Source organism: Athalia rosae, chromosome 5 (genome assembly GCF_917208135.1).
Source record: "Athalia rosae chromosome 5, iyAthRosa1.1, whole genome shotgun sequence".
Taxonomy (NCBI): Eukaryota; Metazoa; Arthropoda; class Insecta; order Hymenoptera; family Athaliidae; genus Athalia; species Athalia rosae.
In genome coordinates this window covers 10032743-10159910 of record NC_064030.1, presented here as the reverse complement: position 1 = coordinate 10159910, position 127168 = coordinate 10032743, and the positions used below count along the sequence as shown (strand labels likewise).

The 127168-nt window shown below is 39.2% G+C and overlaps 4 protein-coding genes and 1 long non-coding RNA gene across 24 annotated transcripts; 2 read left to right on the top strand and 3 right to left on the bottom strand.

The window, feature by feature from the left end:
- The first annotated feature begins 6907 nt into the window (after positions 1 to 6907).
- LOC105688551 (potassium voltage-gated channel subfamily KQT member 1-like) lies at positions 6908 to 55840 on the top strand. 9 transcript variants are annotated; one of them, XM_025746664.2, is made up of 14 exons: positions 6908 to 10817; positions 15534 to 16080; positions 29219 to 29309; positions 34692 to 34818; positions 34916 to 35091; positions 35278 to 35418; positions 35622 to 35732; positions 36161 to 36367; positions 39688 to 39708; positions 41536 to 41753; positions 42107 to 42217; positions 44513 to 44687; positions 47099 to 47221; positions 48984 to 55840. In XM_025746664.2, the coding sequence occupies exons 1-14, from the start codon at positions 10385 to 10387 to the stop codon at positions 49083 to 49085; spliced, it is 2583 nt and encodes an 860-aa protein (XP_025602449.2). In that variant the 5' UTR covers positions 6908 to 10384; the 3' UTR covers positions 49086 to 55840. The 9 variants fall into 9 exon arrangements, with proteins under 9 accessions (XP_025602449.2, XP_025602448.2, XP_025602454.2 ...); XM_025746663.2 differs by having other exon boundaries at positions 41521 to 41753; XM_025746665.2 differs by having other exon boundaries at positions 6910 to 10817; positions 41521 to 41753; positions 42125 to 42217.
- A 12013-nt stretch (positions 55841 to 67853) lies between these two features.
- LOC105688552 (serine/arginine repetitive matrix protein 1) lies at positions 67854 to 89507 on the bottom strand. Of its 4 annotated transcripts, none has more exons than XR_007278562.1 (5): positions 88029 to 89507; positions 73263 to 73497; positions 73002 to 73142; positions 68412 to 72606; positions 67854 to 68294 (listed from the first exon to the last, which is right to left on the bottom strand). XR_007278562.1 is itself a non-coding variant. In XM_012404977.2 (4 exons), exons 1-4 carry the CDS (start codon positions 76289 to 76291, stop codon positions 70560 to 70562), a joined length of 2454 nt encoding a protein of 817 aa, XP_012260400.2. In that variant the 5' UTR covers positions 76292 to 79790; the 3' UTR covers positions 67854 to 70559. The 4 variants fall into 4 exon arrangements, 1 of the variants encoding a protein (XP_012260400.2); XR_007278561.1 differs by lacking the exon at positions 88029 to 89507 and adding an exon at positions 76261 to 79790; XR_007278563.1 differs by lacking the exon at positions 88029 to 89507 and adding an exon at positions 74372 to 74536.
- On the top strand, positions 81283 to 102366 carry LOC125501052. Its single transcript, XR_007278564.1, has 3 exons — positions 81283 to 81416; positions 98856 to 99152; positions 102237 to 102366. It is a non-coding gene; the product is annotated as an uncharacterized LOC125501052 (long non-coding RNA).
- Positions 99960 to 103495, bottom strand: LOC105688548 (septin-interacting protein 1). The gene is made up of 9 exons (XM_012404959.3): positions 103268 to 103495; positions 103030 to 103159; positions 102713 to 102941; positions 102451 to 102631; positions 101411 to 102363; positions 101139 to 101335; positions 100623 to 101051; positions 100366 to 100517; positions 99960 to 100288 (listed from the first exon to the last, which is right to left on the bottom strand). The coding sequence occupies exons 2-9, from the start codon at positions 103136 to 103138 to the stop codon at positions 100040 to 100042; spliced, it is 2499 nt and encodes an 832-aa protein (XP_012260382.1). The 5' UTR covers positions 103139 to 103159; positions 103268 to 103495; the 3' UTR covers positions 99960 to 100039.
- Positions 103496 to 103632: 137 nt separating this feature from the next.
- LOC105688549 (MAP kinase-activating death domain protein) lies at positions 103633 to 124281 on the bottom strand. 9 transcript variants are annotated; one of them, XM_048655774.1, is made up of 34 exons: positions 124025 to 124280; positions 121125 to 121347; positions 120865 to 121033; positions 120623 to 120785; positions 120293 to 120470; positions 120055 to 120212; positions 119669 to 119969; positions 119248 to 119577; positions 119122 to 119154; positions 118788 to 118909; positions 117963 to 118669; positions 117635 to 117882; positions 116948 to 117142; positions 115938 to 116294; positions 115761 to 115829; positions 115439 to 115639; positions 115146 to 115350; positions 114805 to 114897; positions 114594 to 114727; positions 114350 to 114508; positions 114072 to 114263; positions 113870 to 113975; positions 113645 to 113787; positions 112994 to 113134; positions 112512 to 112656; positions 112315 to 112444; positions 111960 to 112176; positions 111606 to 111878; positions 111318 to 111497; positions 109324 to 109332; positions 107105 to 107177; positions 106939 to 106985; positions 106588 to 106737; positions 106184 to 106324 (listed from the first exon to the last, which is right to left on the bottom strand). In XM_048655774.1, the coding sequence occupies exons 2-33, from the start codon at positions 121218 to 121220 to the stop codon at positions 106603 to 106605; spliced, it is 5709 nt and encodes a 1902-aa protein (XP_048511731.1). In that variant the 5' UTR covers positions 121221 to 121347; positions 124025 to 124280; the 3' UTR covers positions 106184 to 106324; positions 106588 to 106602. The 9 variants fall into 9 exon arrangements, with proteins under 9 accessions (XP_048511726.1, XP_048511729.1, XP_048511727.1 ...); XM_048655769.1 differs by lacking the exon at positions 106588 to 106737 and having other exon boundaries at positions 103633 to 106324; positions 124025 to 124279; XM_048655772.1 differs by lacking the exon at positions 106588 to 106737 and having other exon boundaries at positions 103633 to 106324; positions 120293 to 120461; positions 124025 to 124279.
- Positions 124282 to 127168: the final 2887 nt, after the last annotated feature.

Sequence of the window (127168 nt, the reverse complement as noted above, 5' to 3'; positions counted from 1 at the left end):
CAAAAAGTGACCGAGTATTCCGATCGTACGGAATTTATGAAAACAAAAACTACGAATCGCTTTTTCAGCTGTAGAGCTCAAAGGGTGAAGGGCGTGCAGTCTAAATGAAGTGCTTATAGAATTGGATTATGACATTTGATTTCACGATTTTTCCCAAATATTTGCCCTTCATCGATCGGGTGTATCGCGTTAGCTTCTCTATTTCCGATAATTCAACCACCTTGATAACGCTAGGGGGGGGGGGGGGGGGGCCGCATATTCACCGAGAGCCCTAAATCGAAAAGATATTATTCGTGTATCGGAAACGCGCGCGCAAAACCTATTTCCGATAGACCAGTTTTCACGAATATTTCATGCATGCTTACCAAGCAAATACCTGACGTACTAGAATAAGGGTGTTCTCTCGCGGGAATTCGGCACTGCGCCCTTCATTAATAAAACCCCTTCCAGCTGAGTAATTAGTTAATTAATTAATTAACTAAATAATTAATTAATGCTGGAAATTATGCACGCCGCGTACTCGGCACCTTATGTACTACGTTCGCGCTAAACTCGATTTATCATTCGATCGGAAATTAGGGATGATCAAGAGAGAACGGAAAAACGTTACTTTTTCCATCGTAATGTTTCGTTGCGACCGATACGGTGTGAAAATTTCAGAACAATTACCGAACGATTAAAATAATCCTTCCTCATAATTGATATGTAAAATAAGTGCGGTACAATTTTTTTAGAAAGCTTCTAATTTCCTATTGTTTGGATTTCATAATTATATACCAAAGAATGGATTTCGATGTATAGTTGCTATGTAATTCACGTCAGCTGGAACGTTGAACATGTATATTCATCATCGACTTTATAAGAAAAAAAAATTCCTCCCTTTGTTTTTCATTCTTCGCAAAAATTCATCATCCATCAGTTTCATACCCAGTTCTGCACCTGCACCCATAGCCGGGTAACTCGAGCCTCGAAAACTTTTTGACATTCCCATTACAACGGCTCGTATACATGTAAAAAAATTTATTAAAAAAAAAAAAAAAAAAAAAAAACAAGAAAAAAATTGAGTTTTTTTTTTTTTCACGTAACTTACAGCGTTTCTTCGAACTCAACGTACGTCCATCGATTTTCCGTCCATCAAAAACTTTTGGATAATTATAATAGAAGTTTGTTCAGATGCGGTGGAAATTTAACGTCGACATATTTGCACCCCGTAGTTAACCGTAGTTGTATATTTACCGTTCACAATTGTTACAACTCGCACGTATGGTATACATATATATATACCATACCACACGTATAACTAATATATTTAATATTAACGATCGATAAAGCCAAGGCCCTTTTTCCTTTCCCTTCCCGCACCGCTCGATTTTTATTGTTCCGCGCAATGTCTAGCGACTCGCATTGTAATTTTTATTTCTACTTTAATTTAATCGAATCTCTCCGTTTCTCTCGTCATTTTTTAGGGTGGTGTTAATTAACCGTGAGGTTTACGGAGAGCGCGCGGACGCGGGGTTCGCGAAAAAAGCACAAAATTTACAGCTTGATATATGCTCAGTTATTTAATCAGCTTCAGGAATAAGGTACGAAGAAATTGTTTGCTTTTGCCGTGGGTAAAACGCACGCCTGGAAAATTAAGACGAGTAGGAAGAATCGTATTTTTTGAACGCGAACGAATTTTTTTCTGCTGATATCCGCTCTTTCTTTTTTTTTTTTGTTAAGCTCGATCGTACTCGATACGCTAATTAGGGCGGCGTTCCCCGATGTTGAAAAATTGCGAGTTGATCAAATTTTTGTTACTGTAGATTACAACGCGAACTTCGTACACCGTGTAATGCGACGATGTCGAATGATCGTTTCATTGGAAAATTCGATGTCGTAGAAACGCGAAAGACTCTCGAGTCTTCTCTGCTCTCGGGACACGGTTCTATGCATGCGAGGAGAGAAGTCGCGAATCTTCGGTAAAATTCAAGTAGAGAAAACCCCGTGTATTTGACGCGAAGAATCCGACCGCCAACAATTTCGTCGACCGGTTGAGCGGGCGGTGATTCATTTAAAATCAAAACCTCGAGAAACTAGAAGCTGGGAATTATGTTCTCAATAGAAGTGGCGGACCGGTAGACGACAAACTGCAGTCTGCAGTGCTTGAGGTGAGAAACTCTCCAGTGTTGTTTTGAAACAATTCCTCCATTCGCTATACACCCGAGAGCAACATCGCTGCATCCAGGCAACTAGAATCTGGACAATACCTAGCTCGTGTGCGCGGGGGCTTATACGAGGTCAGTTCCACCCTTTTTCCTACGGATGAAGTGGCTAAGGTACCGACTAAAGTGTTCCCGAGTGCACTAGCCGTATACAAACAGTCGCCTAATGGGCTCTCCGCACGTTCTACTCACCTTTTGCACGGTAGACTGTAGTCGTAGGAACACGTATAACGGCCGCGACATTCATTTGTATGGGTTTATAACGTCTCTCAAGGATCCGGTAAGGACATCGGTGCGGATGTCGCGGAGGGAGAAATGGTCCCGCGAAGCTGCGGAGGGGATTCGCGAGATGTAGCGCGCGGAGCCGCGCGGTTGTCCATCTGCATGGGACATCCGGGCAGATGTACGCGACTTCGTTTATATTTTACATGGTAGCGATGCACTTTGCATTCTTACAAGGGTATCAGGATCGTGATGGGAATTCTTTGTCAATTTTTTTCGTTTTTTTTGTAGGAAGAGCTTTTTCGCGAAATGGATTCGAGGCACTAGAGACATTTGAGGATTTAGGTAGCCTAGACCTCTCGAGGATGAAAAATTAAAAATGTGCTCGCGTGATCGTTTTCATATTTTCCAGTTGGAAAGAAGCGGATGTCGCGCTCGTACTTTTCGTCACGTTTGTTCACTCACAAATCGTACAAAGTACGCATACACGCGATCGAATATGCGATAATATGTTGGATACGTGTCATACGTACACATACTTGAGAGTGTAGTATATCGATCCGACGGACGTTTAATGGACTAACTTTATCACGGGTAGTGAAATCAATGAACCGCAGGCTTTTGTGTAGGTCGGCGTTTTGGTCGAGAGGGTGATTCGGGGGTTCGGGTAGGAATACGAGTCACACAGCAGCCGCGTGGTGTACGTGTGCCATATTTGCAGATTTCTGCGTATACAACGCCACACGTCCGTCGCGTCGTATTTGCACCGTACTACATACCGTTCAATGTTCAACGCCACGGCGTGAACACCTATACCTATATCCATCTACACGTACACCGATAATAACGGCGTTGCAAACTTCACCCCGATCGTTGCGTCGTTTGCAAAACCTACAAGCGAGAAATCAGTTACGCGCGCGATGACGTCGTACGTATCGCCGCCATTTATTTACCCCTCGTATTTGATGTTGCCCACTTTTTTACCCACATTGAATGAAAAAAAAAATATGTAAAAATTTTTCTTCACTCTACTTTCTCTAAAACGAATTTAGCTGGAGTCGGCGGAATGAATTCTAACGCTGGAATATCGAGTCAGATCTGGACTAGGTAATCAGGTTCAAACGAAACTAAGCGTTCTAATTATTTGATATTCGTAGAATCGTGCTTTCGTGGTACTCGTTACAGAAATTTCATGAACACGCTGTACGCTCCCACCGGAGATTCTCCGTTACGAACGGCATTTTATCAATATATATATTCTCGAGCTACGGGACGACATACGCTAAATCACGACAGGGTTGAGAAACGTTTAGTAGGTAGTTCCGTCATTCATCAGAGTATAAGAACGAGAGCGGAGAAGAGAAACTATGGGAGGTGTCCGCGTCGCTGGGAGGTAATGTTGCAGTATCGAGCGCGAGACTATATCTATAAATAGACTTTGTGGGAAGTCGCGAGTATTTAGCGTTCCGCGGCAAAACTTCTAGTGTCACAAATGGCGGAGGCCGGGAAGTAAAATGGCCGCGACTTTTAAGGGGCCGCAGGAGCGCGGAAGAAGAAGGGAGGTAGAGAGGAGGGCTGGGTGTACACGTTGCGGAGTTCAAAATTCAAACAGTTCTCTAAACTATCCGACTGACAAGTGTGAGTGCAACAATACCGCACGTGATAGTAACAACCCTTAACGGAGGCCCTCCGATGGTCTGCCGGTGACTTCCGACTTCCGCTTCGCGACGTCGTCCCGTCGCGATCGCGTCACTCCTTGATTTCTATAATTAAGCGCATTCGGGTATCCCCGCGGAATCGGTCGAAAAATCACCCCTCGGATTTTCGCATACGGAGTTACAGTAAAAGTGCTGCAGATGGAATTCGCCTTCCGAGTCGAAGGGTATGAAAACTACTTCTAATTCCCTTTCTCGTCTCCCGATTTTCCTATCTCCTGTGCGATTATTATTATCGTCGTCGTTGTTGGGCTGGTTTTGGTCTTCGGCAAACAGAAAAACTGGGTTATACCATTGTACCATTAATGATTAATTTGGTAACTAACATCCAACCGTTTCATGCGAGATACATGTGTACGATATGTACGTTACACACCTACAAAGTTACAGCTTAATAATAGTCGCGCCGCGAAACATAGTGTGCAGGGTAGGTGTATACCACCACCTATCTGCGCCGCGTATCGAAACACGGAAAATAAAATTTAAAAATTAAAAACGAATTAAATAAATGAAGAAAATATTCCTATGAAAATAATGACAACAGCAATAACGACAATGACAAAGGTTTCCTCACCACGTCGTACGTCCACCTACACATGTACACGTGTTCTCTTATCTGCCCTACTTGTTCGGCGTGGCGCCACAATTATCTAATACAGTACAGCGCGTCGACACATTTATTTATTTATCTTTGTTTGTGGAAAAAAAAAAAAAAAAAAAAAATGGAAAAAGAAAAATTCCATCAATTTTTTTCATTCTCACGACTTTTTTTTCTACGGGACACGTTTCGCTGACCGTCGATGTGATAAATTCGACATCCGCTGGCGCAGTTTTTTACGGTACAGGGACACGTGTACGATTCAGCGGTAAAGGGGTGCAGATTTTACATACGCCGGGCTTTAAAGCGCTGGTGGTTACGTTTATAGATACCTCGTTCTGGTGGAAAGTATAACGTATTCTCTCCACACGCGTACGGTAAATACACGTATAATACGTTTATGTGGGTACGTAGAAACGGGAAATGTTTGCAAGTGAAGTTGTGCACCGCGGAACACTGTTTTTTGCTTCTCCCTTTTTCCTTGTCGTTTATTTTCTCTTTTTTTCTCAAAGAGAGCTTTCAAACTCTTTTTCCTTTCCGCTTTGACATGTGCGAAATTCAGCGGTGTGGGTCCACGGTTGCGTGGGTCTACCTATAGAGAAAATAGTTGATACGAGGTGGCGGCGGGGAATGGGTTGCTTCGGCTCGTTCCTCAACCTACCCTACACCGGCGGATGGATTAAAGTGGTGTACCGATTCGCTTGTCGGTGGTGCATCGGTGCGTAGGTGTTGCTTGGTATGCGGGGGGTGCTCGTTTGCCTACCCGACGCGTTTACTCGGTTTGAAAATCTCTTTTATCGTGCGAAGTTATTTGAAGAAAATAGAGAAAAAATAAAAAAAAAGTAAAAAAAAAAAAAAAAAAACCTCCGATATTACACACTTTACCTAGTTACAGGCTGATGTACATCTTATTTACGTGTGTTTATATGTATATATACATGTATACGTTCCTACGTCGTACACGATATCACGCTGTACCGTGAAAAATACTCGTTAGAATATTACGATAGAATTTTTATCGCGTAATCGATATTTAGGTAAGGTACTTTATACGTATACGTTATACTCCACGGGTGAGAAGCGACGTCACGAGTTCAGTCGTAAATTCAGTGCCATTTTTATCACTGTATATATAGCGTCTTTTTATTTTTTCTTGGTATATTTTTTCTTTTCATCCCAGTAAACCCTTGTTTTTTTTTTCGTTTTTTTTTTTTTCTTTACTACTGCGAAAATAAATTTGCGACGAAAACGATAAATTTGAAGGAAAATTGCGATTGAAAATTGCAACAATCGATCGGTTTGAAAATTTATATATCGTTTATTTTATCCGAATGGATAATCGTTTTACCGGTTCAATATACCGTACTAAATTATAGGTACTGACTATGGCGAGTCTGCGGATAGGCCCTGGTATACCTTTAAGCGCATTATAATAATTGTTCGCTAATGGAATTAGAAGGAAAAGCAGCTTTACGAAAAGTCGTTTCTCCTAACAGTTTTCTTTATTTCATACTTGTCACCTTATACTTGTTCCGGTGTGTTCGAAGTGTACCGAAATCTATACTTTCGTTCAAAGTTCTTATTTTTTTATCCTCCTTTTTCTCGCTTCCGTTCATTTTTCTAAACCGGAGTGCGAAAAAGTATTTCGCATGTTACGCTAACACGAAGGTACCTATATTTCGCGATCGGATGACGATAATTAATATCCATGTACGGCTATAAAATGGCTGATTTCGAACCACGACAAGGCTTTTTATAAAATCGTAACGGAAGTCGTACAAATTTTATATGCTACCACGTGTTGTATTTTCTTTGATTATATATATATATTTTTTCGCGGTAGGAATAGCATTCGAGCATCAAAAGGCTGATTTCGCATTCGAAATTCGCTTTCAAAGTCTCTTTTGCCGCGGAATATATTATACGTGGAAAAGAGAGAAAGCTCAAATACAGGTGTGTGGAAGGGAAAAATAAACGGGACGAAGGCAGCTGCAACAAGGGAAAAAATTGGAAGTGAGGTATTTTCATTCATCACATGCGATTTCTCGCTTGCTGTACATCGAAATTTCTCGACAGATATACAACGAGTACGTGCGATAGGGTGAAAGAAGAACAAATGAATGAATAACAGGAAAAAAAAAAAAAAAAAAACAAGGCTGTAACGACCACGTGAAAAATCAGTTTCCATTGTTTTTTTCTTTTTTCAATTTTTCATTTATAAAGTTTCGTGAAAAAACTGTTACGGAATTTCAATTTCTTATTATACTTTCACATCAAAAGCATTCCCCGGATTCCGCGATCGAACGATTGTTGTAAAATTTAACGGCGTTCGCGCACTAAAAAATTTAGAGAGAGATAAAAACAAAAAAAAAAAAAATAGAAAGCCGATGCAGGTTACAAGTTTATTTCAAATTTAAACGACGCGACGGCGGAAAGTGAAAAACGAAAGTCGGGGGCTCAACCGAAACCATTTCTTGCAGCACGGATTTCACGGTTTATTATACTCGGTTCTTTTTTCCCCTGGGATGATAATCTGCAGATTGACTGACGGGAAATTCATTTCGGACAAATGGGACAACGTGAAGAAACCCCGTACAATCAACCATCGTATACATGTACATCGGATTTCCGTGGCAAGTCTTCCGCACCGTTTTTCTCCGCAAAAACGAGCTGAAAAACAAGAAAACAAAAAAAAAAAAACAACAAACAAACGGAAAGAAGACGAGTGGTAGAATAAATTTTATTGTATCACTAAAATTTATTACTCTTCAGAATTGTAAGGCTCGATAAAAGTTACCTATACTTTGAGTTGGCGCTCTGCCTGAAGCAATATACGTATATAGTACGGAGGAACTAATTACCCCCCTCCCTATTGCGGGTGTATTTTATCTACCTATATTCAGTTGCAACATAGTTTTTCTATTCCTCACGCCACTTCCTAATGGTATATACCAAGAGTGATGTATGACTGTAGCGTAGTTTAAATTATCCGTTAACACGAAATCTGCGCGCAATCTGGTATCCGCGTACTTAAATTTCCACGGGGTGGGCGCCGCGCCGGTAGCTAGAGCTAAGAAACGTCATTACGTATAGCTAACTAAAGTTATACACAGGAGCGCAGATTACATCTTGAACCATGAGCTTCTGCTGCTGCTGCAGGTCTAAGTCTTTGAGAAAATTTTCAAACTAGTTTTAGACAAGTTTTCGCGAATATCTGCGGGTCGCCGTTTGTACTACATCGTCCTACCGTGTTTATAATACGTATCTTCAAATTTACGTACACCCGATGCAAAAGAGTAAGAGAGACGATGGCGCGTCCTGTGAGGAAAGTTTGAAATTGCCGAGGTACATCCCGTTGTACGGATTGTACTTGTGCAGGGGCTAGTGGGTTCGAGGAATATGGTAAAATACGCGCGGGTACGAAGCCGAAAACTTCGCGTTTCTAGCCAACGAGTACATGTGGCGCAGCGCCAAATCATCCCCTAAGAGACGCACGGTCGAACGAGGAACTACTTAGGGGTACGAGCCACAGTTGGTTGCGGGCCATAGCCCCGGTAACATCACGCCGCGTAGATTCTTGTTAAATTTCGCTTATTCATCCCACGGTTATGACATTAATCAAGTACAAATAAATCATTTGGAGATCAGATGTATTCTCCCATATTGCACTCATACCTATAGTATCTGTATAAAATTGGTCTGAGAAGTAAAAGCCACCCTTAGTTTACAGACGATGATAAAAATTTCAAACGTGTTTCGCGTTTCGTGATCGTTACGCACGTTTGTTTGTTCGTTTGATTAGAGAAAAATTCTGATTTTCGATCCCGTTGAGAAGAAGGAGAAATCGATTCTCGGAGGAAGTGAAGAAGGGATATATCGCGGGGGAGAATAAGATGAATCGAAATTCGAATGTGAGAAAAAACGTGGAAATGGATGTAGACACGTTTCCATTGGCTTCTGAAAATAACTCGCAGGAGGAAACGTTGCACAGTCTCGTAGCTGGATATGCTTCAGAGAAAGGTCGAACGGGCTACGTCCGGAATTGAAAGAAAGAGGAAAAAAAAAAAAAACAACAATCATCCGATCGAAACGGGATGGGGGAAAAAATTGTTTCGTATAACTGACTTCGGAAAAAATGTATTATAAAAATTATTGCACATAATTATCACCTTTTTATTTGAATATTTTTCACGAAATTTATTGAATTATCTTCACCTAAACTCTACCAATTGCGAGTGACTTGTAACAGTTTAGAAAAATTTTTTACAATAAGAGACTAAAAATAAAACACATTATACGGCTATGACAAATCTAATTATTAGGCTTTCTAAAACTAATTCTGTGATTATATACTTCAACGTAAAGCAATATTGAGAAAAAGCAATCATACACATAAAAAAGCAAGAAAGAAATAATAAATAAATAAAACTACAGCTACTATTCGCAATATTATACATACTTATAAACGCATTATGATAAAATATATGGATTATAAGTCATCCAAACGCTTGATTTTCTTCTTTTCTTTTCTCTCAAAGAACTAGACAATAAAAAGATAATCAGCTCTACCGTTATACATAACCGCAAGCTCACATATATGACGTATAAAAATGCAATAGAAATTGAACAAAAAAAGTGAGAAATCCTACGTGGGATTATAGATCGAGAGAGAACTGAAAAAAAAAATCGTGAAATTAATAAAGATCTCCGACGAGATTCGGAAGGACGAAACAAATTGTTCTTCAACACACCGCACCCTTACTAAAGAATTGTGTGAAAAACTGAAATGCATAATAATAGAAATCTTTGAAGTGTTTCGAAGCGGTAAGAATTTTTATTTTTACTGAAACAGAACGCGCGTCGATAAAACGAGTGCCAGTGGGTGAATTTAGTTTCTAGAAAGAGGATCTTACGGTTTATACGAACATTCGTTTTACGCCTGTATATATACAACCGACACAGAAAACAAGAGGATAAAAAAGCTGCGCGAAGCTTTTTACCCAAAACTCCGCAACGACGAAAATAATCGCTACTGTAATGACAAAATTTACCTTCGAAAATTACCCGAATATTAGCGAGCCCTTCGGGGGTGGATAAATGACGGGGGGAAACAAGTCGGAGGTTGTACAGGCCGCATAGATGACCTTGATAAAAAGTTTGTACGACCACGTGTCCGTCTATCGGTCCTACCGTACGTCAGATATAATAACTCTGAAAATAATGCAAACTTCAGGGTCTCGTTTGACCCGGAAAAGGTTGGTTCGTGACCTATTTAAAAAAGTTCTGAGGTGAGGCACGGCTCTATCTTGGCGTACCGAAGAAAGTGTTTCGATCGTCGGTCGTTTTTTCGTTTTCTTTTTACCATCGATGTCCTTCGCTTCTCCAACCCCCGTACGTACGGTACCGCGGGGCGAAAGAAGAAATCCTCAGATACTAACGCGACATTCGCGAGATTCTTGTTCCGGGTGAAAACAAAGTAAAGTCGGAGGGATAAAACGGATGAAAAAAGTGGTTTGTCGCGGGTGCCTCGCCGGTTTTGCCATGTGTTTTTCGGAACCGAGGGACCATCTTTTCATGTCCGAGATTAATATCTCGCGGTGTCTCGGGCTTGTAAAATTCCAAGAGGTTGAATACGTGGATTCGGGATGCTGCAGGCGGTTATGCTAGGCAGCAGTCCCGCTAGAGGACGAGGCAATTTTTACCAGACAAAAATATTTCACAATCATCGACCGTCACCCGGCCTCAAAATGAACCGCGGAGAACAGGAAACGCTCTTCAGACAGAGCCGACAACTCACGAGGATCGTACCGTCCCGAGAGGATTTGGTACTCAGTGTTCTGAAAGCACCAATTAATCAGCAGCAACAACAACAACAACAACAACAACAGGAACAACAACAACAAGAACAGCATCATCATCACCACCACCATCATCATCATCAGCAGCAGCAGCAGCAGCAGCAGCCACCGCCGCATTCCCCGCATTTTCCTTATTCCCCGCAGCAGCAGCAGCAGACCTACCAGCACCATCATGCCAATTGCCAAGCTCATCAGAATCATAAAAAATGCGATAACCCAGGTATTGTTCGACGTTACTCGGGACGATGATCACGATGATGATAACGGGGAGCACAAACTCACCCCTTCTTTTCACGATTCGGGGGAAAATTGGTGTTCCAAACGTTATGACGTGTACTAACGCAGATGCAATACGAATTTACGAAGCTCAGGTGCACGGAGGTGAAAAAAATTAGGTAAAGAAAGCTCGAGAGCTTTAAAATCTTGTTGGAAAATGTCCGGAGCACCGGGGTGTTCCGGTGTATGCCGTATACGTTACATTGACACAGCTTAAAATTCTGGTTATTTTATGGTAGGGTCTCTCAGCTAATTGAAAAAGGGTATAGGTATACTCAAACATTGCGAGGGATTCCATCCCCGCGGTACACATAGTCGCGGTTTCTTCTCTTCATTTTAATATCTCGGGTCACGATAAACGATAAATGCTTCTTACTGAAAAATTTCGTAGGGGAAACAATAGAGGGAGTGTCTCGAATCGCGCATATACATTTTTTCTCACGATTTATCAGGGAATATGGATGAAACCGAAGGAAAAAAAAACAAAAAAACTTGACACTTCGTCGACCAATTTAAAGCTTTCTTCTCTACTCCAACTGCAAATTCGTGACTGAAATGAGCCTTGAAGAGTACATGAAATGTGTTTAGCTCTTCTTCTTTCGAAAAAATATGCATTCACACGCAGCTATATGAGGTGTGCATAATACTTTGAACGTTGAAGAAATACTGGCGACACGTAAAACTGCAGAAAAGATTGCCCTAGATTTTAAACACGTCGTTGCTAAAAAGCTTTTGATGTAAATTGAAGAAAAAAAAAAAGTTTTCCAACGCGCTTTACCCATGGTTAGAGATACACACATGCTCGTATAGACTCCGAGGGCGGATACGTGCCTGATTTTTCCCCTAGAATTTTCTTTAATCCTTTTTGTTTTTTCAACCGCACAGTTTTTATTTTCATCATTTTCACTCCACTCTCCTTCATAGCGTCTAGTTATTATATTTTTATGTCAATACACATAAAGTTACCTCTTTAAATTGAGTTCGTATAAAATATGCAGGAAGATCAAAGTTCACGTTATAATTATATCCGACACAAAAACTAGAACCTGCCGCACCGCCGCGGTCCTCTCGGCCAAGTTTAAATTTAAAACTTCTCATCATCCTTGCAGGACCTTTTCATAATTAGAATTTCGTTGTCAACTTAATACCGTCGGATTAAATTATACAAGATTTTTTCTAAACTTATAAATCTAAAAATGTACGTACGCGAGACTGTAGGGTGGTGTGTAGTTGCCGGATAGCTAATAAAACTAGCTAGAAAATCAACGTAAATTGATTGCGGCCGCAAAAATTGAGGAAGTCTTCCCGCGATGATAAACTGCGATACTAATAAAATAGCGTACAGACGAGCAATTCTATATACGTGGGCGTTAGCATCTGTAACGTGAAAATAATTATTTTCCACGATTCAATTTGGGACGTTGATTTAGCTCCGTTTTTGTCCTAGAACTATCTAGTTTTCCGAGATTAAACCGCTCCGTAAATTACTTTTACAAACCGCATCTACTCCACGCTCCCATACCTATCGCCAGCTTTCAATGTTCGTATCCACTTCATACCCCGCGGAAACTCCTGTGCACGGTATAAGGTGTAGATAGCGTACATCCATCCCGACGACGTCGCGTTTCGATAATTGGCATCCTACGATACTAGAAGAGATCTGTCGCTGCTGACTTTCGAACTCTCCTCTCTCTTCTCTTTTCTCTTACTCTTTTTATTCTCCTCTTCCTTATTCTTCACTCCTTGAATTACGAGGCTCCGGGCGAAATCTGTTCGCGGATGAGAAAAAGCTCATTTTTTTTCTCTCATTCTTTCACGGCGAAGAACGACTCTTCTGCATTGTAAATTTTTTGACAAAACTAGCGAATATTAAGGTAAAATAAAAGTAGAAATTTGCCTAAGAAGATTGGAAGAAAATATTCTTGGATATGTTTCAAAGTTCGTCACTTTGTCGCGTAGTTTCTGATTATTATCGTTCGAATCTCACGGAATCCGGTGACAGTTGACACGAAATAAGAGAAGACGCGCCTTCCCATTTCCCTGCTCATCAACCCCCCTCCCGATAAAACGGGGTCCGACTTGCGGTCGAATAGCCAAAATTGTTTCAGCCCTTCCCATAACTAGAATCCGAGAGGATAATAGGGAGACCCTTCAACCGCCTTCCCGCAACTCCCTATCTGCGTGCTTTTGAAATCCTTCATCGACAAACCCTATCGAGTTTTCGAAAGAGAATATTGCGAATTTACTCAACGTCTTATTCGATATTATTTAAAAAAAAAAAAAAGAAAAAACCAATCAACTCGGGATTCGCATTTTTTAAATGGAATACGGTTCGGAATTAATGATTAATTTCGAATTTCACCAGCAAACTTTTATTACCCAATGCGACAAAGTTTCGCTAATGACACAAGCAAATAAGCTTTACACGCGGCAAAAGAGCAGCGAGCGGTCATTTGGGAAATGGTCGTGTAATGTGCAGTTTGTTCAACGCGATGAAAAAGAATGTGAAGTCAAACAAGAATTTGATCCTTTTTTTTTTCTCTGTAGTCAGAGTAAAGTGAAACAAGAGAGGGTTGAAATCAGAACTGCGCGTACATAATCAGCAAAATTTATCTGGCAAAGTTGAATAATGATTCCTCGACGTATCGGGTATGTCAAAATTTACGATATCTCTAACTATTTGCGCGTGAAGTGCAGGCCGAAGTTTCGGTGTCAGGGTAACCGAAACTCGACTTGTAAATAGACGTATCTTGCCGCAAGTATAACTTCCTGTTAACAATTCAAAGTATCTGTATATTGAATCCCTCGTCTTCCAGTGGCGTATGCACGTACCTACATGTTGTCTTTCCGCCGGAGATTATCGCGTTTCGGATCTCTCTGTTTGAATATAAATATATGGCGAGGATCTCGTATTTTCGGGCCAATAAAATACCGCCAATCGTTTTTCAAAATTTAATGAGATTAGCTGACAACTGATCTCCGTAATTTGGAATTAGTTCGGTAGGTTTTCCGAGCGATATTTTTTCCTTTCTTTTTTCATCGCCGCATTCGTTTGAGCGCATGAAAAATTGGAAAGTCGCCTCTCGTCGATATTTTATATCCCCGTGATACGGAATTCAGTGAGCCGGCAAAAGGCGAGTCGGAGCAGAGAGAGGGAGAGAGAGAGAGAGAGAGAGAGAGGGGAAAAAAATACAACCGGAAAAAAGTGAAGATAAAAATGTACGCAAAACGTGAATAAATAAAAAAGGAAATAAAACAAAAATAATACATGATATAACTTCAAAAGAAAAGTCAATTTCCGGATAGCGTGGCTTTTCATTTCGCGGTTTACGTTTCATTATTGAACATGAATAGCCGGTCGTTATACCTACGCCGCTGCAGAGCGTCAACTTTATCAATAAACTCGCCAGATAAACTTCTCATCTAGAATCTCAAATGTCAATGAGGAAACAGATTCAGGGGGGGTTCTCGCGATAAGACTTTGAATGAAAATTTCGATTTTCACTTGCTACGGAGTGGGTTTGAACAATTTTCATAAATCGATACAACGAACGGCCCTGCGAGTAGGTATAGCTGCATTGATTAATTTTTATTCATACGATCAGAACGATAGAAAATATTTCGCAAGTGCAGTACAACTAAATTGTTTAATACCATATTATAATCTCATGAAAGGCCACATTCCGTACGTAATACCCGCAATTTTAGTGCAGTTATGCGTTACGAATGCAGAGTAATATTTAGTGAAATTGATTGTGGAAAAATGTATTCTCTTTTTTTTGCCTACTTTTCATCGATTAATCCCATTCATTTGAATTTTTTGATTCTTTAATTTTTGTATTCCGTTATCTGTTATTCGACGGAACTTGTATGCGTTTCATGAAATTCGTTTAACTGCAGAAGCAATATACCCGGATTATGTTATCGATGTAAGTTTCGAACAGTTGTAGGTACAACTAAGGTACAACTAAAAGTTTTTAAAGTATATTACTACCTCCCAACTAATATAAAAGCGCGAAATGGTACCGCGGATAAACTTTTCCCCTTTTTATCTACGTTATTCCCGAACCTCCCCTTTATTGCACATGCCCGTATTATAACAACCCATTGAACACGGAAGTATCCTAATATCACGTTCTTCCTGTCAAACTTTTAAAAAAAATTCGATTTCTCATATTTTGTCATTACAATTATTCAGGAATTGCAGTGATTTTCGTTGCATCTGCGTTCGCATCATATCCGTTGTCTGGTTTTTATTCTTTTATGTGGGGAAAAAAAAAAAGGAATTGGGGGCTGAGATGAGCGAGAATATTTGAAATTCTGTCCTTTTTTTTTATATTCAATATCCGAGCGAATTTAAATTATTCTTCGCTGAATTGTTGAGAAACAAAAAAATTTTAGGTGAAATTCGAGGGTGAAAGAAAAAAAAAAATGCCTCCCAAAGCGATAGCGCTGAGAAATGGAGCTTAGCGTGTTCTGATGGAAGATTTAAAGTAAATTACGTTTAGTTATACGCTGTGTGTATAATGTGAAAAGAAGGGTAAGAGACGGGGTGAGTTGAAGGACGGGGGTGCAGGACCTCCGAGTCTGGGGTAATCTTGAATCAGACGAGTTGCCCCGGCTAAATCCCTTCGGTATCAAGTGACCTAAAAATTCTCAGGTCACGGATTCACCGGTGAAAATCTTCCGCGAAGTAAGGAGGCGCAGTTGTCGAGGTTGACGGAGAAGAGGTACAGTGCCGCCGCAGCTTACGCCGCGCTTCAGGGGAGCGAAGACGAACTCGTCGGTGGCGCGGAGACCGAAGATGTTGCCCTCAAAACACCTGGAAGTGAAACCGAGGACACGGACAACGGGGGGAACGACGAGGGTCCGCCCAGAAAATTCACTTTTCTCAGGAGATTTCGAACACCGAGATTCGGAGAGGCTCATCACAAAAGGGTTCCCACACCCATGAAACGGAAGCACAGGAGAAAGAAAAATGACGATGACATGATCGACGACACGGTCGACGACGGCGTAGGAGAAGAACCCAGCCCTGACCAAAGGGGTGTTCCCGATCCGTACTACCCCATTTATCTACCCATAGATCAGGCTTTCAAAGCCAAATATGTTTTTCATCACAAAAAAGGGAAAACATTTCAAGAACGATTGTACGTCTTCCTAGAACATCCCGGAGGATGGATTTGTTTTGTCTACCACTTTACGGTGTAAGTAAATTTTAGATATTGAAAAAAGTTCATCTTTCGTTTGGTGGTAAATTTTGTACGCGATGAAAATAACGGCCGGATCGCTCGCGGATTTTCTGACGATTATCCGGATAATTGACGAGTCGCTAATTGGAAGCCGCAATCGTACCGGGTGTTACGTAATCAAAAACGGTCCTCGATCGATACCAAAAAAAACAAAACCATCACCTCTTGTTCGTGTCTCGTTAGTAACTAGTTCTGGGTTCGATTTCCTAGGAAAATACTCGAAACTGTCGAGGATTCGGTTACCTCGGGTCACACCACCGTCCAATGATTCACAGACGTCCGGAATTTCGGCCGATACCCGGTTGACTGAGTGAGTGAGATCGTGACGCGGGACGTTATTTATGTTGCATGAAGTTGCTCGCGAACGAATATAGCTGAACGATTAAAAAATCGATCTCTAATGACTGTGAAAATGACAATTTTTGTCTCCTCATTCCACCGCTGCTACTCGCCCGCCGACTCAGATGGAGGTGATTACGAAAAATTGAAAACTTGAAAGTACCAAGTGAAATGAAATTAACGTCGATACGTATTTTTTCTACGTTCGCGTGCGTTGTCTACCTTCAAATTGATTACGGCGTAATTACATTGATCGAATGATGTTGTTTCAGTGAATATTGACTCAGCGATACCGTAATTTGCAATCGCTTAAAATTCTCGCACATATTGAATTCCGTGAAATGTATCTACATGTGTTTTTTTACCTTTTTAGTTCTTGCCGGTATTTCGCCGATAAATGTTTGCCGAAAGCGTTTGACCTCTGCGGGGCATCGCAAGAGCGTAGGACTGATCCCCTCTCGTTGAGGATTATAAAAATCACCCCTTATCAATTTCGCCGTTAATTCGCGTACCCTGGGACGTTCACAGGAACGATGTAACGTAATAATACGATGATCGAGGATCAAAACCTCGTGCAAATTACATTTCATTACTTCAATAATTCAGCTACATCGGATCAAACGTTCGTGCAGCCCAATAGAAAAAAAAAAAAAAAAAAATTTCAATCACAATCGCAAAACTACCGGTGAAGAAAATATTTACTTGCTCACCGATAGCCACATCATTTCGAATTCATTCGACAATCAGCTGTTCTCACGCCGATCTGGAATGTTATAAGTGAAAAACAGTCCGTTCGCACGAGGGATTATTCACCTCTGACGACGAGGAAAGGCTGATGATATTCTCGGATTGAACGTTGTTGAATTCGTCATCTCGGTATCGCAAGGACGTACGTACGTACGTACGTTGCGGTGCGAAAAAGAGGGACGCGCGAAAAGTTCCAGTACTTTACCGCGCGAAGTCGGGCGATGTCGGTCTCTTTAATAATTTAGGTCAACAGTCTCCTCTCTGGCTAAATATTTAAATTTCGCGAGCTGATCGATCGCGTCTAGCAGTTCGGCGAGTAATTATAAGCCATTCCGCAGCCGCGGTGCAACCGCAGAAGAGGATATGAAGAGGATGAAATCCGGTCTTCCAGTTACTCAGGACTCCGCAGCCGATTATTTTCTAAATACGTTCCAACACGCCATGATCCGTTTTCAATTACCGAGGCTCACACGATCGGTGAAAATTTTGCACTCCGATTTCACGAGTACGTGTACGAAAAACGTACTCGCACACACACCCGCGTACATCGCTTTGCTATTCATCCACCTTGTTAAGCACTGTCCACGCGCGTTCAATTTGTGGAAAGACCACGTGACATTTTCACAGGTCGATCAGAGCTCTAGATGACCTAGAATCTAGCAGGTGTGTTGGGACGTTATACCACCCGATGTATACGTACTTATATTATACCTACCTATTTCACGTCGATTTGACAGCAACTGCGACAAAAATCATTGCCACGTGATCTTAATTTGTCTACTTGATAAATCGGCGGAGGGAATAATCATCGATTTCTCGCTAGCCTTGAATAAATCGGCGAAGCAAAAGGGAGGGGGGGGGGGGGGTTAGAGGTAGTTTTGCGAACCGCGATTCCCATTTCCGGGTATCGATTTTACCTTGATAGCTTTCCTGCAATTTTTTATTGTCGACATTTCATTATTGCTTTGTTTTGTTTGATTCTTTTTTTTTTTTTTTGTCATTCATTTCAAATCCATTAATTCCTTGTAACGATCGAAAATGGTCAGGATAGAAAAAAAACTTTACTAAATTCCGGATGACGTGCGACCATTTTTGAATTGAAGCAACTTTCTTCTTTTCCTGCGACTTTACACATACCGAGATTATTCCCGGTTCAGTGCAGGCTAATAAAAAGTATAATCTCGAGTAGGGGTTGAAATTGAATACGGGGCATGACTGGATCGGACTGGGTCACGTTAAAAAAGATGAGGTTAAGTTGGGTGGGGAATCCTGAATTTTCTGGAGTCGGGTTACCCTATCACTTTGATATACATACGTATACACACCTATTCTCCCTTCTGTACTCGATTCTTCGGTTTTAAGCCCCGCGGAATCCAAAAGAAACAAAACAAAAGAGAGTCGGCGGTCATTTTGAAAAGTCATTCTCTCAAAACTCCATTATATTTCGCGGCCACTTTAGTTGGCAACAAGGCGAACATTCATCAAGGGAAGTACCCTCCATTCAGATCCCGAAGGTGCTTACGAGCACTTTACAAATCAGATCTCTGAGCTTCGAGCTCACCGCGTTGCGTTTCAACGGTGTCCCGTCTGCCCCACGTTCCGACGATGAATTCGCCCCCTTTCCCCCTACTCCCGTCTTCATACAGAAGCTTTTTTTTTCACCTTTTCAACGTTTTCTGAGGACCGGATAATGCATCATGAATATATCGCGATTCCTGGAGAAGAAGGACTTTTGGGGAGGAGTGAAAAAGATCCTCGTGCTTTTTTCATCCATCCCTTCGGCCGCGGGAAGAAAGACGCAAGTTTTTTTCGGGACGATGGTTACTAGATGCGGCGAACTGCTGGAAAGAGGGATGATTTATTCCCGGGTTGCAGGTAGCGTGTAGAGAGTCCCCCCACCCCTTTTTACAGACTCAGATTTAGTTGCCATCCGCTACTTTTGCGACATCTGTATCAATCGGGCTACATAATTTAGCTATAACTTTACTTCGATATTTCACCCCGAAGTTGTAGCAGGTGTGCTTATATTTATTGATGAATTTTTCTTTCTTTTTTTTTTCTGCCAAGTAAAAGTACCTACCACTCGCTACGCGTACCGGATCCAATATCCTTTGGATTTTCAATATCTCCAGCCTTTTTCCGGATAAAAAAAAATCGAATCAGATTACGTCATTTCGATATAACTTTGGTACGGGCCACACCACCCCTTACCATAAACATGAGGACAGTTTCTTTTATGTTCCGTTACTGGATCGTGTTCCTATTTTTACAGTCTCATACAAATATTAATAGCCTCGAATCCATTTTTTCTTTTTATTGAATTTTCACCTCAATTGTTTCCGCTCGATAAAAACTCGGCAGGTGCGGAGTAAAGCAACAACAATACGTTTCGTTTGGAACAAAAACGTTCGTTATTCATAGCTATAGGACGAGCTCGAATTCGAAGGGGTGTATTTGAGCTTCCGAAACAATCGCGCGTACATTGCCCACATGTATAATATTGAGAGCGGGATAAATTCATGAGATACAGGCGAGTAAGCACCTTGTAAAATTTTGTTGCCATCGTTTGAAAAATCAATCGGATGTTTCACGAATTAGAAATTTCAACTGTATTCGACGTACCGTTTCGACTCGAAAAAGGTCGAGAGTTTTCCAAAGAACTTTAGAAGCTGTGGGGACTCCGCTTTTTCCCTTTTTTGTTCTCATCAATTCAAACCGAAGAAATTAAGATGAATATGTGTAATAAGTGTCGTACACGTTCATAAATCCGCTGACAACCAGCGTAGAGAGCTGTGAAATTTTAAACGAGCTAAAGAACGACCTAAACTTTCTCTAATTAATGCAGACTTCGCACAAAGGTAGGTTTTATTTGTGTTTTGGGTTAGAAACGTGGAGATGAGCAGTTCAGGTTCCCTTTTCCTGAAATCCCAAGGGATGAAGCGAAAGTCCCTTGCTGGATGACGAGAGACGCCGAAACTGGAGCAACGGACCTAGGGATGGATTGCAATTTATCCGAGTTTCTCCTCGAGTAAATAGCGACTCCTCCTATAGCATAGATACTCGACGAGTTAACTCATCGATAAACAGATTACCTGATTGCCTCTTCATTTATAGAATTTATACCCAACCCATTAACCGTAGCCGATCAAAAGACGCTGACTTTCGCTTAATGGCGTAAACACCCGGCAAAAAGAAAAAAACAGAAACAAAAACAAAAAAAAACAAAAAAAAAAAAAAACAAACGATAATCGTCAGCTCCGAAGTGCCATTTATTTAGCCATAGGTAATATCGATTCCGTTCATTCGAGTTTCTTTAATTTTTTTTTTTTCGGTGATATTAAATTCCAGCTGTGTGCCATAATATGCCTATATAACCATCACTTGGCGGTGGAAAATTCCACGCGAAGGATGTTCGCGAACGGTTTCGTTAATCTATCCGCGTCACGCGACCCGCTACTTACATGTAATGTATAAATGTATGATAGATCCATACATCTGTGCATTCAATATTTATACACGAGTAAAAACGAGTACATCGCGGTACGTATACAATATACAATATACGTTGTAACGTACGTACCTTCGGGATATACGTGAATAAACTGGCCGCGTTTTAGGCTTGATTGTAAAAATATTTTGTACGAGTAAAATAATGAAACTCGGTTCAATGCCTCCGGCATCAATCGGAAAACTGCTATGATCAAGCTTCGATTGATTTCACCGTTAGTCATTTACCGATGGAGAAATTGGTGGCCGCGGTTGTTAATTAGTTGATTGGTTGTTGACTCAACCAATCGATCACATATTTCATAGAGCTCATTTATAAATCGTGTAATCCGAGTTATTGGTAATTGGACTCGCTGATTGACCAGACTTTCCTATTCACCTCCAAGTAGTTTTCTGCTCTTGAAAATTCTCGATCAAAAATCTGCATTGGATCGAACACGCGTACATCTCTTCGCTCGTTTTTCTTTTGTTCTCGCTCGGTAATTTCCGTGGGTGTCCCACGATTTTCACTTGCGCAAAGTTTCGATGTACCTAAATCAAGCCGCAGCGGTTGCCTTAAATCCTGATTTCGCTATGATTAATGGAACGCAATCGATTTGACCACGTTATTACAACGTGAAAATAGTGTACACTTTAGGTGATGAAATTCAATTGCAATTCCATTTTCATTCGAGAGCGGGAAAGATTATTTATAAAAAAGGTCGCCGGGTCATTTTCACCCTACCATTTAGCTTTTATTCGTTTTTTTTTCGTCTTCTTTTTCTTCTTCTCTATGTGTCGCAGACAAGTCCACCTATTTTTTTCTTTCCGCCACCTTTACCCATGGGTAAAACCAGCCGAGTTTACGAATGTATGCCAAAAAGTTTTGCTTATTCAAAGGAAACATTAATTATTTCCAAACCGAAAATCACTCGTGCCTCGCAGGAAAAAGTAAAAAATTTAAAAGCAAAATCGAAAAAAATTCCGAATGAAAAATTTATTTGAAAAGTGTACGTGCGTACTGCTGTACTTTTGGCGAAGATTCTCAAAAGTTGCTAAGCTTCGAGATTAGGAGCCCGCCTTTTACGAAAAAAAAAATAAAATTGATAAAATGATATAATACCTGGGAATTGTGATCGAATGAGGGATAAAAAATGAAGTCGTTAGTCGATCTCACCACTTGTTCAGTTGTACGACGAGAAAGAGAAATTTTGTCCTACGAATACCTATATATATGTTTAACAATTACATTCATTTATAACGTTTTCGTGATCAACAAAATACCTACACATAATTGTACACCTGATCTTAAACTATTCACCCATTTATCCAATCTACATTTGGTATCTGAAGTTTTCATCCGTACGTGCGAATTTCGATCTATAAGATGACCGAAAGGAGAGGTTGGTTTTAGGCCGTGTGAATTATAGATTACTTCACTGCGCGTTTTGGAGTCCACACAAGCAATTCGATGACGCGAAAAAAAAGCAATAAAAGGACACGACTTCCGTCGATACACGTAGATTCTTCATAAACTGATATCAATTTTTTTCAAACTTTTTTTTACACTCTTTTACTCATCGGAAATAGAATGTGACCCTTTCGCATTAATTTCTAATCAGGATCGACGATTCCGTTCCAACTTCCCACTCATCGGTTCCATGAAAATTCTGGGCCGCTGCACGTAGAAAAATCTATTATCGTACGATGTTGCTTCAGACATGGGATACCATTTGTCCAAAATTCGAGGGGCGCTCTCCAGAATTTCAAACAACTTTTGAATATTTTATAGTTTGCTCCTCCTAAAGGACCCCGCACCACCTGCAACGTAGATTTTTCTTTCACAACTGGAGTGGGTGTACTATGAACCGGAAAATATATTTTTCGAATGATGAACATTCCAACGAATTCGTAACTATACCGTAATTTCGGTTGCTCTGTTTATAATCCATTCGAAATCCATTTCCGGCCGCGATGACCATCCGATAGACCGTTTGAAAATTGATTCACTAGCCCAACGGTATGGAAAATTATTTTTCACGAGTCATTGGTTCGTACAGCTCCTGATAAAATTTGTTGAAATATTCGATTCACTTGTTTAATTTATCATAGAAAACAGTGGTGTATCGAAAGTGCTGACCAGAATTTCCAAGGTAAAACGAGGAAAAAAAGCGCGATCATGCGGAATCGTACCTTTTAAACTAAAATTTGGCTTCGCCGTTGTTGTTTCGATTGGATTGAGAGATTCGAACGAAGCGAATGGACTGGGTAACGTGAGTTGGAAACATTCATGTGTTCGGAGATCCTATTCCCGATCCGATTTCGATCCGTTGCACCTATTTGCGTGGATATGAATAAAATGCGGGCTAAGTTGAAACAATAGAAAATCGATAAAAGCTTCAGTTATAACGTGACCAAATGTTACGATAAAAGTAACAGAGTACGTATCACAAATCCATACGGCAACGTCGTTATCCGGTATAGATTTCGTCGGTGGGTAAGCGGTAAAAACAATTCGGTTTATCTGTAAACTAAATCATTCGTAGAATGTCGAATGACACACGCGTCTATACGGAGACCGTGTTGTCCCTCCAACGTTTTGTTCCAACCCCCCTTTTTACTCTCCCTTCGCATCACCTCGCGCCCCTCAAAAATCATCCCCTCGAATGTCGGGCTCCAAACGAAATCAGAGAATTTCAGTAACGTTCGTTCTTTTGAGAATTGTATTTTTGCGGAACCTCGCGTCTCACGCCGGTAAGCCATCCCCGCGATGAAATCTGGAATTTTAATAACCCTCGTCTGTTTTTCAATGCGCCCGAATGAAAAAGAAAAGCTCGACTGCGCGCATTTTTCAGAGCGTGGCAACTTTTTGAATTTGCAAAAACCGAAATAAAGCTCCGTTGAGAAAACAAAAAAGCGCCATTCGCCCCACGTATTCTTTTACGCGCGTCTGGTCTACGCCCGCATTTTAATGAGACAATTTCTTTTGGCGCACCCTGTACGGATACGTTATACTCGAGGCCGTAACGCGGCTGGGGCTGGATATCTGGTATACCGTAAACGAGCGTTGTCTCTGACATATTACCACTGGAGATCGTTGTACATGCGAAGGATCTTCGTGTCACGGCGAGAAGATACGTTTGTCCGCGCTCGCGCTCGCGTTCTACTGACTTTCTCGCCTGCTTTCCGGATTACCACATTTCTCTTGTCACCTCGCTGCAGCTTCGTATCATCGTCAAATTCGCCTCAGATAATTATTACACGGCACACGCACGGATGACGGGCATAAGATTATGTGGGGGGGATTTTGTTTTTTTTTTCTTTTCAAATTTCTCGGCGAGATTCCAAGGGAATTTTCGAAACCCCTCCGAGACCGTGCACCAAATTTTCATTCCATCTCATTCTATCGGGTGATAAATTTGGCGTGACGTGTCCCAAGTGATAGCTTATGTATTCTCTGAAATTCACTTGACGCTTATACCTACCGTGTGCGGGACGTACGGTATCGACGTACCGTTAGCATACCTCGTCGTTCTCCATATCACGTTTGGCACCTTATTTCGAGTTCGCTGCAACACGCTGCAACCACTCCGTCAATCAATCTTTACCCTACCGCTAAGAGTCTATGGAGAGGAGATAAATATAGAGCAAAGAATAGAGACAAGGGGTTGAAATAAAATAGAGGAGAATACACACCGGGAATGGGTTCGTAAAGGGGAATGAAAATTGAGTCGAAACCCGTTATCTGACGGAGTTACAAAAGGGGGTGTAGGTGGGACGGGAGTAGGGATACGACGTTCACGCGGATAAAACTGGGGGAGAAACGGAGGTGGGAAAGAGAGTTGTTTGAGATGGGACAAGTACCTACTAAAAAGCCAAATATGTGACGCGAGGGTGACTTCCTCAAGTTTATGTGGAATAATGGATCGCGCCAAGGGGTGTGCTGCACAAACTGTACACGGGATCGTAGATTTTGTTCTCTCCTCTCTTTTTTCACATCTCTCTCTTTCTCCCTCAATTTTTTATTTTTCATTTCCACCTCCTTCCTCTCCTTTCTTTCTTTATTTTTTCACACCACGCAATTTTTCCGAGGGATCCGCCGCGGAGGCTGCCGCGGACGTGGATAAATAATAAATTCGATGTTTACGAGGTGACGATAGAAAGTCTATTCATTTTTCCCGCCCAACTTTCCAAGTGCTGGCCGTGTAATCCGTCAAAATTTAACGCCACGGAATCGACCGTCACTCGCCGTGCATCGATCACGCTCCTATGTCTGGGTAGAAATAAATTAATGAATAAATTTGAAAAAAAAAAAAAAACAGAAGCCGTACAAACATTACGGGAGCGTGATAATTTTCACTCATTGCGTTAAATGTCGTCCGAAATCGATTTACGCGATATTTGTTCGGTCCGTTTATTGGTTTTTATTTATGTATTTTTCTTTTGCGTAAAGTAAACTCATCTATCGCGGTTTTGTTCGGTAAACGCGTGATTTCATCCTTTCAAAGAAATTCCTACGTGGGTTGACGTGAATTTCTCAAATTTCTTCTCTTGTGTTGTTCGAAGTGCCGACTCCCACATGGGTAGACTCTTGTCAACGCGAATTCCTCCGCTACCGCAGGACTTTGTATATTACCTTACATTATATTTTACGTACAGTATATCCGAGTATATATTTTCGTATATCCTATCGATCATTTTCACCTCAGCGGCTATTCTTCATTTTAAATTTAGATTGATTATACGTGAATAATGTAGATAGGTATACCACATATCTGTACACCGTATTCGTGCGAGGTGAGAAAACAAAGTGGCCTCAGAGTTCATCGCGTCATATTCAGTTTCATTGATATTCAGAAACTCAACAAATTTCAGTATTCCGTTCGATCAATTATAACCTTTTACCATCTTTTACTATTCCAGATGAGAATGAAAAATGGTTATCAAATGCGATACGAGAAAGAGGGGAAAGAAGCGACCCGGTAAAGCGCGAAAACGTTCTGAATAATGCAATGATCCCTTTGGGGGAAAACTTTTGCATTAATTTATTCGAACGCTCTCGTACGGGGCGTAAAGATCAACCAGAAAAAAAAAATGGAAAAGAACCGAAAGAAAAATATATGTATAAGGAAAGACCGTTCTATGATATCTATTTTTGTCACTGAAGTATTTTCGGAGAAGAGAAAAAAAAAGAAAAATCTCAAGCTGAACCTGATTTCCAGCCAATTTCACAAAGGAAAAGAAAAGGCGTAACGAGAGGAGGAATACACTAGCCATTTTATTACCTTATTAGCAAAATTTTTTTCTCGGAGATCGGACGCTTCGCAGTCTTTTCAAAATGTTCATCTCCCTTTTCAAAACATTGGATATATTTTTTTTTTTGCTATTCATCTTGTTTCTTTACGAATAGTTTTTCTATAATTGCCAATGTTTGTTTTTTCGCCAGGTGATATGATCCTTCACAGTTAACCGGGTTTCGATCATTCTCGTTAATTTGGAGCGCCCAATTTTTCCCGAAGCTTTTAGCGGGCTTATACCTGCTTTTCTGGAGCTTCCCTCGTAAGAAGGTGAAGAAAAATTGAGCACCCGTAGAAATATGAAAGCGGATTTGATATATTTGACAAACTCTCCGGCTATTTGCAGCTCTATTCGGAGGAAAAAAATCATAATTCGCCTCATCATGGTTGGACAGTTCAGATTTTCGATGTAACTTCTATCCTCGAGTACCGCAATTAATAGCTGCCAATTAAATCATAGCGGAGTGAACGAAATTCGCTCGGTTCGAGGTTTCCTAGCTTATGCTACTGTATTGTATAACGGTTGTGCACACAACGTTACCATTACCGAACCATCGAACCCTTTAACCAACCGGGATTATAACCACGTTGAAAATCGACACTGTGTGCATAAGGTAAATTGATAACCTGCGTTACGTTCTCGATAATGATGAATTTTCTCAGTTCGAGCATCTCCGTATACCACATATACATGTGTATCGGAACTTATACGTACCTACATTTATAATATATACGTAAGTCTATACATCTCCATTCATCCTGTTCAGGTTCCTATCTATCCGGCACCCCGCGCACGACTACGTCTATAACTCTCGCCTCTTGCGATAGCGAATATACATGTATACACCTGTATGGATACATCAGGTTTCGGTTCCCCGCGAATTACGAGATGGATTCAACGATTGCTGGCCAAGGTCGTAGGGTCAAAGGGTCACCCGTTTGTTCGTATGTAATACATATATACTCCCATGTACTATCGGATCGGTATAGTACCGGCGAACCGCCTCTCGCGTTCCTTGCGCTGTTAGGCTTCCGGCAAATTTCCTGACACTTCTCGCGTGCGGTTACCAACCCCTCCTTCTTTACATCCCTTTGCCCGCGCCACCGTTCCTCTAGATGAATGGATAATTGTTATTCCCTTGGAACAAAGTCACGTCACGTAAAAAATTTTCATTTTAAGGATCATTTCGCTCCTCATTTATTATAATTTTATACTTACACACACCCCGCGAATTGAACCCACTTATATTTTCGCACACGGACGATTATTTACGTGCATCGTATGGTTTTATAATTCATGCGAACTCGTCGCATACACTCGCGCTGCTGTATTATTTTTATTACTCTTTGTTTTTTTTTTTTATTCTAATGTTCTATCATTTTATTAGAAATATACGAGGTATTATGTGCGCGACGATGTTCGAGAAAGGACGCCGTATAACTTTCAGGACGTCTTCATGATATCGTGCCAGGCGGCCATAATTTCCGTAGGTATATAGAATGGTTTAGGTTATATACGAGACTTACCTTACCTAACATAATCTCACTTCATACCAACCGCTGACCTTCATCGATTTTTATGATACACGTTTTTTTTTTTTATCCTTTCATTTTTTTTTCCCCGCTTTTTTTTTATCGAACGAGATCTCGCGCGGTGAATTATTACATGGGCCCTGTGTACTGTGCGCGGTGTTTTGCGCAGTTCGGAGAAAATTTTCTTTCGCCATTATATACATTTTTTGATGCGTAATAGAGTTTGTGGAATAATTTTTATTTCCAATTTTTGCTTCTATTTTAAAACATCCGAAATTTACCTAGGTTATCGGATTGCAGGTAATAGGGTTTTTGAGGTCGGATCGAAACGAGGATTTCGTTCGGTCGGATATCACCGGTTAGAGAAGTAAAAAAAATAGTAGAAATAACAGGAAATAATTCGCTATGAAAAAATTTTCAATTTTGGAAACTCCGATATTCTGCGTGACTCGTATTGTATGTGTGTCGGGTTTCTCTTCTATTTTTTTTTTTTTGTTTTCTCTTTCATTTCGCCAACGATGCTGCGATCAATAATTTACAGATTATTAAATGAGCCGCCAAGGTATCATTCAGCGATTCGAATACATGAATGATCTTGCAAATAAAAGTGTCACCGGAGAAACAGATTTTCCCTCTAAATTTGAATTAAATTGACAGAAGGTCCCGTCACACTTTTGACTGATAAAAATATTCTCCATTCACCTTCCGATTCGATCAGATTAATCTTTTCTCTTTTGTTTTATTTTTTTTTTTTGCTTGTCAGAAGTTCAAACTTCGCATGAAATCAGTTTGTTCTTTCGTTCGAAAATTCAGACGCATCTGCGTTATGTGTTAGGCATGATATATATCTTCGGTAATTTACATCAACGTGCGTCAGAAAAGTTCGATGAATTCGATTTAGCGAAAATTTCAGTGATGATTAATCGTATTATCACGTACAACTATCGCTCCTCTGCGTGGCTTATATTCCCTTTAGATTATCTCAGGGTCTTACCCCGTATTTTCTAGGGCTAGACGATCCGTTTAATGTGACGTACGACCTACGGGGTCTCATTAATCAATTGCCAAATACTTTCGGGAATATATGGAGAAAGGATAACTCGCTGTAGCCGTACGTCGATAGCGGTTAAACACGACTCACCGAATATTCCAGTCGAGGGGCATCGCTGAAAATTCCCCGGTTAAGCTCGTGGAAAAATAAAAACGTGTACAGAGGAGAGGGAGGATAGAAAAACGCGAAAATGTTCATATTTCAGGCTAATTAACGATGTACCGGATTAATATTCAGTTTTTAGTTGAATCTTCGTTACTTTTATTATGGAAATTTTTGGAGAGGAACCAACGGACTCTGGATTCTCTCCATATTCATATCTATTATTTTGCATAAGAGGTAGATGTATACATGTATAATAGGGAAGTCACTTTTCACCCTTAGAAGATACATGGAGTATACGAATAGAAGGACTATGTATAGCGATTTTTAGACATGTAACGTAAATATTTATGCGATATATCCACAACGGGGCGAGGGTAAGGTACGCCCTTGCCCGGTAAAATCAAGAGGTGTGGTGAATTTTTCCCTTAACGGATGTAGGTTTATTTTATCGCTTGATCAACACTTTGAATTCACATCTTGCGGGGTCTGCGCTAAGATATGAGATTTTATCTACGATCATTTTATTCTGTTTCAGGTTCATGGTCGTTTTAGTGTGCCTCATATTCAGCGTATTGTCAACGATAGACCAGTACAGCAATTTCGCAAACGAAACCCTGTTTTGGATGGTGAGTTAAAAATATCATTTGATCCTCGATTTACGGTAACCCATCGATCAACTTTGACGAAAATTTTACAAGTATTTGTATATTCGCAAAAAATAGCTTTTTGTTTTTATTCGGCAAATTTTCTACTTATGCGAAGGAAAGGTAAATGGCGTTTTTCGCTACTCAACAGCTCCTTTGTAAATTGTTCAACCGTCGACGATCTTTCATTTCGTTATCCTGAGGATTTTTTTTTTTCCTCTATTTCGAAACGTAATAGTTATTTATTTGATCCAACAGCGAGACTTTAATCCCTATCTCGATTTCTCCAGAATCCAAATAATTCTCATCGACTTTTCTCACGTCTACACGTACTGAGCAACAATAATAACAATAATGTACCATCTATTTTTCTTTACCGCCTCTCTTTATTTTTATTTCTATTTGTTTTGTTTCTTTTTTCCGTTTTCATCTATTTTTCTTCTTTTGATGCCCGCGGTTCGGAAAGACGGAAAGAGAGGTATAGGGGTGTATGTAGCTAGTAAAGTGAGATAAATCGTAGGTGGATGATATCGTCTTGGTGGTCGGATATAATATATCGCAGTCTGAAGGGAACCACTACCACGATCTCCATTTGTTCAACCCTTGTTGGCAAGGTGCTGTCATGCGTGCAACGATTTCAACATACCCCGTAGACTCTTACATCATACATATAACGTATAGCTATAGGCGTATATAACGTTACATTTCTTCTTCGTCAATTAGTTTAAACGAGCGTTAAAAAATTTTTTAGAGCTCGCAAACCTTTCAATAGAATCGGAGAAAAAGTCCGGGTGACAAGTATCCGGAGCTTTGTTCAAGGGAAATGTTGGTACAGGGTACTCTAAAAAATGAAGCGATTGTTTTTTTCTTCTTCTTTTTTCTACTTTCTTTTTTTCCCCTTTTTTATGTTTCTTTGTACCGAGCACCCAGTAATTATGGAATTATACGGGGGTAGTTCGGTTTCACCCTCGGGGGAAATTTTGTGGATATTTCTATTTTATAAGTACAATGCACCGCATAGATGAGTTTCACACGGAAACGAGGTTCGTCATTCCCGAAGGGGAAATCCGTTTTCATGAAATCGTTAATCATCATCGCTGCGATACTCTTTTTTTTTTTTTTGTTTCAAATTTGTTCTTTTTTCTTTTCAAGGGATTGTAATTAATGACCACGCGCCTAATTTGCGTGTTTCGGTGAAACAGAGACGCGAAAGGGTGATTCGTCGATTATTTTATGCACACACGCGTCGTGTTACCGTCTATTTTTTCAGTTGGATTTTATTTTTTGGCTCCCCCGAGTTTCCCGAGGGCTTGGATAATATTTGAAGCTTATGCAAATCGCGCGGCAAAGGAAAAGCTTCTCACTTGGGCGGAATGTGTTACGGAAAGACAAAGAAAATATACAGGGAGATGAAAAGTTGCAAATAAACGAGAAAACAAATAAAGAAACAAGAAATATATACCATCGCGTTCGTCGCTTCCAATTCAACGAAAAACCACCTTACGAAAAAGAAGCCCGCCCATTTCTTGACTTTGGATAAAGAAGACAGTCGACATCTGGACCGAATATAGAAGCTGCGCTCGAGTCAAGTCAAACGAATAAAAAACCCGAGAGGCAATATCATCCCTTGTTCGATCTGCCACCTTATCGCGACTGCCGATTTTATCATATATTCTTTTTCCACCTATACGATCCGTATTATGCAGATGAAAAAACTATACATACATCCCCGCATCGAATCGAACGGCGAAATAAAATGACGCGAAACCTTTCAAAGGCGATCGCGATTGTTTTTTCAAATGAATTTTTATTTTTCGTTAATCCGTAACACCGTTCGCCAAATGACTAAATCGCAAGCTCGTCGCAAGATCATATGGAACTTGAGGCTTCGGATCCTTTCTCCGAATTTCCTTTGAACTTATTCAACTCATAAGACGAGCACGAAGGTTTCTCCTAACATACGCGATGGGGTTGGCGGTGAACTGTTCCAGGTAGAACCATACCCCCTCTGCTTACCAACGTCCCAGAACTTATGTACGTACTTTAAGAAGGTCTACATAGTTTAATGGGATTCTCCCCCTTTATTCTTGTATTAGGACTCGCAGGGGTAGAACGGTGGAACGGTCGTTCTCCTCATTTTCGGAATCGGTTGCTTGAGTTTTAACGGTTTTTCCATCTCACGTCGGTTATTCCGATTGCAGGTACGAAATCTTGAACAATTTATTCGCGAAGAAATCGCGGGAGCGTGAGCGTCTCTTTTAGTACGGATGTTTGAAGATTATTTGATCTGAAAGAAATCAACTATTGTCAGGGTAAGAAAGCTCCCTCTCTTGCAATTTCTTTCAGTCTTCGTTTTATTTTGTTTTCATTTTATTTTTATTTTTTTTTTTTTTTTTATCGTTTATTCAAAAGAGCTCGCGTACCAACGACAGGAGTACAGAGGTCACTAATTGTCGGTGGCCGAGTCATACTGCAGAAAAGATTGTAAAGATGGTGCATAGCTTTATATACTCACTCTTTTATTCCTTTGTTCCCCTATATTTGCACGTGTACCAAGGATTACAAGGAACGACGGAATGGACCCGAAAGAGGCCAACTCTGGGCACAATTGCAAACCAGGCGTTCTATACATTTTGCTTAAATACCCAAAGAAATTGTGGAATTGAGTGTTCTGAAGATTACCTTGAAAAATTTATTTTCAATTTGTGCTCTTCCGAGTTGTTTTTCTGTTTCTCTCTTCTGTTTTGTACGTAACTCGACGAGACACGTTCATATCCAATTTCGCCGGAGAAAAAAAGTAGATTGAATTAGCTTGATTGTAATTTTCGTTACGTCAAGGTCCGAAGATTTCTTTTGTAGGAATGGAAGTCATTCGAGGAGAGAGAGAAAGTGAGGGTGGATCTGAATCTCGATTCGAGACAAATGACGTCGATCAAAGACTATAAATCTTCGTTATTGCTTAAAGTGGGAGCATTTCATTCATCAAGCGATACCGCTGTACTTCGGAAGAAACGACTCCTTCCATTGATTCCCGCTTTTCCAATAAATATATATCCAACCCCCTTACCGCCCTCTATAACTCAAGTATATATCGACGACACCGGGAGAAGAACCTCCTCCGAGCTTCCTCAACGCTTCAATAGTTTAGAATTTTCGAATGATAAGAAAATGCGGGAATAAACGGAGGACATTATTTTCATAGAACGGGATCGAATACAAGAGAGGAATAGTCGGGCCGGGAATACGGAATTTCAGACACTTGAAATCCCTCGTCGAATCACTCGGAATACTTTCGAAGCGAAGACGTTTGCGTTGATATACGTTAAGTTTCGCGGTTAGAGTAGAATCACGTTTCTCGATTTTTCTTACCTTCGCGATTTTCGCGAATCTGGAGAGGAATAAAAAATTTTCGACTCAACGTTGTACGGCTGTGGTCACCGGCTCTCACAGGAAACGAGATTCGAATCTTATACGTACATCAATCCCATTACCTGTATACGGCTAATTTGTCCCTTCCATTTCTTTTTCATTTTTGTTTTCGCGAGCATGGAGAAAAAAATCTAATTGCGAGCTTTTTTCCATAGATTAGATCGATTAATGCATTAACCCGACGTAGGCCGATATTTCATGACGCTATATCGGAGCCCGAGCGATCCACGAACCAGATAAGATAAACCATAGAATATTTTACGGCTGATTGAGAAAAGAGAAGAAGAAAATTACAGCGCTATTAATTTCTGTTAATTATTGCAGAGTTATGAGTAGAATGCAATATAGTTGGGTGACGTCTGCAGGAGACGATATACAAGCTGAAATAGGAAATTACGTCGATTTGATCAATGGCGAAACGGCAAATGATTAATTAACAGCGTACCGCGCACGTTATCAGGTTTGTCATTCTCCTTTGTTAACAACTTCCGGAAGTACGTACATAACGTACTGCAAGCGGAGCCCCCGGATCACGAAACAATTTTGTCGGTAATAATTAATTCAATACTCTTTTAAAATTCTTGGAATTATTCAGGTTGAACTGTTTCCCTCGTGAATTCGAGGAGTGCCGCTTGATCGATAAATCTGGAGACCGCGGTAATAAATTTCACCGATAAATTGAACAATACCGAATTTTCTATCGTACAGCGAATCGGTCGACGATTTTTAATTCGTGCGCAGCTAACGCTGTCCTTTGTTTCTTGTAATTATCGTTCCATTTCTCCGGTGCTCGGAGTTAACGGTATAAGGATATAAAATTTGTTCGTCTATCGATTTTACGTACGTTATACAGCGGACGTTCGTGTTTGAGGGTATAATTTCCTTTTTCTTTTTTTTTTCGCTTCTATCTTTTTCCATTTCTCTTTTCATCGTCATGTATAAAGATATTAAGTTTGTTGGAAGAATAATCTAGCTCTTCCTCATTTCACTACTTCGTCTATGGATTTATGCTCTATACATAGGATATCGTGCCGCAGGGTAGGTTAATAATGATAAATCTGGGGATTCTTTTCCCCTTCGTGCGAAGAAATACTAAACCTTATTATACAGGAAATATACCCAGAGGGTTTTCCTACTTTCTTACGACCACTTTACTGTCATCCCTCTTCGAGTTCTCTGAAAAAAACAGGTTTTACACGACATGCGACCTGTTGACGCTCTATATGTTACGACGAGTTTCATTCTAATCCACATCTGTATCCTAACAAACGTAGCAATGAAATAAAATTCACGATCGAGCGAAAACGGAATGAAATTGAAGGAAGAAAATGTTCGGGGGTTATGAATTATGGAACAAAGGAACATGTGAAAAATGCCGAATGATTTTCAGCCCCCATTTCCGTTGGTGGATTCCAATCAACCCTTTTGCAATTTACTGCGAAGGCGGCGAACGGAAACTGGCGAGATTCACGGGTACTGAAAAAAATTATACCGTCAAAATATTTGCGAGAAGAAGCCGAAAATAATTAGATATGAAAGAATATTATTCCGAAGTTCATTTACGGTATCGATCGTGTTAGAAAGATGGAGGGAACGATGCAGTTCAAAAGTTATCGAAAGTCGATAATTTATACAAACGTAATATCGTATCGCAGTTATCAATCTACTTGGGTATTATACCGTTATAACTCAGCCACTTCGCACAGATGGAATTAATAAATATTCAATAAATAATATCTATCTGCAGGAATAATTCGCGCTTCCACGGAGATAAAATCCGAGGAATTATCTACATAAATTCAGTGAAGAGAAACATCTTGTCTCTGATTTAATTTTTATCATTTTCAAATTTGAGTGTCCGGAAAAATAAAAAGTGTAATTGACGTTTATATTTTTCTTGCTCTCCTGTAATCGATGGATTCGATATTCTTGCAGGAAATATGTCTGGTGGTATTCTTCGGGGTCGAATACATCGTGAGACTATGGAGTGCGGGGTGCAGGTCAAAGTACATGGGATGCTGCGGCCGTTTCCGGTTCATAAGAAAACCTATTTGTATAATAGGCGAGTATTACAGAGTGTTTGGTGAAAAGTTTTTCATTTATTTATTTTTAATTTTTTCTTACATTCTACGCGCATCTTCTTTTTCTTTTTCTTTTAGATTTGATAGTAGTTGTAGCATCTATGGTCGTTTTATCGGTCGGAAGCAACGGCCAAGTTTTTGCCACATCTGCCATCAGAGGTATCCGCTTTCTACAAATTCTGCGGATGCTTCACGTCGACCGACAAGGTGGTACGTGGAGGCTCCTCGGTTCCGTCGTCTTTATACATCGACAGGTGAGTGACGTTTGCGGAAAGCTCTTGAAAACGCCGATGTTTACGCTAACAACGGCAACGTTGTGGGAGAAGAGGAAGAAATGTTATCCTCTGCCAGACCGGAGATACGAAACTAAAACCGACGGATTTTTAGCCGTAAGAGTGAAATTTCGAAAATTCAACTGGAACACCAAATTTTCTTTGCAGGAGTTGATCACGACGCTCTACATCGGGTTCCTAGGTCTCATTTTCAGCAGTTATTTCGTATACCTTGCCGAAAAGGACGCTGTTGGACCCGATGGAAAAACGGATTTTTCCAGCTACGCCGACGCTTTATGGTGGGGCGTGGTGAGTTTGATGAAATTTCATGAGATATTTTAATAAATTGATGTCGCGTAAGAACTGCGGAACCATGGTATACTTTATACTGGTTGGTCAAGTTCACGTCTGAACGCGAAATTGAAGGCTCGAATTAGGCTCAGGTTAATTGCTTTGTATATTATTCAGATAATTAAATTTTACGTTCACCCTGCCGATCAAATTTTTTTCAGATCACCGTAACGACGATAGGATACGGTGACACGGTGCCACAGACGTGGATGGGAAAAATCGTTGCGTCATGTTTTAGCGTATTTGCAATATCGTTTTTTGCCCTACCTGCTGTAAGTATAATATACGAATCACCTACAGAATATTCAATTTTTGTATCAGATGTCGTTGACGAAGAGAGGCGAAAAATATAAAAAGCTCCGCGTATAGCGCACAATTTCACGTTACTCGTAAACGAAAGTCGAGCTGATTTTTTGTTGAAAATTAATTTGTTGCTCAGGTTCGTTGTTCCATCACGTGATTATAATTATCTCAACTCGGCAAATTTGGAAACGGGATAAAAAGAAAAATAAACCAAAACTTTTGAAAAGTTATTCGAATGCCAAAAATTAACGAGCAGCTGTTTTCCGACGAGCGTGTCTAGGGGAGAAGGAGAACAAGTCCGTCGATCGATTGACCGATTGAAAAAAAAATTCAATTTTTTTTTCGAACGCACGGAATTTTCGACTGATTATGTTTTATCCTCTTTTCTTTCTGCAAGGGAATTCTCGGCTCCGGATTCGCGCTCAAAGTACAGCAGAAACAGAGGCAGAAACATTTCAATCGTCAAATTCCGGCAGCAGCTATGCTCATCCAATGTCTTTGGCGATGTTACGCCGCGGATAAAGCGATAAACAGCGTAGCTACCTGGAACATTTACATCAAAGATCCCGCGCCAGTTGGTCAGCCTGCGACGCCCCTTGGAAAGGTGAGTTTCACCAGGGTTGAAAATCAAAGTTTTTGGAAATAAAAAAAAAACCTTGGTGTTGATCGTAGTTTTAGATGTTGGTTGTTGATGTTTTTAGTTGCTTCCGATGTTCTTGGCCGTTAAATTTTATGACGATTTGATGTTCGTTGTTATATCGTGAACGAAAGGAAAAAACAAAGAAAAACATGAAAATGGATCGTAGTTTCTGCGATGAAACCAAAATTGGCGGTGATTTTTTTCAGTCCTTGTTTTTTTTTTTAATGAATTAAATTTTTCGTTGATCAGGAGAATATATTGATCCGTATAAAGTTGTTTTCGAATTCGCAATATAATTATTCAGGTCAAGAACAATGATCGATGGTGAACTGAAAATAATAAGACCTTATCAAGTGCAGATCATTTCAAATGATTTATTACTATCAACCATTACGACGCCCGACAATCTCACCTTTCAATCGATGCATTGGTATTTCTCTAGGAGTAATAATGAATATTCATGAGCATTTAAAGCGATATAGCCTTCAACAAGATCTATTACTTCCGATTTACGATATTTATCGTATTGGTCATTAGTACCCGTTAGAAGTACCGAATAATTATTTATGCTCGGTTTGGGAAATTATTTTTTGACTTTTTTTTTTGTTCTCATCGTACCATTTTGGCAGTGGATGAATGCAATAGATAGGGAATGCGCATTGTGCTCGTGCAACCGTTGACATAATTATAATTAGTTTTGCATTTTTAACGTGTCAATATGAATCTAATTGGCAGCTATAATTACGTGATATCCGCAGGTGAATTACTAAAAAAACGTCAACGTTACTTTTTATCAAAACCGAAGAATTTGTTGCCCAGGTACACCATTACCGCATTCATTACGTGCATCGTCAAATATTAATAATTAGTAAAACGGAGCGTCCTATACGCTGGTCATCGTGTATGTGGTATTCGTTAATTTATCACTCGGAATGTTCTACAGCTGGAGATTCCCGCGTGCGGTTAGTTAACAATAAAAAGAATTTCTTAAAAGTGGTAGAAGAGTGAGAGAGAGAGAGAGAGAGAGAGAGAGAGAGAGAGAGAGAGAGAGAGAGAGAGAGAGAGAGAGAGAGAGAGAAAGAGAAAGAAACGTAGCGAGTATATTCCTTAAACTTTGTAGACACGGGATGGTATAACTGAGATAAATACGAAAGCACAGGTGTTGCTTCTCATTTCAGTTGAGAAGACATTATAATTAATAGCCCGAGCGACGTTAGGGAAATCGTAGGGTGACTGTATAACGTAACTGAAATAATATTTCGTTTCTTTATTTCTGTAGCAGTGCAAACTTTGTCGCACAGTGGCGAAATTTCAGGCGTTATACCTCACGCGCTTTTCCCAATCTCATTTATCTTGGAGAAAATATCATTCCCCATATTCGTTCATTTTGAAATACATGCAACATATTTATTTTTACGCCCGTGTATACCGATGTAGGTTTTGTCGAGAAAAGCGACGATGAAATTTCAAGTTAACGCGATATTATTTCATTCTCTTTCGTCTTCACATTTTTCGTTCAATCAACTCGCAACCTCGTTGAAATATTTGTTCACAAAATTTTTCTGTACTCTTACAAGACATTGGGTATAAGGAAAACGGGAAAAATTCATATAAGGAGATATAACGAAGTAATGCGAAACTTTGAAAAGAAGGTAATCTTTGCATTTTACGTATTTTTAATCATTCGCCATGACCGTTTCGAACCCACACGTTCGTCTGTTACATGTGGAGTATATATATATATTTGTACTGATCTCTGTACAATTACAACAAATTCACATTCGCATCAAGCGCTCCGTTCACCGTACAATTTTCAATTTTCCAGCTAAAAGCTTCCTTATTTCTTTCGGGACGTTCTACCACTCCATAATCTCGTCTGACCAATCCTACCTTTGTCGTGGGTTCCGCTTCCGATAATAACCTAAGAAAGAAACGGAGAAAAAGAGAGCTGTTTCATTTTTCATCTTCTTTTACGCGGACCATTTTTTTTTTTTCTAATTGAAACGATCGTCTGGTCCCCAGCGCGTTTTTATAAATTCACGAGTGAATAATTGTCTCGTGTTCCTCGCTGGAGGTCGATACTGAAATTGCGAGTTCTGCAAAAAAATGCAAGACCAGGAAAGACCGCTTTTCAATTTTCAAAAATCGATGCCAAATATAATGAGGCATGCATGCGTCGAAGGTGATTAACGGTGTGACTGGAAAGGTCAAAGCAACGCGCGGCAAGGATCGCGTCGAGGGTGAAAAAAATACGGTTGACAGCCCCCGAGGGCACGCGAACGGAACGAAAGGGTACGAGCGAAGGGGATGAAGACGCGCATGGCTGGCTTATACGTCGCATATCATCCCCGGGGTGCCAAAGGATCAAAAGGCGTCAGGTGATATTAGCTCCTCCTATCCAGCGGTAAATTCGCGGCGTAGGCAGCCGATTTTCTTGCACCTTCGTAGCGCGGAATATAGGTGATATATTCTATAGGCAGTATATTTAGTACGTGATTGAATTTCCCGATGGATTTATTATTTCTTATTATCGCTATACTTGGGAGGAGCTGATAAAAAATGAACACTCCCGGACTGTTTAGTGATTTACGACTGCCATCGCGGAGGCAGAAGACATTGTACTCGAGGGAGAAAAAAAGAGAATCCACTCAACTTGTTCTATTTGATCGCGAATACTTTTCTCAACGAGAAAACTTCCCATGCATTCGGTCGATGGTGCTACTGTCTCATACCTTTAAACCACAAAAACAGAATCTTATTCCCCGCCATTGACAATGAGTGTAACGACTGATGTTCGTTACTTGCACAGGCTTAGGATAAGGAAGACTCTGTAACGTGTGAGAATTTTCTCTCTGTTTCCCTTTCATTTTTATTTTGCGTTTTTTTTTTTTTATTATATCTTCACAAGAGGGAAAAGCGAGAGGTCGCTCGTCAATAGAAATCGCGAATTCCCCAATGCCCTTTACATTTTTCGTCGCTGTGAAATAAATATGAAGACGTAAATTGAGGATTTCAATCCATACGGGATACATTGAGAGAGATTCAAGTATACCATATTACGAGCTCGCAGGTTCCGAGCATTTGTAGTATTTTATCTTATTGCATCTGCTGCCAAATTTCATAAATTACCGAAGGAATTCGGTTTGAGATAATGAATCATATTTCTAAAAATCCAATATAGAAACGAAACAAAAGAAATAAATAAATGAATAAATGAAAACCAGTGTATTTAATTATTTATTTGGGACGACAAGATTGATGAAATATCCCTATATATATTTCAGTTGATTTGTGTAAAGAAGATGGTATGTAAATGGTTTAGATTTATTTCAATTTTTAATACTATTACATTCTTGCATGTTTATTTCAAATCTTCAAACACCTCATTTCTTCACACAGTAAAAAGAGAAGAGAAATTAACAATGATTTCTTTATTACCTTGTCGAATGATATTGGTCAATGTATAGTACATAACGTATAATTATTCATTTAAACCACCGCAGAACACCACATAAGGCAATTGTACCACTGTTGATACAAGAAGAACCAAAAAGGCAAAATCAATTTGAAAAAAAAAAAAAAAAGAATTGACGACATAATAGATGAGAATTTCACATTTTTGGCGAAAAAATTTATGAAAAAAATGATTCCCATTGATTCGTATAAAATACAATTTGCATGACCGCTGCTTCATACAAATGCAATGTTGGATATCATAATTGTGAAGCCTCTGTGAACGTGGAACTGCAAATGAAGCACAAAAGAAAAATGTTTTACTCGTTTTCGTGTTAGCTATGAATATCACTCTTTGTGCGACTATTTATTGCATTATTCATGTTCGCTCTTATTATCTTGCAACGAACGTGAAGATTTTTTTGTTTCTGTTTTGACTTGCATTGTTTGCATTTATCGGATGGGATTCTGTGGTCGGCGTTAATTTTCTATTGCCTACGTTAGCTCGAGTTATAATTAAATATAAAACCTCCAGCTACTGCAAAACTATTTCTCTATTTAATTCGCTTCATTATTATAGTTCATACTTCGAAAATATTAACGTGGAAATAAGTAACAGAGTCTCGTACATGGAGCATAATTGAATTCATGTGCATTGAAAAATAATGATAATGATAATAACAGTAAAAAAAAAAATGCTCTACGTGCTTTTCCGGAAAAATGTCGTACAATAAAAATTTAAATTAGAAAGTAATCTGATGAAGGTGTAAGTAGCGTGAAAATTCCGGCTGATAATAACCGTAGATTTACATGGAATGCACTCGACAAAATGCCTAGAAGCCCTGTGGTTGGCTACGGATAGTTATTGGTTTGGTTTTACTGATTTCTGATAAAAGAATGAACTTCATACACCGTGTTTCCTCAATTTTCAATCTCTTCTTGACGCATGTTGTAAGTAATACATAGTATAGAGGGGCGCATATTATGTTCAGCTGAAAATTGAATAAATCGCTTTTGAAATGTATCCGTTTATTTCCGGTGCATAGTTTGCGGATATGATACACGAAAAATCTGGCATTTGTCAGGTTGCAGTTTTTTTTTTTTTTTTTTTTACATTTCGAAGCTGTACAGAGCTTTTTGATTACAATAAAAGAATTTTTTTAAACCTTTTAATTTCGCACCTCGATTTTCTCTCGCGGTCGTATTTATTGGACCATGATAAAAGCTTTTACAGAAATGACTCAACACAAATTCGAGGTTCATATCATATTTGCATGTCTCAATGTAGTGAAAATAAAAAAAAAACCGAAAAAGATGGAACAAAAAACAGAAAAAAAAAACAAAAAAAAAAAAAACAGAAAACAGAGGAGAAAATGAGATATGTTGAAGTAGAAAATAAACGAGTGCAGTTTCCCATAACGCGTTGCAAAGCTTGCGAATTTAAATGTTAGCGCGATGCTTTAATGTAAAATATACATCCTCGTTTCCTGCATAAATCAACCACCACGAACAAAAAAAAAACAATTCTCTGGGGGAATGATGACCGAGCCTGTAGAATGGAGGTCGAATTATTTTGGGGTCAAGATCGACGGGTAATCGACCACTCCGTAGGGTAGTGCATGTTGTGTTGAACGTGTCATAATGGGAGGGCAACGGGGGTTCAGTCTCTTATGATCCAGGTGGCTAAAAAAGCAAGCGTCTTGAAACGACGAAAGTCCCGGAACCGGATGGAAGTTCAACAATCGTCGCAAAACCTACCCCAACCACTTCCGATGTCCGGCTGCTCGACCACCGGTGGAAATAACGACGTTCAGCGCAGAGACAGCGAGGGAGACGTCGTTTTTTACATGGAAGAACCAAAGGCGGGCACGCCGAATCGCGCCAGACGAGACAATCGGTAAGTTTTTAAAGTTTTTTATTTCTTTTCTTCTTCTTTCAATGTTCCATATTTCTCGGAACTTTTGCAATTTCTCGTTAATATCCATTTCTCGTGAAATACATCACGATCGTAGGATTGAATCCGAAGATTGTTAACGCAGACAGTCACTCTAAATGACGGATACCGAAATTCGAGTAAACATCGTTGACATCGATCATTCATTACGTGATTCACGTGAGTTGGGATTGAGATAAATTCTGCCAACTAATAAATTCTCATACGGTGTATCTCTTCTTTCGAAGTACCGCATCATTCGGAGTGACCTATCGCGTAAATGTAAAAGATTTTCGATCGTGACAATGTACGTATAGGGTGTTTCCCATTGGCAGGGGCAGTCTTTTCACCTCGCAGACGAGCTCGGTGACGGAAGCGGCCAGCGATGAGATAGACATCGACATAGAAGAGCCGCAGCGCGTCACGACGTAAGTTACAATTGTGTTTCTTTCATTTTTTTTCTCCGTTGGCTCCCGCAACAGCATCGGGCGATCGATGGCAAAGGGGTTTCGCGTCGTGTCTCTACTCAACGATCATCGTGAATGTAATTTTTTGAGCGCACACTCCGTAATAATCATCGAAGTATGATGAAAAGTGAAAGAGTGTGAAATCGATTATTCAAAGCTCCGCATCTGGAGTGTCTCGTCATTACAATAATCAAAGCCACTCTCGCTTCAGGAGTACCATGGAAATGCATGGATTGAAATAAAAAAACGTTGATAGTATCAAAGACCCGCATTCAAGATCCAACAAAGAGATTTGGGAAAGTCACTTTGCCAGCTACCCGCAGCTTCTCTCACATGGTGGTGTTGGGATCGAGAATCAATAGACGAATGAAAAATAATTGAAAAAGATTTATTGACTTTACAACTAGTCGTACAACTCGGTTGCGAAGCAGCCATTGCATTTCTTGCGCCCAGCTATGAGGACTGCGACTTAATTTGGTACATGTATTCGCATACCTATACATTTATTCAACTACATCGTATCGTCTACCTCGTGTACTTCCGGTTTACGGTTACCATTCGGCGATGACTAGTACTACGAAGTGAACGAACACGTTCATTAAACTTGTGATCACGTCGATCGCAATTTCTCGTCGAAACGTGGCGAACTCCGGAAATTTAGTCTGGCAACTTTTGCTCTACCGTCCACTACTATACGTATACTACTACCACGAGCATTCGCATACCTATTTGCATTATGAACTTGTTTGCAGAAATATTATAACCGATAAGAACCCGTTGTTCTTTTTTCATATTTCAATTTCAAAGCTGAAATTTCGATCAGGTGTATGTAACCTATACCGCTACTGTGCAGATGAATCTTGCTACGGTATAATAAGAGATGAAAAAATTGAACTTAAGAATTCAAATAAAAAAGAAACTGTCTCTCGACGGAGTTCCCAGCTTTGTTCGAGTAACTTACTTTCATTCGACGATTGGAACCTGTTAAGATTTCTGCAAAACATAAAGCGTGAAAGAAATACGGAAAAAAGAGAATGTTAACAGGTAAAAATGGACAAAGCTCAATTATAGAAATGTCTGCCTGAGGGTAGAAAAATCAGAGAGATGCTGTTTATTTACTCCGCCAAGAGATATGAAATTTATACGTCAATAACAGCCGCACGAGTGGTCCGCACTGTACATAGAAATATAAGAGGGGAGATGACTTTTCTTACTACATACAGAGCGAACAAAAGTTATATCGTAAGTATAAGAATATATAGAAAGAAAAAGTAAAGAAGAATTGAAAGTAGAAGAAAAAAAAAATTAATGAATAGAAAAGACAACTTCGGTATAAAAAACCGTTGCTGAGATAGCCCGACCATCAGAGACGACGTCGCAGATGGAGGTTGATTTTCGTTTTTATTCAAAAATAAAAAGATAATGAAAAAAGTAAGAAAAAATTGTCGTTCCACCGTACATTACCTAGCAGATTGCTTTACGTACGAGATATACGCATATAGGTATACATTCTACGTAGATTTGATACACCGAAGAAAATGGTCTGATGGGATTAAAAAATTGACGAATTAAAAGCTCTCTCGCAAATCCTTGCAAAAAAATTTGGCCAGGAGTTGAGTGAAAAATACGGCGTTCTGATCGCCTGCAGCAACGAATACGGACCATCAAAATTAATAACAAAGCAGATAAAAAGCGTGAGAAAATCTCCATCTTTTGCACCGGATGAATCTAAAGGATCGCTCGTGTCGTTTATCGCCCACGTACAACGCATGAAATTATTACACTTGGCTCCATCAAATAATCCATCTAAAATTAAATGGGCTTCGAAGGGGAGAGAAAAAGATGAAGAAACATAGGGGTTAGGTTAGGTTGTTTACAACCCGACACGAGGAACGTCTGCACGCGATTTCTCTTTCTCTAGACGCGACATAAATTAGCGACGGTTATTCGCGTTTCAGATTTTGCGCAGATTTCAACCAAGGACTTCCATAAATCACGATATTAGCGATGCAAGTGAAATGATTAACTGTGGGATGGTGGAAATTCTGTGAGCTTGCAGCAATTTCAACAGGGAGAGGGTGTCTCGAGACGATTTGTCCCTTTTTTTCGTCTCTCTTTCTGTCGCATTTGATTCTACCTCTAATTCTTTAGGCACATTCGAATGCGCTGCAGTGTATGAACATTTATGATATTCTTGATAGAATTGGTAGAAAAAATTATGCGGCAGAATATTATAGAATAAACACGCCTGAGCAGTAATGGGATTAATTACAGGTTGACGGAAGCTCATCGTAACGCCATACGAGCTATCCGTAAAATAAAATATTTCGTCGCCAGAAGGAAGTTTCAGCAAGCGAGAAAACCCTACGACGTAAGAGACGTCATCGAGCAGTACAGTCAAGGTCATTTGAACATGATGGTCCGCATAAAGGTCAGCATTTATTCATTCTCTTATTAATCCATCGTCGCTTTTTGTCGCAATTACTCCGTGTGTCTTACAATTGTATAGATTAAAAATTTATTATATTACCGCAAAACTTATTAGTTCACGATGATTTTTTATATGGACAGCGAGTAGAAGTAAGAAAGAAAAAAATTTATACCGAGTACTCATCTAGGTATTCTAGATTCCAGTTTCAAACGCCATTGAATGGGAGACCGTTGAGAGAGTTAACCGTAAATTACAGAAACGAGTCGAATTAGTGAAAATGTCAAGTGGCTTCGTTCTCTGCATTTGCTGCAAAATTGTAAAAGCTTTATTCGAGAAAAAAGGAAGAAATAAAAAAAATGAAAAGTGAAATGAGGTAAAAGTAAATTCAGCCGTATACCAGTGCGTGAGTATACGAGCTTGAGGGTTTCGTAATGGGGATGGTAAAACCTTATATTGAGTCGACGAGTCATTTAAGTGTGTTTCAAATCCTCTACCCGTACTTTGTGAGTTATAATAATTAACTTAATTAGAAAATAAAGAATAATGACCCGCAAACTAACCCCGTAATTATTGCATATACAGAGCGGACAACGTGAAATTGCGCACCCAGATTTTGTGCGCAAGCGTGAATCAAAACGACAGACGAATTTATCATCTGCTAGCGTGTTGTACCAACAGCCTCAGATTTCAGCTGTAGCTGTCAAATTGTCGATCACCAATACAGCTGAGATCGCCGTATTCAAATATGACTGAGGTATGTTGTGTCAGGTGAATAATGCGACACAAAACCAGACACAGATAAGTAGGGTGGCATAGCATCAAATAAAATTGATCAATTGAATGAGAGATTAATTAAATGTCGACAGAAATACACTCATCGAAAAGTTCAGGTTAGGTTCTTGTATTTGACAGCTAAATCTGAAAGCGGAGTGTTGTTGGACATTCTGCGAAACAAATGCCGACGATCGCGCATGTGCAAATGGGGTGCGCAATTTCACGTTGTCCGCTCTGTATAAACTTGTACCGCGGCGGTTGGGCGATAGACGTGAAGAATGAAAAACGATTAACTTGCTTTCTAGTTTCGCTTTATGTACCCGCACAGCTTAACGAAAAATGATCGAGATGTTATTCAGCGCTTTGTATTCCGCAATTTTTGGCTCCCTAATCAATCACCCTTAATATAATTGCTCGTCAGATGCGTTAAGCGTCAGAGATAACAAAGAAAAATTTCCCTGCGTTATGTGCGTATTGTACGTACGAAATAATTATGTTGCTCCGAAATTATGTGAATTTGCGCAAAGTTTTCAAGAACGACAATACCTTTGTATATACCGTCACGTTCGCAAACAGGGAATATCAATACCATACCTAATCAAGCTAACGACTTTTAATTACCCGCAAACATTTGATAATATAATATATATCATAACCATTTGTAATATATTACACATATATGTGTATAGTAACTCTGCATCGACATCAGAAACGACTACGCGATGTAGATAAATGAATAATTCAGATTAATTTTCATCGTGACGATAACGCATAAGGTAGTATGTCATAATATTTTTCTTCCATTCAATGCGGAAAATCAACTTCGTTACGCCCGCGTTTGTTGAAAAGTCCGACGACGCTACCGGCGTCCGCGCGACGTTCAATTCATTGCGCATCCTTCGCGTATACCTGTGTTCGCATTACGGAGAGAGAAAAAAAAAAAGAAAACTAAAAACGATCTGCTAGCAAAAAAATTGCTGATCCCGCATGTCACAATCTGTCAATGAACAATAATACTACCTGTCATTTGATAATAAATATTTTGATCGAATTTAATTAATCACACGCGTATAACTGTCCGTCAAAGTTCGAACGCTCCTATCAGCTACTCAATTGTCATTCTCTGATCGCTGTTGAGTTATTTCTAAAACGAAAAATTCATATTTTGCCTCCTAGCTTTAGTTAAAATTTATATCCCACTCATTCGCTGAATCGGTTTTGGATTGCCAAATATTTAGTTCGGATATGATTTTTTGCTTGTACTACTTTTCACCCCCGGTCACCGTATACTACGTATAGTGCGCATACCGTTGCAAAGGGAATCCTATGTATTTTAAATAGCGCCAACGTAATACCGCGTTCGTTTATTTCATCTTCTTTGAGCTGATCGTAAAAGCGTTCAGCTTATATACCAGATAAAACGAAGAAAGGACTGCAAACGGCATAGTAAAATTTTAGCACCAAATATAAGTTCTCCAGTTCTGCAAGTCCACTTTTTAGAAAGAGGAAAAAAAAAAGAAGAAAGGAGTGAATTTTAGCGAATAAATTCATTCAGCACCATTACAATTTTCATCTGTTTACAGATTACATTCAGAGCGTGAATATATTTCGAACTCCCTAATTCTTTTGTTTCGTAGGAATTGCAGCGAAGGCTTGACCAGACACTTGGTAAACCTGGGAGTTATTTGGCGGGAATCGATAGGGCGGGAAACGTGAAACCGATGACCATTGGCGCGCGTCTCTACAGAGTTGAACAGCAGGTCAGTCGGAGATCTTTGGTTTCGTTTTACCTGTAGCAAAGTATCCAGCAGTTGGCGCTACCTGGAAACATCTTTCGAAACCCTCTTTCCCCCTATTTTTCATTTTCACTCCTCATACGAATCCTTTCCTCACCTCGATTTTTCTCCTCAAGGAAAACCTATGCGAAGATGATAGAAAAAAGTAGGAGACAAAAGCTTATCGGCGTTGGGATTCGACGTTGAATTTGCCACGGATCACAGGTGCGCCCAGGACAAAGAGTGTGAAATAATTTTAGAAATTCTGAAAAAAAAGTCACAGGTCGAATTATTGTGCCGCATGAATTCTGAGGGCTGTCGGAAGGATGAATGTATCAGATGTGAAATTACAACCCGGATAGGGTTTACATACGTCTGAAATATAAACTACAGCTGCCGCAACTACGATGAATTTATTCTTAAACGGATGACGTATAGCTTTACAGTTTATGTGGATACCACATTATATGCGAAGATGCAAAATCTGAAGCCATATAACGTGTACGCGTATATACCGACGAGCGTACGTTTCGTTCATATAACATCTGCAAAAACAGGTCGTAGCGTTAATATCGCTTCAGGATATACTGCGTGTATATACAACTTCCATGACTCCTGGCAGGCGTTCTTAAGATATTAAAGCTCTGTCACTCCTGGATGTTCCTTGTAGATGAGCAGACGACGCATAAACCGTACGTATACGGTTATATCCGACGTTTTGATAGCGCTCAGGTTTAATATCGTGCTTGGATTAAAACCGGCATTAAACTACCTGAATACGTCGCTTGGAATAATCGTAAATATTTGCACCGGGAAGACCAGCTTCGTGTTTCTGCACTTTTTTTTTTTGATCATCTCGTCGGTGCGTACCTATGCAGCATGAGGAAAATTTTCAGAATTAGTGAAGAAAATGGAAAAAGCATGATCGGTTTAAAACTCTAAATATTCCACTTTTGTTTGCCCTCGTACAAAAGGCAAACGCGAAACTGACTTTTGATAGCTTGGTACAGAGTTTTGAGGTATAGTGTGTATACTCGTAGGTACGGGTGTGTATTTCGATTATGTGTGATTCGAGTTGCTACAGAAACCGCATAATATGAAGAGTTCGAACGGGACAAAACGCGATGTGTACATATACATATATATATATGTATATATCTATACTTATACATCAGTTTTAAAGTTCGATATTTGTTCAGTACTTGAAAACTGAAACTAATACCAAACTCGTGCGTGTTTCGTCGGAAGTTTTCCAAGCATTTACTCGGTGTTATGCTCTAGTTAAAAACTCTATTATCCTCACGTTAACAAACTCTCCATCAAATCAGGCGCATGCAATGATCATTCGGTAAACCGATGTAATCGATTCACGGGAAGAATAAATTTTCTTTGGAGGTAGAGGTCCGATAACGTAGAAGTTTGGGTGTATCAGGTGTACGAATTTCGTGGCGATTTTCGTACGGCATAAGGCTATGGAAGGAGGAATACCTACATCGAAAAAGTTCAACAGACCCCCTTACACGATGAAAAGATGAGTTTCGGAGAGGTGGAGACTATCCTGCGGTTCGATTTCTTATTCCCACCCCGAATATCCTGTGCGGAGCTCCCTTCCAACCCGACGCTGGTTCCCGTTCCCGTTTCAGTCGTTCTCTATACCATACATAAAGTATTATACTTGTACCCAAGCGCCCGTAAGTTGGTATATAACTTCACTGGCATTGATACGAATTTTTCGTTTTCGTCGCAGCTGTCGGTGATGGACAAAAAGATCGACCAGCTGGTGTACGTGCTTAACGCAGTGGCGCACAAGCAACAAATCCCATTGAGAAGCATAGAGGACGACGTTTAACAGAAGGCATCTTCGGCGTCTTCGACGACGCCACTGTCCTCTACTAATGTGTCTTCAGCTGTGTCATTTCGAACAGCACCAACGGGAACAGCAGCAGCAGCAGCAGCAGCAGCAACTATCATCTTGCCAAGACTCACTATCACGACGGTCACACCGGATATGTTGAGCCAAAGCTACTGACTTATCGCGCAATGATCGGCATGACAACCATAAGAATATCGTATACCAAAAGAAACAGAAATTAAATGAATAATAAGCAGAAGAAGATCTCGAACGGAAGTGTGGCCTCTTTTTTGGACAAGAAGAAACAAGGAAGGATCAATAAGAAAGAAAAATGGGATCGGCAATAACAACTGAGGTCGGTGATCGGCTTGATCGTTGTTCACTGATGCATCAGATGGTCTCGGATCATGAAGGGAAGAGAAGAAAAAAAGCATACTGCGGTCGATCAGAAGGTTAACAACTCCGGGGATGCATCAAATCCCCGAACTTATGAACCTTTCTGTTCGAAAACTCGAAGGCCGAACGCGAGAATTAACGTCGGAAATGAACGTAGGAAGTAATATTAAGTAAAGATTATTTACTCTGTTTCGTTCGTCGATTATATTTTCTTTTTCTTCTTCATTTATCTAAAAGGAATCTCAGTTAGGATTGAACGCTTAGATTTGTCAGGGACGAGGTACTACTGCACCTTGCAGATGATGTGATTAACAAGATGTGATGTAAATTTCGTTTGATCTCCGCGAGTCGAACATACTTGACTCTTCGGTCGGTGCTTTTAAAACGCCCTTAAAAATGAAAAAAAAAAAAAAAAAAACGTTACGATGTTAAAGTATATGAATAACGTTTCACGCACACGAACAAATTATTTACGCGACTAATAATTATATCTCGTGATAAATATAAATATAATGTATCGATTGATGCAGATTGAAAGGAAGAGGGTCGAAAGATGATAAAAATTTTGAGGGAGAGGTTTTTGTTTTTTATTTTTCCAAAAAGTAATAATAATCATACTACTGATATCAATAATAATGATAATAACGTGATTAAAATGCATAATTAATTACGCGTGTTGTAGACTCATTGTAAGGACAAACGGGAAATACACAATCTGACCGAAACTCGTCGAATAAAAGGCACCCTTCCATAATACACTAAAATTAATGCATAATTTGCTGTGAATTATTTGGGACATAAATGAGTCTATTAATATGCATACGATCTATAGGTACGCGCCGCCATGATAAAATTCGTATAGGTACCGTTTGCTTAATACTTACGTTGAAAATAAGACAATGAAAATACAATTACACTTATATACCTATAATAATTAACAAATATAATAACATATAAATTCATTTGTAAAAAGATTATTATTGAAAATTATAGTGTTGCACGCTGCATTCGTTCGTCGAAAGTTATTTTTCGTGTATATAATAAATTAATATTATTATACAATAGTATAATTAGTTAAAAATAATTAAATTACTCGCGCGAAAAACTAAAAACTATAAAATATTATAATATTGTATGTTATGTATAATTAATTTGGTTCTGCTGGTCGTGGATCAAAATTTTGCAAAGTGCGTTGTAATTCTCATATTATATATATGGTATATAAACAAAAGAAGTTGAAAAACATACTGAAAATTTATTGTATAAATACACGGTTGATTATTACTGGTAGTTCATCATAATTATAGGAACAAATTTTTAAGTATGGAATCATGAAAGCCAGGATTTCAAGAGCTCCATTTAAATCGACGCGAATTAAAGCCTCGCACAATTTTGCAACGGATCTCTGTAATTTAATAATGTTAACGAGTATAAAAATTATATCATCGCATATACCTTTACGTATAACGTGTTTTCGCCGAAAACTTAACGATTCGATGATATATTTGATGAACGTAAACGCGATTGATCGTTCACGAAAGTATACTTGAATGAAATTCGGATGAACACCGTCAACTACATGGATAAAATAAAATCGGATCTCATTTGATTTTTTATAAAACCTCACGGAAATTACAAATATTTTCAGACGCCGATCAGTTTTTTGTTCGCTTTATTCCCGACTTTTAGTTTACGATTAGCATTCGCAGGATTTCGGAGTCTGCGAAACGTTCGATCATAGTTATACCACCCGTAAAATTTGCACCGCATAGAAATCACTGTATTTCAACTATCATATGTAATAATGAAAATTCCGTTCACAAGGAGGCTACGAGGTAACTTAGCGATACTGGTAAAAATAAATAAGTAAAATAATATAGGTAAATAAATAGATTAATTGATTAATAATATTGAGCATATTTATAATGAAGAATTGAATAAGATTAATGAAAATTCAATTGATCGTGTAAATTTATGTATAAACAAAAACAATATGTAGATCAGCAGTTAACGATAAAACCTAATCCTTCTTTTCTACAGGTTCTATATTATAATATAGTTATGACATACATATGGAAGTAGTACGTGAATGATAACATTTTCCCGTACACTCAATTCGACACGTATATATCGTATAAATATTCATACAAAGTTAGATAATCGAATAATTACGAAACTATATTCATATTATATACAGCAGTTTTTCTAGTACCTAAAAATGTTTGACAAGAGAAAAAGGGAAAAGAAAGCATGAAATGAACTTAAGTAATTCATCGCGTCATTAAGGGTATTTTTTAATAATCCTTTTGATTAATTATCAACGTAAATTATATACAGCTATATTCTAGCCGCTATTAGGGTCCAAATTGTATACCTACCTAAAAATTACACATATTTACCTACACGTGATTGAAATGATCTTATTTTACTACGAGAAAAATCATAAGAATGTTAATTCACGCGAATTATGAGCGCAGGCTAAATTCAAAAGAAGAAAACTTGCGTAGCGTTTTATTCGACAGGCGATGCGGTTGTACTTATTAGATATTTTTCCATATCACGTACACATTGATTTGTGAATTTTTTTTTTTTTTCCCAACAGTGTGAATTGTAAAGTCGCACAAAACTTATTATAAATAGCTGCAGGCGCGTGTAACTGGTCTTCATTGGAAAAGATATTCGTTTATGTATATACATAGATACATTATATTATATATGTACGTAGCTACATAAACGACATGTGGCAAAATCAGTTCAGGTCAATGAATTTAAGTGAAAGCGTGTGTATATATCCTTATTCAAAATTTAACGGTAACAAGCCTCACTTTGATATAGAATTGCTTGCAGACTTCGTTCGTGTGCCTACAAGAGCACTTTTGAGTTAACTCAATGCGCCTTACGCCTTACACGTGCATCTCGATAATCACACCATAACTATGAAGTATTGCATTTTATGACAGCTATATGCTAAAAAGAGACATAAATCGATCGCCCCAGTACAGTACACGAATTTCTCTCTCATTGTCTCAAAGGTGTTCAAGATGTCGATTACTTTACCAATATCTTCAAAATTTAGACTCAAAACTGCGCGGATATTTTTAATTAGAGGGACCACAGATCTATCTGTAAATCATTTATATTATATAATATCATAAATTTGACCAATTTATTTATAACCGAGTTCTGCTATGTCGAATTGAACTTTACGTTTCATAACGAATTTATATAATTAGTGAATGGAATCGATTATCTGACCATATAAGCATTGGGGAAAAAACTTAAATTTCAAAAGAAATCATCATCCTTTCTCTTTGCTTATTATAATTATATTTTGTCACCAAAGTTCTAATGTATTTTGAATATTTTGGATCTTCGTCTGTAAATCCGCCATTTTGCCAGTAGTTGATATAGAGTTGAAACTCTAATATATGTTATTTATGTGTACAGTAGAAAAAAAAGGTGCGCAGCTCATAGACACTTTCTAGTCTACCACCTCAGCTTGAGTTACGTGTATGTCTCGTCGCCGCCCTGAACTGTATAGGTATGGAATATGCGTTAAAAAAAAGTACCAAAGAGAAAAAAGAAAGAAGCGAAACTAAATTAAATTTACGCGACATCCCTCGGTGCCTCTCACTATATCCTATGTAATAATCGTCGACTAGCCTATATTGTACTCTTAAAAAGGTAAAAAAAAAATTAATGAAAAAATGAAACTTAGATGAAAAGAAGGTACTTTTAATAAAATTGCCTACTTACTTTAGCATTAATAATTCTAGGTCAATTGTACATAATTTTCTATCTCTAGATAGAAAAAATTCATTGCGTTTCAATCTTCCTTTTTCGTGTTTAATCTCTTCATCTAATCTGCGATCGCAGGCAAATCCGTGATTCTATTTTTGAAAAAATTGAACCGCTATAATTATCAGTCACTCGCTTTTACGCGCGGCTTAATATATTGGTAATAAAATACTCTCAATAAGGGACGTTCGCTAATCGAATGTTACGCGAAAAAATTTCGTCGGATATAACGATAATAACAATAATTAATAACGCGTATAACTTATACTCTTCGAGTCTAAATAATAGTTCAGTCATAGATATATCGAACTTCGTAACTAACGCATCGTTAAATTTCGATTATTTTAAGTTCTAATTATTTTATGTCACACATCATTTATTTGTCTATATCGCTTCGGTTATGATACCGATATAACAATGAATCAATAATAATATCATACCGATGATATTACGCGAATCGAATAGATAATATATATGTTATATTAAAACTATTTAACACGAAAGCTCTGCTATCTGCAGCCTAGAATGTGATATCGCTCGACCTACAAAAGGTAAAAAAATATATATGTATAAATGAAAAAAAAGTAAAGACATCATTAGATTTATTATTTTTTAATTAGTATAGTCAACGAAGGGAGTAACATTTTCATCTAAATCACGTGATTGCCTCTCTTATAGTTTATCTGGATACATATTATACATACTCCTATGCGTATTTATAACATACACCGGATAATCTGGACGTTTACTATAGAAATTAAATTACTTTCGGCGAAAATGTTGTATGATTTCAGGTCATTGATGACGATTATTTTACCACCTAATAGAGTCATATAACCATTTGCATTTTATTCGAAAGTAATTGAATCAACGTCTAGTAAATATATGAAAATTTGATACGAACATAATATGTTTATCGCTCTATTATAGTCTGTATAAAATTTTTGCTAGATATAATTTCGAAGTCCGCATAAATTTGAGGTTGAGTCAGACTTACCAAAATAATTAAACTAGAAAAAAAAAAAATATAGGAAAATGGAAATTAATACGACCTGCAAAAAATCTATAAGTGTACGCGAGATTTTACCCGTTCGATCTAAATGTAGTGATTATCGAGTATGAATTAATAATCGAAACAAAACGATATGAATTTAAAGAAAGGGTTACTGAATCTCAAATTTTTGTCGATCCTGTATATTAACATTGAATCTAATGTATGATATGTATGGTATAAACACTACATAAAATGACGTGAACTTTTCTATGCGCAATTGCGAACTCATTAATAGAATAATATTGGAGCTATTCAACTATAGGAAAAATTAAGGTAACAAATTCAATAATTATTGTAGACTTACTCATATAATCATTATAATTACTGTCTAATCCACAATTCACGATATATTGATCTCGATCGCGTAGTGTAATATAGTCGAAGTAGTGGCGTTGTGTTACAATTAGTTCGTAAGATTAGATGTTATTAAAAAAATATACATATATATATATATATATATCTAGAAAAAGTCGAGAAAAATATACAAAAAAAATGGATTAAAAAAGTATAATTATATAATTACTGGGCCCAAGAAACCCTTAGCGCACCCGAAGAATTGCAAGATGGCAGAACGTATTAACCCTTTACCGTATTTCAAAGTTCTCTCAAAAACTAATTATGAATTAGCGAGTCGCTGTTCTCTTCCTGATGAATCAAAATTCGCTGACAAAAAAAAAAAAAAGAAGAAAAATATTCAAGTTAATTATTATTTGAAAGAACTTTTGGAAAGCTAGTAAACTGGGTATGTTCCGTGCCTATATATATTATACATATTTATATTCGTCAAAATTAATGAATTTAATATATACCTACATACTCGAATATAATGTAACAAGCAATCTGGACCAATCGTGTATTTTCTAAATTTTCACTGTAATATTCAAATGTATATCGAATAAGGAAATTGTCTGATCTTTTCTTAATCACATATACCGTGTAGGTATAAAAATTTTGCCGCTGAATGAATTGGTCTTGAAAAATTAAATTTGATTAAAATCCTCTAGGAATATCGTTAATCGAGGGATTATTTGTATTATAAAAACTTAATTATTTATGACAAGGCTAACCTTTGCTGATGAATTACGTGTGTACGATACCTATAAATACACGATGTATGTAGATCAAGTAAATTAAATTATATCACCTCAGATACTAAACAAAGTAATGGCCTTCGTCATTATAAAACTCCTACGAAAAATGATATTCAACAGCTGGTCCCAACAGCAATATTATAAATTTCAAACTCCTTCATGCCGGAAAAATAATCAATCAATAATTAAATACCCACATATTATATTCATATACCAATATATTATTATACAACTTAGACTCTAGCGATAACAGCGCGGAAAACGAAAAGAAAAGAAACAAAAAACAAGAAAACCCTCAAATATTACACGACGAGCGACCAAAATCGATAACCCGACGACCTTATATTCTATGCAACAAGATTTTAACAAGAATAAAAACTAACCACGACCAAATTATTTCTTATATATATTATTAAAAAAAACCAAAGTAAAGAAATTTTGTATTATGACATAGATATACTCTGTGCGAATACTGATCAGTCTGACATCGTACCGTCAGTTGTATTTTATTCTCACCAAACATCAAAACATCATACAAATACTTATAAAAACTCAATTATTTCGGAACTCTTTCGGTAATTTCTGAACAGCTGCTTAATGTCTTTGATTTTACGAATTCTTCGACTCTTCCTTTCTCTCTTTTCATGTAGAGTACTTAATCAGATGCCTCTGTCAAATTCACTTTCGTAATTAGGTAGATTTGATTATATGTAGACGTTTGCAAAATAGGAACAATGTGCTACACGAAATCATTCCGATAGAATCGCTCTAGAAACTAATTGATTAAACGTAAATGATGCAAACAAGATGAAAAAAAAAAAAGGTAAAGAATAACTCAATCATATCACCGTAGTTGCCTATACTAGCCACTAGTAGTGTATCGTCGATATCATATCGATATCGACCTGTCAAAAAAACTGCGGCGCTTGCAGCGATTTGAAAATTTTAGGTATTATCTCCACCCTGACCAACTACGTACTCCCTCGCCTGTGTATCGGTTACCTTCATACCCTAAATGTGATTGCTTGGTAAAACGGAAAAGGATATGTGAATAGAAACTCATTTGAACTGCTGCAAGCGTTCACTGTAAATGAAATTTATTAAAAAAATGCTGAATGATGAAAAAAAGAACTCTGTTCCTTACGATAAAGTAATATGTATATTATATTCTATATATGCGTAAGTAATATGATATTATAAGTATTTACATTACAGCTATAAAATATGTGAACAACACAAATACACATTAACTTATTACACCAGGTATAGTAGATGATAATTTCAGGAGTAACATAATTATGATAATATTAGCAATATGAGTACATGATGATTGCAACAACAATTATAAATATGAATATAAATATATACACGTATGACACTTACAAATTACACAATAACCCTGTCAAATATTGTACATTTGTGACATCATACCCTATATTATAAATATGAATATATATAATAATTTATAATAGTAAATGCTAATTGATAATTACATATTATATGATGACAATTATTATTATATACTACGATATGATACTATCATTATAAACTAATAGTAAAAGTTGAATATTTACCGTAACTCCAATTCTCTTCGAATTCATTGTTGTCTATTATTGTTTTATCACTAAAATCATTCCTCTGATATCTTCCTTAGAGTGTCCGTGAAAAAATTTGGCCGATGTCATTCCGTGCTGCCGCTTGCATTAGGTCTGCCATGTTGAAACAAACTTCAAGTGGAACAAGGACGAGGACTCAATGGTCAGGGAATTCCAATTTTTCAACGAAATTTGTGGTCTGTAACAGGGACAGGAACTCTTTAATTGATTGACGGGGTATGTCAAAGAACGAATGAGGAATCGAAATGTGTGATTCAGATTTCGGAGAATCACTTCAGCAATTTTAAAGGCTGATTAACGAGACAATCGCTAATGAATAGCGATAACTCGATGATTCCGGCAGTCAGATCAACTTTGCAAATTCAGATTTCTGAAACAAAATACATCAACCGAGAATTAAGTAGGCTCTGAATCGTGAATAATTTCGAGTAAGGAACACCATTCCGTCGAATGAATTAGGCTAGAAATGAGTCCCATCGAGATATCTGAATTGTTTTCCTTATTTCAGAGCAATGTATTTCTAATAACTCGCTCAATTTTATAGATAGATCACTTTGACTCACAGATTCAGATTTCTGAGATTAAAAGATATTGGAATACCGTAGCGAAATTCATGGAAACAATGGTTGGATAATGGCCCAAATTTCGAAGAAAATCTAAGGCTATAGGCTTGACGTTTTTTGGTGGCGAAATGTGAAGTATTTTTTTAATCGATTGCAGCATGTTATCTAATGTATTTTTATCTCAGAAATATAAATCCGTTGAGTAAATTGTGCTAGGAATCAATCCCATCGAACTATATCAATGCTCCCTGCCAGAAGTCGCAAACATGGCGATAATGCGATTCACTTGATTCATGATTATTAAATTGGTTCTCGTCTGTTACTTGAAGGAAAATCGACAGCGTTGGAGCAACTCTACCCTGGTTCCGTATCGCAGGACTCATCGGTGCATATACATGGATGTTCATTATATTTCTGAACTAAAAAAGAATACTATAGATCATGTACTTTCTAGAAAAACTGAAATGTTGACTGAATAAACGACCTTGATATATTTTACTGTAACATGCTTATTCCCAGAGCAAAAATTTTTGTGTGAATAAATCTATATTATACCTAACGATGTGTTGCGATTGATTTTGTCCTTTTTATTCATTCGTTACCCGAATGCTCCCTCGGAGTGTTGATTCGATGGTAATTGAATGCATCATCAAAATTCTCCATGTGCAATACTTCATGAAATCAAGTCTGACACCGAATGCCTCGCCACATGCATATAATGTGGTCTGCATGCTAACAGACGATGTCTTAATCATACGGTGAAAAAACACGATAGGATACACACAAATGATTGCATGCAAACGATGAGGCACATGGGGTCTCGGACCACCTCCTCGCCTATCCTGTTCTCCTGATACCAAAATCAATTTTCGATCAAAATCTCAATTTTCAGGGCCGGTATTCTAAAGATCTACATTATCGGTTTCGGTTTGTCTTAAAGCACGATTGAATGACTGAATGAATGCACAGGCAGGTATATAGTCAGTTCTGCAAGCAACTAGTTGCTCTGTCTAGCATATTAGGAATGAATATACAGGATTGAATGCATGCACACGATGAGGCACATGGGGTCTCGGACCACCTCCTCGCCTATCCTGTTCTCCTGATACCAGAATCAATTTTTGACCAAAATCTCAATTTTCAGGGTCGTTATTCTAAAGATCTACATTATCACTTCCGGTTTTTGCGGAAGCATGACCGAATGATTGAATGCACAGGAGGACGCTTAGTTCCGCAAGCAGCCAGTTCGTTTCCTTATCATACGTTGTAAGAGTAGGATTGAATGCACATGATTGTATAGAATAATATCTCTATCATACTTCGTAGAAGTAGGAATGAATATACAGGATTGAATGCATGCACACGATGAGGCACATGGGGTCTCGGACCACCTCCTCGCCTATCCTGTTCTCCTGATACCAAAATCAATTTTCGACCAAAATCACAATTTTCAGGGCCGGAATCCCACAGCTCTACGCGATTACTTGCGGTCGCAACAAAGTGTGATACGACACGCATTCATGCATGATTGTGAATGATGGATGCAAGGATGTGATCAATAATAATTTTACAATTCCGTTTGAATGCTAGAAACTTTTTATTAATAATTTGTCATCATAAATCACATGGCAATCCAATATCAAAGATGTACTGAACACAGTTATACCAAGTAATTCATTTACATAACTATAACTAACATGTTATAACGTTTCCGACAATACTTTTATCACATTTCACATTAGGATATCACTATGATTATACCAATACACGTATAGTATTGATCATTTGAATCTAATTGTTCATTCGGCGTATATAGTAGTTGATTCCACAAATACACCAGAAAGAGGGTTTTCTCCGAGTTGCTGTTTCAGCTGTTATGGACCAAATTGTTTCCTAGGCTGCCCCTTTTCTTTTCTGAAAAATACAAATGAAAGAGAGGTGAGAAAAATTGATGAGAACGAATAGCAGCTCTGAAAAAATTGGAATACATAGTCCAGTTAGCTTTATTTGTAGCCTGATTCACTCGTTTCACCACGATATTTTGTTCACGGGGTCAAGATACGTTGGAACATCGTCCTGCAATTAATTTGCAAAATACCTCTCTCTTTTGCCTCAAAAAAAAAAAAAAAAAAAAAAACGCTAGGCCTGTAGGTTTCGATTCTCCTCACAATTTGGCTGACAATCCAACCATTTTTTAATAATCGTATAGTACTATTCTCACGTATTTTGAGGACAGGCATCCAAATCTGCTATCTTAATCGTTCCAGTCATCGAATGACCGAGTCTTTATGACATGTATCATCTTTGCGTCAATACCTTACGCCTTCCGCTCTCCTAGCTGTAAAGTCCTTCCGTAGTCCTTGCTGCACATAATGATGTTGAAATGGCCTGATTCTTTAAAATTTCTCCAAAGATCTTCTCAACTCATCGATCAATCCGTATAACTTTCCCATTAATTATCGGCACGCATACAAAACAAAAAACAGTATCATCATGAAAAGTGTTCTCACCACGATTTCTGTAGGATGATAAATTGGTTTCCTATGCCAATTAACTCGAGTCCTGATTATCATTTTGCTTCTCGTACAAGATCATTTACCTGCCAATTATTTTCCTTATCCGCATTTTCTCTCATTCTTTTTCCACCCTTCGCTTCAGAATCGTACTCGGTAGATACCCAGCTATCATATGTTGTGTCAGATTAATATGCGTGCGTCCAGATAATTTGTCGCTACATCATCCGGACCTTCTAATCCAATTAATTCAGTGATAGTCAACTACCGTGTTACTTGCTAGGCCCAGGGTCGCATTATATTCAGACTCATGTGAGTAACTAGCATTAGAAATCCACATCGACGCGATCAGTTATTACGTCACATGGAACTGGCTTCGAAAAATCACTATCGATCGCTACATAGTTCTGATTCCCTCACGCGTATCATCCACAGTTCGGACTAATTGTCAGATTGTCATTAAGAATTTTTACATCCAAAAACGAATGAAAAAGTAACGGGCCCCGTTGAATTCCATCAGAATCATGGGGAAGTGGGAACAAAGCACCTGCAACACGCGCGTATTAAGGATCCAATAGAGAGGAAAAAAATCAGAGAGGTGATCAGAAACATCGCGAAAAAGATACTCGACTTTACCAGGCTATATAACGAACGTGTTACGAAATCAAATCCAACGTTTTCCATCGAGACGTGATTGATAATGAGAGAAAAAACATCGGGGAATCTTATATAATATGAATATTTTTGTGAATACTCAAAATGCACTGGAAAAATTTGGATATTCCATTTCAGTGCGAATTGATTAATTTAAGCTGTTTGATATGGTCTCGATTATAATAACGGCGTCCCGGATTTTGCGGGAAGAGCTCGATTTCGGGTGCGTCCCTGAGTGGTCGTCGTACACCTGCTCCCCGACTTTATAACCTGTCCAGACCGCGGCGGAGTTTCTTCGTCGCTTTTACTATACTTATATTATACAAACTCTTGGAGTTTCCGTTGTCCGGAGTTAACGGACTGCTTATCTCGTTCTTTTGACTCTTGTCAGTTAACTATTCGAATATGAAGTCAACTCCGTTCTCTACCAATAGAATATTAAATTACAATTAGTTCTCACGTCGAATGTATCAGTTCCATATTATTTTACGGATTTTCAATCGAATGTACTTTGTTTTATCAGATTCGAAATTCATGCGTTGTTATTACCATCTGGCGGGATGATAATTTTATCTTCGTACAAATTGTAGAGCCTTTTCGGACCTTATAGACTATCTCGATGAACGTGAAACGCCCACTTCGCTTCCATCGCTGAGTTACGACTGTGACTCGAGGTATAGAGATATGGATTTCGTAATCATTCAAATTTAATTCTCGTAACCATATTATCGAAGGTTTACCATCGTCCGACGCTTCGAAAGATCGATCCAAATATGGCGTCTGATCCGCGAACCGGAAGTATGCTGAAGAAATTAAAAAATCAAAATAAACAATTCAATCGTTCCGAGTCAAGCTTCTTAAGTTTCTCGGTTCAACCGTTCTCGTTATTAATGAACGTTTCACACATCATATTTCTCTTGACAATTCTCATTGTAACGCCGAACAGGGTCGCAGGTCACGTCAAAACTTTAGACTCCCGCTGAGCCCACGTGTAGCTTGAGCTAACAATTCACAAACGGTATGAGATAAAGAGGAGAAGAGAATAATAATAGGAGCTGAAGACGCTAAGCGATGACACCCGCATGAAAGAACTTCTGTACCTACCGTACCGCTTGTAGAGCTCCATAGCAGTTTCCAAGTACAATACCAAGTTCGTAAGTTGAATTTGTCAGGGAATAGTCATCGTCGCGAAGCGTCCAATCATCGGCTGTCTTCAGGGCTGACGTTTCTAAATGCACCAGTTAAATCCTCGCCCACGCAATGATTATGCTTATCATTATGCGCGTGTAATACACGGACTCGTTGCTCTTCGATCGAAATAATTGAATAATCCGCATCGAGTTATTCAGGTAACTCTACGCCTCGTCAATTCTCTCTATACTCTCGAGTAAACCATTAAATTCATCTAGCTCTGCGGGCAACAAATAATTCTACCAATGTTACAAGTATGCGACCATATCGCGAAGGGATGTGTATCGGGCTCGAGTTGTACCTACGAGAAAATAAGTAATAAAGCGTTTAAGAAATAGCGATCGGTACTTAAACCTGCTATTACTCGTTACTCCATTATTACTGTAAAATATTTAACAAATCGATGAAAATGATTGATCAATTCGCAGACAACCTTTTCTTATACCTCGACGATAATAATATCAGTGGACCAATATAAAACTATTGCCCGCAGGTTATTTGCCTGTAAATTATCGGAAAGTGGTTACAATTAACATCAAACGATTAATTTACCGAGTCTCTATTTGTAATGACTATGATTTACTCCACGTAATTAAAACAATATCGATAATGGTAAAGTATACGCACATGATATATGTATACATATACCTATGTGTATGTGTATAATCTTCAAATAATTTTTCTTAATTTTCCATATTTTACTTTTTCTCTGCATGGGATAATATTCAATGAAACTTCATTGAAACGCCCACGTATTTAATGATTCGATTATCACTCTTAAAATTATAATGGGGAATTACCTTTCTCGAAATATTCAATATTCTTACACAACCACATCCACGTGCTAAGTGATCGCGAAGCTCGCGTCGTTAAAATCTTCCTACACTTTTCCTACAGTATTATACCTCTAATAACCGATTCATCCCGTGGCACACGTGCCTATTACGTACGTATATACGAATCTTTCGCAGTATACGTAGATCGTAAATCAATAGGACGATTGCAAACTGCACCGATGTACAACATGGCGTTGGCGGTGGCGAGGGAAGAGGTATAACGACAATAAAAATAGCAATAGCAACGCGACGCGCCGCTAAGACGGGTTTGAAAAAAAAAGTGAAATATTCGACAATCGAGAAAAAAGTCAGAAGATCATCGTTATTCGATCGGTTCGTCGACGGCGGAGGATCGGATCGTCTTTGTTGGGGGTGGAGGAGGAAATAAAATAACATACGTAACTATCGCGTGTATATATGAACGTTAAGGAATAAAAGAACGGAGGGGCGCGCGTGCGATCGCGTACAAAACTGAACAAGAAATGGAATGCTGTGCAAGGAGACACGCCTTAATTGCATTTAATTAATCAACGAAGGAGCCCGAGGAACTACCGGAGGAGAATCGGAGATACGTGGTGTACATACGTACCCATGTATACGCCGGTATGTATTTATATATGTTGCGCGGAATCGGGATCCATTGATGAATGTCGCGGTGGTCGGTTGTACGGAGTCCACCAGCCTGTTGCCCCCTGTCTTTCGGGGAGAGAAAGACGATCGTATTATATACCTCGCTATACCGGAGATGATACCGCAGGAGGTTGAAGAGGAGGAGCTGGAACGGGGAATTCTTATTGTTAGTCGAGGCGCGCGCCGCGAACGGATTCCGGTTTCTTCGATTAAAACGCCGCTCGAGAATGATGCCTTCCGGTGGCGTCTCTTTCTTCTCTTACTTTTTTATTCTTCCTCTTGTGTTCTTTACTTTTTTTCGTCTCCTTTTCTTCTTCTTCCATCTCTTCTCAACCACCCCTCAATATTTTGACTTCGGCGCGCCGATGTGTATTGGATGCCAAAAAAAAAAAAAAAAACAGACAGCCTCGCGTCAATTAGCGGTAATAATTTTTCTAAACAATCGACGGAAAGGCTTACATACGTATACCTATACTCGTTGAACTTAACGTCCTACTACTCTGATTTATCAGAGTTCATTTATTTTATTATGATAGGTTTCAGCTGAGGTTGACCGCTGCAGCTCCGCACCTTAATCTTGTTTCACTTTTTTAGCGAGAGGATAATAAACCTGAGTTCGTATACGTTTATCACCCCCCCCCCCCCCCCCCCCTCTTTGCCAACCCCCATTATATTCTTCTTTTTTTATCGTCGCATGTCTTAGTTGTTACGATGAAATGAACGCGGAATAGTCGCGTACACGTTGCCTAGAAATGATCACGTATTCCGTACGCATTGTGTCAATTCCAGTTTACTCGCTGCTACGGTATAAAAAGATTGAAATGAAATGAAATAAAATAAAATAAAATAAAATAAAATAAGTATATATATTACGTACATAGCTTTTTTTATCGCGATATATACCCGTTCGAGTTCATTCACTAAGTCGTTTTTACGACAGACGCCAGTAACTGCGAGCGAACCACATATACAGTATTACCGGTATATTATATATCCACCCGTAGATCCAGGGGGATAAATTTGCACTTTATAATCAGTGGCAATGAACTAGGAAGAATCCTTATTACGGAGTAATCGGTTGAAATTACAGCAACGATCGATCGTCCCTGCCAATGCCCTCTGCAAATATTTTCTGATCGTAACTCGTTGAAGGGATTGTTACGTCGGACCATACGTGCGTGTGTTTAGTAGAAGAAGACAGAGAAAGAAAATATGGATTCAGTTGGGGGTGAGCGTAGAACAAACAACGGAGACTTGGATCGGGATGGAAAAGGCGGGGGAAGAAGCTGCAGAGGTTCGGGATCGATACGCCGATAATCGTGCGGAGAGATCGAGCGTCTTCTTCGAATAGAATATCGTTTGTCGGCGGCCATTCATTGTAATGAACGTCAGTTCCAATCGAATCACGTTATGTTAAGTTGCCTCGGTTTAATCTCACTCCCTCTTTTACCCCGCACAATCATTCACCGCGGTAGGTAGGTATATTGTACTCATTTGCCATATCAATCGTCCAGGAGCTCGAGCTTCCAGCTCGATCGACAAAATCAAAAATCTCCATTCTTCGTGGATCACAGAAAAAAGAAACGAATCAAAGACAGATGAAAGGTACTGGTGCAAAACTGGCGCGAAACGAAACGAACATTTAAACCAATAAAATAATTAAATTTATTTCAAACGTAGAAACAAGAAGAGATATAATCCCACACGCGTATATTTATCCTATTTGTGTACACCAAAGTCGTTAATTGCACAGTATGTTAGCGCTCGTAGCGTATAAGAATTATATACGAGTCGACAATTAGTTATGCAAATGAACTTACGTGACGAAACCGTTGTATGCGGCTATGGTAGGGAATTTATCACGATATAAATTGCGAAGAAAATATACCTTATGCATTGGCTCGATTAATAGACTGGTAAATTCTTCTTTTCCCCCGATCGATTCAGTCGTTTGAATTATTTGATTGTTTTTTTTTTTTTTTATCATACTATTTGCGGCGGGAGACGCAAGAAATCGTTTTTTAAATTCCTTTCCTAAAAGAAGTGTTTTTTATTCCCTTGGCAGTTTGAGGATAATGTCCGATCGCAGCGTAAGTACAAGGCTGGCCTACGATCGTCGTCGTTTGTAGAATGTGCAGAGGGCTAAGATCTTGGTATCGCGATACTCGAAGCGCGAGACAAATTGAAGTTTTTCACCGACGAACCTGTCCAACGTGGTTCGCGACCCTACGTCTGTTCCACCTTCTTATTCCGCCTGTCCTCCTCATCCCGATAGCGTCTCTCGACGATCCTGTTTGCTCGTTTCTTCGCACTATGTGCTATAAAAGCTGCTGCCGATGCTGCGATGCAGTTATACAAGCGTATATATGTATGTATATCGTGTGATGCCGCGGCGCGCGAATCTTCCCCGTTCGAGTTCAGGAAACCATTTTAATATTTTCTACAAGGTTCTCCAGAGGCGTTGATATATTTCATCCGATTCAACGGAGCTTCTATATGAAAAGCAAAAAGGAATCGCTGAGAACAAGAACCAAAAAAGAGAAAAAAAACAAAAAGAATAACAAAAAAGAACACCGCGCGGTGCTCGAGCCGATGTAAAAATTTTTGCAGAGCGTATCGATTTTGCAGCGCTGCACTCGGACGCGGTTCAAATTTATTATAACTTATGCGCGCGTACCCCGTACGTAGTACATACGTACGTACGTACATACGTGTACCTACACGTATGTTGAATAGATTTATTTAACGCGTCGCTCCATAATTTTTGATATTATATCTTTTGTAAAAAATGTATATAGGTATATAGATATATACATACAGTGGTGAATTATAACGAACGAGAAAATGTATTATTATTTCCTTTCTGTCTTTCTAAATGACGTTGGTCTTAGAGAATGCTGTATAATGTTGGAGAGGGCGATGGTTATCTATATGGATATCTCTGAATCGAACCATGCCCGCGTACTGCGGATACCTATGTACCTACTTAGAGGTATATAAAGGCGAATTAATTATACAGCGTGCAATTTTAATTACGGTATTGGAACGATTCTATCGAACGGTAAATTGACGGCTTAGATATACCATTATTATATAAAGAGATATTTTCTATAAAACTTGCGTCGGTATAGGTGTATAAAACACTCGTTTGTATGTGCATACCTATACGCTGCGAACCGCGTCGCGGACGCGAGCGATCGCTTTGAATTATTATTTTGCAAAAACAACAAAATATAATAAAATAAAATTGACGAAATATTTTTCTCAAGCATGTATTTATATAGTCTACTCTATAACGCGTCGTTTCAACTTCCCAGGCCCTGCCAGGCCCTCCGAGGTCCTGGTCGCCAAAATTCCTCTTTTTTCTGACTACACAACTCCTTGCCGAAGCCGTATTAGGAAACCTGCAGTCATTGTACATACATACGCACGCGGAGCCCGCGCGCGGCTCTCAACGACTCAACGAATACCCGGTGAAAAAGTGAAAAAAAAAAAAAGAAAAAAACAAAAGAAAATAAAAGGGCAAAAGGACCGACTGACTATACCTACACGTTTCATATGTCTACACATATACGTGAAAATAAAATATCCTCATCGCGATCCTTCTGCAGCGAATGAAATATAATTATGTTTCGTCCACACCCTACACGCGGATTTTGATCCTTGAATCAATACGAAAACTGGATTGCCGATGAAAAATTCGATAAATCGAAATTTTTTACCTCGAAAAAGAGAACAAAAAAAAAAAAGAACAAGGGGTAAGTGTAATTTTGGGTTCACGGACTCCAAAAAAATGGTATTCCTAATTTCACCGTCACCGCATTGCGGCGTGTCGCGTCGAAGTGAACTCTTGGATGGGACTCGGTGTGGAAGGGATAAAAACCCGTCAAGGTGAGCGAGAGAAGGTGCGTGAGTGAATGGGCGTATGCATGAATGGGGAGCCCTTTACGCACCGGGTGCGTTTGGAGTCACGGCACGACTGCAGCGGCAACTTTAACTTAGGTATAGGTACCTAGCCGACTATATTGGCCGGTGAGCATCAATGGAACCAAAAGAGCGCGTGTAAAACGCTTAATTATACTATACACCGAATCTCTAAAGGTCTAATAGACGGTTCCGATAGAAATCGATCCTCCTTTTCTTCGCTATGTAATTTAAAACCGGCGTTCCCATCTCTTACCGTTTCTTCGTGTATTGTATCTACGGCACATCATGCGATCCGATATCTCGTCCCATCTATTTTCTTTTTTCTTTTCTCTAATCCATTCGTTATTATTTTATTATTCATTTTCTTTTGACTTTCGAACGCGTTAAAAATCTCGCAACGTCACGATCGCGATCGATAGATATTTTATAAGTATATATACCGCGAGTTTTACATACACAAACAAGTTCATAGTCAATTATAATTTAATCGCTATACCTTTACGAATGCGTGACGATTATGAAGTACATCAACGATCGGGACCAGATTTTCATTCCGAGTCCTCGTCCGTGGCTACGGCAGACGATCCGGAACGTGTCGAACAAAAGTATACAACGTCTGATACAAATCAAAACTTTGTTCCAACTTTGAAGCTGTTGCATAAACGATTTCGATCGCCTGACTATAGCTGTTAGAATTGTACCGATTGGCGTGCACTTTGATCAATGATGAAATAATTACACAGTTATCTCTAGCTTCTATCGATCTTGTATTACATACAACTATGTGGAATGTCATAATTAACTTTAAGTTTCTATTCGTCTAGTATGAAATACATATATATATATATATAACACATAATCCTGTAAAAAAAAAAACCAACTATTACCTATAACGATACGTATGTATGTCTAGCTGGTACGTCCCTGATAGGTAAACCTGTAATAAGAAGGTGTTGCAATTGGAATATTGAATAACAATAATAACAACAATGGTAATGATGATTATGATAATAATGATAATTATAATAATAATAACAATAACAGTAATATTTACCAGACACTGGTACACAGCGCAGAGTCGAGAGTTCCCCGCGTCCCACGCATAGCACCGGCAATCATTCCATAACTTGCACAACTTCCATCTCTAGAATAGATAAAAGGTGGTGGTGCGGTGGCTGCTGCGCGACTATAGCTCTCGGTCCATTGAAAAACTGTGATGAAGGAAGTGTAGGAGTTACGGGGATAAAGGAATAAATGTATAGCTATTATATTCATTTACCTATGCATTGTTATTTATAGAGGTGCAAGAAAAATATTAATGCATATAATCATCACCGCATTTTAACGTTTAACTATTAATATAACAATATATTTATTTTTTCATTTTCTTCTTCCACTTTTTTTATTATCTACTCATTTACTTATTTTGTTTATTTATTATCGGCTATTATAAACAATTACGATCTCTTTACAACAATAGAATATGTATTCATATACGATGATGAGCATAATAGATATTATAGAAGGATAATAGGACGATGACACAGTGCTGTATAGCACTCGGAGATTTTTTTTTTTTTTTATATTCATATATCGGTGTGGGACGGTATGTTATTTATAATATATGTATATTCTGTGATCTGCTTTCTACGTCCGATAGTATAACAACATGTTCATCTGTTTTTTTCCATTTGTTTAATTGTTTATTGATTTATTTATTTGTTCTCTTAATTAGTATGTATCGCAGCGTGGCAAGATTACATCAGAATATTAGCCTCGCGCTGTAATAATTATTATTTAACATAATATACATATGTAGTATTTACATGTACCTATGTATAACGGACGGGTCATAAAAAATACTCGTACATTTCAACTTGATCGTTGAATTTTTTCAGAATTTTATTGTTAATTTTCTCTGTTTGCAAAATAAAAAATAAACGGAGTTGAAAATTTTTGAGAAAAGTTCAAAAGCGCGAGGTTAACCTCCGTATAATATATAAGTCGGTAATAATATGTAATGATAAAAAGTATGTGTAATGACGATATAATAAAACATATTTTGAGTCAACAAGAGTATAAATAAGACTAGATTTCGTTAGACGGTATTAAATAATTAACATAATTTACAAAAAAAAGATATCATACAACAACGAAATTAATTAAATTCAATCTCACTCTTCATTCTAACAAATGCATTTAAAACTCGCTTTCTCTCTCTTCGCACCTCAGTAACGACTCAATGTCGAAGTCAAAATTTTTCAGCTACAAATCATTGTGTGTAAATAAAAATTGACAAAAACAACATATTTCGGGTCGTACTGTATAATAAATGACATTTAACTTTTCCTTCAATTATCAACATGATTATTCATTCCTTTGACTTCTTATTTTTCTTCTTTTTTTTTTTTATTTTCTTCTCCCTTCTGTCATCGGAGAATTTTACTTGCATCGCGTCGTATGTATACCTAATTACACATGTCATGTATTCATTTGAGTCTCCTATCTTTGGCACAAGGCTACGTTTCAGTCGTAGCTGAGTTTTAATATCTGGCAATGGCTGCCTTCGAGCTTTTTTTTTAAGTTGATCAGCCCGCAGCGTCAGCAGCAGCAGCAGCAGTTTTTTTAACTTTGAATAATAATTATAAAAACAAAAAATAAAACAATTCGCCTCACTTCATTTCGCACGTACTCCTTTCTCTTACGCAAGCCGTTACATCTCGCGTTCCGCAGCCTATAAGATGCATAATGCATGTAAAAAAAAATTCATGTATGTATTTATGTGTATGTACAGGGTATTAGTTTCACTTTCATTAAATGCACTATGGGCTAAGAAGTAACCTGGAGCTATCTGTCTGTCAACCTATCATACGACATTCCTACATCGACCGATCTCCGAACAGCTGCACGTATTCACGGAGAACGGAAAAAATAAGATACGATAATTAAGAATAATTAAATAAATAAAACGTACTTTGTACGACAGCTAAAAGCTGGTGTTAAGTATTTCTCACTTTTGGCAGACCGTCAAGATTAAACGACAGCGAAGGAAAATAGTATTCCAAATTTCGTATTCTGTAATGGGACGTACCTCGTTTCGAGTAATGCAATAAAAATAAAAAAAAAATAAAATAAACAGCTGCCGGTCATCTGCAGGCTTTTTTCCGCCGATAACAAAAAATCCTCAAATTCTCCGCACCTTTCAAGTGAGTGGCAAGGATTGTGGCAGGGATTGAGGCTCGTCCAAAATTGCAGGGGGTAGTTCAACTATACCGCCAGGAACCCCGTGCGCTCCAATGATCGGGGATTCCCTGTCTCCTTCACCTTCAACTTCCTGTTCTCCCTCCGCTCCGGTAAGTTCTCTAACATTGCCGGGCAAATAGTCCTTCCAACTCCTGAATAAATACCTCGTGAACTTCCTCAGTTGTCTAAACTTGCAGTAAGTCGCTCCTTCGGCAGATTCTAGCTGCTGCGTCTGAATGAGAAATCCTTTTTCTTTGAAAGTTTGCTCCAGTTTCTCTCTCTGCAAAGATTTCCTAGTTTTTCTTTTTCTCCTACCGTCCTCAGGGGTTGCGACTCCCGGACGCTGACTGGGTGGCGGGATCCTTTCACCGGCGGCGTTCAAAAATGCACCAGCGGAAGATCCCGCCTGGCCCGCCGGTTGCTGAAGAGCTTCCCTCGGAAAGAATTCGTATCCCCTCATACTTTTGTCACCTGTGCCGCTGTAGTAGCGGAAATTCCCTCCCGAATCAACCGAGAGGCTTTTCTTCTCCTGAAGACTCGGCTTGGCTCCCCCGGTAAACTTGAACTTACAAATGCTGACTTCGGTCGCTGGATTATTGTTGTTCTCCGTCGGCATCGGCGGTATGAATATCGCCGATCTTTTTCTCTTCGTCGGTTGACCGTGACTTCCTCCCGGTCCGCTTCTCTTCGGTCTCGGCGATTCCGCGGGTGTTGTGGCAACGGTTTGTTGAACAGTCGGCGGCGTAGGTGGGGGAGGCGCGGGCGTAGACGCGGTGTGAACGGGGGTTGGTGGAGTCGGTGCGGGTGATTTGCGTTCCGCGAGCATCGAGTAGATCGAGTTGGGTACGATCTTCTGCTCCTTTACGGTCGGATGATCCGAACCGGGAGGAAGACCGGGGTTGTTCCCGTTCTGTGCCATTTTTTGGTAGTACAAAAATTGCGACTGCAGAGCCATCGGATGGATGAATACTCCGCCGTTCGGCCAATAAACGAAACCCGGGTTGGGACCGATCACCGATTCGTTTAAATTGTTGTTATTGTTATTGATATTGATGTTGTTGTTGTTGTTATTCGATACGTCGATCGATCGGAGATTCTCTCCACCCTCGACCGGAGTGGTAGCGCCGAGACATTCGACCTCCTCTCCGTCGCTGGAGCCTTCGCTCTTCACCTGACCAGACTCGTAAACGTTACCATGTTTTCTCAACAGCCGTATTTTCAGCTGATTCAGGTCTCGGATACACAGATTCAGGGGTTCCTCTTGCTCCGATATCTTTTGATTATCGCTAACGGAGTGATTTCTTCTAGATTCTTGGGTCAGTCGCTTTTCCAAAAGACTACTGATCCTGTTCTGAATATCCGTACGTTGAAAAGACACTTGCGCCGGTTGCTCCTTGTTCTCAATTTTTATTCTCGGACTGTTCAACTGCTTCCGTTCCTCGAGCCCGGGTGTACCAGGTAGTATCGTCCCGTAATTCTTGTAGATCAGGTGACAGATGTCGGCTTTCTTCGGCTTCCTTCCTCTCCTCGGCTTACTGTTGTCCAATGTTATCTCCCCCATGTAGGGAAGATCCGAGTATTTCATCGGGGGTCTGGGAGCGGGCTGCGCTTGTTGAAGTGGATGATGATGGGACTGCGAGTGAGAATGAGAATGGTGATGGTGATGCGGAGGATGAGGATGCGCGTTGGGGGTCGAGGTGATAACCGAACGCCTGTAATTGGGTGTTTGCGGACTCGGTGGAACAGAGTTTTGAGTCGTCACCGGGGGACAAAGTTCCTGCTGCATCGCGGCGATCCGCTGCAGCCAGCCGTGAACGTCGGCTATGGGGCTGGGCGTCGACGTTGACGTAGTTGGCGCGGGACTCGGGGCCATCGTTTCCTGGACGGGCGTAGGGGGCGAATTCAAGGCTTCCTGAGCCAACGCAGCTTCGTAATGATCAAGGTACTCAGGCGGCAAAGCTTGATGATGGAACTTGAGCTTCCACCTCGACTTCCTACGTCCGCGACTGCAAGTTAAATAATTTTTTTTTTGTTTTTTTTTTTCCCCTCAACAGAATGAGCGGCATGAAGGAAATTGAAGTTTTTTTTTGTTTTTTTTTTCTCTCCGTCCCGAGGTCTCCGCGAGTTGAATCGACGCGCGATCAACGAAGAGTACGCGGTCTCCGGTGTTTTTTCGTTTCTGTTTTTTTTTGTTTTTTTTTTACCATCAAACGGGGTAATTATATGATTCGTTCGACATCGTTCGAGAGAAATAAAGGAATCGAAGAACGGCGCGAAGGGACTAGGAAAGCTGGGTAAACAACCGGTTGTCCAATGGAGTGGTAGAGTCACGTGATACCGGATCGAACCGGTCGAATCAATCAGCGTGCGCCAAGGCAAGAATGAAAGCGAGCAATCTCACCTGGGCCTCGCCCTGCCAGAGGTATCCTGGGCGGGTTGCAGTCCCTCCGTTCTCCCCATCATCGCCTGGGCCTGGATCTGGACTTGCCCCTGCCCCCCGTTTGGCAAGCCGCTTTGAACGACATGCGTCTCTGCCTGCGGACTATTCGTTGACTCGTTAAAAGCGAAACCGTATAACGCAAGTTGGCAACGGGCGCCGCCATCGAGGAGCGAGAAAAACTCCGGTTCAGAGTTTCACGCCAGATTTTCGCTCTCCACTCACCTAGGAGAAGTCCTGACCTGCTCCCGGTCCTCTTCTTCCTGTGGTTCCTGTTTCACCGCCATATGAGTTATCAACGACTCCAGAGGACTCGGAAGATGCTGCAGCTGAGGAAGTTGATGGTGCAACTGATGCTGGAGCTGCGTTTGCTGGTGGGATATTTCCTCGGTTGGGGTGCCCGTGTCTATCCCCGCAGACGTTGCTCGAGGGACGACTTCCTCGGTCTGCATAATGCCCCCTGAAACAGGAGAGAGAGAGAGATATTTTTCGATCCACCAACCTTGAATTACGCACTTTATGTCATTCGCACAAGATATATCGATTCAATCCTTCGCGACTGTTCGGATACGACTCGGAATTTCGGAGGAGACGGTTTGAGAAACTGTGTCGTGACTTGAAGAAGTTAAATCAATGCCCACGTTCTAGAAGAGCCTCCAGCAACAGGTTGGTAATTAAGAATTGCGCCATATCGACTAGCAGATCCGTAAATTCGTGTGGGTAAAGGTATATGTATAAGGTAGACACCAACGCCGCAAGCAACGCGTACTGAATAATGAAGAGAATTTCTATAGGCTTCAAGAGGTACATCTCTTTCCAAAAAAACGTTATTTTTCTCCATATTTTCTGATTTATCCTCACTTTTATTGCTGTACGATTTTCGTATTTACTTATTTTTCTCTGGGTAAGAGACCCCCTTGAGTACGGTGTAAGCTCAGAGTTATCGTTAAAGACAGCTGTTTGGAAAGCTCAGCCGTCAAGCCCATTAAGGATTACGCATTCGTAGACTAATTAATCCGGATTAGCGTGGATTATGGCAGCGTGTAATCCCTCATGGAGTTTCACAGCGGACCCCCGCCTGTCTGGAAGAGGGCCACGATTTGTCATTCCATTGTGCGGTTCGGTCCGCACGTAAAATAAGACGCGCGGAAAGCAACGCGGAATTTCATAAAAGGAATACAATAACACGAGGTACACGAGCTGTCTAACCGGAGATCGGGGTACTTATACATGACCGAAAGAAGGGGATAAGAGGGGAAAAAAAAAAACAAATATTACAAAAAAAGAAATCAATTTGTATATGCGTTTAGTGGCACGAAGGAAGAAGGCATTACCGCCACTATGCAGCCTCCGTCACAGCTCTTGATGGATAAAAATATTCTCGTTCGGAAATAGCCCGGCCACACAAAGTTCTGCGTAAGCCGCCACCATTATCCTCCTCTTTCTTCTTCTTCTTCTTCTTCGTATTCTTCTTCTTCTTCTTCTTCTTACTCCGACTACTATAGCGAAACGAAACATGCGCGTGCCCAAGAACCTGCAGCTCACCCGCAACTTCTCCGCCTTAATTGGGCTTTCTCGATCGGGTTTCATCCGCGACGCATAACTACCCTAATTCCGGCTAAAAATTGTTACAGATTCATCGTTCGTTCTGATTCAGCTTCGTGAGATTTTTTTACGATCATCCACGGGCCTGAATTACGTGGGTTCGTTGGCTGACGAATCGATCCTTTTTTCTTACGGTATGGAAAAAAAGCATTTCGAAAATTGGGATAAGATGAAGTTTCCGTTCAACGAGGGAGGTGCGGTCGATCGGAGAAAATTCATTGAAAGAGGACCGCGCGCGGGTTGTGTCTGAAAATAATTTCCCGAATGTGCAAACAGGTATACATCAGATACATAGTTGAAAGTGACCACTATTCATACTATCAACAATTGAATCACGTGATTGTCGATCAAATTGATAGCCAATGTCCATTCTCAACTATAAATAGCGACTAATGAATTGTGAACACACGTCTAAAGTTCAAAGTAACATCAAATGCTGCAACTATACGTTTCGAGACGGATTGACAAGCTGCCTACCAGTACTGAAGTTAACTTATATACTGAGCCGCGGTAAACTGCAAGCAAAGTAGATGTAGATTGCAGCAATCAACAATGAGAGCAGCGAGGCGAGGCGGAATTGAATTGGAATCTGGAAAACCGCGAGTCGGAGGCGATTCTTTGGTTCGCATCACCCATATCTCTTCTTCGTTTCCTTCTTCTCCTTCTTCCACTTCTTTTTCTCCTTCGTCTCGTTCTTCGGCTTTTTCTTTTTACGGTAATAACTCGACGTCGAGTCCATCCGACTGACCCCGCTGCTCATTAAGTCCCGATTATAGAATGATACAGCCGGAATGATGCAGGCGCACGTAACTACAATTTATTTTTTGGCTATTTTTAGTGCTTGGCGTAGCGCCACTATTTTCGGCTCTCTCAAATTTCTCACTCCATATTTGGAATTATGATGATGATCCTTACAAATCTATTGCTGTTTCTCGCACGGTATATAATCTACAAGGAATTAACCACCGGCTTTGATTAACGCGATTCATATTACACGCAGCGCCAGCGTAACTATGCCACGAAAACGAATCAGCCGATTTATATAGAAATCGATAAAATACGATCGTCGTCAAGTGTCAAGTACTTGATCAATTGTAAATCGATCTGGTACAGATCGCGGTCAGATTGAAAAGTTGACCGTGGGTGGAAACTAAATTTGGGTAAAGAGAACCGAGAAAAAAAAAATCCAATTCTACCAAATTCGATTGTAGAATGTAAGAAATCAAGAAAGTGAGATCGTGAAAACTGAGAATAAGTCGCGTGCCCAGATAATAGTAATCGAATAAGAATTGGGTAGAAAAATAATACGAACTGGTAAAAGAGAGATGAGTTACAATTTCCGGTGAGAACCCTGACCACGGAAATCAAGATAGCGCAAATAATAATAACAGACAAGGGTTATTAGGGACTAAATTAATTATCATAATCTCCAGCGTGAATCTCGAGTCTAAATTAAGCAGCGGTCATTAGGGCCGACGTCAACGAGGTGTACACCGTACACAAGTTTGTTAGGTACCAACAAGTTGCAAGACTAGATAAAACGTTGAATTCCATTTTTTTTCGCCTATCTTTTATAATTAAAACCTCGTTTAATTAGGGGACCATACCATTGGCTTACCTGATATAGGAAAATTGCTTTCAGGCAACATGTACACGATCTGTTGTCACTTTTATCAATTATTTATTGTGCAGTATAAATAAAATAATTACGACGGATTAACGCGATTTTTTATTCATTTTATATCAATTATTATATACACCGATAATTATTCAACATTTGTCTAGTCAGATATATATATATATAAATATATGTTTGTATAATATAAATTGATTTATCGTAGATTTAAAGCACCATCATGGTATATTATAACATGATTATCACAGAACGGGTGTAAATAAAGTATTCGTTACATATACTGTGTAAAAAAGCGTATCTTTTATTTCTCTCCGTATATCTCTTCCTTTCTCTATAATTATTTTCCTTTCGTTTAATCGATGAATAATATCATTATTGGTTTTGTTTTACAGATAAATTTTATCCGCGTATCCATCAAGGGTTGGTTGATTTTATTCAGCGAGGTGCCACCGAGCGATCATATCGCGCAAGTTTCCTTAAATTTTCCTTATTTTTTCGGGGGGGAGGGGTGGCAAAGGAGGGGGGTGGCGGAAAAATTTGTAATAAAAACCTTGGCGCGCAGGCGCGTACAAATACGAAAGACACGTGGGGTGTTTTCCTAAGAGCAACAAAGTGATTTTAGACCGTGGTCTTTTGAAGCACTTTTGGCACTGTTCGACTCTGGGGCGCGCGACCACCAACCCTGTCTTTAGGCGTCACGACGACGCCCGACGTCGCGGCGCTGGTGCGAGGTGCGGGAGTAACATTCTCAATTTGGGCGGTTGGAAATTCGAGATTGCCCCATATCGGGAGGTGCGCCGTCGCAGAGGTGTTCGGGTAATAGCGGGAGGGAACTTAACTTTGCATAGCTTGTATTCCAAAGGACGGAGATGCGACTGAGAAACGCGCTCGGTATATTTTAAAACCCGCACATATCGCGCAGGCGCCATTATATACCTAACTTTTTATACAGACCGATATGTACCTATTCTCGCGCCACAGAAATGGAATTAATCTTTTCACCGACAAGAAAAAAAGACAAACGATCACCCGTTAGCCCAGACTCAACAAAACCGAATCCAGGTATCAACTTACAAAAGTTATATATCCACCCCGCGCGCATTCGTCGAATCGACGGCGTTCCAAATTCTCAATTTTTCTTCCAGGATCCGAAGTATACGGGTGAAACAGTTGATTGAATAAAACGTGGCGTTCGCTTCTCGACGAGGTTCTCAATGAACGAAGAATATTTATAATAATAGACGTACCCCACAACTAGCCCATAGGGCAGACCAAAATTGTGGATAACGATTTCTTCAACTTCACCAAATTTTCGAATAGAATTATCTATGGAACGGGGTTGTAACGAGAGGATCGTGTGCAGACGTCCGAAGTTCTCGTAATCCTTACAATTCTGTACGTGAATTTTTTGGACCGAAAGTTTTCCTGGCGACAGAAGAGTTGCGTTACGACTTATTTTCCGCTGAATCGTTCACGGTTTACGTTGCAACAAGGAGAAAAAAAATAAAAAATAATAATGTACGACACGTCGTCTGGGCACCCGCGCCAAACAAGCTCTAAAATTACCGACGTTCCATAGAGGTTCGAAATATTATTACCAATGTATGATATACGCTAATCATGTGCACGTTAAGCTGCATCCAGCATCTCGTTCCGATCGTAGTACCCCCTTTAATTTGGAGCTCGAATTTTGGAGTAAAAAATTTTCCATCAGATCCGTATGTAGGCGATCGATCTCGCGTCGATAACGATAGGATGAAAATAAAAAATGGACGAGAAAAAATTGTTATCAATAATATATCAATGCCGGTATAGCGGCTGTCATCGAGGCGTACATATGATTTGAGGTGAGAGCCGCGTCTGTCGGTTGATGATAAAAATCAAATGGTACGAGTGGAAAGCAGTTGTTGACATATCGCAGCGCGAGGTATTGGGACACATAAGGTGGGCGGGTAGGTTTGACGTATAAGGAATATAATGTGGATACGCCTCCGCGTAGTCTCGTATCCCGGAGCAGTAGAAACATACATGTAGTGTAACCGTGGTCGACCGATTACACGTAGTGTGCGTTCGTACATATTATATATATATACGTACATATCTATACCTATGTCGTTAATATACGATGCGAGATTTCTGCATGGTATGATATTCTCGCGGAGCGAAGACGTTCGTGTCAACCCTGCCGGAAAAGACGAAAGAAGTGCAAAACGCATCCGGATTGTGAAAGGGGGGAGAACTCGAGGTTGAGGTATAGTTAAAAATGACGAAAATAAAGAACCGTACTAACCGCAGGTAACTCTACATGAATAGCGATGCAATAACCGTAGGTCTTATAATTTCGAGTTAATTTTATATCGGAGTTTCGTTTAGCCGTGACGTGCAGAAGCTCGCGAGGTCCCCGGAGATCCGTGTGGGCCAGAATTTTGGGCATGAATTGATTTGGCATTCGGTAAGCAGCGGCAGCAGCGGCGGTTAGCCTCGATCGGCCGTAAAAAGGTGTTCCAAAGATGAAAAAAAAAAGAAGAAAAATATATAGATATATATGTTTTTCTTGTACCGTTTTGCCCTCCCGCACGCTGTGGGTACCCACATTTATTATACGGCGTTTTTCTGCTGCACCCACGCGTTTTACATTATTCTTGTAATAATAATAAATACATAGCGATCATCATCAACTCCGTGATAAGTTGCTGAAATTTAATGACCGCTGCAGCAGCTATATGGAAGTTGGTTATGTCGATTTTTAACCAACCGCGATTCAATATTTGCGTATTGAAATCTGATATACAATCTTCCTTTTTTATTCTTCTTCTCGTCAACGTGTGTACATCCTACCTCCTTGATATTATCTACGATCAATTTACATGTAGGTAAGATGCGTCCGTTGTTTTTATATTCCCCACATCCTCTAATGCGGTAAAATGATTCGAACGCACTGATATATGCAGAATTGCAGTTTCCTCCTCATTAATCGTATTTATGTACGCGCTCGATTATGATAATCCTCGTTATCATTTATTCAAGATTTAATTACCGCCTCTTTATATCCGCCCTGTACCGTACTCCGCGAGTCAATTACCGATAATAGACTTTTTTTTTTTTTTTTCCTCTCCTTCATTCACCGATATCTTCCGATCGCCGATCGGAACGCGAGACGCGCGTCTCGTTTTTCATCACATTTTAAAACAGGTGCATATCGTCGTGGATTATGTGGCCGGAATTTCGAAAAATTCCTCGTTATTCGTAGATGAGTATAGACACGTAACGAACGTTACATTGAAATCTGGATATGCGGCGGCCATGTTTCTTCGATTTGCGAATAGAATGTAACGTAAGCTCCGGTCTCTCATACACCGAGTTGCAGCCGGCGTGGGAGATCGTCAAGATCGGGGAAAGGACGCGTTCACGGGTATGGGACGAGGAGGTATAAAGATAGTGGGAGCCTGGAGATTGTTCCGATCGCGGGGGTTCCCCCGTACGTTGGGAAAAGAGGAGGATCACTCCTCCAATCGCGAGGCTCAGTTACTTTCTGATTGATTGATGTTCTCAATCGTAAGAGAAGGGGGGGTGGGGGGGGGGGGAGGGAGTAAAAGGGGGGGAGACGTCGCATGAGGCCGAGGTATAATACACCTGACCAAAGTTTCAATGACAGTTGTCATCTGCACAGCGATCCAAACGTCCTCCCGTCTCATTCCACCCTTTCTTTTTTCCTCAATGCCTCCGTCACACAGACTCCATATATATAAATCACATTTCAGATTATGTTCGTTTTTATTCCGCCGTATCGATCAGACTCCGAACGATTGTTTAGAGATATAATGCATGGTCGTGATGAGATAATATATGAAATTCTTCGTCGTTTTGACTGGATATGAGCCAACGCTTTTGTTTTACTGTGCAACGTTTCTAATTTAACGTTGAAAAATTTATAAATAGCTCGTGTACCCCACACACAACCTCCGAAAGAGAGTAAAAAGAGAAAAAAAAAAGAAACGAAAAAAAATACGACCGTTCGGTAGAAACTTCAAATTTTTCAACACCTGGGGTACGTAGCTGCAAGTGCAGTTCGAATCGCGCACGTGATACACAGTGGTAGAATCGAGGGTAGAATAGGGAAAAAAATTGACTAACACACGAAACGTCATAAAACTTGTGCCAGATTTTATGTAAGCGACGTAATTCTCGGATCCGTTTGAAGGATATTTGCAATTTAAAAATAAGCATTCTTACTATTCTATTATTACCACAGGTCGAAAGTCCACACTTACGTACATATATACGTAACCGATGAAATACTATAAACATACCGAGGTTTGCTATTTTTCATCTATGTTTCATCCCGTTTTATCTCTAGTCGAAACATCGAGTTATAGAGCGTGAAAGATCGGCGAGCTTTATTATATTTTTCAGCGAATCTCTATCGGGCGGAAAGATAAATTTGACTTTCTTGGAAGTGATTATTAAATCCATCGAGTGCAGAGACGAAAACCGCTTTATATAACTATCTCACGTACAACACTACCATAAAAGTGAATAAGCGCGACCGATGGAAGACAGGAAATAAGAATTCTCAAGTCGGTGTATTCTAGAATTAGATATCCTGTTTCTCGTGCAGACGTACGACGGTCTAGTTCGAAAGTGACATAAAAATGAAAATGAGAAAACAAAGAGAAAAGGAAGGAGAAATATTTGAGGGGATGGCCACCGATTCTTCATTGTATATAAAATGAAAGGGATGCCTGGTATACACCGGAGGTTCGAGGAGAGTGTAGAGAGGAGAGTATTTGTGTATTTTATAGCAAAGCCTGCGCTAGATTTTATATTTAGGATGCCATCGTGTAACCCTAGAACTACTGAATTAGGTTGGAACGAAAATACGAAAATACACCCACGCAACCACGGGTAAGAGAAGTGCGGTTGCCGTACAAATCGGAGACTCTGGCCACACAATCCGAGACCATATACCGTACCGTAACGGTACGTACGTGAAAATTATTGCCAATCGATAACTCGGGCGTACCTACGTACAGTGTAATTTAATTTACCCTTTACGCGCCCGTCTCTCTTTTTTTTTTTGTTCAACGATTTTAACGCACGCCCGCAAATCTCTCCGATATCAACTTCGTCAGCTATATGTATGTATACTGCTTTCTCTTACCATTACCCCTGATACGTCTACCGGATATTATTACACGCACACTTGCGCGCGTAGTCAAGTTCGTAAATTTTTATCAAACGCTTCCTTCGGAGACGCCATTCTCTTTCTGCGATTTTTTTTTTCTTTTTTTTTTCTTTTTTTTTTTTATTTATCCATTTTTTTAGAAATTCTTTTTTCTTTCGCCGGTACGACGCGCGAACGATTATACGTTACGACATTTCCCGTTTCCTGTTTCCTGCCACTGTACCGCTGCGCTGGTATTATATCGCACGCAATAATCGCCTCGATCGAACAACTTGTCTAGCGAAGTACCTCTACCTGACGTAATTTGAAACAAAAACACTTTTCCCCTAATTTTTCCCGTTTTAAGATCGAAAAACTATCCGTGATAATGTATATCTATGGCTTAGAAGTGCCATACTCCCGTATTGGGAAATATGAAGTTTCACCTGTCCGACGAATTCAACTTAATGCGTGTATCATAAGATGCTCATTTAATATGCATTAGCTCGCAACTCACTCCGCGACTTGTAAGCATTGGAGCGTTACATATCGAGTGAAATAAAATTTACGTATACGCGCGAGACTTTCCTCCGGGACGCGATCCCATAAGATTCGAGAGGAGCCTACATCCGATCGGAAAGAGATCCGAACCGATGACGCGCGTAGAATTTTTATCCTTTATCCCAACAAAAATCGCTCGTCATCGCGAGCTCTTTCCAATGCTATCGTAACATCGATTATCCGTATCGTGTTTAGACCCCTACGCGATAGAAAACAACGCGGCAGTGTGTGTGTGCGAGACGATCGTCAAGATTATTCGTAATCATTCCACCGTACGTAATTGTCGGGAATGATATTGTACGTGTACAGTTACATGTTATCCGCGATTGAATAAGAGAAATGAAATGAATTCTTTTTTCTATTCTCGAAACGCGCTGATACAATTCATCTGCATCTACGGACACCCGGAGTGACCGGTTGATTGATTAATTATATATTCGTTTCAGATTCAATGTGAGAAGAAGTCTCGTGATTCGAATTTTTCTTGAACGATCGTAATTATTCCGGTTCGAGTGAGTTCTTTTTTTTTTCCTTCTTTTTTTTTTCTTTGTTTTCTCTCTCTCGCTCGGTGCGAGGTGGCGCGGTGTGGCCCGAAGCGATGAAATGACTGAATGAACGAATGAATGAATTTCATCTCGAATATCGCGGACGGACGGAAGTTGGTATGTATCTGGTAGCTGGCGCGCCAGAGATTTCTAGTAGAGATAATCAAATGGGATTGTCATGCCGGCCGTCTTAATTAAGAATGATAGAGAACAAGTAGGAAAAGTGTTGCTGGTGGAAGCCCAGAAGTCAGTGGGACACGCGATAACTACGAAAGCACTGCGGGAGAACCGCGAGACTCCGATAAAACGCGTGGAATTGATACTTTTTTTATATTTGTTCGTACATACGCTGGTACAGAAAATAGAGAGGCATTTTGATTGATTGCAGAAGGTCATTCCGGGGCAGTAAATATTATTACATACAACCGCACGGCGATAACGTTGATTGTATCGTCTAAGCCCGCGGTTTGTCACGTACATACGTAGATATCGAGTTCCAGAATTGCATGGGAGAAATAAAGGAGAAATGCTTTTTTGTTTTTTTTTCTCAAATGAAGATAAAAATAAATTTATTAAACGCAAAGTCGCCGAACAACTTTTCACGTTTATTCAAATTTTATCAAAGCTAAGCTAATGAAAACAACATGACCATCATATATCCGACATTCCGTTCCCACAACCCAGAGGTTCCTAATGTCGCAATATTATTGCGTCGACACGGCCGAACGGTCGGTGGACAATAATATATTTTGAAAAGTAAAAAAAAAAACAGAAAAAATTGAAGAAGAAATCTTTCACTCACGGCGTTGACGTTCTTCGGAGAATTTTTAACCGTGGAAACGTCAGGATAGGTGATCATCGCGCGCGTCGTATAGCATCTTCGAGAAAACGATGTCGGCCAAATTATTGCTCCATCACCTCAAACTTCGTACTACTGATTTTGTTTTCTGGTTTTGTTATTTGGAAACTCAGACCCAATTCGCGTTACCTACATGTATATTTTAAAAGTGGGATTTTCAAAATCTGGGGCATTGCGCAAGAATCGGATATATATATATACACATATATATATATATATAGGTAAATATTTACTTTTCCTTTATCCTTTTGCTACATAACGCGGAAACAGCCTCGACGCGACTCCATCTACATATATGTATATCATACATATGTAACGGTCACGTAATTCTGTTGTCTGCAAGCCAATGCACAAATTAGCAGCTACCTGTTCTATTTTAAAATTCAGACCACACCTGTAGTTTCAACTATACTCGTTACCAAAATACGGCCTTCATTCCCATGCAACGGGACACCTGAACGCAGATAAAGGAAATTTGACTTTATAACATTACCCCGCAATGCGCAGCTGTTTTGAACAGGAAGTGGAATTGAAGTCTCCTAATTACACGTTATCGAAGACCAGCGGTTTCGTACGTCTTTTGTGAAACATCAAAAAACAATTTATCCCAACGGAATCTACAATTCCATTTACTGTTCGATATCGTATATACATATAAGAAGCTGTTCAATTTTCGGTAATTGGATGTATCGGAATTTGGACATTTTTCGTCACGTCGCGGTCTTCGTATACCCGCGTTGTTTTCCAACTGTCTCAAGTGCATCTCGAGATGAAGTCGCGGTGAGATATTGTAATTTCGCTGCAGATTGTCAGACAGAAGTCGGTGTATCACGTGGAGCTCGTGATACATAAAGCGATGATTCTCTCCCACGATTCTCGTGACACAATGAGGCTTGATTTATAAGATCCCGCGGCGGCGCGCGTCGCCTTCCACCGTCAGTCTGTTTTTCGAATCGCCGCCGCGGCCGCCGAAGACCCCTTGGGTCGTCTTCGAGTCAAATGTTTTCATCTCACCAAAGATCTCGTCTCGCTTTTCGTCACGAGTATACTTACCGCTCGACGAACGCGGAGAGAAAATATTACTTGCAACGCCAAGTGCTCCCTATGGTACGTATTTCAATCAACGACGCAAATCCCATCCGTCTTTTACGAAATATGAAATCTATTCTTCGTTTTCGACGATGTTTCCGTCATCGCGAAAATCTCACCGCGTCCAAATGTCCTCGTGTACGTATACCTACCTACCTACCTACCTCCTCGCGTTGTTTTTCGAATCTCGATATCACCGCCATGAATAATGAAAGATTATTTGGCAAAAAGTGATCGCCAAATTTGGCGGGTTGGAATGAAACGCGAGGTCGGCATTTGACCAAAAAGTCCGTTAACGGAGGAGGTAAGTAAGGCGGACAATGATTATTCGACGGCGGCGAAGCTACTACGCGAAGAGTTACCCCCCGGGCGTATGATGGAATCGACAATGTATTCTTGGTGTGCGGTGCACAATGTACATGAATGAAACTCTCATTCATGCGTGCCTCGGTCAGAAGAATCCCCCCCCATTCGAAAACCCCCCCATAACCCCCGGTAAGGGAACTGGTGGCTGCCTCTGGCACACGTGATCACCATTGTTAATCGCGGTCGGCGACGCGCCGTACCGCCGACCTGGCGCGTTATTTCAACTTTTTATCGGGGCGCCGTTCCCTGGACGCGGTTGTCGCGCCGGTGCCGCCGTTGACCATCTCCAGGGAAGGCGGAAACATAGAAACTCGTTGTACGTGCAGCGGTTATACGCGTATATGTTGTATCTATCGTAAAGTCGCGAGGATCGCGGTATAGTCCGGGAGATGTTATTGCCGGTGTAGCTTCGGCGCGCCAGTGATCGAAACTATTCTATTCCCCCTGTATATCTATACGTTATTATACGTATGTATACCCCGGTGTAGGTACTGCAGCGGCTCCAGGAATTCTCGCGTCTCTTACAAGCGCCACGGCGCTCATCCTCGAGGAATCTATCCGTACTCTGTTATATTTTATTTCTATTCCGCAAACCCGACTTCAATTGCCCTCCAACTATTTCTCGACTAACGAAGGCCGTTACCCAGCATACAAATGCGGTCGCGCGCTCCGTACAATACTGTGATCTGAATTTTATATATCCCATAAATCCCCGGTACTAATCTCCGGTAATTTTATAATTCATAAGGATTAATCGCGCTGTAACGTCGCCTCCGTCCGAAAACAGATAAGTCGCGGATTTGTGGGTCTGATGATACAAAATTCTATAACCATACCGTAATATAATCAACGAGTGAAATTTGAGCTTGATGTAAACACGGGAAACTTTGCTTCGGTATAATAACTATCGACTATTATATAGCAGCTGTGTGTAGCTGCCGGTTCAAACTATCGTTAGCTAATCTGCTGCAGCGGTATGGTATCAATTTTCATGATATTAATTCTCCCGTACTCCTGTAGCGCGTATTACATACCCCGTACCTTATTATATACCTGCAGTGCACCACGTTCCCATCCTACCGTGTTCTTTGAAAAATTTGAATAATAATGTCCCTCACCTACGCCTGTGTGTTATAACCTGTGCACCGGGATCTATCGACCGTTAAATTATCGCTGCTTGAGAACCAGCGACAGAAGAAACTACATGGACACAACTATTTATGTTCGTTTAATTCAAATCCATAAGAGCGGCTGCGACCACCGGGGGACGCACGATTACCTGCCTTTTTATACGTATTCTCAATTTTCGTTTTTCTGTAAAACAAATCCGTGCCATCGAAATGCACGGATTCAATTTTCGAAAAATTCGCTCATCGTACATGTGACGGAAAACTCGGAGTAGGCGAGATTTGCTTATCGCGCGCTTTGATTGAGTCCAGATGCGTGGGAGGCGTTGCACAGACGAACAAAACCCCTTCGTCCACACCTCTGCGGAGAGCCGATCGTTTTCATAATTCCTTATTAATTCGCGGGCGGGGTCATCGGAAGCCTTTGGTATCGAGTGTGCGGTTCCAGCCGTAACTTGATAGGAAAAATAGGCGCGAGGATATCAACTGATATACGTGGAAGATACAGGTATAACGTATATTTATACCATTCTGTGTAAATTCTAAATGGTGTACATAGTGATCGCGGTACATAGATACCTTATACGGTTTTCGAAAAGCTGGAGGTTTATATAGCACGAGAGGATTAAAGCAATAATTTATCTGAGAGACGCGTTGAATCCGCGTCACGTATATATCTTACAGATAAAATGAAGTTGAATTTTCTCGCTTCGTTTAAAAGCAGCAGCAGCAGCAGCAACAGCAGCAGCATCAACTGTATCTATGCGTATAGTAATACCCATGTACCTATAATATGCCATATGGTAGCGTGATATTTTAATACCTTTACAAGTTTCAGATGGAGCGAGTTCTACATATCGTAATCTACAATACTGCAATAATAAAATTACCCACGCATATGAATTAGAATATGACTAGATGATAATTTATGTAGAAATTATTCATATAGACACCGGTGGTATGGTAAATGTGTCGAGAAGAGGAAACAAGTTTTCGCCGTCACATGCCACTATATGCGCGCAGTTCTTTCGTAAACTATAATCTTATAGGCTGCTACTCTAAGTTATTATAATATTTCTATATAATCTACAACTTATATATATATTAACGTCCAGGTTACAACTAAGGTAGAAAAATACCGTGAGAAATTATTGCAATAACCATCGCAACGGCACAATATTAATTCATATACACACGTAGGTAATACCGGAGATAAAGCACTATAGGTATAACATGTATACGTATGTATTGAGAATAATTACTTTCTTCATTACACGCAACATCCAGATAGATGTGAACGTAAGTAATTCGATCATCGGTAAAAATTGTACGTCCCGCGCGAAGTGAGCTGTCGAGTCGAAGAAGAAATTTTGGTTTATTCTGTTTTTTTTGTTGTTTTTTATAGAAAGCTCTTATTCCGAGGTGATTCCGCGGGTGAGTTTCGTTGACGAGAATAATAAACGAACACGAGCGAAACACCGAAATTATACGTATCCGCATACATACCCGATACGAAACGCTACGTGAGTCACAATCGCGTGAATTATATCCTTGCAAACTAGCGGAGCGTATCCACGCTGCTGTTCTGCAGAGCTCGTGAAATGTTTGAAAAAAAAAAAGAAGGACAAAAACCAACGGAGTCGGTTCTTGATTCATCACGTTCGATTTTGCTAGTTATTAATTGATATTATACCATTTTTGGAATAGAACAGAAGTGGCCTTGATCTTTGGATCCGTAAATTGTAAGGAATGCGGTTCAACAATCTTCATCGGGATGAAATTGCAACAAGTAGAGGTTCGCTCGGTTTCGTGTTTCTTTTTTTTCTTTCAAAAATTAAGTATCAGAACTGTCGCTACAGAAATGGCAACCGTTCGCGAGCGTCAACAAATGACGATCGTTTCAACCGTGAAGCGCGCAATTTCACAGGCACGCTTAAACTCAGATTTTCAAACCTGAAGTCAGCGCTCGGAATAAATTGTCATCGAACTGGATGAGTTATCCGAAATAAATTATACTCATTTTGGATTTGAAAACTCACCATTGGGTTGGGATCCATACCGGGTTATATTCAGCTTGCTTATCGCAATAGCAAATTTTATTTCCGCGCAATCGCGTTGCAATTTTTTCAAAACTACAAAACTCGCGGTGTAAACTGCTCGAACATATTCTTCGGCACCAAATAATTATCACAAAACGCATGCAAAATCCACTTCTTACGATCGTTTAAACTCATGACACACCTGTTGCAATTTTATTTATCTCGTTGGTATATTTAATCACACCGATCTGTATATTGTTTTACGAATAGATTCAATTGTCGCAGACGAACTAGCAAACGTTCATCGCAGCACTTCTGTATACTTTTAGTAAAGTCGTATTCGTCCTTTTTTTTGTCTTGTTTAATTAAATGATTGATTTTTTCCCGTTTATTTGAAAATGCAATTCATTGTCATTTTACTTCTTATATAATCTCTATTTATGGTATACGTATACGTGTGCGTGAGCGTGTATGTATAACTCGGGTGTGTGTATACGTATGTAACAAAAGTACGTGAAAAATTTAAACGTTGGCACATGGAACTGGCGCAATCGCAGCGGAGAGCCGGTAGTTTGCGTGCGCCAAGAAACGAGGGACGTTCGAATTGTGTTGAATTGTGTTGTCGAGTTGACGAGCCGCGGCAAAAGCAAACCAAGGGGATCTCAGAGGAATTGAGGGGTAAACCGAAGGCGTACGATTTAACACGAATAAAACCGGAGTTTACCGAGTCCGTGTTACAGCTTCAGTCTTTTACCATTGGTCCAGCAAGACGTTCAAGAAAAACCAATTTTTCTCCGCGTCCCGACGCTGTAACTCGTTTTATAACGCGCCCGACCTACGAGAAGCTCACGAATATACACCGCATTTCCATCGCATTAATAAATATCCAGAGGGAATATCTCGTGAAATTCACACGAGAAACACTTTTCTTTGTTTTTCATAATTCAATGAAAACCAGCAGCAATTATTCGGCTCTCCTCAACGACGTCCGATCACGAAACGAGAAAAAAAGACGAGATCAAATCTCCGTACGAACGATTGGAAATTCAGGAGCCAATTCCGATTTCAGTCATCGATTTACGGAACTTGTCCGCGAATACCCCCGATATTGTCGTATTAGTCAACGCTTAATTTAGATATGCGGTGTACGGTGCTTTCGCGCATACACATACGTGTGCATACACAGACACAATAAATTTGATCATAGATCGTAGAACGCGTACGTAGAGAAATGTTCTCTAGTGCGATTATTTATATCAGTATGATGGTTATAATAATAATTTTGAATTTGCCTCCCGCGCGCTTATCGGCGTCGCGGTCGTTAAATTATGCGCCAGTTAAAATGCGATATAACATAGACGCCTATGTTCCGCTGCGAACTGCACAGGGTTTACTTCTTCGAGAGAAATCGCCTCTCTTATACCAGGATATAATATCAAAGATATGGAAATGCGTATATTATTATTCGTCATGCTGAACGTACATATATTATCATATGTATATCACGCAGATAGAAATATATAAAAATATTGATTCGCGAGATAACTCCACACTTCGTTTGTAAAGCCGTAGTCTAGTGTACGGCGCATTTTACGCGCCTACCTACGTTTTATTACTTTGCGCCTTGACGTCCGCGACGTTAGATAATGTATATCCGGCGCTCGATTACGATTTGACCCGTTCGATTCACGCCTTAGATGCGAACGCGTGAACAACGAATTTCAATAATAGCGAATATACGTACGTACGTATTACAACGTCGAGGGATACGTAGAGCTGAAATTAGTCAAAATTAATTAGCCACGCGTGAAGCAGAGCGGATTAAGAAAATCAAGCATGGAATATAAAAATGTTAACTCATCCGCCAAATGAGCGACTCTCCATCTCCGAAGGTTTTCGAGCTTGCTTGAACAAGTCAAATTACTTCAATTAATATTAATTATAATGTCCGCACCGTGTTGTCGTCAGTTTATATATCGTTGTAAATTTTTTATAATTCGCAACAGTTCCATGATTACAAACTTATTATTATCATATTGGTACGGTACATGCAGTTTTCTTTCAGTTCTGTTACAAACCAATGAAATTCTTCAGCTTTTTTTTCCTCTTTCTCTTTTTTCGTCCAACTCAATCTTATATTGTAATGTGCATAGACTCGTGATTACGATTCAACTGACAATGAGAATCGTCGGTATTCCCGGTGCGCAGTCATCGAGTTCTGTTTGATAATTTATATTTATCGCACCGCAGCGTCTTGATTTCCTTAGAGTGAAGAATTCAAAAGATTCTTTGTTACAACCACGCTCACTGCATCCGCGATTCTCTTGATGGATAATTACGCTTATGGCATCTCTAACGCTGACTTACGCTCAACTTCCTTCATCATGACTTTGATCATGAGTAGCGTTTATTCGCCGAAGAGGCAGGACGAAAGTTCATCGTTGTGTTGCTGCTGCTGCTGCCGCTATGGTATTTTACGCTGAAAGCAGATGCCTCTTCGGTTTACACGCACGTGACGTACGTACGTTACATGCGTGTACCGCGAGGCAGAGACCGCGTGGGACCTCGAAAGGCACGCCCTTTGCCGCACGTCATTCCTCATTACCTTCACCTCCTCTCCCAGTAATTTCGAACCTACAGAAGACCTCTCGTCGATGTTTCTCCTCGCCTCTGTGTAGACCCAGGAACCTGCGTCGACGCAAACACACAGTGAATAGTAGTCCGATATTTTATGTCGCTCTCGATTTCTACCGTGTACTATTAATTGTTAAAAGAATAATTTATTGCTACGGAAAAAATAAAACATAGAAATTTGTGTTCCGATACTATTTGTTGGAATAACGAATGCTACCCGATCGGAGATGAATCTTTATTTTAGTCAACTTTATGCATAAATAAGTACCAGGTTTGAATCTTATCTGGGAGTTTGATATCATCGCATGTAGATTTGTATGGTAGGCGAGTTAGGTACATAAATAAAATGCAGCTGCGGGTAACATTCACAATCAGCCTAACAGCGGCGGTAGCAGCAGCAGCAGCAGCAGCAGCAGCAGCAGCACGCACCGATCAACGGACCCAAGGAGATTGTCAACGTGACAGAAACACAACCTTATACTTTGTCTTTGCTATAGGAAGCGACACGGTTTCATGCGTTGTCTCGATTATGTTACATACAACATACCTATACGTATGTACTTTATCCAGTTACGTATACGGATAATTCTATGTACTTGTTTTCCGTATAGTTAAACCGAACCTGCACCTCTCTAACACAAGGCTATAATATTATTGCATTCGATTCAATATCGTTAGCCACTCTAAATTTAACGACGTCCATTAATTATAATCGAGAAAGTGTATCCAATAAAATACACGTCGATATTGATACAGGTATACATGCTATCTCACAATCAGTCTTTATATTCATCCCAGGGGACTTTCGAAGCTGTTCGTCGTGGAATTATTCCAAGAACTCTGGTAACAAATCATCATATTTCAACGACATACGATGCGTGTGTGCGATATAAAATAAACGCCATTTCCAGCTGCAATGTGAAATTGATAAGTTATTGAATTTACGGCAATCAATGGTTTTTCTAATTATGAAAGAAATTCTGGAAAGCCGGAGCGTTTGAGGAAATGAAATTTGCATCATCTCGTTGTGTTGTGATACATAAGTTATGTATACCTCAGTTCCGTGACGTCTCAAGAAAGTTGAGTATAATTTTATCCGTGGTCCCGCAGCAGCGGCAACACCAACGGTAACGTGGCTCTGGTGCGTTTGACCACCGAAGTGAAGAGCATAACAATTCAACTCACACCTGTTACTCCCAAGTTAAAGTTAGGTGGGAGATGGCGATTCGCTCACCCGTGGCATACCATCGACTTTTTACCTCTGACTCATCCCCGTTTCCACGGCAAAAACTCTTTAATACTCTGCCGTAATAATTCCCATTGCGTCCCTATGACTAACAAGTATGATATACCGTACCCGGAGTCTTTCACTCTCTGCCGAAAGGCTCTTTCTTTATTTCCTCTTAATTTCACGAGCATTAAATCAATGCTCCAGATGTTGTGTACACGAGATCGATTTGGGATTAAATTTTATGGATGGAAAATCGAAGAGGAATCGTATAATGTATAGTGTGTAAGATTTAATGGTCACGACTGACCTCTTGATAACCAATAGCGCGATCCCTTGCAGGAACAAGAAGGATATAAAAGACAGGAGAATGAGGAGATGGTCAAGTGATGTGAATGAGAAATGCGAAGGACGGAGTAAGACAGAGAAAATTGGTCCCTCCGCCTCATGACTCGCTGGGTTCGCTTAAACGGTGTAATTGAACCTCAACGAACTCTAAGATTGGCATTAATTATACCGTATAGCAAATTTTCAAGTTCGTTTCTTGGCACGCTCACGAACTTCAAACTACCACCTAATTAAAACCATTCGACGTACGAACTTTCGAACCAAAATCCATCCATTTCGCAACCAGAAGCTGTATCATTGAGAATTTCTTTTTCTTCTTGCGTCGGGATATGCCTCCGGCAATTGATGAAATGAATCACGGGTCCAATTCTAGTACAGTCATTCGTTTTCGCATGATATTCTCGATGTGTAAGAAGTTCTTCGCACCGTGGTACCCATATTATACATTATATCACCGCGAGTCACTTTAGGGGTTCCCAGAAAAGCTTTTACAACAATGCCCAACTATATAGGACTAGATTAGTCATAATATTGCGTGTGCATGATACCATATCGTATCAAGTTTAAATTCTCTGTGGTTGTACGAGATATGGCAATGGCGATGGACAGGTAAGATGAAACTTTTGGATTAAACGCGTTCTACTTATATAGTATTGAACAGTGGTGCAGTTTTAACCGTAAATTCCACTCAACGAGAGGAAAGAGCGCGAAGTCCTCCTAAGTCTTTGGAGTCCTTCAGAATCCTGATTGTGAGAGTTCAGGCTATAGACACGACGTTTGTAAATACGGTCAGGGTAGGAAGGTATTGTTGAGTTTGGTGTGGCTTGGGTAACGAGTCAACGAGATTGATATATCACGTCGTATACATGTGCCCACGTCTTGGAGACATGCTGTAATTGGACAGCTCCGCAGCGCACGAAAGGGTCCCCAACTGGCGCAGTTCATGAAACGCTGACAGATACTGAAAACACACAAAGCAATGGACATTTTGAACAGTGCAATTTTCAGTTGTCCATCTTTCGCGCATCTCCTTATATTGACAGAGGCGCAGGATCCAAGACGTGCGGATTCGACACCGTAGATTGGCCGATCTTTGACTGGTTCACTTATAGTCTTTGGTGTTTTGTCAACCGGAATAACATAGAACCACCCGTAAATTATGCGAACACTATAATCTATATTGTTTTCAACCGTTGGGCGGCTGACGTATTTTTTCGGACATATGCCAAAACTGCGGCACTAATTGCGCGTGTATGGGAAAAAAACTTGAAACACTCATTGCAACAATTACAATAATTAAAAGTCGTATGCTCCGCAAAAGCCAGGTGCTTGACCGCACACACAAATTCTGGTGTTCTTGATCAGTATTATTACTCTCTCCGCAGTCTGGGCATTAAAAAAAGAGGCGCTTGTCGCATTTTTGGCGTAACATAAGGAGAGCGCGATAGCGCTCGTCAGCAGCCAAACGGTTAAACCTCAAATTTCATCGAAATCGCCCCAAAAAATGTGCAAAGACTACGGGCTCTGGTGTTCTTGCACTAAAAATTAAGTCAAAATCGCCCAAAAGATGTACAAAACCCTAGGCTTTGGTGTTTTTTCACCAAATGCGTCGGGATCGTCTGACAAACTAATGCGTTCGGTCTTTTTACACCCAGAAATCCTTCGGAATCACCTGAAGAATTAGCAAAGACTATCATCTTCGGTGTTTCCACACACTGAAATCCTTTGAAATTGTCTGAAATATCAACAAAGACTATGGTCCTTGGTGATTTTACACCCTGAAATCCTTCGGAAACGTCTTAAAAATTACCAGAGTATCGTCTTTGGTGTTTCTACACCCCGAAATCCTTCGTAATAGTTTAAATCTTAGCAACAACTACAGTCTTAGGTGATTTCACACCCTGAAAACCTCCGAAGTTTTCTTAAAAATCAGCAAATACTATCATCTTTGGCGTTTCCATATCCTGAAATCCTTTGAAATCGTCTCAAATATCAGCGAAGACTGCTATAGTCCTTGGTGTTTTCACACTTCAAAATTCTTCGAAATCACCTGAAAAATTATCAAAGATTATAGTCTTTGGTGTATTTGCACCTTAAAATCCTTCGAAATTGTCTTAAAAATGAGCAAAGACTATAGTCTTTGTTTTTTCACTCACATCCCGAAATCCTTTGAAATAATTTGAATCTTATTGTTAGCAAAGACTATAATTTCTGGTGATTTTTCACTCACATCCCGAAATCCTTTGAAATAATTTGAATCTTATTGTTAGCAAAGACTATAATTTCTGGTGATTTTTCACCCAGAATTTCATTCGAATCGACCTGAAATCGTGCAGAAACTCCAGTCCTAGGTGTTTTCTCGCTTAGAAGATTTAAGGCAATTCGAGCAAAATTCTAGGTGACAAAAAAACGAAGCTTATAGTCTTTGCACATACATGGGGCGAATTCGACAAAATCCTAGGTGAAAAAACACCATTTACTGAAGTATTTCCACAGTTCTCGGGCAAAAAACATTCTTCAAGGGAGAAAGAGTGGAGAAAAGAAAAGAATATAACGAACGTATATTTATTGTGGAGAATATGAGTTAATTGAGGCTTTGCCTTAAGCCGCGTGCAGCGGCGGGTGATATAAGTACAGATACAAATTGACGACGACATTATGGTCTTGGTCCGAGGATAGTACCGGGTTCTAGTTATCCGTTACAAGTTCTTTCCAGTGAAAATAGCTTAAAGTCAAAAGTTTAGAGAACCACTTCGCTCTCACGCCTCGTTGTGGCCGCACGCTCGCCCACGTTCGATGCATTAGTACGTCTAGAGTCGTAGACATTGTATCAAAAGGTCGTTATTAACGAGTATTATCGACGTTGAATCGAGAAAATAATCGTTAATATTCAAGAAAAGTTAATATAAACCATGTTCTTATTTTCTTCAGCTCATCGCGCACACATTCAACTATTTTATAATGAATATCGTAACCATACTTAACGAAGATCCAGGCACACGAGTGTGTACCGGAAGCATCGGTGACGAATAAAAAAACAAATCAACAAAACGAAGAAAGCTAATGATAGTAATAATGCGCCCTCCACGTAAGGGGCTAAAAAGTGACTTTAATTATCTCGCAATTAGGATGTCCGCCGCCTAATTGATCCCCGCTGTCAAATCGGTTCAAGTTATCTCGAGGACGTGGTTACACGAGGAGGATATTGGCGTCGCCTCGCCGTGATCGTATAGGGTATCGTTCTCGAGTCCAGGAAGACTACGAAGAGCTTCGGGTTATCAGGACTCTATCTACACGAGACTTGGATTTGACAGGTCGTGGGCGCACCGCCTGGTTGCCCAAACTATTAGCGCCGCGTCCCAATTACCGATGCGAAGAGACGAACATTTTAGCTGTCACATTTCCCAACTTTAAGATCTTACCCAGGTAGAGGATTTTCCTATAAACTCGTTGAACTATTCCCCCAGTCTTATATACAAGCAGATGCTATACATCTCCACAGCCTGATTATTTAAATTCGTGAGAATTCATCTCTGTCTCAGGATGTTCAAAATTCCTTTCTAAATTAAGCCGCTCCAACCACGTAAGGAGGTCATCATTTTATTAAAATTAGGCCATAATATACTCCTCCGCGTGAAACGAAATCACCTTTTATAATTCAACTTCAATATATATCTATTATTTTGTTTCTTCGTTCGTTTTATATTTCATTCCCGCCGCGGCATCGCTACAAATCCAAAGTGCTGCTGCAGCCATAGGAAATATTTTTCTACGCGGGTCTCCACGCTGTTTTTTACGTTAAATTCTCGGTTTATGGACGTCGCGTTACGGGTAAGCGACTAGTTATGAATGGTAGCTGCAAAGTATAAATTATAAGTACGTATACATAGCCAAGAATAAGAACTTGGAGCATGGAAAAGCAACGAAGAGTTATCGCTGCCATTGTGAAGCACTTTAAAGAGACTGTCGTTTGTTCGTCGCTGCATGCTGTTGCTGCTGTTGCAGTAGCACTACCAATGCACATACGGTTTGCAGGTATATATATATATATGTATATCCGTGGCCATTAGTAAAACAATACAGCGTTATCGAAACCTGCTTGTTAACGTGACGTGAATAAAGACCTAAGGATTTTCTTGCAACACATTAATGACATTATTTTCTTTTCTCTTTTGATATTAATTTTTTTCTTCCATTACTTTCGCCATCGGACACCATATCGTCAATAAATAATACCGAACTAACCAGCAGCTTACTAAGATACCTATCGATATAATATCCGCTAACAAAGCTGATTGTTTGCGAATCAAATGCTCTATGAATTATAGAAAATAAGTTTTTTTTTTTATACTATTTCATCGGTGCACTCATTCATGAAGAGATCTAGCGTATGATGTATTTCCTTATTACCTAGTCGAACACGAATCGAATCATTGCCAAGTTTTACTCTCGTAGTAGAGGAAAATATACTTATTCCTTGTAGTCGGTAAGATGGTGTGTGCAACTCCGTAAAGGTATGCGTTAGGGGTTCGGTTAAGTTAGGTATAGGGACTCTGGTTTCGCGTGGGCTTGGAATGTTTGGGTGCGATCGCGTTTTGCTGAAAACATAGCACTTGGGTATCCTTATATTATACCTCCGGCAGGTCGTCGCCCAGTGAGTATAACCGATTTTTTTATATTTTATTTATTTATTTTTTCCGAATTGTTCGTCACGTTGACGTACGGATGCAATAATTGATTCTCGTTATTGTACGTGCGCACACGAAATGAATAATGAACGAAAAAAAAAAAATTCTTTTAAAAATTCTACGATGGTAACTCTTGTCCAGGTGTTTCTTCAGGTCCGCACATTGACACGCGAACCCCGCGAACCGGTGTAACGAAGCGTTAGTCTATTTATAGAATTTGTGCAAACTTGTCCGCAACTCCGAACCGCGTGCCTTTACCTTAGCTGCTCCTGTTGCTGTTGCTGTTGCTGTTGCTGCACTACCATGCTCGTTCGATTTGTAAAGGCGTGAAATAAATTACTCTATACTACAGAGCGAACTTCCTTACAGATGTAACGAGTTTCCAAAGACGGCGAGAGGAAGCTGCAGACCAACTTGACACTCGTTATATTATCGATGAAATTTATTTGCATACCCGGCTATTAAGTGCGTGGTCGATATTGAATCTGAATTATCAGAATTTGCAGTTATTTATTTGATAATACGTTGAGCGAACAATTATTCAATTCATATTCTTATTATTCGCATCGTCGTCTATGACGTGGTGTATTCTTGAAATTTATACGCTCGATCACAGCTGGTCGTAATTCCTGCATTTATTGAGTAGATAGTCTAGATATATTTGCACCCGTTTAACATATCAAACCGTTTACTGCATATGTACGGAACGAGCCCGGAATGAATAGATATACGTACCTCTACATACGGTCACGGAATTGCACGTCAATTCTATGCAAATACCGTTTATCTCAGATTATTGCCGGCAGTAAGTGGAACGCGATTACCGACTATTAAGAGATTGCGATTCTCAGAAAGCAAATGAAAGGATTCCGTGTTGTTTAAGCTCCCACAACGAATTCAATTCCAGATCCGCTTCAAAAAATTTCGCTGCAATATTGGATTGCGGCACCAACAATAAGTTGATGGTCGCTTGCATAAACATGTGTATACTATACGTATACCAGAAGCGGTGCGAAAGAGCCACACACCTGCAAGTATAAACCGCGGAGCATTGGTTTTTATTTACATATTCTCTTTTTAATCGAACGATCTTTTACCATAAGAATTTTAGGGACATTTGAAATTTACGCACTGTGCTCGCCGCATCCAAGGGTTAAATGGCACTACATTCTTAAGTACTCGCTATAGTTCGTTGACCCCATAATCACGTGTATAGTCATTAAAGGTCAGCGAGTGGACCGCTGCACGATCGAAGGATCAAATTTCTTCTGCAGGCCTCAGAGCCACTCGGATGCACATTATAAAATGCATTTGTGCATCTATCCGGAACAATAAAGTTGTGCAGAGAATCGAGACTATTTTATTGGGTTCATGAATCCTCGCTTGTAATAAATATTTGTTGTCACGTGGCGGATGTTCGATTCCGATGAGTTCATACAGTGCATACTTACGTATGTGACTATACGCACGATGCAAATGGGAACTCTGAACGGATCTCAGATGGTGATCTGGATAAATCGGAAGCCGGAGTAACAGACTCCTTCGGCCATAGCCGGACTCCGCGGTATAGCTGCAAGAGCATCGTCAAAACGAATTATTTTTATTTCACAGAGAGCGGAGGAAGTGATTTCCGATAAAGAAAGATACTATTCATGAAATTGAAGACAATTTACAAATAAATTGAATTCTTTTGTATTCCTTCTTAAAGTTCTCCTTACGTCGCTAGTTCCTCGCTGAGAGTGTAACGCACGCTGAGATACGCTTCCATCGGTTGTAATTTACGTACATAAATGTGTACATGTGTTCATATGTTAATATATCCGTGTACACGGGTAGGCAGGTAGCTATAAAGTATGTATGGGTATTATACACACTCCTTAGAGGCAGGGGCCTAGCTGACGCGAGTTCCTTGTTGCAACTTGCCCGCAGGATCGTAGCAGACAATGTGGCCGGCGTTGCACCGAGTCGAGTCGAGAGTCAAGAAATAGACAGTTACCTGTAGCCACTCGTTCTCTAGCGATGCAAATTTCTCGACACCGGACGATAGCAGAATGGAAGAGTCAAGACTGCCGCATGAGAGTAAAGAGTCTGCATGTCGACTAGGGGGAGGCTGGAGGATAAGGCATCAAAGAGAGCCAAGCAGGACGTCACAGACCTCGCGGATGTCGCGGATCATGACGCGTGGGCGAACGATGTCCATTCAATGTACACGCACACTCGAACAATGTACGTATGATGTGCGTGTGAAGTGATATAGGTATACATATACATATACCTACCTAAGGATAACCATAAGCGCAACGTTGGTATTGGCTGCCCATACCCAGACCTCCGACTCCGCGGGGATCAAGTATACAACTTTCCATATCGAGAAGTTTTAAAGCTGCACCTTAGTGGTGGGATAACCAGGGGCGCCTACACGCCTTCTTGGACGCGAGACAGCTAAATAGAGGCGGGAGCCTTCCCTGCCTCCAACGGCGAGCCAGGTGAACCGAAATATGTGAGACTGAATTTTCGTTACTTGGTCGACAAACTTATTAAGGAATCATATCGGGTACTGGTATACAGTATATTGCCAGCACTTACTCTTCGGAAACAAATAAATATCTAATTTTCGATAACATTCTCAAGACGGAATAAGAGATGTAAAACCAAACGAACAAAAAAATACCTTTCAATTCCCACTTACGTAGAGATACGTATATTTGGACGTGAAAGACTAAATTAACGTCCAGGCAGGTATAGGTGTTAAACCGTTGTAAAAACAGACTTAGATAAAATCTTGACATTTCTGATATCGTGGTTGTAAGACCATAAAACCACGTAGACACCTGTACCAATAATTCAAGTTTCAACTAGCGATGACAGACAGACAAGAAACTAGCAATTAGTATTCCGTCTGAACGCTACTTGTTTATTAATTACTATTATTATTAATATTATTGTTGCTATCGCTATTGATGTTATCTTCAAGCGAAAATAATCATTTTCACCTATCTTAACGGAAGGAACATAACTAATCAGAAATCGGTATTGGGTGCATTGATTTAATTTACCTTATCTCTATTACTTCTTGAATGTCTGACGAAGTATTATGTACAAATTGGGGAATTTCAGATCTCAGCCATGTCAACCAATGCGTTCAAATGAGTCGGTGCCCACGTTGAACCATTGTGACAAACAAAGACAACATTTCTGTCGATGTAAGCTTGGACATTACCGACCTTGTAGACTTGTTTACCCTCCCGGTATCTATTTGGAATGGGCATGAATAGAATTCCTCTTTCTTCACACCGTTTTTGAATGAGGTCCTTAAAGCCCTGGGGAATTTGTGAGGCTGTTCTAACAGCTTCTGCGATTCTCTGTGATAAAAAATAAAAATCGTTATCAATTTGTCAATTTCATGAAAATCACACAGGGAACTTTACAAGACCCTCACCTCCATCCTAGGTTGCGTAGCTGGTGTAGGAGTAGGAAGAGCTGTTCTTTCAAGATTTGTCAGGTATGACACTTGCTCCATTGCCCCAGGTTGATGTCCCTGAGGCAAAGCTACAGCTCTGTTCATCATGTCTAGAGCCTTCTTGAAGTATTCTGACAATGAGAAAAAAAATGCCAAGTTCAAGTATATCCCGAATTCCGACGAACGTTTTGACTGGATATGTATAAATACACAGTATTTAAATGAAGATACTGTACCTTTTATCTGAGGCTCAGCTAGCAGTTTGTCGCTTAGCATGCCTTTCCATCCCATGTACCAGTTAGTGACTTGGTCGTAATTTGGTGAATGATTTAACCAGAGGGCTAAAACTTGCAGCCACTTAGGGAAGAAGAATTTGTCTAGCAGTCCTGCCATTGTATGAATTGGAAGCATTTCATTCCATTCAAAAACCCAGTTCCATTGATCCAGATGTTGCTGATGTGGATTAATCACAAATTCGGCTAAAACCACTTGTAGCTTGGGAATAATATTCTTTACTAGAAAAGCTTCCATGTCTCCTTTTTTGAAAACCTGCGACCAAGGCTGTAGCATTAATCTAGCTGATCGATCCGAAGGATGCCATCCACCCAATGCAGAACCCAGCTTACGACGAATAATCGGATATACTGCCGTATCTAAGCGATTACCTGAAGGGAATTTAGAAGAGTGAACTATTTTTGTTTATGTGCTGATTGATTTTCTTAGTCTGAATTATAAAATATTCAACTGCTTACCTATTAACGGTAACCAAGGATGAATCCAGGTATGAATCGGCACAGTATCGGTAAGAGGATTCCATTCCTCAACTTCCAAAGTCAACTTGGGCAAAATGAGTAGATCTAATATATTTTCAAGAATCCATCCTGGTAGAAGTGGAATCCACTGCTCAAGCAATTCCACAAGGGGTTCTGGTTGCCGACAAGCCCACTGTCTACAAAAAAACAGATCATTGATTATTAGAAGTTAGAATGTTAATCTGGTAGCCATAAATTTTGTAAGCACTTACTGTACAGCACCGCGCACAGATGGCATCCAGGCATTCCAAACGAGTTGATCATATGGTTGAAGGGCTCCAGTTTGCAAAGTGCTCCGTCCACTTTCTAGAATATTTTTCCACTGTCTGAACAGGGGAATTGGGAGTTTTGGGTGGGTCAAAGGGTTCCAAGTTGCTAAAAAGTCTTTGACCTTAGGGCCAACTAAGCTGGTAGCTAGTTCTCCCAGTTCGTACATTTTATACTCTTCGTAATATTTATCTTGTAGGTCTTTGAAGGCTTCAGCAGTTTCTTCCAGTGATAAGTCGTTTGTTTGATCCATTAATTGATCAACTATTGTCAGTACATTATCTAAGGTATTTGTTAGCTGTTCATGCTGCTCGACAATTTTAGTCAAGTTAGCTTTTTCCGCTTCTAAAGCTATGACTCGGTCAGCCATGTGTCGGGTGCGTCTATCATTTTGGATGATGTCTTGCTCACACAAATCTACCAGTAAATTCAGATTGTGTCGGAGTTCGGGTAAGGCGTAATTCACGGTCGATTTCTTATCAACTGTAACAATTGTTTCATCTGGACGCTGCTGTCCTCCACTAATTGCATGATAACCACTTAGTACTCGTTGTTCTGGGCCAGTCATATCAATTACTTTCACTTTGCTCATCTCACTGTTTAGCTGCACTTTCCTATTTGGTTTCAATTTTCCATCTTCCAGGACCTGATCAACACTCCGGTAAACATATCTCACTTTTTTTTTATTAACTACTTCCCCCTTTCTCCATTGAGACAATTTAGCCTTGAACTCTTTTTCTTCCTCAATGTCTTCATCTATTTTCTTTTCAGGTACTTTGGATATTTTTTCCGGACCATAAGCCCCAATAGCTCCTCGGCCTTTGCGGAGATGAGCTTCGACTGGAGCCATTATACCTTGCAACTTCTTTCCCAAACCTTTACCAGGTTCAAAACCCATCTGAAATTATGAGGAAAAATGAGAAGTGAACCAAATCTTTGCAACAAAAGTACTGTAACACTTTATTTGATTATTATATCGGCTTACCTGAAGTAAAAGTTTTGCTCCTATCCCCTTTGTGTGCATTTCCCAGCTTCCAACTCCTGCTTTCATCAGTGCTGGATTAATTGGAGTTCTTTTTTTCCTCAAGCCTGCAATATCGCCTTCGAGATTGAGAGAAAATGATGGTTTAGCTCTCGAAAAACTTGCTTTTTCTTCTTCTGATTCACTAAATAAAATAAACACAAAGTTACAATTAGCTTTAAGAAAAAAGTCAAAGTGGGTTGAAAATCACCTGAATTATACTAACCTAGAGCTATTAGGAACATAATCAGCATCGCCTCGTTTTGGCCTACCACCCTCATCATCTTCTTTGTCTTCATCTGACTCTTTCGATTCCTCTTTTGGTTTTCCAGCCTGCTGAATGCCCCCAGCTACAAAATTCACTGGTGCTGTATAATTCTTTGGTCCTCTGTTGAACGTTTTAAAAGAAGGTCTTGCTGGAACTTCTTCTCCATCGCTGTCGTCAGCCCAGATACCTGATGAATACGGTGAACGAATGAAGAGATTGTTGCTTTAAATGTGTAACCAATATGGAATTTTCAGGATAACTGGTTCACAACTCACCCAGCATTTGCTGCTTCTTTGACATTTTTCGTCGAGGTCGACCGATGTTAAATTCATTGTCCAAATCGTAATCTGTTATTTCAAAACTCTCCATTTCGTCGTCTGACATGTTTGTACAACGTTAGAATATCTGTCAAGACGTAGGAAGTTTTAGGTTAACCGATCAACTTAATAATGATTTAATGTGACAAGACATATGTATATTCACAGGAATGTGGTAATAATATTTATTACTTACACGTTCGGTGTAAATAATTAATCGAGTAATGGGTATGAAATCATAACAGTATTGATACTAGGCAATGATAACACTACGAGGACTTTAATTACTTCAGTATCAAATGCCTTGATTGCTCTGATAGTACATCTGACGGCACTGAGGTCCGGCGCACTACTGATTGTGAGTTGACGAATCGTGTTTGTGGCAACGAGTTTGTGCGTGACGTTTGTGGCTCGATTCGCCGCCAAACGCGCCAGACCGGAGGGTGGGTGAACTATAATTTGAATCTTAAAAATGCACAAACTCGAAACGCTGAAAATAATTATTTTGAGGAGCTTTAAAAAAACTTGACAATTAATATTGAAGTACTAAATGAAAATATATCCATGAAATATATATTATATTTATTTTACCAACATATCATATCAAGTAATATATGAATAAGTGGGCGTTTGCCAAAAGTACAGATAATTTTCGAATTATTCGCAATCTCGGTTAATCAATGGATCAAATACTCTCTTGGGATAAGATTGATTAATTTTTGGATTCAAATATCTTGAATGGAATCCTCTAGACATGATAGCCCACTTATTTCTCTCGTGTCAGTAAATAATTTTTCAATACATCTGTACACCATCAGGTTACACATTGCACGGAGTTTGGCGCATAATAAATTTAAGCGCATCATACGTGGCAGTCGATTCCTGGATATGCGTAATTATTTCGACACTCTTAATTATGACATAAAATCTATACTTTTGAAAAACACTGACTCAGGAACGAAAGCAAACTGCACGCTTTTATACGCATTATCGTATTGATCAAACGCACATTTTTTATATTGCTTACTGTGACACTATTTCACTAAACTGCAGTCTAAATTCCCTGCATTCGTCACCAACACGACTAACAATTAAAATTACTGTTACTTGCTGCTTTTCAGTAATTTATATATTACTTCAAATTTGCTTCAACTGTTGCCCTACACATTTTTTACGAGTTGAAATAGCACGTTCAAGGAAAACTCACTCACTCTCAATTAATATAATTTACAAAAAAAGTCGATTCAATTGTGTCGAAAAGTAGAAATTCGAAAAATAAAAGCAATAACAAAAAGTAACTGATAACATTTTCAAAATATTAAATCTTTTGATTTTTAACACATGAAATGTTACAATATTCCTAAATTATAAGGATATATTCAATACTATCTTTATTGGATGATATATTTTAGTGATAATATAGAATATGGATTGATGTACAAGATATTCACATATAGTTGGCTGTTAAAAAACAATAATCTATCTGTGTTGGTTTATGTAATTTTGTATGATTTTTTTCTTATATCGTGTAGATGATGATCTTGAATATAAATTTGAACAGATCAAAATAGATGACGTTAATTGCTCACAGCGAACATGTTAATCCTGAGCTAAAATAATTTATCAAATCAACTTCTAATTAAAAACAAATCGGAATAATTCCATCTGTAACTATATCTGTGAAGGAAATAATTTTGTATTATCATTTATACCTAAACAGTTGCATAATTTATCAAAGTAAAAAGGAATGCTCACGTAACATACTTCAAAATATATTAAAATTTGATTATCAACATGCGAACTGGTTCATTAACTCTTCTACAATGTTTTCAAAGTTTATCAATATGATTTGGCAGCTAAGATCATGCCGTCATTATTCGCTTATCTGCGTAGACAATTATGTTATAGTCCAGTATGTACAAATTAAATAACTGAAAAACTGATCTACAGATATATTACAGTTACCCATTAATAAGTGAGACATATTCACATAAATATTTGCACGCATTTTTTTCAATGATCTATAATCACAGGGCGAAATGGATCAACGAGGTATAAGTATGTAACACACAATGGACCAAATTTGACAAGAAACAATTTTAGATGAATCGACTACTTTCTTTGTGGTTACATGATGTTCAATGCTACGCTTCAACGGAAATGTTCTAATTGAATCTGAACATGCATCTGAAATACTATAGCTTATCAATTATCATGTTTGTTGCAGTAACAACAAATATTGTCTGACATGGCACTATAAGTGAATGTTTTTAGGACAAGAACATACAACTATATCGCCCTATTATGATATTCTCGTTAAAGTATAAGTACTATGTATGGCGATTGTTGCGCTGTACAAGGACTCGCAATTAAGATCACATGTGGAAAATGATATTAGAGATTCATAAAATATTAACGACCATTTTTACAAATCATATGTAAAAATATGGATTGCAGATTCATATCTATAATTTTGTATAATATATAGTTTTACGTTTTTTCTAAATAGGATATGATAATTGAAATTAAAACATTCTGGGAACGTATGCACATTATCAAAAATGTCGAATAGTAAAATATATATCATGCTAGTATCCTTAACAACTGATTCATCGCTCCCTCCCACGTTATTTAATCTAATTACGTACATTACTATGTTTTTTGCAATATTTTGATAGCAAATTTTACCTATTTCGGTACTCGATACCGGATTTGGCTTAACTAATAAAAACACAGGATTGATCATAATTTATGCAAGAACTTTTTCCTGGCCCGCAGAAGATTTCTCTAAGAAAAGATAATATAAATTACCAAGAGATTTATTGATAATTAAATTAAAGCAAAAACTCTACTAGTATATTATGCAAAATTTTTTTGAGGAAAGCATCTGAATGATTTTTTATCCGTCAATGTATGCAACACCGACCAAAGTTCACACCATACGAAGGATCACTGATTTTTTACTGGGACGTGATCCGATCAATATTTATTACTATTATACCCAAGGTAAGCAAGCGTAGGGAGCACAGCTATTGTAGTTGTGTACGAATGGGAGAGAGTGTCTGCCTCTACGTCAGTGGTGACGGGGTGAACCCGATTGCGATGATCCAGATCCTTGGAGTGCCTGGTTACCACTGCCAGTGGGCTGATTCAGATATTGATGGTGTTGCTGCTGCTGTAACTGCTTCCGTTCCTCCATACCAGCAGCTAGGTACGAAAAAACACAGAGAACTGCATAGCAGATCTGATCTGCCTGCAAAAAAGAAAAGATACAAGATCAGAAAATTTCTATATTTGTGCACAGTTATGATGTTGAGCTATTCTGTAAATAGTTGTTGCTGATAAAACGTTTGTCTTCCAGTGAAAAAAAAGAATTCATGTAATGTAATATAATTTATATGATTTGAAAATATAGACATGAGCACAACAAACCAATTTGGTAAGGTATAATGTATTCATGCTTTGTTTCTGAAAATACAATCGTACTGTAGAATGTAAAAATAAAAAGAAACTTACATTTAACAGACAAAATTAAATGTGTTTGTGAATTAAAGCTTCATGCATTGCTGTAGTATCAGATTTATCAACGATCTGAGCCTCCGCAGAAAGTTGAGCGGCGTGAGCAATGGAGAAGATTCTGTGTAAGCAGTGAGCTGCTTCGCCAGCCTGTATTTGTGTGATAAAAATTTTAAATCTTTAACAAGAGATTTGATTTAATTAAATCATCTGGATAAAAGAACTAAATATTATAAACAAAACATTGAAATATAGAACTAGAAGTAATTATTTTTATATGAGTTGTGCAACAAAAAAGGGGGAAACATATGACACCTAAACTTTTTTGCAAGGAATCCAATGAAAACTTACCAATTGTGACTTATATTTACGTTGAATTACTTTTCTAGTTTTAGGATCTGTAAGTAAAATGAAGTACTTTAAGTTCAAATAGTTCAGTAATTAATCAATAACTGTAATTATTGCCAACTAATATTGTATAAGTATATGACTATCTATAGTAGTTTAGAATGCTTACTGAATTCTTCCAAAACGAAGATCCCACCCTTCTGAGTAAAGCACTTGCGGATATGATCGAGTCTTACAAAAAACTGCAAGTAATACAATATTCATGAATTAGTGTAAGAACTAGTATGTTCCTAGAGAGCTACCATGCAAATTCTAGGTACCACTCAACGGTGTGAAGTATATTGGATAAAATAAGTCACATGGACAAGTTTTAGATTACTCAATTTTATGTGTAGTAGATCTCCATGAGGGAGACTTAACGGGAAATTTTCCAAACTTGATCCGAAGCGAAATAAAGATCACCTCGTTATTTCGTAACAAATCGTTTGGTATAAAGTAACAATTATTGAATCCAATATGATGTAAGCAGGATTGAAGAGGCTGCTATCAATACTGAGGTTGATTTTAAATGCATGCATACACATAAAGCATGGGGAATGAGAGTAGAACATAGCATTTCAAGCCAGCAACAGCAGTATGGACCAACATGCATTTTATCCGAGCAGCAAGAGCAGCAGTAGCGCAGCAGCAACAGCAGGCAACTCTGGAGATGGCCTAAACTCATCTTACATTGTTGATTGCTTAGCGTTGAGAGATTGCTAAATGTGCATTTATATCATCTAATTTAGTGGTGGACAATGTCCCCAGTAACGATGCACAGTTACAGTTTAGTTGCAGTATGTGTAGTATTAAATGTATAGTATATAATGTATTGTAGTTGATATAAACTGGTACATGGTATATAATATTGTGTATTAGTCATTTGAAACTAGAAACATCATGTAGCAGTGCCATGCCATGAGTGTAAAGTAATGTGGGTATAGTGAACGTGAATTAAAAGTTTGTTGATTGGATAGTATTAGAGTGATCGCTGAGATAAGTTATTTAAGGATGATAGCTCTATTTAGCACCAATCCACTGCTCTACTAGGTGATGGGTGAAATGGTTTTTCATATGGAGCAAGAAACAAGGAAGCAAGATGGATCTTAAGATTGGGTGACTGTACACATTTTTGTGATTCGTGATTGCATTTTTGCTGATATTTTGCCAACAGGTATAAAATATTAGTGTAATTATGGTATGCATTATTAATTCATATATGGACACGCTAAACAAGTAAACCCTGCATTAAGAAAGATCCTTCAGGCCTATGTAATTTTCAACTGCATAGTAGCGTAATAAGCGTGGTACTTCCAAGTGGAAGACTACTCGCAAATAATTTGAATGTTACTGCAATTTAAATTCAACAACAGACAGTTTTCAAGCTCAACGAGTTAGGAGCGCATGTATGACGTTCCATTTGCTTTGCATATCTACAATTTAGGCATACGTGAATCAACATGTCGTTGATGCGTGTCAAATAAAATCACAAAATAATAGATAGGGTACCTCAACCAATAATAAATATTGTACCCATCAGGAACTACCTATGTATTATTGTGCTTATTATAGCTCTGCTGACGGATGGTTCTATGTTTATTTGTTTATCTGTATAACGAGGTACTCATGTCCTCGAATCGCTGCGATAGTTAACCACATGTGATCCAACCACTAAAGATATTTTAATGAACTTGATTGTTCATTTGATAATATCAGCAGAAACATATTATATACATGTGTAATATGAGTAAAGCAGTCCCCCAGTCTTGGGAAAAAATATGACGTTAAGTTAGGGATTAGTGAGGCACTACGGGTGTCACTACGTCTTGGTGCTATCAGGGCACACACTCTCTACGGCCGCACTCCGAAAGTCCAGTATTTATATTCATAAATTTTTCATAAGCTTTGACGAGAACATATTTGTTGTAATGAACAGCATCTCTAACACTCACTCTGCCACTTCTAGTACCAGCATTGTACGCGTCTCCTAAATGAGATATTGATGATATAATATACTTGAATGAATATTTATTGACATAAGGTGGTATAATTTAAATGTTATTTTGTCCAATAAGAATAAAATCCTGTACGATAATTTTACTGGTACTAGGTGAGCTCTATGATATTGGACGAAACATATACCACAACTAACATCAATCAATATGGTAGGAAAACAGTGAAGTAGACAGAGCAGATCAATTAGTTAAAATGCAATCTGAGAATAATATAACAGTGGAACACGGCTAAAAGTATAATGGTGAAATAAATAAGCATTTCCGGAACACGGCCAACATTGAATATATTAATCAATACTGAACTGGTAACAAACAATGAGTTATTGAATAATACCTCGAAATCCTGTATACCCAGCCAGGGCAATGTCGACAGACAGGACAAGAACAGAAAACAGAAAACATAAAATTAAATTAAGTAATATGATAATACAATACGCATTATTATAAACTTTCAATTTTTAAACAGGTCATTAATTGATAAAATAACATAACTGTGCGGCATACAGCCGTTTTCTCCTCTTTGCCTATTGTCATGGCCAATATTGTAATAGTGAGGGTTTCATTGTTCAAGGACCATCTCAAAAGTTCCCTAAGCTGAGAAAAGTCTATCCTCTAGCGTCATATATGCGACGAGGCACCAATTAACTAGTGCACTGCAGCCTAATAAGCCCTACCTACAACTATAATACCACCTATAATCTCGTAACATTCATCCCGTACATATTTGTCAGGTTCACGGGAAGAAGGGGTCAATAGACTTTTCTCGAACATGACCACGACAGATAAAAAGTTATCAGACTTATAGAAAGATATAATATAGCATCCAACATTCAATACAAATCATAAGAGATGAGAATATAGAGTATGGATAAATGATATTATTGTATATATTCCTTTAAATCCTTAATAATTATAATACAGATAAAAGAGACTGCAGCTGCACATCGAGCTCCATGCAAGAAAACATTGAGTAACGCTCAAACAAAACATATCCAACATAATAACAGTAATAAATCAGAGCTGTAAATGTGACCTGGCGATAATATATCAAGTAATTACCATGTCCTAAGTATACGTTTTCGTTTCTTAATAACTTCATCAAACAAAGTAAATTATATATATATATGATGTTATAACAATAATATATAATGCAAATTGTGAGAGAATTATAATTTAGTGCAATTCATATTAATAATGTACTCTGCAATCTTCAAATACTATGCATATTCCTGCTCAGTATCCCGCTGTCTTTGACACCCTCATAAAGACCATCGAACAATGAGCATGTAATATACCACGGTATTTCATATATCAAATTTTCCAGATCCATAGGTAAGACTGAGAAGATAAGTACAGATACAAATTAAGCAGATCGTGGTGGCTATAGCGATGGGAGATAATATTGAGTGGTCCTTGCATCAATGCAATCAACGAAAAACACAGAGAGAAAATTCAATAATTAAAAGTATACAGACAGTAAGAAGAGATAGGGTGACTACACTCCCTACTCTTCCACCCCGGTCCAACAATTAACTAATGGCTAATAAGTTTCAGATTGAATCACTTCAAATAAACCATAGTAAACCTCTGACAGTTTGGTTCACACGCAAATTTTCTTGAATTTTGTTAACTCGAACGATTAAAAAAATTTGATCTGATCTGATTTGTCAATATACGGAAGACTTACGGTAAACCAAAACAATCAGTTCAACCATGATGAATTTTTACTGACTCAATCACCATATAATGATTCCATGACCACGTGAACACCGAACGCATTTTGTCAAGGAAGGGAAGATGTGTGAGGATTTAGATAATGTGACTGTCTTTAGTGTGATCTTGTTACTATATGTCTTGTTTTGATATGTGATGTTTTTTCGGTCTGTTTAGAATTATGAATGTGTTTTTGTGGTATAAACCTTTGGTATATATGGTGGTTACCCGTTCAACGCATTCATAGTATAATTATATGCTGATCTGTTGTTGAACCGAGGTAAATGATACTGCCAATCGTGGCTAAGTAGGCTTCCAATATAATAATTTATATGTATTTTGTATCGATTAACTAAGATATGATAACTGCTGAAATAAGTGTTTCAATATTAGTCAGGGCGGAAAATCGTCTAAATAAATTGACGAGATAAACCTGAAGTGAAATTCAAGGAATAACTAGCTACGAGATGAAATACTGAAAACCTTATCGAATATATTTTGGCATTACATAAATGTTTTAAAATAAAACGAAACCAAGGGGAAGTACAAATCGTATTTACGGAGCTTCAATTTATACCGCACTATGACATAATAGTTCAAAGAATCCGATCGTACCTTGCTATTAGCGAAGAGTAGACCCACGCCCTCCATGCAAACTTGAAGAAGGCCGCCTTCACCTGTGCGCATATCTTGTACCGGAAATTCACCACCTAATTCTACACCTGAACCAGCACCACGACCTCGTTGGGCTGCCTTCTCCATTGCATCTTTTATACAATAATATAAGTCTTTACACTGAAACAGAAATTAAATGCATAACGAGTTTCGTAATGCTTTATTTTTGAGTTCACGTCTCCATTATACAGCCTCAGGGTTTTCTAAAGTAATAAAATATATTCTTACCCTTTTGGTGTAATATTTATGCAGTTGAGTTTGTCCTCCATTCCGCCTCCACAAACAGAGTACTTTGTTTTTTGGACTGTAGGTCATATTCACCAGACGTTCGTACCACCAGCGTTCAACAATTACTCCATTCACAGACCTAAGTACAAGACCGTCATGTCGAACTTCTAGAAAACGCAAATCTCCCTCAGCATCAACGCCTGCATGAACAGTGAAGGACTGACGGTGCATTTGTCGAGAAGTGAGAGGTTTGAGATCGATATCATTGCCATGCTGAGGAATTATTTAGAGATTAATACATGGATCCTCAAAAACTCTGTATCCCAATTTAAATGACAAATTTAATATACTCACAAGATTGGTCATTTGATCTAAAAGCTGATTAAGCTCTTGGCTGTAGATGAGACCAATATGACTTTTACCTAACAATCTGCGTACTTTACGCTTTAGTTCCCCTCTCTCAACATTGAGCATCACCAAAATTGCTGTCAAATTGTGAAGCAAAGTACATAATAATCTATCTTCGTCATGTTCGAGCCTCCGTCTCTCACTTTCGCTCAGACTTTTGTACCTAGAATTTAATGTTCGTAAAAAATAGTCAGACGAACTCCGATCTTTTCGTGGCATCTTAAAGGAGAGATTTTCCGAAATTTTACTCGTTCGTCAATTTTCATCGACACTATTATTATTTAATTATATCTTAAGATACCTCTCCATCATTTCTCCAGGTCCTTGATCCATTCCTATCATATCACGTTCCTGAGAAACTGCATCCAGGAATGCATCTTCCCAAAACTGCATTTGGTCCCAGAGGGTGGACCTTTCTTTACCCAATAGACCTACAAAGATATTCGTGCAGCATAGGGCAATGTGCATAATACGAGTGAAAAATATAAAACAAAATACCTTCAAATAGATAAGTTCGTGCAGCCTCTGGACTAGGTGTTGTAACCGTTGGAACAAGACTTCCTCCATGATACCTGAACCCAGTACTCAAAGACGATTTACTGGACCAAACACTGGCAGTACGCTGTTTACCTTGCCGCGGGAACTAGGATATGAAAAATGATTCAGTTACTGATCCTTGTTTATTAAAAATTTCATGTGACATGGTGATAACTGGACAAAGAATAAATATAGCAAATAATTCTTTGTACATCACTTATCTCGCAATCAGTAACATTAGATGGATCACATTAAACATCAAAATCGATTCTTTTGGAATCAATTTTTCAGACTGCTTTTCCATGTATTTGGTCGGATGTTAATGATTATGGAGTTTAAAGTATCATGCTAATAAAGAAGCTACATGCAAATTGTGTTAAAGCACACCAAATCGAAAATATTGTGCTGTGTTTACATCAGGTAAAGTATATGGCATGACTCACATTGCCTTGTTCAACTTCACTGTCAGAAACGGTGCTGCGAAAAGAGGCCTGGTGAGCTTGCCGAAATGCAGGGTTTGTGATAATGCTGCCTCCATCAGTTGAGAGGGCTTCGCTGCTTCCAGTACCACCACCACGCCCTCCCTACAAACACAGCGTGCATCGCTTGCAATCCAGCTCATTCAATACATTCGCAAGCTGAATATCGTGAGACCAAGTGTTGAGGTCATGAACATTACGTAGAAGATTCACAGATGAATGCAAAACAAATAATTGATATAAAGACTGATAACTACTCTGTTATTAGGGTAAATCATGGTCCTCATTGATAATTTATTCAGAGTTTGTAAATTATCTGAGATCACTAAGACATATTTTCACACGAATTTCACAACTTTACCTACATGGTAAGACTTTGGTTGTTATATAGTCAAACCTGTACAATGGTATCCTTTTGAAATCGAGCTCACCAATAAAGTTCTTTTCTTGTTTTTTATCGAATGTATTGAGCAACAGAAAGAAAATCTGGTAAAGAATTGAAAAATAACACATGAACGTAGAAATCGAGTGACATGAACAATTGCAGCCAACATAACATGCATTAACAAATACTTGGGTGACAATTAAATTTGGGAAGAAAGTAATTAAACAGACCTCAGAATCAAAGGACGTTAATTTGCTTAGAAGTTTCCCTTTCTTCGAAAACATATCAAGAAACATGTCTGTAGTAGATTTATTATCATCTCCGCCTAATGGTAGTTGGGGGTGCGATGTTTCCAATCTAAGTTGCGGTAATTCTGAAGACAAAGGTTTTAGAGGTGAAAGATTGTATGAAATAATTTGAAGCATTAATATTTATTGACATCAGCCTTTTTATACCTGCAGATGGTTGAAGGGACGACTTCCTAGACAATTCTGATAAATCAGGCTGTTTTGGAGATTGTGGTGATCTCAAATTTTCTTTACTGCCAAACGGACTAGAAGTCTGCAAAGATACATGCAAATATAATTATTGTTTACATTTGTGCTGTCTTTGATATTTTGGTTTAATTATACCAGATAAATGGCAACAATGACACACCTGAGACATAAGCGAACTTTCGAAGCCCCCCTCTGTTAAGTCCTTGCTCCAATAGTGTGTGTGAGCGATTTCCATCAATTGGAATACTGATGCCATACCGCCCAGCCCAAACTGGCTGTAAGTATGTACCAGACCATGAACCACAGCTTGAAGGCACTTCAACATCCCTTTATAAACTGGCTGTGAAATACACTATGCAAAAAAATATGTTCGGTCAGTTAAGTTTACTCCACACTATGGATTAAAAAATATGGTTTCACACAGTACAAAATACATACAACATCATCAATATGATCATCTGGACTAATTTTCCTTTCCAGACCTTTATTTAATTTCGTAACAACAAAGTTACGATAGCTTTCATCTTCCATCAATGTTTTTAATCTATTTAATTTAAGCCATCCTACACCTTCTCCCGCCAAAGCCTTACTCACAATCTGAAATAACAATTCATTAGTTTGAGAGATTCTAAAAGCCACACTGCAAATATTATAGAGTGATGTATCCAACAAGTTCACTTGCATCTGTAAGAAAAGCTTGATTGTCGCTGTTTGTACTTGATCTTTCTACATTCTGCATCCGTTGCAATTCTTCTTGACTAGGTTTATTCGTGGAATGTTTTATCAATGAAGATCTCTCAACTAGACCCTTGCGACCTGAAATTTGACCCACGGATATTGCAATATTCGCTATTATCTTCTACTGTATTGTTATTATTCTGTATCTTGCATACCTTTAGGAAAGGGACCAAACGACTGAGATTTGTCTTTCGGTTTTTGTGATTGCGGGAGGAGATTAGCGTTCCGATTAACGCTATTCTTATTGCCTGTAGGTGAGAGTATTTATTTTGTCTTAATAATTGACAAACTAAAATTAAATTTCTAATAATCACCATTCGAAGTAATTGAAATTGAATAATTGCAGTGTTTATCTTCGAATGCTTTTCCATGATGTTTTCTAAATTTTATCATGTCGTACAATTTTACAATTATGTTAGTGAGTGATAAATAAAATAAACTAATGGCATCTACAATGAACTGTCTACAATAAAATATTCAATTGATAATAACTCACCAAATAAATCACTGAACATGCTGCTAGTTTGTGCCGCTATGCCATTCAGATCACTGCTTATATTGCTAAAAAAGTCACGCCCAATATCTCTTCTACCAGCACGAGAGTCAGATGCAACCAACTGGTTGCTGCTGGAATCTCTTCGCTGAAGCGGACCTGGTGGTGAAGAAGACTGTGGTGGTGACTGTTGAGAGTCACCAAGCCCCTAAAAGATGTTGAAAATTATACATTAACTCCCCATTTACACGTAATGATCAGTTCACGTTGTCTGGCCAATTGCCTAATAAAATCACCTTGAGCAACCCCTTTTTGGTGGCTGCTTCTTTAGCACTTTTAGTTAAATCCCCAAACGTACTTTTCCCCACATAAGTTAAATCTTCAAATGTATTTTTGCTAACACCTGCAGCTGTTTTACTTGCTTCCAATGCATTCTTGGATACTTCTTGGACTGACTTTGAAGCTTCGCCCATTGCCTTTTTTGTTTGTTGAGTAAGCTGTTTTAGACAAATATCTCGTTAGGTTTAATCTTTGTAAATTAGCTCATTTATTTCAATCCACAACATACTGCTGTATGCTGCTAATAATCGTGATGAAAAAAAACCAACATATATCTACCTGTTCCAGAGGTGCAAAGAGACTTTCTTCTCCCGCTTCATTTATTCTTTCCCTTGCTTGATGTTTCAACTGAATAAAACCAAAGTTATTTTAATATCAATGCCCAAAATTAGTCATTTCACATCAACCCAGAAGTAAGTAAGTAAGCTATAGTTTACTGTATGTACTACAGCTTACCTTATCCATATGAGCGAGCAATCCATCTTGGCTACTCTGCCTCGTTGTTTCCCTAACTAGGTCTTTGGCTTGTAAAGCAAATTGTTCAAACAACGATCCTTGTGATCCTTGCCTTGTTACTCCAGTTCCAGTACTACCTCCACTGTTCTGTCGAGGAACATTACTACTCCCACTATTATGACGTTGTACACCGTTACCAGTCGCTGATTGACGAGGTAATGTAGGTGATCCATTGTTGCTACTACTGCTTGACTGCCTAGGAAGAAGAGGGCCAACCGATGACCCAAAGCTTGAAGTGCGAGCCAAAACATTACCTACACTTGGTTGGCGTTGTGGTCCTGGACTGAGTGGTGGTACCTTGAAATGTACAACATTATCATCAATCTGGTGCAATGTAAGAGTGAGAACAATTGTACAAATGATTTCGTTTCCAGACTGCGGTAAGTATTTTTTCTTCATTAAATGACTGTAACAGCACGTCAAGCACAAGTGCATCACTCGTAAATCAATTTGTATGAAAATTGCAATTTAGTAAAATTGCTTCCTCGATATACATTTAAAGTATCACAATACTCATATGAAACATAAGGTACAAAAAAAGCGTTGCGCGAGTATGAACAATTATTCCACAAACAAATACGTACCAGCTGTGATCAGAAACTAAATACATCAATTCACTTACAAGTATGTACACAAATAAAATACAAAAATCATTTGCGTAAAGTATAATATGATTTTGCAAGCAATGTTTAACATGGAAGGGCTGCAGAAAATTTTTATAAATAACATTCGCACATCCATGCAGCGTTATTTTTAATTAGACATAGCAGACCTTCCAGTTTCAATCAAATAATGGATTGCAGCCGTCGAGCATAAATCACATTGTATACATTTTGAATTTTTATCATTGGTTTTTGTTAATACAAATGCTAATGCTACTTAAGCATGATTTGAGGATGATGAATGAATATATGATGCCAATAATGAGGTGAGCATGAGAACTGACTCACTGGAGTGACAGATCTATTGAGGCGTGAGGTCCGATGGGGAGTGGTAGGGCGCTCTGTATCACTGAGTGGTGGGGTCACTAAAGACCCCGTGCCACTTCCAAACTGGCCTACCGTACTTTGTGCACTCAGGATCGTGCGTGGTGTGGCTGTAGTCGATGCTGAGTCTGATTCAAAGCTACCTCCCTCCTCTTTATCCTATGATTTCATATTCAAGTCCTGGTCATTATATTCAGATAAATGATTCTTAACTGCGATTTTTTTTTCTCTCTGGAGGTAGCCCAAATGTATGTAATGATCAAGTTTGAATGAGGCGCGTTAAGTGCTGATATCTATTAAGCCAACTAAAGGCACGTCGCACCAACGTTTTCGAAGCTCATTTCTCATTTATATTGAATTTTTGAACTTCATAATTTGTAATATTATTGGCAAACTGGAGAAGAGAGAAAAAACGTGGTACTTCAGGATTGCTTGTCAGCTTCTATTGTGGTACTATTTGCTTTCAGCAATCAACAAACTGATTATTTGAATTTCATGCAGCTTCATTGAGGATTATTATTTAGGAGCACAACAGAAGCTGACGAACGTACGGTTAGTCCTATTTCTGATTGTGGGTAAGCAAAGCCATCTATACCCTAAGGGACCACTGTTAATATAAAATAAAATGAGATACGTATCGTATATTCTTACATTATCACTTTTAGCAGCTTGTGAGCCTTCTTGAACCCTCGGATTTAATTCTAGTTCAGAGTCACGGTTGAAACTAGGACTGCTTAAATCGCTATGGCTGGACGAAGTACTTAGTGGGCTCCCAGGTCTGGTAGGAGGGTCCTCGTCAGCTCCGGGATATTGCAATGAACTGGGTGGGTTGTAAACATTTTTTGGATCGACCGAAAGAGACATGGGTTGGGGCTGTGTTGCTTGGGGGCAATTGTAGCCTGAAATATTTGGAAAAAGATAGCTGTTTCTTAAAGATTGTTCATTTTTTATATGGAACTGCAATGAATATCTTACTTACTGGGTGAAAGATCGGACGATGCCATTTCTGAGACAAAATCACTAAGTGAAGAATACGATGAACTTGTACTCTCAGCTCCTTCAGAATCAGATCCGCTTTCATCCGTTGGCTGGGTTTCAAGCTGTTTCAATGTTTTCATAGCTCCAGCTAACGAGCCACCAGAATCCCAGACAGGAAAAAATATTGGTTCTAAACCTGGTGCATACCAACGTGGCTTGTCACCGATTTGGGCTGGATCAAATACTCCTGTGTGTACTCTTAAGAAGGCTACATTGCTCGGAGTAAGCGACCACTCTGCTAAGAATTCAACTGCTTGTGTCCTGGCAAATTTGTTCAAGAAGCTACTAGTCCTTGGTCTTGATCTCAGGAAAGAATTAATTTGAAAAGCTACTACGGGCCTGGGGTAAAGTCTTAGGGTTCTTGTGTGGTCGGTAAAGTTTGCTAGGAGATTTTCAGAATTAAAAAAACGGACCATAGCAACTCTAGTCGCTACATCCACGGAATCTACATCGTTGCCATAAATGAATGGATTGAAACTGGGCGATGGGTGTGGCATATGTTTTGAAGCTTGAGGAGTAGGACTAGCTGATGGAGTTAGTGATGCGCGATGTGGACTTGAAGTCGATGGTGTGCCAGGGGAATTAGCAGCACTGATTTGACCATGTACACTGTAATCCATACTAGGTCTGTGTCGGGCTGAAGAAACGCTGTAACACACGAACAGTTTTTTTTTCAGTTATAACCATCAGCGTAGCTAGATAAAAATGGGGTGAATTTGCAAATCCATGCTTATTCCGCAGTTTTAGTTTTTCTAGTGTCATGTACCTTAATGTGGAATGATGCGAGGCGGAACTTTCTCTCCGGCTCGGAGACTGCATAGAAGGTTGCGGTAAAACATGTTGCGGTGATGGTTGCTGAGGCTGAGCTGTTACCAAGTTTCCCATTGCCTAAACATTAAAAAAAAACTTATTTTCTCAGGTGTAAATTAAATATGATAATTATTTACGTTATTTGAGCAGCATGCATCTCTGAATCAAAATTATTCGAGGGATGGAATATAAAATCTATATTTGCATTGTAAACCATATCCAAGAAATTGGGCCAATTATTTTTGTTTTGATTTCATGCAGCATGCACTAAAAAATAGTAGAGTAATTACACCAGCTCCGACTTGGTCCATCAGTTGCATCGCCTTGTGTAGCATATGGTGGAACAATCAAATTTAAGAAATTGTATATACTTAGTACCGCCAAACACGTTGAAGTTGGAATTTAGAATTACTCGCCTGTTTTAGGTGATTTTTCAAAATTGTACCCTCTGGCTCAGGTAAGGGGGGTAGTGCGTCAAACAAACCACTGGGGGGAGTAATTTTATTGCTGTCCAAATCAACAAGCCAAATGTCATCCGGCATCCTGAAGTTCTTTTTATAGAGTAAAAAAGTTGCAGGGATTCCAATAACGAATGGGGTAGGAGCCAGTAGCAGTTGTTCTGCACAGCTCATACATGTCGGGAGAAGTGGAATCGCAGGAAACATGTATTCCAATGGATAGATCATGGTCACAAACGCCATCACAGACATGGACAGTGCATTGTAATCTCGGGATTGTAACACAAGCTGAAACAAATCAATGAATGAAATGATATGCTCAAAAGTTATGAGCAAAAGATCATCAAAATGGAAGGAATTTATAAAAAAGTTTGACTACCTTGTGTTCGAGTAGAATGAGCGTCATCACTTTCAAACATATGTCAACACCCAGCAACTCCAAAGGTAAATGTAACGGAAAGTCGACTAACGAGAACCTAGTGTGATCGGGAAGGGCAAAACAGAGCGGCGGTTGTAAAGACGGACAAAGTATTTCAACTTCTACTCGCGTTTTCCCTGGGACAGGAACAGGTGCGCTCAGCAACCGAAGAATCCACGTTTCAATTTCTCTCACATCGTGGAGTATAATTAAGGGAGTACCATCTAGAGCTTGACCAGTGAGCGCACTCCATACTGTATCCCTAGATAATTAAAGTCGTTTTATAAGTATTAGTTTTATCCCGTGATTGCATGTCGTACACATATCCAAATGCTTATATCAAATACCTGTTAACTTGTCTCGATGCTCCTACTCTTCTTGGCGAAGAGCTTTCGTTACAGGCGTCAATAATTTTTTTAAGTACGAACAAACATTCGCGAAATATTGAGAAGAAAGGGTGATGAGAGATGATGCACAGCGATGTCAAGGAATGGTTTCTCACCCGCTGAAAGGAAAATAATAATTAAGAGTTGTAACGAGCTTACAACCAAGCCTGGCGTTTGATCTTTTTATTCAGTCATTCACCTGACGCTTTCGAGAAGCTCTAGGAGAAGGAGAGTGACTTCCTCCGCTTTCACTGTCTCCACTTGGAGCAGTTACACCGAGTCTCGGGGCATGAGGTGCATGGGGTGTATCGGAGTCTCTTCTGCTTGGGCAATCCCTTTCTGAGTCACTCGGCCCTACCACACTGCTCCTATAGTCGCTATAAAGAACAGCTCTAGATACAGTCATATAAATTACTCCATTCAGGAGAGCTTGGATCAAAAATGAAGTAAAAAGAACCATGTATAATAATTTTTTTTTAAATATAATAAATTTCTACGTATTACACATGATAAAACGTCGTTTGATCACCTTGAGAATGCAGAGTCTGAACTTTTTTCCATACTTTTCCTCCAACTTTCTCGACGAAAAGTTGTACTGTGCCTGTCCCTTCTATTTGTTACTCCGGTACCCGCACTTCCGCTGCGTTCTATTGGCCGGTAGAAATTCACGCAGATTCCGTAACGCGTTTTTCCTATCACAACAATCAAGTGTAAATCGTTTTAACATCTCGATAACAGCCTGAAAGTAATCAAATGAGACTCAGTTCATACCGGAATCCTTATCGGTAAGTGTGAAAGTGAAGGATGTTGCCTCTCGCAGAACTGTACGTTTGGGACCAACGCTGCTGCAGCCTTCCGGTTGGCAGAAATAAACCATATCGAGTGGCAATGGAAAATCCTTGTGATCTTCAACAGGATACCTGCGCAGCAGCTCCGGTACCTGCATTGAATAAAATATCATTCCGTTAAAATTTCCAGGTGAATTTGGATTCGAAAACGGATGATTTGCATGAGCAATTCGTTGAACTCACCTGCACAGGCTGACGAGAAGCTGAGGGTGGTCTCGCCCCCACAATGGCCAGATAGTCGACCAAGCGAGGGCACAGAAATTTCTTTTGAATATCCATTTCCGTGTTTGAAAGAAGCGTTGTCACCGACGTATACACGTACACGTCATTCGAGCTTTGTGGTTCAAATTAAACTTGTCTCTTAATCGAACCCTCATTATGTCATTTTTCTTAAAGTTCCCTAAACCTAGAAAAAAATTAATTATTGAATGATTTCGGTTGAGAATTATCAAAACGCAGGGATGATTATCGTACTTTGCAGTGAGGATGGAGTGAATTTATCGACAGAGTTTGCATCCCAATCCCGTGGATACGTATGTAAGCTTTTTCTACTTTATTTATCTTACTCATTTTTCCGCGAGATAAATATTACTTCGCACAAGACACAGTAAAATAAAGGTTTTCGTGTTAAATGCACCGAGTTTCGAGTCGGCTGAAGGCGCGGTTGGACGTTGAAAGCAAAATCGATGGAAAGGACGTAATTCCATGCACGGGCTCTCCCCCTCATCCCTGGAACCGTGCTTCCACATTCTGCGACTGCGTCCACAGAATTTTCACGAAAACCACAGCTTTCGCCGTTCCGATTTGTGGAAAAATAATATTTATCTTTTCCCTCCAGTCATACGGATCAATATAAGAAATCATTTTTTATGCCCGGCGGCGATGTACTTTATAAGTAATTACACAAAACGAGAAAACAAAATGTCATCTTGGATGCAAATATAGGCCTGTGTCCAGAGCAAATTGGTCCAAAGACAATTCATTTATCGCGTATACATAGTTGCAAAAAACGAACCGTCGATTCACCATCAATACGCAAACAGAATGATTTATTGTTGAAATATTAATTCAATTCGCCCCCGGTGTTTCCTTCGATCTTGCGCATCGATCAAGGAAATAATTCTATTATGGATTGTAGTCCGAACGTGCGGGTAAACGAGAGTTATATGCCCTGCATACAAGGCTGCTCTAAAAAAATGTATCTATAACACGCTTGAAGGAAAAATTTCTCCTATAATCAATATGTTCAATTGAGGGAGGTTCGATTCCGCTGGGAAATGGGTATTATATGTATGTGTAGCTTGATCAGAGAGAGGAGGTGGATAGGAACTTCGGGGGAGCCAAGAGGGCCAAGGACACGGGATTCTGTGAGTTCCCTGAAAATGCGCTCAATTCTCGGAGGAGCTGTATGAGGCGATGGTGGTCCCGGGACAAGGGTAACGTGTCTTGATCCCGGGGGATCATAAACTGAGTCAGACCTGGTCTGGTACCTGAGAACCCCCGAAAGCTCGAGGCGGTACACGCCGCCTTATTAGATTGACAGAAATTCAAGGCTTTCTCAAAAATTCAGAAGGGTCTGAAGGACCACAAATTCCGAGACTGAATGTGGCGACATTTTTTTTGAATCAACTTTTTGAAGAATTGGGCGCATTTTGTGGTTTGGCTAAAATTTTCGCTTCAATGGTGCACGCTGTAGTCTAAACGGCCGAACGAACGGACGGGCTGATTCTACTATACTACCTTTTACTACTTGCCATTGTGGTTCACGCGCCGGACGATTCCCAGAAATTATCTCGAATTAATTATACAATTATAATTATATTTGATCAAAAATAAGAAGTATTCTGCTACTTATTGTTAGAAATTATAAAGCCCCGCTTTTGTTAAAAATAAATTATGTTGGTTTAATTTATACTGACTGACTGGGATTGTTTAGAGTATACGTTGTAGAATTTATGACCAATCAGTAATTTTTTATCTTTGAGGACGTTAACTTTGATTATGGTTGTACGAAATCCTGTGAGTTGTGTTGTTTTTTTCCTTGCAAATATTACACCACGTTTCGCAAGCCTCTTGACCCCCATTTCACCCTAGTTTCTACAGACTAGGGAAATACACTAAAGCTGAACATGACCTAGTTTTATGATTCTATTAGAGGGTACAGAATAAAAATGCTGATATACGAAGTTGGGTCAATATCAGTGGCTCGCCTAACAACCCTTGCTGATTTTTTAGGGTGGTACCTTCCCATATCAGATTACTTACAATTAATGGTTCCGAAAGAACATATATCGATCTTTACAGACCTACTAGCATACATTATAGCTACTACAGGTATAGATGAAATGTGGCATCTGTGCATACCAAATAAACAAATATATAGTTATTTCACTTGCACATATGTATGTACTTATTATGCATATTATATTGCCTGTATATTTATATCCCTACCTGGGTATAATACGCATGTACCGTGTATATATATATATGCGGGTTATCACTATCGGCACAACGGTGCCAAACTATAGCGTAAAACGTACACAAGATGCGTGTACGCGGTGTGTATAAATTACAATAAACTTTTACATGTATAAGTTACAACTTTTGAGGGGGACAGATATGAATTTATACATAACTCGACATATTTTCACAACACCGAAATACAATATTGGGCGCAATTCGAGAGAGGAAACATATTATATTGCAACGAAAAATCAAAAATTATATTATATACCGTAAAACATTTTGCTTAATAATAAAGCGCGTTATACATGTGTAGGTATTTTATATACCGTCGACGTAGGTATTATATTAAAGAACATGAATGTACGTCACTGCGTCAACCACACGACGTTTGATAAGAAAAAAAAAGATTATATTATACGCATAGGAACTTGACGTATCGTTGTAAAGTATAAAAATCATCGAAAAGTAATCCAATTTTTCTATTGATCTGAAAGCCTGACTTTGAGTGTCAAAACAAAAAAACGAAATATCGCATCATTACTCGAAACGGTGTGGAGATAAAATTGTTTAAATTTGGTTGAAATACTCATCAGTGATATAAGTGAATGAAAACTTACGAGAATTTTGCAGACATTAGCAATTTGCATGTCGGTTAATTGGCAGTAAACACTTTTCGCTGTTAACATAGGTGACCAGAGTTGATTTCGGTTTCCTATCCCGTATCTTACGATACCACACCAGCCACCGTTACCAGTAAGACTGAAGATTATGAGCGCGTGCAAAATACGTTTGCTATTTCCCTCCCATGGCAGACCGTTTCTCCGGCTCTCAATTCTTCCCTCCTCACACAGTCTGCCCTGGTTGGCCACTGGAGAACGAGCTTGGTGGATCAATACCTGGGCGAAAGGCGAAAATGAGAGCAAGAGGAATATAAAGCGGGTGGCACCGTATAGAGTTAGACAGAGATGAGTAGGAGGATGGTTTATAGTTATAACGCAGTGGGATGTGGCTGTATAATGAGCATACCTGTATTACCTTTTGGCCATTGCGCGCGAATCCTCCTGACGTAGGAATAATCCAACTTCAAGATGCCCTACGAGACGAAGTCTTACGTAGTTATCTGTCGCAGTGTAGGTGTTGTAATATTATGTCGGTACGAAATAACTGCTGGCAAATCTCGTGGCAAATGATCATCAGTTCGGTGTCACCTAAAATTATTTTAATTTTATTCGACGAGACGCATTACATGAATCACAACTGGCTGAGAAATTGGACTTGTAAAATAGAAGAAACTTGCCTCGATGGCATAATTAATTTCTGAGAAAAGTAATTGCAGGGCTTTTCATCCTTTGAAGCAAAAAATTCGTCTCGGAGGGTTGCATAAAAGTATATGGGGCAGTCCACGATAAATGGGTCACTTTTTCCAAAATATTTTTTAAGCTTGATGACTTTTTCGACGTCTTGAGAGGCGTTTTTTGGGGTAAAATGTGAAGTATTTGCAGGAATAATTTTAGGACGCCTTTCCTACATATTTTTGCGTAGGGATCACGAATATGTCGATTAAATTAAGTAAGGAATAAATCTCATCGGGATATCCTGGATTTTTCACATGTTAAAGCAATAAATTGGTGATAACTCGATCAACTTTATTGATAGATCAATTTGGTTTCCAGATTCGGGTCCGGAGATCATAATATATAAGAATACCTTAGAAACCCCTGGAAAAACTACCGATTTTGGACCCCGAAATCGAAAAAAATCCAAGGGTCGGCATCTTTTCGGCTTGGTAATTTTTAATTCGATTGAAAAAAAAAATCAAAAAGTTTGTACAAATATGTTTATTCCTAGTTATATTCGATGATTCGATAAAAATAATTAATAACCTCGAAAAAGTTTTATCGAGTTCAAAAAATATTTTGGAAAATAAATGGCCAGTTTGACGTGGAATGCCCCACATGTGTACGTATACTCAAGCGTATTGGATGCTATGATAATATCGGACGCTTACCTGGTAGATTTTTTTCCAATTCACCGACCCACGTTATCTATCAGTTGGTTGAACGGACTTGTATACATATATGATGTATATATATATATATAGTAAATATTTTATAGATAAACATCAGGGTGGTCCTGATTTGAGTCATTTTTTAATTTTGTTGCTTCCTATTTAGCTCAAATGTCTGCAAATAAATAAAAAGAAATGCTCGCGAAAGCTGGAGCTCCTAGCTCAATTCCAAGTGGTCCCTCAACGCCTTAGCATTTTCCCGTTTGAATACCATGCGGTTTTTGAGACTTGACGGTTATCTTTTTGTTTCCATTACTGTGCTGCTCCGTAAAATCTGAAAATTGGCAAATTTCTAATCTATATCAGCAGATAATCTTCGAAAATTTTGTGGATTTATTTTATCAAATAATTGTCGAAGCTATAGTTATATGACGAATGTCATCAACACGTCAATAAAAGATGGCATTTTGTAAAAAACGAAACCACATGTTATACAAATGGGAAAATTCGCAGGCGTTGAGAGACTATTTGGAATTCCGCTAGGAGCTCCAGCTTTCGCGAGCATTTCTTTTTATTTATTTTCAGAAATTTGAGCTATAGGCTGGAACAAAATTCAAAAATGACCCAAATAAGGACCACCCTAATAGACATGGATAAGTGTGACAAGGAGCCAATGGTCGAGAGTAGGTGGCAAATATATTTGGGCGACAGGGTTTAAGGACAAATATTGATATTTATAGTCAATTTTCTTGAGATTCTGAGAAAAGTTACACTCCATGTTATTCTGTACACACCACACAAATGTTTACAGAAATATTAACAGAAATTGTCTACTGAAATACCTACATAAGTGGGTGGGTACAACACATAGACAATATGGGGATAAAACACTATTGATTTTTATATTATGTTGCTCCTCTTGTCGAACTTAAATACGTAATCGAAGTGGGGCTGGAAGCTTCAGAGTTTCGTAATTGCTCGGGATTCTAATATAGGGGATAATAATAAGAGTTTATTGAGGTATACATTTATATACCGATGCAACAACGGCAAAAGAAAAAAAAATAGCATCCAATTATCTCCATGATAGGATACCGTGATTTACTCTATATTGGGTATTATTTTGGATAATGATTGAATTTACTTTAATATGAGTTATCTTTGCAGTTCTGGTATTGAATTATTAAGAAAGGACGCACGTGCGTACGTTTACTAGAATACAGAATTGTACGTATATTTACGTGTAACCTATTCGACCTTCAAAGTGCGGTAGGGCATGGTCGGGGGTAGGAGTTTTCTAGAAAGTATTCTACGAGACCGTGTTAGCTATATGTATGAATTTCACAGACGGTGCAGTACAAATAGCCTCGGGCTATTCAAGCAACCCCTCTGCAAAGTTTCTATAAGAATTGCTTAGGCGTGCAAAAAAGGCGAGAATGCTGAGGGTGTAGAGGTATGTTAAAGTATTAGGTATTTTTTGCCGGAAAAATTGTAGCGCTCACGAATCTCAAGAAAACGAGAGTGGGTGAACCGGTGACGGGTGAATTTGATCGCATGAACTCCAAACCTCAGACGCCTGCAGGGATAGCCATTAAAACGTACCGGATAGCCGGATGTATGTAGATATGAAATGATAATCCATTTGCAGCTACAAACCGGGTCGTTCAATCTCATACTGTAATGCGGATGTCTGCTGCATCGCGAGAGATATAAATCATGAGTGTCGTGCATCAGAGTAGATTGGAAATAAATA

What these genes read in the sequence shown, in the direction of transcription:
- LOC105688548 (XM_012404959.3), bottom strand. Translation starts at nt 103,138, where the DNA reads ATGTCAGACGACGAAATGGAGAGTTTTGAAATAACAGATTACGATTTG. An exon ending in TATGTTCCTAATAGCTCTAG is followed by an intron (nt 102,632 to 102,712) that starts GTTAGTATAATT and finishes TATTTTATTTAG; the next exon opens with TGAATCAGAAGAAGAAAAAG. An exon ending in CTACGCAACCTAGGATGGAG is followed by an intron (nt 100,289 to 100,365) that starts GTGAGGGTCTTG and finishes TTTTTATCACAG; the next exon opens with AGAATCGCAGAAGCTGTTAG.
- LOC105688549 (XM_048655769.1), bottom strand. Translation starts at nt 121,220, where the DNA reads ATGGATATTCAAAAGAAATTTCTGTGCCCTCGCTTGGTCGACTATCTG. An exon ending in CTTCTCGTCAGCCTGTGCAG is followed by an intron (nt 121,034 to 121,124) that starts GTGAGTTCAACG and finishes TATTCAATGCAG; the next exon opens with GTACCGGAGCTGCTGCGCAG. An exon ending in TGGACCAAGTCGGAGCTGGT is followed by an intron (nt 118,910 to 119,121) that starts GTAATTACTCTA and finishes TTTAATGTTTAG; the next exon opens with GCAATGGGAAACTTGGTAAC.
- LOC105688552 (XM_012404977.2), bottom strand. Translation starts at nt 76,291, where the DNA reads ATGTTGCCTGAAAGCAATTTTCCTATATCAG. An exon ending in AAGCAATTTTCCTATATCAG is followed by an intron (nt 73,498 to 76,260) that starts GTAAGCCAATGG and finishes CTCCTGTTTCAG; the next exon opens with GGGGCATTATGCAGACCGAG. An exon ending in TCTGGCAGGGCGAGGCCCAG is followed by an intron (nt 72,607 to 73,001) that starts GTGAGATTGCTC and finishes TTTAACTTGCAG; the next exon opens with TCGCGGACGTAGGAAGTCGA.
- LOC105688551 (XM_025746663.2), top strand. Translation starts at nt 10,385, where the DNA reads ATGCTGCAGGCGGTTATGCTAGGCAGCAGTCCCGCTAGAGGACGAGGC. An exon ending in ACGAAACCCTGTTTTGGATG is followed by an intron (nt 29,310 to 34,691) that starts GTGAGTTAAAAA and finishes ATATTCTTGCAG; the next exon opens with GAAATATGTCTGGTGGTATT. An exon ending in TCTACAGAGTTGAACAGCAG is followed by an intron (nt 47,222 to 48,983) that starts GTCAGTCGGAGA and finishes TTTTCGTCGCAG; the next exon opens with CTGTCGGTGATGGACAAAAA.